General features: G+C 42.9%; 3 protein-coding genes and 1 non-coding gene across 4 annotated transcripts; 3 read left to right on the forward strand and 1 right to left on the reverse strand.

Annotated features, from left to right (window-relative positions):
- Window positions 1-4,591: 4,591 nt before the first annotated feature.
- On the forward strand, window positions 4,592-56,848 carry LOC8051709 (sodium- and chloride-dependent GABA transporter 1). Its single transcript, XM_040208922.3, has 12 exons — window positions 4,592-5,022; window positions 35,009-35,140; window positions 36,687-36,921; window positions 39,560-39,692; window positions 40,585-40,719; window positions 42,359-42,462; window positions 47,458-47,582; window positions 48,768-49,012; window positions 49,925-50,027; window positions 50,872-50,972; window positions 51,725-51,895; window positions 53,584-56,848. Exons 1-12 carry the CDS (start codon window positions 4,701-4,703, stop codon window positions 53,713-53,715), a joined length of 1,938 nt encoding a protein of 645 aa, XP_040064856.2. The 5' UTR covers window positions 4,592-4,700; the 3' UTR covers window positions 53,716-56,848.
- A 29,963-nt stretch (window positions 56,849-86,811) lies between these two features.
- Window positions 86,812-86,884, forward strand: Trnar-ccg. Its single transcript has one exon. It is a non-coding gene; the product is annotated as a tRNA-Arg (tRNA).
- A 12,159-nt stretch (window positions 86,885-99,043) lies between these two features.
- Window positions 99,044-110,790, forward strand: LOC115317102. Its single transcript, XM_029976644.4, has 7 exons — window positions 99,044-99,547; window positions 100,705-100,790; window positions 103,562-103,627; window positions 103,736-103,768; window positions 106,775-106,885; window positions 109,112-109,153; window positions 109,521-110,790. The coding sequence occupies exons 1-7, from the start codon at window positions 99,481-99,483 to the stop codon at window positions 109,551-109,553; spliced, it is 438 nt and encodes a 145-aa protein (XP_029832504.1). The 5' UTR covers window positions 99,044-99,480; the 3' UTR covers window positions 109,554-110,790.
- A 21,227-nt stretch (window positions 110,791-132,017) lies between these two features.
- LOC8051706 lies at window positions 132,018-140,670 on the reverse strand. The gene is made up of 8 exons (XM_002433485.5): window positions 140,440-140,670; window positions 138,190-138,242; window positions 137,668-137,733; window positions 136,905-136,937; window positions 136,473-136,583; window positions 135,629-135,670; window positions 134,082-134,158; window positions 132,018-132,119 (listed from the first exon to the last, which is right to left on the reverse strand). The coding sequence occupies exons 1-7, from the start codon at window positions 140,510-140,512 to the stop codon at window positions 134,123-134,125; spliced, it is 414 nt and encodes a 137-aa protein (XP_002433530.1). The 5' UTR covers window positions 140,513-140,670; the 3' UTR covers window positions 132,018-132,119; window positions 134,082-134,122.
- Window positions 140,671-144,179: the final 3,509 nt, after the last annotated feature.

Raw genomic sequence — 144,179 nt, forward strand, 5'->3', positions numbered from 1 at the left:
CAGTTTTGTTTGATGTTTTAAAAACGCCTCCCGCCTCAAGGCCCTTTTTTCAGAAATTTATGCGGTCAGCAAAACTTGCGCCGGAGATGGCTAGAAATCGGAATGTCCCAGATAAGGGCGAACCTAGTCGTTAAATTAAAATTCTCAGAGGGATTCTCAGCTTCAGCCAAAGAAGAAAAAACTAAAATTATTCCAGAGAACAAGTTTGACGATAGAAATGTTTTGCTTTTCCATGTTCGTCGGAGCCGCGCTGAGCGCTGAAAAGCGTCTCGACCTCGGCCCAGTTTACGGGTGACAGACGGGCGCTTTTGTCAAGACAGAAGCGCGCCCCGACTGACTCACTCGCTTTCGATGAAAGAGAGGGAGGGAACAATGGTGTGTCTGTTGTTGAGGTCGTTCATTGAATATGATTGATATTGTGCAGCGAGCCTGTAGCTTGTTCGTTCTTGAACCGAGTTACGGAAAGGGGAACAAAACCGACCGTTTGTTTCACCTATCGCAGCGCTGTTAGGCGACAAAGTACCCTTTACAGGGCGGCCAAAATAGAATTCAACTTTGACTGCTCCCCTTTGCTAAAGCGTTCGTAGATTCCTCTTCATTTCTGAAGTTGTGCATGGTACGAAACACACACACACACACACACATGCCCGTATAAAAATAAAACTATAAAAAAAAACGACATTGTTATTGTAGTGAGTGCGCAGGCGAGCTGTGTCGCCTGCGCACTCTTGAGGGCGACATTCTGTCGCCCTCAAGATTTACGATGAGTTTTTGTTTTCTGTGTAAGTGCACAAAAAATGGTGACCGGGGCTCATCTCCGCGAGGACGTTATTTTCGTGGACGATGTTAACGAAAGCAAGATAGGCTGGAACGCTGTTTTCACGCGTATGGCGCAAGGGACCAGGAGTGAATGGGTGAACTTAGCCACGGAATGTCTAATGGAAATCGGAAAACCTAGTGTTAATATCAACGTTAAAACAGATGCGATAAAACAACGATTCTGATAAAGGCCATTGCGTGAACAATGAAGGGCACAGTCTCACAACTTCGAGAAACAACAATAACTGCTTGTGTTCACGTTGAGAGTTAATTTCATTAGTAATCTTTGCACTAAACATCAACGGCACCAACTTAAAAAAAAATGATTACTGGACAAGTGATGCTCTGGAGATAAGGTCAGGTTTGTTTTGTTTTATTGGCAACCAGACAACGGTGTTTGTCGTTTAAGTGGGACCATAAAGCACTCCGTGTCGACTGGGACTCGACAACGCAAAGACTGCGAAAGGTTGGCGTATCCGCGTCTGTTTAAAGCAGATTTCTTTTTTTCTTTTTTTGGCTGTCAGCCAGCAACGGTGTTTGTCGTTAAAGTAGGGCTACACAGAACTCCAGGCTCCAGGTGACTCGACAACACAAAGGCAGCGAAATATCCTCGTATGCTTTACATCTAATCAGGAAACATTTTTTTTTCTTCCTTCCCCTCGACCTCCTCCCGAGCGCAGTGCCGGTGGTGTTTTTCCGCGTGGGAGCAATCAGACACCCTCATGATCCCAACGTGAAGCGCCGCCATAAAGACAGGTGACGAAGGCTGCCGCTTTTCCGTCTGATCCCGCCGTCGTGTCCCGTATCTGGCGGCTTGTAAAACAAAAACATCCCAGGTGACGAGACCCAACAGGACAGGGCCTGCCCTCCGTAAACACCGGACCCCACCAGATTGTACGTCTGCGACAGCGCTTTTGATTTCGACGCGCTGCGGAAACGAAACCCGCCTTTTCCTTTCCCCCCCCCCCCCCCCCCCCCCCCCGAAATCGCTCTGAGCTCTTCAAAGTCTTTGTGTGACTTTTTCTTTTTTATAGCTAGAAAAGAGTTTGCCTGTTATTACATTCCTTAGTGTCCTAAACCCGTATACATTCAATAAAGCCGCCATTTGTTTTCTACCAAAATGTGCTTCGTCATGCATCTTAGTTGTCTCCTCGTGCAAAGCGGTGGATGCCTAAATAAATGCCGTAGTGGTGCTGTATCACCACCTCCTTCTCGTGAAGTGATCAATCCTCGAAATATGGGAAGAAAGTTTTCTTTCTAACGTTTAATGAACGTTAAAATAAATCGAATTAAGTGTGTCATGACTACAACGCTAGAAGAACGGAACGTGAAAGGGAATCGTGAGAATAAATGAGACGCTCGTGCTGAAGGGTGTAGGAGAGATATTTTGGCTGAAGGGAATAACCAAAAAAGAACGAGTTTCAAAGACGTAGTAGGAAGTAGTGATGGACTGAACCTGCCGAACCTCATATTCGGCGAAATTCGGCAGATGCCGAGCTTTGGAAGGAAAGTTCGCCTAAGATTCGTCAAGTATTCGGCAAACGTCTGCGCACGCGCAAGGCAGTGCAGTGCAGGGCAGGGCACAGGGCACAGAAGACAGGACAGTGGATTGCAAATGAACGCCGTGCGGTCGTCGGTCATCACCGTGCACTGTAGTACTAATAGTAGCACCAGCGGTTACGGCGAGGTGCGGAGTATAGGCGACATGCTAACTGTGTGTTTGTCAGCCTTTGCAAGTGTGGTTCTCTGCAACATTTTCTGCCTCAAAAACAAAATATTGACCAGGAATTGACACAGTCCACTGTACAAGTGACAAATGATGCGATACGTTCTGGATGACGTGATTTTCATTTGATCTTTCTAGGGATGCAACGAGGTAGTTGCAACATTGGCCGACTTTAAAGCTCAGCTCGAAATTAGAGCAATTTTGTTTTCGGTTCACAACTAGTTTGTGCCAAAACCAAATGATATTTGTTTTTAATTAGCGTTATTTCGGGGTTTTCATCTATCCTCATACAACGAAACACAGAACTGTCATGCTCGACGTTGCACATCCGACATTCCTAACTTCTTCCGCCTTCCTTAACGTTCGCGTGGGTACGAATGTAAGAAACTGGCATTTTGAAAGTTAAAAACGAGACGTTGTGAATATGGGACGCATAGTTTCGTGCAAAGATCGAAGTCAAGTGACTCAAATCGAAAAACACGCATATTTACAATAATTTTGTTATCTCTTCTGGTGAACGCTCAGCAGCTGTTGCATTCATTTTCGCGCACCAAACGGTGACTGTCAGAAAAAGTAAGAACACAGTGTTACAACCTTTATTTTAGCAATGTGCACACACTTGCAGGCTTGCGCTGATGAGGCCTCAAAACCGAAAATCGCGTATCGTGACTTGTTGTCACACCACTGCTGCAAAATGTTGCTCTAAATTTGCTGGTAAACACAAAAATTACATGGGTACAATTATCTTGTAGAATATAACCCTATTTCAAAATAACTGTGTCAATATGCACAAAAAAATCTTTTTTTTCCCCGAAAACAAAAACAGAAAATATTTATCTCTTAATTCTGACAACAATTTTTTTTTGCCGAATTTAAAAAAAAAAAAAAAAAAAAATGTTCGGCGAAAATTCGGCTTTGCCGAATGCCAAGATTCGGCACCGAATTTTCAATTCGGCAAAACTTCGGCCCATTACTAGTAAAAAAACTAAATATTAAATTACAAAAAAAAATAATCTGAAATTTGTATTTTATTAAAAAAGAAAAGGCCTCAATATTAGGCGATGTTTCGTGCTAAGAAAGATGCCACTCTCGATGTTAGCAGATACATTGAGTTCAGAGGGACATGACATCATCTTTCCATTGAAGAAAACTGAAACCAAAAACAGACATGAAACACCGCTCTCGAAACCGTCCACGCTTGTTGAATTCCGGTGGCGCTGCGGTCTCTATTCCGATGTTCCCGCTTGCGTAACAGTTTCATTGAAGAGCAGATCTGTCTATGTTGTATACGCGTAGGCACACTCATACCCAGTAGCAGGAGTAGCGCCTCGCCTCGCTCGTTACCCACCAATCGATAGCGCAAACGTGCGCGTCTAAACGTAGCCCACGCCAGAGCACGGTCCACGCCGGTCGACGTCGCGGGGCGCTGCGCGGCCTAGCCACAAATCCTGGAAACCTAGGGAAAAGCCTACGTCCAGAACAGCGCCACCGTCGCTGAAATCGAACCCCCCGGCGCGGACGATTCTATCCCCAACTCTACTCAAGACAATCACTATTCACAAACATGACGTAACTCGAATGTAACGAACGAAAACTGGAATTAAGTGCGAAGATGCCGTTGTTGCGAGCGAATGCTTTATGACAAATCGTTCTAAATTATAGAGGGAACAGAAGCGCGAGGTGCCTAGAACCAAAATCGAAACATCTCGATCGGACTTGGCGCCATTTTGTTTTTCGATCTTGTCTCGTCTGCTCCCTCGAGATCAAGACCCGGGGCGCTGGAGCTCCGCCGCGTTTGCTTCGTGCTTCAGCGAGCCCGGGGTTGGAATTCCGACTCCCACCGGTCAGAAAATCGCCGGAGAGTTAGTTATTCTCTCGCCGGTTCCAAAGGTTCGGAGTCGATCTCGGCGTCTTCCGTCTCTTACGTCAGCACGACCTCAAGCTGCGCGAGTTGAATATCCGAGCGCAGCCAGGCGCAGCTGCCGGAGGTGGCGGCCGTTGATAACAGACGGCGGCGGCGCGGCGCCTGGGGTCGAGGCTGTCGGGGGCTCCTCCTCCTTCCTTTCCTCCTCCCTCCCCATCCGCCTCGCGCCGTCTGCTTCGGGACCTGCTCCGTGGGACCGAGGAGCCACAGTGTGCGTTTGCCGAGCGGCCGATGAAGACGGACAAAAAATTCCTGGACGCTCTGTCGTCTCCGTTCGGGGTGCGTCGAGGCAATGCCGACTACGAAGTGGCCCCGACCGAGAAGGAGGCCGGCATGCCGGGCCCCGACGAAGACGTCTTCCTCGCCGTGGACGTTATTCCGATGAAGCCCGAGTCGCCCGGCGTCGGCGACGACCTGGGCTCGAGCGAGGAAGACTTGCCCGTGCGCGGGAACTGGGGAGGCAAGCTGGACTTCATTTTCGGCTGCGTGAGCTACGCCGTCGGCCTCGGCAACGTCTGGAGGTTCCCGTACCTGGCCTACGAGAACGGAGGAGGTGGGTACATTCCGATCCCCCATTCAAATCTGCTTTTGTGTCGCGTAGCGTTTTTTGTTTTTTTCCTTCGAGAGCTTTTTTTGAGAGAAACCGGGCCGGCCCGCCACCGCGCGGGAAGCTGCGCTCTCCGGCGCGGACATTGCCGGGAACCTTCTCCGCGGTGCATTTGCTCGGCTCGTATCGCTTTGCCCCTCGGCGTCTCAAGCTCCTAATTTTTATCTTTTTCGAGAACATTAATATAACCTTGTTTACATGCTCTTCTTTCTTAAGTGATTTTTTACCTTTTTGTCATTGTAAATAAACGTTTGTACTGTTTATAAAAAGTGTGTTCGAAAGAATTAAAAAAAAAATGGAGCCCGGTCTGCGACCCTATTGGTTAGAGGCAGCGACCCAAAAGATCGATACGTACACCCCCGCGCTTTTCTTGTTTCTCTTTCCCGGGCTTATTTGTCGAGTTAAGATGGTCAAGACATGTTCCGAGGCACACGTCGTTTATTCGACAAAAAAAAAAAAAAAAAAAAAAAAACATTTTCTTTTTGTACACCCCGCGCGCGCATTGGTTTGAAAACGGCGTTTTTTTTTTTTTTTGGCGCTGCAACTGCCGTGGTGTCGTGTTTCTGCCGCCTCTGGCGGTGGCGTCGGCGGGAACGGTGAATCCGACGACGTGCTTTGTGGGGAGGCTCGCCTCTCAGGGTTGTCTGAAGGTCGGTCGCCGGCTCTGGGCGACCTTCCGAACGAACGCCTTTAAACGTGACTGGATCGACGCCGTGTTTGTTGTTGTCGTAACTTTCTGTTTAGACTTTCGCGCACTGACTGGTGGCCCACGTTACGTAGAATGCGTTCTGCTGAAACAAACAATTGCGGACAGGGAAAAAGAGAAAAATACCAGAGGAGAGGCGCACCTCCTGCTTCGCTTTTATGGCTTCCCCCCAAAGCGCTCCTATTTCCATTTTCCGCATCGATGAGAGAGATATGTGCGGGACTAGAGCGAGCCTGGCTTGGAATGTGATCTTTCCGGAGACCGATTTTTGCTTTTATTTTTTTGAATTTCTTTTTCCTTCATTCCTTCGTCTGAGTTCTCGTTTGTCGGCTACTTTCTAGTCCGCCGGCGATCTGGTTCGTCCGCTTTTCAGATTTTCTTCCCGTTAGCACGTAATCTTTCTTTTGTGTTGCTCTTCTTTTGCTTCAACTTGTTTTGTTTCTTAATACGTTAATACATGTTTTTAATTTATTTTCTTTTTTTTTAAACGTTTGGAATGTTTGCCGATATGGTCGTTTCTTAGACGTGAATTTTCTTGATACCTGCTTATTGACGGTGTTGTGGCTCGAAGACAAACGATCAAATCTCAGAATGGCAAGCCAATTCAATATGACAGGATATATGACACTGATCGTTTTGCTGTGGCATCTGCATCCATCATGCGCTGATCTCTTGGAATCTTAATATGTATATATTTTTGGTAATATCTCGTATTGATGTGTTCTAGATAGAAGACAATCGTGCAATGAGAGAATGAAAAGCCAACTCGATGTGATAGAAAACGCGACTGGGTGCGAGTCCAATGTTCCTCTTTCTCTCTCCGTCAAAAGAAAACGCGCATCAGAAATTGTCGCAGAAAACGAAAGCGGATGTTATTCGAGGCACAATTTAATGTGAGTAGGCTGTCATCAGTCCTTGAATGGCTGATAAAGCAGGAATGATCATTCCGTGCCGGTCACGCCGTCGCAATAAATCAAATTGCCCGCGATAAGGCGAAGCCAATGTACCGTTAATAATACAACCCTGGAAGTGATAATATCTCCGACCGTTTGCTTTCTGATGCAGCCTGCAGGGTCTCAGCACAGAAATAAACACACGAATAACAATAATAATATTTATTTCGTGTTCCAGAACTTGCACTCCTCTTTTTGTTGATACTCAATGAAAACACTGTTGTACCGTAGTAATAATAAGAATAATATTTATAATGTTTCCGTTCCTTAAAAAGCGCTTTATGGAACCAAGTAGTTAATTAAAGCGCAGCTGAGAAGTACTAAACGTAACGCACCGTGAGATAGCAGAGCTTCTTGGACGAATCCTGAATTGCTCTTTGATTAGGCTGCGATTTGTCCTTTGGCTTTTCTCTGCTCCTCGGTACCACGTCCTATTGTTCGTGTAACTGCAGAAGGTTGTTGTTATATTCAGTGAGAGTTTAAGAAACTCGGGGCGTGTCCTATCCAAACCAATAAGAAGACAAAGCCTGCGCGCTTCCTCCTAAACGTCATCACTAGTAGATCCCCTCAGCGCACCCTAGGTAGCCCGGATGAGCACCATTGTCTGCTACGTCGTCTGCTCCATCGCCTGCTTCTTTGGTCATGCTGAAAACGAGCTTACTTTGATAGGCTGCTAAGACCGACGATGGTCGATGGTATCGCGTTGCAAATAAACTGTGGAAGGTCGCGCTCGGCAGTCGCGTACGCAGCCATGGCCGCCAGGGAATGTAGTTGTGACGCGGTCCACACTTTTGTCAAGCTTTGGGGTGTTTTCCCACTTGGGGCGGGTCGGGGATCCACTTAATATGACGTCATGCGCAGCAGGCCTTGTCTTCTAAGTGGTATTGGTAGAGTACCCACCATCTTATTATCACTCATGAGATTGTGACGCTAGTGAGCGAGATTGTCGACAAGCAACGAATCACGATGTAATAAGCGGGAACATAACAGACCAAGTCCGTCATTTCTTAATTAAACTGGCACTGGCTGTAGTGACCACGGTCTACTTTGCCGATTTAAACAATAAAAGTAAAAAAAAAAAAAAGATTCATTATCAGAATCCTTTAAGACGCTAGAAAGCACCCCTGAATATGACGAGCATACGTACAAATAGCGTATACCTTATTCTTACCTCCATGCTGATCGTTACCACCATGCTGGTTCCATTCGTTGACTCGCCATGTGATTTACATTTTTGTTGAATGAGTACTTATGTCCTTTAGGAGCACTGCCATCATTTCATGCTGAATGAGTAAAGACTACAACAGCAACAGTCGTTTATTTGTTTAAGGCGCAAACCCATCGCTCTTTGTCAGAATCTTCGCATTCCTGGCACTGTCTGGCGGCCGATATTACCGCAAGCATCGATACCGTAAGGTCCAACATCAACATGTCTCAAAATGTACTTGGTGTCACTTACTCGCTTCAATAATTTTGCTTAATTTTTTTTTGTCACGTAAGTAAACGAGAATTCGTGGCGGAAGGCTTGAATGGACCACATAAATAAACATGTGCGTGTTGCACGCTATACTATATCGTTTGGCAGACGCGCGTCACTTTACCGTAAATAAATGATCTTATTTATTTGTGCCATTTAAAAAAAAATTAAAACATTTAAAGCAGGAAATTGGGTCGAGAGATAAGACGAAAAAAAAAGGAAGAGATAATAGAAACATTTAATAGGAACTCTGAAATCTTGTTAAACTTGGCAGAACGGCAGCCATCCTATAATTTTCATCCCTCCATTAAGAAGGATTGAATAAAAGGACTTTAATGTAGCAGCTCATAGTTCGGGCAACTTTGTGGCTGATTTTGCCTTTCAGAATAATGTGAGGTTGAAGCTAAAATATATACCGCTCTCAATTACAAAATAAAAAAATAAGAGAAAGAAAGCTCAGGTGACATGAATGTATGGTGACTGAAAAGGGGAGGTGTGCTCATTGCCTGCGTCGATTGTATCGAGAGATCCAGGACTAAATTAGATTGCGGTGTTATAGAATTTGATCAAAATATCTGCCAAGAACCGCGCGTTTTTTCGCCGCAGTATACTTCACTCGTGCTGAGATCCTCGGTCTTGCAGCGTACTCACTACTCAGTTGCACGCTGCTGCTAATGACCGCTTTTCCACCGACTGCACTCTCTCATTTCCTGCAACGGTTTCTCGCTACGAGAATGAACTCGGGCCTTCAGGAGGGCCACAGCTCGCGGACAATAAATACGACATTTCAGCACTTAGGGTGCGGGGCGATCTGTTACAAAGTGCTGCCCTTCTCGAGAAAGCATCATGCCTTCGTAGAATACTGCGGTTTCTCGGCAGATATGACGTCCCCTAAAATAACTTTCAAAATAAAGGTAGCGGAGTACTGACCTGCTGTTTAAATGTCTATCTGAATATATCGCTCATCCAAGTTTGGCGACATACTTATTTATTTTTTTTGGTCTAGAGAAGAAAAAAAGTTACCTGTAAGGTTAGGCGGCGCAGTTCGGTGGCGTTCAATAGCATTTTCCCCTTTCAGACGTCTTTTATCCAGGGGAAGTACATTGTTACTCTTATAAACACATGTACTCGTAGAGAACCTTTTGTAATTTTCTTCGTCTTTCACATCGTAAATAAATGAGTGAAAACAAATCGGGCTTCGTTAAAGTTTTCATGGCGAAAGGGCAATCTGCCTTTGAGATTCAGCAGCGTGGTTTGACGTTGCGGAGGCGTAACTTATCCAGTGAAGTCTGTGACTTGGCCTAAGTTCTGCAACGTGCTCCACGCTTCTGCGATTACATAACCGCGCACCTGTACGATGCCTGTCCGTGCCAAAGCAAACGGGGGCGCGGCTCAGGTAGGTGATTGACTTAGCAGATCTATGACGTTTGCATCAGATTCGATCACAGCGACCCCACACTTCTCCTGAAGTCGCAGATTATTTGTCACAATGGGCCGAGATTAAAGTGAGCTTGGAGGAAGCGTGCGGTAATAGCTGGGTTCATGAGTCGATTATTTACACGCCGGAGCCTGCCCCATTGCGACCAGCATTATGCGACAGGATTCGGATGCTCCTTGTGTTCTTGCGACAAAGACTACACGTCACTGAAAGCTCTGACTGTACACACGGGTGTCGAAAACTAAACTGATCCGGAGCTTAGCTTAGTAAATGCCGATATCAAATCAACTTCAACTTCTTCTTTTCTTTGTGATCTTAAGACAACTACTGTCGTTAATGTAACTTGACAAAGAGCAAGAGCGCCGCCGTGCGGATCATGTAAAGGTCGCATGTCACGCCTACCATGCGGAACCAGGCATTGGGCACACCTTCCCCTCCAGCCCACTCCAACGAAAGCAGACAAGTGAGGGCACACAAACACACAAGAGACAGAAAGATAGTGAGACACAAAAACAATCGGTTTGTATAGCTGTGACAGCCGGTATGCCGCACGTAGTTGCCCTGTAGTGTTTACATTTATTGGGCTTACGGCAGGCTAAACTTATCGGACGGCATTTATGTGACACAGCGTCGTCGCGTGATGCAAGGACACATTGTGATCCTGTGACATCGTACGGCATCATGAAGTCACGTGGCACTCGATTTTCGCTCCACGTAGAGGAAACATTTCTTCGCTAAGTTTAGCGGGAAAAAACTGTGACGTCATGTGGCATAATGTCACGTGAGGCTGTGACGTCGCATTTTCACGACACCATGATTCCTCGTTAGATTTAGCGGAGAAAATTTCCCGCTGGATTCGGCGGGTCGTTCTTGAAACGCTCACGGGATCCGCTGCGAAACCTCCGATAACGGTACCCGATACTCCACCAATGCCTTTGCGCTTGCATCGTATGGTTATCGGGTATTGTTATCGGACATATGGGAAGGATCTACTAAAATTGCCTGTTAACCGTTATCACCATAAAAATAAAGTGAGAGAGGGAGAGATGACGGAAGGCCGGAAATGATGCAGTCTCAGGCTGTCTGTATCGGAAATGCTCTGGCATTGGCGCGTATAGTGGCAGAAGCGCGCGGCAGCTCAGCTAGGCACGTGGCGCTCATTTTTCACCCGGAAAGGCCCCTGGGGAGGGTGTAGAGCGGAATTCAGCCGCCGTGCCATCAAAGTTTGCTCGTTACCGGCCGAGCAACATAACGCCGCCGTTTCCAGGTGTTTCAAACACAGCTTGTTAGCAATCTTGCTACACGGTTCTGTGCCTCCTTTTTCGCGGGCGAAGTGCAGCCACGCTTGTTAACAAATCAAGATGCGGCCTTTTTTGTGAGTTTAACGGCGCGCGGTCTTCAATTTAACGACCGCGAGTGGGTTAAGGTACTGCAACTCAAAACACGAAATTAAAAGAAAAAAAATTACAGTTTGGTGCGCGGGAAGCGAAAGTCGTTAGTTTCAATCTGGATGAGCATTATACAGGTGCGCGGTCGTGTCATCACTACTGTGTGACGCACGTTACGTCCGCATGGTCGCACTGCGCCAACACTGCCTAAAGAATCGAATAATCGAAGCCCCCGAACATCCGCTTGTTCCTCCATGGCATGTACGTCACCGCAGTCGGATGGCGACAACTCGCCAATCGGACCCGAACTCGATGCCGGGCGTCTTTCGACGTTTTAATTCTACACGCGGTTCTGCCGAACTTTGACGAAACATTCGTGTTTAATCTTTTTTATGCGTTCGATCTCCCTCTGATGACGTCGACATTCTAGTGCACAGGCTATTCTTTGCAGTGTTGACTGCACTGACGCGTTTCTCTCACCTAAACCGTGAAACAATCATTTCGTCGTTTACCCTGAGACTGGTTTTTTTTTAGAAGAGCAGAAGTAACAGAAAAAACAGACAGGTCTGTTTTTTGAGACCTGTCTGTTTTTTCTGTTACTTCTGCTCTTCTAAAAAAAAACCAGTCTCGCTAAACGACGAAATGGTTGACTTCCACCAGCTAGCCTGTACTTTGACTCTTTTCTCGTGAAACAATGTTGCTTATCGGCGTCAAAGCACCGAACGTATAATTGGCTTTTCTTTTTTTTTTGCAGTGAAGGTAGATTACCGGGATTTGGTCATATGCACGTTTTTACTTGTATCCATTTGTGTCGCCAGTTTGGCGGCGCATTAGTTTATTGTTTTTTTTTCTTTAAACACGTACGCTTACAGTAAACGAAAGCTGTCTTATCGTCGTATGCGGCTTTTGACATAAAAGTTTTTTTTTTTTGCTTCGCACACACACACACACAAAAAGAAAGAAAAGGTGTGCAACAGCCGCACGCAATTGTTTACCTTCCGCCAAACACATGTGGCTGCAAGCGCGCCTTTTTGTTTTTGCATTATACCGCCTACAAGAGAGATTGAACATTCAGGGCTGGCGTTGCGGTTCGCCATATTTTAGTCCCCGCTGTACTCCACGTCATTTTTACGAGGACGGTCTCCATAACACAGACCCGGACCGCCGAGAAGAAACACGTCGAACGATTCGAAGTTGCCTGAGGCTTCGCCTATTCTACGCGATAATAAAACCACTAATCCTCGTTAATGTAAAAAATACATTAACACGCAGTTTGAAACTTTGCAGTAATTATCCAGCGCTCAAATAAAAAAAAAAATGAACGGGAAGTTACTACAATTTAAATAAAGGGACGGCGCTGTACTCTGTGATTGCATATCTCGTATGTTCTTTGTGTCGCCCATACGTTCATGGATGACAACAGGGGGAGCCCTGACTGCGGGAAGGATAACTGCTCAGCTCAAGCCATGCAAGGTTATGGGATTAAAGAGAAAACTATATATATGCCGTATTAAGGGAATATGACGTAATGTCTCGGCCGCGAACTCCGCAAATTTCATAAATCCAAACACAACAACAAAAAAAAAAAAACCCCGGATATTATGATATTTTATTTAGGTTATGATGAACCACAGCGTACACTCTGAGGCATCCCAGCCAATTCGAAATCGCGTCAAGTAACCATGAGGAAGGGCGCAGGGGTGTAGGAAAAAATGTCCCCGGACAAAATGTCTCCGGAAAAAAAGACCCCAGGCGGAAAGTAGGAAAAAATGTCCCCAAAGGATTCTCTATCTTTGGGTTTCCCTGAACCTCATGACCTTCGGGCGGTCCGGTTATATGTCCCCGAGGAAAAAGGCACCGTGTGGCAAGTAGGAAAAAACGGCCCCAAACAAATAAAAAAATATACGATTCCCCAAGGTACACATCGCGACACTGTTGGTGGGAACACGACGTCGGCGCATTTTCACGTTTTACTTACAAAGAGTATTAGTGGGAACAAACTTTTAGAGTCTGCATTATATTCCCAAATTAGCGCTTTCAGTACCAATAACTTTGATGACAATTAACCTTTCCTTTCTATAATACAAATATTAAAAAATAAAAATAAAACTAGTGATCGCTTGTTCTTGCTAACAGTGTCGCGCTTTCTACCTATTTGAAAATGGTACACAAGTACCTCTCAATAGAAGTGTTATTAAAAAAAAAAATACAGTGGAGATGCAATAACACAAAATCAGGAATGAAATGATGCATACTCTAGATTCATACAGAAAAGTCAAAAGCGGATTGTATGGCCGACGGATCACATGCAATCCTCAATTCCGATTGCCCCAGCGGCGTACGGGCATTATCAGTGCAAACCCAGGAAAGCGATCACTAGTTTTATTGTCACTCTGGGACATTTTTTCCTACTTTCCACTTGGGGCCTTTTTTATCCGGGGGCATATTTTCCAGGGCCTTTTTTTCCGGGGACATTTTTTCCGGGGACATTTCTTCTGGAACCCGGGGCGCAGAGATGCAGGCGCCGGGGAGCGTATTCGCGGGACATGTTTTCAGCCTACACTCTGTACTCGAAGGGCTCGTAGCGTCCTCTGGTGCCCGTCGTAGGGTGAAATTCAGTGCACACAGAGCCTCTATCTTGACGCTGGGAAGAAACAAAGAAAGAAAAAACGACAAAAAACACACTAAATAATACAGTAGTGATGCTGGGATTTTGCGTTGTGCTTCATGCTGATTTTTCTGTCCCTCCTTTCAGGGATATCTAATTTCGAATGTACAATTTCCGCGCTTGGAAGTACAGCATCTAGGTGGTACGATAATACAATGATGGAGCGGGTGAGCTGGTGTAGGTTTACGACTTCATTAAGGCACCCAAGACTAAATAAAGATAGATAAAAAATGGCAGAAAAAAAACGACACGAGACAATTCTTAATGGAAATGTCCTCTGTCGCTACTCTCCTTGTTTGTTACTTTTGTTTGTTTCACGTATTTTTACCCAGTATGATGCCTCTTAACAGAATTGTAGGTCTGCATGTAGCTTGACAAGCATCATCACTCGCTCGCATCATTCCCTACGAAATTGAAAAATGCGCGTTCTACTAGCTCGGGGAGGTTTACGCGCGTATAGCTTTCTAAACGTGAGTACACAACACCACGCCATCAAGAAAAAATATAAGTATTATAACGATGGTACGTGACTGAGTCGTAGCACTTCGCCGCGTGCACCGCGTTGAAATCAGTGAGCCACTGAGCCCCGTGACCAAGTGCGGTTCAAACAGGGACAAAGAAAGAGGGCGAGAGAGAGACTGGAACGAACGTAAGGGCAGCGCTCTATTTACTTCTCACCCGCCGCCTTAAATGCTCGGCGCCACCGATTCCTGGGCGGCGGGGTTTATTTCGGGAAGGGTTCGTACCGGTCGTCCCTCTCCACGAGCGCTTTCCACCTCTGCTGCGCTCTTGTCGGTCTTTCTCACCAAATGCACACTGGAGCACCTACGTGACGTCGTATACGTCGCGCGAGGGTTGGCCAACCTGCGCGAGAATGGAGCCACCAAGGGGAGCGAGGAATACGAAATAAACATACACACAAAAACGCTAAGTACACAAATACAACTGAGCAGCAGGAGGCGCGGGGTTGACACTGCGTTATCGGAATTCCGGGAGAAAAATTGGTCCGTCAAACTAAAGCTACGCGAGAGGATGCAGAGCGCGCGGGCTCTTTGGTGGCTGCGCGTGTGAGGAGTGCGAAACGGGTGGGCGAGCGGTTTGTATCTGTGTGCGAGATGGCGAGGACTGCCTTTTCTGTCATTCCCGCACATTCTTTATATAAGGCGGAGGGACATTTCCTTCGATTTGTATCCTTGTCGTTGCTATGCAATTTTCGAGATCGGACTCGTTAGGCGTAGTAGGATGGCGTAAGATGGGTTTCAGATTGTTTGAAGGGAAAAATAAATCACCTCTGACCGCTATTTTCTTTTTCTTCAAATTTTAGTGATTGCTGACAGCAATCACTAAATGTACAGCTACGACTAAAAAGCAGTGATGCGATAGGATATTTAAAGGGCAGTCAACGCGTCAGCTTAATCTGCGCTTGGTTATGCACGCCGAAGTAGGCTGTATAACCTAAGCGCTGCTGTACCTTAGAAGCACTCCGGTGCGTTTTACTGAAATAAAAAGGGGAAAATAGCGCAGCTTCCGGCAGAAGATCATAATAGTGGTCAAAATGCCAGACTGGTACCCTTTAGAGGTTTACTTCAAAATTCATGATATTGTGCGCGACAGTCGAAGTTGGTCACTGCTTATTCCGTCACAAAATCTACGTCGTACCGAAAGAAAAAGCTCCGCAAGCAAATGTGAGGACATACTACGAGCAAAGCGCGTGGAATCATTTTATTTTCCGGTTTTGCCGACACTCCGACATCAGCCTGGGATAATGTCGGATATTTTTTTTTCGTGAGAGAAAGTAACTCACTCGGGACTTGCTACCTCGGGTACAGTGTCGGTTTTCGCGACACTGTACGCGCGAACACGACATCGGTGCTGTTTCTAACCTTTCTTGAAAATGGCATAGGCAGGCACCAAATTTCGCGGATTAGGCGAAATTTGACGGAGAGTGCCCGAAATGAGCGTTTTACGTCACACTAGCAGTTTTCATAATAAGCTATAAATGCTACAAACAAAACAAAATAAGGTGGTTGTTCGTTTTTGCTAGAACCGTCGTGTTGCGTGCGTTGAATAAGTACGGGGAATTTTCCACACGGAGTCAACAAAAGGAATTAAATGACAATATAATAAAAAAAGTCTCTGAGTTCGCTTTCCCGCAGATCACAGAGACAGACAATTACTGTGAACAATAGAAACATTCCAGCGAATGACAATACTCAATGTATGATCATAAAGAAATAAAATAGCGAATCGATGTGCGTTGGGACAACGAACTTGTGATACGTTGCGTTCCTGTCCCTGCAGTGTTGGCATTTTAGCGATTTTCCCGCTAAATGTATCAGTTTGCTGAGGTATCCACTTTTAGTGAAACACCCTGTATATATGTACATATATCTTGCGATCTTACAGCGAGGGAGGACTGTTTTCCTATGCTGTGACAAATATTTTTCCTGCTGTCCTATTAGTTTATACGCAAACTGTATTCTGTTCTTCACGGGATTTGTTCCCAAGCACCAGGTGTTTTAGCGCTCGCACAATTTGTTTTTCAACATTTTTTTTCGCAAGTAACTTTTACAAGTAGCAATTGTTCGTAGGGAACCGCAAAAATCAAGTGGCTACACGTACTTTCCCATTCGTCAGCCTCAGACACGTATAGGGCGGGGTTGAGTCCCAAAACGTTATTTTCGCTCCGCAACTAACGACCACGTAAAGCTCGCAATCTCGTAATCCTCGTAAAACATAATAAGCTATGTCCCGCATTTCTGAAGCCCTCGGTGGGCCTAGAAATATACATACACCTATCTCGCTCGCTTGAGACGCACTTTTTTTTAAAATGTCCACGTGTCAACTCTCCCTCTATGCCCACTGGGAGAAATAAAAAACACCGCAATTTTCGGGGCGAACTCAGACAAATGGAGCCTTTTGAAAAAGCACATCGAGCAACATTGGCGGTCGCCATTGCTTGGACACGTAGCGTGTGATTGGATCCGAGTGCTCGCCGAACTCTGACGTCAGCACTCGTTTTCAATACGAGCTGAGCCGAGTTCACGCCGAACGCTGACCCAATCCTCGTGTCCAATCCATGCGCTGAGTATGTAGTCGAGTAATGGCGGAGAGACGCTGGTACGGACCCATTTCTTAAAAAGGTCTTACCGAGGCTTAATAAAGAAAGTATACGCTTATACTAACAAAACAAAATTCATATGCAGTTTGCGATGTGACAGGAAGCATTTGCGTTTCGGGTTCTCGCGTCATGCTCAGTGTCTGATTGCAGACGACGTTTTTGAATCTAAGCATGCGTTCAGCGTCGTCGTCCGGTAAGCTTGCGTCACCAAGCCTATTCCGTGAGCATTTTATCTTTTCCAAACGGGCTTCTAGTCTCGCCACGACTGACCAGATCCCACTCTGATTGTGTCCTAGCTTTGTTTTTTGGCCCGACGTTCTTCCCATTTGCTAAAAAAAAACGCGCTATTTTACGCATACCTACTGGTTGCTGCTCTCATCTCAAATACGCATGTATGCGAAAGCTTTGCCCCTATTGAGTTTGAATTGATGATGAAACAAAAAGAATGTTCTCTTTGAGTTCTCACATTTCTGTACATGGGCTGGTGAGTTCCTCTAGTCACGATCTCAAGATATTTCCATTGAACCCGACTAAAAACTTACTTTCGGTCAATAATAGAAATCATAATTGGAGTTTATGCCAAGTGTATACATGACGCCACACTGTTACCGCGTGCAGGCAATCACCGGCATTTTTAGCGTCTATTTTTAAAGAACCGACGCGTTTTCCTAAAGAGTACTCGAGTCTGGTAGAGGGCTTCATTCGGGAGCCTAGCCGAAACACTAAGACACGATGGCCTTCCCAAGTCAAGTGTGAAACGTCATCGACATTGCGTGCGTTCGCGCTCACTGTCGCCCAAGGACACCGCTAAGAAATTGCGTCGTGTGTACGTTTAAACAGCGTGAAGTCAGTGAACCCTAATGGGAATCTCGTGCCTCTGTTCTAGATGAGAAATTTAGCCAGTGCGGTACCATAGCTAGGCCTACGCAGTACGATGCTAATCCGTACACTGAAGGGGCGGGCAGGGGTGAGGGTTGAACCCTGAGATACTTGGGTTCGAGAGCTCTCCCCCCCCCCCTTTCCCCCCCCCCCTCCCCCCAAACAAAGTTAGCGCGAACACTGGTTTCTCGCCAGTGGGTCTTGGGTAAGGACTTCGGAGATTGCAGGAGAAAGGAAGGACTGTTTTTTTTTTCTTTTCTCTTCCAGTTCATTGAGTTGCATAAACCAAATCAGTGACCGAATCAACACATGTCAAGAGAGAGGGCATGAACGAGAGAGATAGGGTGGGGGGGGGGGGGGGGGGAGTGCGTGGACAAAAGAAAGCCGGAGAGTATAGGAGAGTCAGAACGCTGCGTGGGCGAGAGGGGAGTCTGAACGTCGTGCCAATTTTAGGTGCCCGCCCACAAGAAGTTCGGAGCACGTGCGTCACGAGTCATATATAAACAAGCCAGCACCGCCGGGAAATGTAGGGCACGCTTGCGACGTCGAAGCCAGGGCGTGGACGGAGAGCCGCGTAGTGGACTAAAAGTGCAAGCTGCGCTTTCCGCAATTCATTAGTTATACATCCGGCCACTTGAAATTCAGAAAAAAAAAAAAAAGAAGAGGATCATTTTTGTTTTTATATATATATATATATATATATATATATATATATATATATATATATATATATATATATATATATATAGCGAAGACAACACAGGTAGAAGGTTTCCGATTTCGGTGGCTGACGAAAAGTAATTCACTTTAGGGTAAACCTGCATGGTGAATTTACTTCAGAGTAGGATTTTTGTAAGGGACTACACAAACAGAAAAAAAGCCTGAAACACAGCCGAATTTCAACGCACAGATGGGACACGATTTGAACTCTTCAGCTGCACGCTTGTACCCATGGTTTGGAGATCACCTTGCGGCGGCCGAGTGTTTTATGCGTTTTAAGCGCGCATCATAATACTATTAATCCAACAATAAATGCGAAAATAATGCTTTCAGAAACTTTTTCTACATCTCCGAGTTTTAAATGTTATTTACTTTGTAAGCAATAAGTTGCGTACTCACGGTAACCAAGCAATTATTCATAAAAAAAAAAAAAAAAAAAATCCTGTGAACCAGCAAACACAAGAACGACTTTTCATTAAAAAAAAAAATAAAATAAAAAAAATATTGACCTCTACAGAGGCAGGAACACTTGCTTTCGTTTTTGTCTTCGAGTACCTCGAACATCGTAATTATTTTACGATGAAATTAACTGTTTCTTACTGATCCAGATTGTACAATTCCAGTTGCGATTTCCAGTTGCTACTTCAATCACCACAGCACACACCTTTCACGCCGCACTAGCCTAGTAGAGATTGAAGTTCGCAAGCATAATGGCTGCCTGTAAATCAGGCTTAGGGCAGCAAGATGTCATGGAAATACTATGGCCCCTCGGGCTGGCGCGATCCTCAGCGCTCTTAGTGCTCACGCGTCTTCGCTGGGTATACCGCTTGTGAGTTTTTGCTTTGGAGAAGGCTCAGTTGTTACACATTATTAACGTTGTTTTTTTCTTTTTGTTGAGCTAAATGCCAAAAGTTTTGTGCAAGAAAAAAAATATCGTTGAAACGAACTAATACGAGGACGTACAGAAGTCGTTTCATGCTTCCTCTTTCTTTCAATAATTTCACGAGAATCGAGCGTATTTTAAGCACGCAAACTGAAAAATATAGTCACGTTAAAAGCGCATTCACGATATCCGTGCCACAACTAAATGCCTTCGCCAAATTTATTCTTTTAAAAAAATAAGATCGACCTTTGTAAGCTTTGAATTTCGTTGTTTTTTTTTTTTTATTTGTTTTTCGATCCTGAGTTTTAACGATCCTCTAACATATTTGGAGCGTCTGTATACTTTTCCGCAAAGAACTTAGGAGAGCGAATCGCTAAAACTTAAAAAGAAGCTCGGCTAATGTCGAGGCTAATACAAAATGTTTAGCCAGAGCAATACAGTCTGCGCAGTTGTACCGATAATTATTTTAACAAAAAGTCACTCTCACTGTCGCAGCGCAGGCCCGTCTGATTAATTTAACCGTGGGAAGGGGGACGAAACAAAGAAACTGCGTCATTGTTGCCGTAAAATTCCACCCAGGGGACGGAGGGGCGAGGCGTAGCGCAGCGAAACACCGTGGCGTTCGGCACGAACGCTTTGATTGCCGGAAATCTCGTAATGCCACGCGAAGAACAGCACCTGCCACATTGTTAGCTTTTAACAAATCGTTCCCATTGACGTGGATTCGTAACAAGTGCGCGGCTGGTTGCGCTTCTTATGTTTGTATATATATATGTACTGCTATAATAGGGGAATATATTTATTTTTTTCCCCGCATAACGTTAGCTTTCACGCTGGTCCGGATCCGATGTTTTTTTTTTTATTTCTTTTATTTTTAAAGTAATGTTACGCGATATCCTGTTGCACTGTCGGGAAGTCGCTGATAAATGCGCGCCGTTGTTATCCGCCAATGTATCTCTTACGATAAAGCCGACAATGTGCTTTAAGTTCTGACACAGAAAACAAACAGGAAAAAGATGGCAGTCACTCGTTCGTGCGAATAATGTCGCACCACGTACTTAAACGTGCTCGCGCACAACGAGTTCTAGAGCACAAAGCGCCGGTGCTAACGACGGTGACACATCCCGTGCTTTAGGCAAACCGTATAAAACACTGCAGCGAAAACGCGAGAATTTTTGCTCGAATGGGCATCCACGGCGTGTGAGTTTTGCCATAGATTATTTTTTTTAATTGTTCTTTATCGAGCAAAAAGCGGCACTGATACAGAGATTATAGCTCGGTCGATCAAGACCCGAAGTTCTTCGCTTGTCAGCGGCATACATATTAAACGCAGCTATAACTTATATGGTGCTTCAAGAGGTCAGCAACCCCGCCCGGATATCTTTCCGGTATAAATGGCGTCTTAAGCCTCTATAGTCGAAATAACACCGCTCACACAACATACGAAAGATACGGTCTGCAGAGAGTTTTTGTACGACCAATGTGTCCGTCTTACAGGGACGACACACGTCTCCGACCGTGTGTGCAGACTGTCTTTTTTTTTTTTTTTGCGACGTTTCGTTAGCGTGATGGCGATTTGGGAGTTTTTAGAAGTATGGCTCAGAATGTCGTCTATACCAAAGGAAAATTTCTGGGTCTTTTCCAGCGAAGCGCGTCGTATGAAAGCTCCCTGGGATCTGAGCGCAGGCATACAGTCATTGACTGCTTAAAGGAGGCGTGGCTTATCACCTTCCCGTCTCGTGATTGGCTCTCCAGCCTTCTTATCGACCGATGCCGCAAACTGATTGGCTGCCGAACGTTACTCAGATGTTCGAAGCTCGCCGTGCGCTTTTCTAAAGCTGTCCGTGACTATACAGTTCCTGGCATTTCGCTACTCGTTATTTACCCTTTCCGTAATGACGCGTAGATCATGTGTGGCCGCCATCAGTTGGTCACGCACTGTGAGCACGCATTAAACGCGAGTGCCACGCCAGTGCTCGGTGAGACCAGCTGATGACGGCTGCGCGTAATCTACGCATCATTTCATGATTTCGGAAAGGGTCTGTACGCGACCGACACGTGTTATGCCTAGAACGAGGCAGACGAACAATCTGTCTTGGTTACAGTGAGAGTCCCATTGTCGGGCGCGGATCAAACGCGGCAGCTGTAGTCTTCACTACGCGTCAAGGGGATTGCAACGAAGAGGGGTTGGCACTACGCGGGGCAAAGGTGTACAGGCGACGAGAAACAACATCGGCGCGCATGTAACTATAGATGGCGGAAGCTCCAGAAAAGTCCTCGTTGAGCCGACTTTCGATCGCGGCCTGTCCGGCGCCTTGCCTCACGTGCGGGCGCCGGCTTTTCTTACCTTTCGTTTCGCCCGATAAAAATAGAGCGACAATGAAGAATCCATCGATCTTGACCCGCGAAGCACCGAAGGATGCCTCGTTGAGCTTGCTCGCGGCCGCGTCTCCAACGGCTACGTTATTGTGACTCCGCATTCCACCGCTAGACGTCGATTCCGTTCAAGCAACGTTGATTGCATTTCTTCCACGAGTGAGGGATGTTTGCAGTTTCACTTCGGAAATACAAAATTAGACCCAATATTTTCGTCGCAAACAGCGATACCAGTTCTATGAGAGTGTGCCTGTTCGAAGACTGCGGCCCTCTTATATCAAAGATGAGATGGCATTGTTTCCTCAACCCTCTAACAGTCAGGGCTCGATGTCGTCGCTGCGACAGCAGTGGAAGCCCGCCGTGGGTACCTGCCCCTTCTCACTCTAAATTGATACGAGAGAGAATAGTTTTGACTACGGTCGTAATAACAGTGAAGTCTTTGATTTCTAGCGCTCTCAGTGGCACGTTTTTGCTTCCAACAATCTCCAGGACCGATTTGCTTGAAACCAACTAAGCAAACAAATTATGTTAGGCGGTGCAAAAAAAAAAAAAAAGTTACGGAGACTAGCACATGAGCGCGTAAGGGCTGCACTTCCCTTGTACCATTCTTCTCTTTGCCACACTTTATTCCACACTATCTCAGACAGGGTTTTTGTACTATTTAGTTGAAAAATTACCACCTTTCAGTTCTCGTGCAGGTGGCCGGTGATAGCTTTAAAGCTATCACCAACGGACTGAAAGGATAAAGATGGGTATTCCTGGCTGCTTGAAAGTGAGATAGTCAGCGTTTTGCCAAGAATGCTACTTTCGTCTCACTCTACGATAAGAAAAAAAAATATCTAAAACTGCGAGCCGGCAGGTCCAGTAACGAACCAGTAAAATAACGTGCGGCATATTGTTCCGACGTGCGTACCAGTACCAGGTGTGGTCAAAAGTCCCGGGACTGATTTTGTAGCGTCAAAAAAGAGGGCAGCACAGTGATGCACGTGCAGCAGTCGAAGGAAGGGACCTTCGTGTCTCGTTAAACTAAGGAGTGTCGCTCTGTGAACTTTTGGAGCTACGCTACACAAGTTGAGTCGGTTTGACCAGATGCACGTGCACAATGGAGATTTCATCATAGACTGCAAACTAGAGCGAGAGCGAACATCAATTCTGCATCAAACTTGGCAAGTATAAAACAGATGCCTTTAAAAATTATTTATCAGGCTTGTGTAAAAAAGCAGTGAATTTTGCGGAGTGTTTTATGTGGCACTCGTGCTTCAGGAACGGCAGAACATCGCTAGAAGACGGAGAGCGGTAGGGCGACCTTATCCGACCTCTCCTTGACTTCAAGTGACGTTCTGTAATTCTTGAGGCGCCAATGACGCTCAAAATACCTCGCACACCTCACTGCTTTTTGACACAAGCCTTCTCAATTATTTCAGAGGTCTCTGTCTTATATTTGCCAAGTTTCACGTAAAATTAACTTTTGCTTTCGCTTTGGCTTGCAGTCTATGCAGAGATTGCCATTCTGCTCGTGCATATGATCAAACAAACTTGTGTAGCGCAACTCCAAATGTTCACAGAGCGGCGCCCTTTGGCATAATGACGCAGGAAGGTCCCTGCCTTCGACTCCTGCGCGCGCATCACTATGCTGCCCTCCATTTTTACGTTAAGAAAATCAGTCACGGAACTTTTCATTACATCTCGTACTTTGAGACCCGAGCACTGATACGTACATCGAGGCAATATATATCTTGCGATTTCTAACTGGTTATCGATTGGGCCTGGTGACCGGCAGTTTTAACCTTTAGTCGATCGTTGTAGAGTGAGAAGTATCTGACAGCTACGTAACCGCAGGGGGTTTGTTATGCTGACGCTTTTCCCTTCGCAATGCGCTTTTCGGCGAGGCTAATTGGCTAATGTCGCATCCTAAGTTGTCGCAGACTCTCCCTTGCCCGAAAAATATAAGCGAAACGTCGGTTACCACTCTAAAACTTTCAGGACGGTCTTCTTTAAGTCTTTCCTGCCAGCTTTTACCACAACTTTCTGGTTTGTTAAAAAAAAAAAAAGTTTTACTATCCAGAAATACGCGCCGAAACAATCGCACCCATTGGCTCACCATCGAACACGACGTGTGCCTCGGAAAGTCTCGGATCGGGTGTCGGGGTGCGAAGGTGCCAGCGTCGCTCTGCATGTGGTGCCCCCGGGACAGTGCGCTCACGGTGAGCCTTGTGTGTGTGTTGCTTTCAGGTGCTTATGCACGACACGCTCAGGTAAGGCTCACGGCGGTCCAGGTAAAAGCGGAGAGCCCCGGGTCCCCAGTGTCGCGAAGTGCCTTGTTGACTCTGGCGTTTTGTTCCAGCGTCACGACGGGCTCCGGCCTGTGGTGTGTTGCACTTCAGATACCGGTGCCTCGTGCGACGATCGCTCGATCGCCTAGGTATCTATACGCCACGCCTGTACTAAGCACGCGCTGTCTGCCTCTCTCACGCGCTCTGGCGGCTTAGAGCCGCCAACTCAGGTCGGAAAGGCCGACTCACGCCCGGTTTGGAGAACGCGTTCGCCTTTTCGGCGAAGCCGGCGCACTGCGCTCGGATCTCGTTGGTTCCTCGCGATTGACGCGTGCCAACAGAAAAGGCTGCGATCCACCCGATGCAATACCAGGCAGGATGACTTCGCATTTTCTTTCCGCGTGCTGAAACAATGGGGTCCAGACTAATTAAGGCCTACCTTTCTTCTTTTTTTTTTCATCGAGCGTCATTATGTTACGACAGCGCTAACCCGACGGTTGGATTCCGAGCGCGAGCCGAAGCACCGATGAAACACGAGTCTAAGCCGAGCGTTAACGACGCACTCGCGTCCATATACGTGCTTGCGCTTGGTCGCAGCGTGACGGTCCGAAGATCTGAGTGCACGTCCCTGCCACTCTAAGAAATGGCTGCGCGCCTACTTACCCGCAAAACACTCAACGAGCCGATCTCTGCAATTTAGGAAATCAGTTGAGCGAATTATGCGGCGGAACATCCGTTTAGACCTAAAAATGAAGTCTGCGCTGTGGGATTACGCAATGCGTCATGCTTGCATAGAGTTATGCCACTGCGCAGGCTTAATTGTGAGGTCTTGACCTCATTATTCGCTGAGGTGATTTGCAGAGATTGGCTCTTCGAGGCGTTTTGCGGGTAAGTAGACGCGCAGGCATTTTTAAGAGAGTGGAGATCTTACGTGGTGTGGGCTGAGACCACGACAAAAATAGCTACACCACGAAAACAATTATTTTGCCCGGATCATCTGCATTCTCAACATATTCGTCGCAGAATCTACTGGTAAAACATCTAGCTTTGGGGCCATGGGTCTGGTTTAAGCTTCTGTAATAAATCAAGCTTAGCTTCCGAAGAGGTTAATGAAACCAGGTTGTTTTTTTACATAGTCTAAAGTAGTTGTAGCACCTAGCTACGGCAGTATATATCAAACGAAATCTTAACATTCCTTTTCCTCTAAATTCTTCTCATTCTGCCGCTACCTCATCAGTAATGCAGTACGCGTGAAGTTACCAGGCTTCTCATTCTTCCGCTCATGGCTGTCACTATCCGTGAGATCTTATCCACCGCCGCTACTGGGCATTAATCCCAACTGTTTTTCATTTGGCATACATATATACATATATATATATACATATATGTGTTAAAAAAAAAATTTGAGCACCAACCAAGCCCTTCTGTAGGGTCCCTACAGAAGGGCTTGGTTGGTGCTCAAATTTTTTTCATATTAATTACTCCCAACCAGACAGATTTCTGTCAAATGTTTACTTTTAAATATATGTGTGTGTAGGGATTACAACTCCTATAATTAGGGTGTTCAAGGTAAAAAGATCATTTTCTCGGGACCGCATTACTCGTGGTGGCGGACTTCAGAAAATACGCGATACTCGCTAAGTAGTTCGTTAATTAACTAAAAATTACTAATTAAATTTTTAATTATTGAAAATAGGCATGGTTCCTACTAGAAACCTGCTGATTATGAGCAAAAATCTTTAAATCAGTAATTTTCACAAAGACTTTGAGCACGTGAGAAGCGTAATAATGCATTAAAGTTATCACACGTGGAGGAGGTACCAGGCTAGAGGTTGCGGTAAGGCGCCCGCGCGATTTTTCCGCCTCTTATCAGAGCCCCAGCCTTCTACCTGCTCCACGAGTCATAACTTTAACGCACCACTACGCATCTCCCGCGCTCAAAGTCGTTGTGAAAGTTACTGATTTAGTTGTTTTCGATGACGCTCAGCAAGTTTTTTAATTGGAACCATATGTCTACTTTTACTAATTAAATAGTTAATTAGTCATTGTAGTTAATTAGCGAGCTAATTAGTAAGTATCGCGCATGTTCTGACGCCCGCCATTACGAGTAATGCGGTCCCGAGAAAATTATCAGTTTATATATATATATATATATATATATATATATATATATTGACAGATCTGTAGTGCTGCACGTACGTGCAACGAACGGAACGGTCTTGTTTCTTCCTTGGGAGCTGGACGCTGTATTTCTTTTTCAACTATCCCACACACTTTTTTCTTACTCATTTGACCGCCCACGTGACATTGCCAAGTTCTTTCAACGAGCAGACGTCAATCGTACGTAAGCCATTTATAGAAGTCTCCAACGATACAAGCTTTCTAGAGGTCAGCCTAGCTTCCAGACCCGAGTGCAGGGTTATTTATATATAGCGCGCTAAAACGAATCTCCCTACTATCAAGATTAACGCGGCAGCCTTGCAAGAGTAACCGGCTTTCGTTTGTTTGTTCTTTATTCTGGAGACCACATTAATCACCGCTGGCAACTCAGTTAGGACCCAAAAGGCCGCGCGGTGCAGAATGCTCGACGCGGCAGGCATGCATATATTGCCTCGAGGTCGTTCTCTGGTTCTTGGTCGGCGCCATCTCAACCTTTAAGCCACTTCAGTGAGCAGGGCCGTTTGTTGGAGTGTCAGTCAAGGACAGCGCTCTGCATTTTGTACCACGTTCGCTTCGTCTGATTTTGCATTCTCAAGGACCGCGCCACTTAAAACAAGACGCCCAAGGAAATGGTAGCGTTGGAGATATCTTCATTGCTTTCTTAAAACGGCAGAGACCGTGAAACGTATTATATACATATATATATATATATATATATATATATGTATATATATATATATATATATATATATATATATATATATATATATATATATATATATTTGTTTTGTCGCCAGAGTTAGCACCGAGAGTTATAAAGGAACTCTACGTCCGTTACTGTCGTAGAGTTCTTTTTAATGTTTAACGCTTTATCTTGAACCACCTGAGAGGCGCAGGAACAAGTTATTATATAGTCTAAACTACACGAGACATTTTTTTTTTATTTCTTAGTATTCTGTCCGGGTACGACAAATCGATAATAGGCTGTTTTCTTTTTCTTTTTTTAAATCTTTAGAATACCGGATATAATTTTCCTTGATGACTGAACCTTGAAGTTGTTGTCAGTTGACATACATTTTAACACAAAAAAAAAACAAAAACATATCTGACTGCACGAAAAGTAAAGAAAAATAAAATAATGTACCGCTGTCGTGAGGGGTGTAGCGCATTCGTCGTTTTCATCTTGGTATAATCGCTCCTTTTGAGACCTAGTTATTGTTCTGCGATCGTTAGTTATCCGGAATGAGACAAACTGATCATCGTAATAATTACTATTTCGCGACGTTTCGTTTCTGAACGCTTTCTGTGTTCTTTTATTATTCAGAACCAACGAGATTCGAGTGTGGTTAGTTCAAGAGTAATAAAGTGCGTTAAGGAAGCCTGGTTTCCACGCGTCTTTATCATTCTGTACTGTTTTGAGGACGTGTAAAGTTAATTTAAACCATTGCGGTTGCTCGAAAGTGACTCTTTCGTCTATCCGCATTAAGTGTTTTATTTTATTATTACCTTTGTCTGTAGACTTAAAATTGATAGAATCATTACGTCGTTTTTCTTTCTGATAACCTATTGCACTGCGATTTGCTGTTTCTTGCTTAATAAATCAACTATCGTTAAGTTTATAGTATGTGTGTCACTGTAGGCAGTAACAACAGTTTTTGTAAGAAAGAAAAAAACAAAAAAAAAACTTGGGCCATATTTTGTTTTTCCTGCTCTACGAGCGTGCTATCAGATATGCAAAACTAAGGTAATTAATGCACTGGTGTATAAAGTAAAATAGAATAGGATGACAAAGTAAACTGTCTATTATATCGTATACCTTAACAATGTTGCAGAGATGTACTTGCTTTAAGTGACAGAGTAAGACAATTTATCAAGTAGGTGGCGGTAGTTTTACGGCTGCGGGTAAACAACCCCGAACGGGCCGTGTGGCTTTCTTTGGACAACTCATCTGACGCCATGCGTTCGTTCCTGGCTTTTCTTGCCTCATTCTCTCTCGTCAGGAAACCAGGCATAGACCGAGAGGCGTGAGCGGCAGACCCTGTGTAAGAGGAAAGCCCGCGGGTGCTCTTTCCCCGCATTGCATTGCGTGCCGGTCTCTAGAGAAGCTCTTGTTTGAAGCCGCGAGGATCACGCCGGCACGTGTTCCTAAAAGCGGTCTCTCTTTTTAGGTCTGAGGGGACCTCTGTTTTTTTTTCGTCTTCTCCTCCCCTCGAACTGCTACACGCCTCGATTGAGGAACGACGTAGGAAAACACCGGGATGACTCCGCCTTCTCTGCTCCCCCTTTTTCTTCCCGCCGCACGCTTTCGCCCATCTCTTTCACTCATTCCCCTTCCTCCCCACCCTCGTCTCCCTTCCCTTTTATTCCACCATGAACCACTGGACCAGTCCAGACTATTTTCGTACAATGGCCATACTTCGGAACAACAAGATAACATAACCGATGTCCGCAAAATCCCAGCCTAAATTGTATGCAAGCGACACCCAGTCAGCTGTCCACTTGAATTCCAAGTTTAGTGAAACCAGATTAATTACTTGTCATTTAGGAAACGAGGGATTGAGGAAAATGCGTATGAAGAGATTGGTAGCTCCATACGTTTTCTTAGATCAGGCGTTAAGAGAGGGGAGAAGACGAGCTCTGCAAAAATATATTTCGAACTGACCAATATTAATCCGTTATGAAGCGGTGAAGCTACCATATTAAATTTAGGATCTCTACTCCCTGGGCTAATTAGAATATATAGCTTCTGGTCTTTTTTCTCTGAAGGTGCGTAAGGTCTTAAGCGTGTTTAGTAGAGAAAAACGCATGGGGAATAATATTTAGGCTGAATGAGCTGCATCAGATATGAGTTATATTCTTCTGTTTTTTCTTTGCGAAAACAGTTCTCACAATAAAGAAGGTTTGACTTCTGTCACTGATGCCTACTTTGAAAAAATGATGCTGGATTCGCCTCAAGGGTAGGGATCTGCCAGTTTACTTTTAGAATAATCAATACTTTTGACTCGAAGTCAAATATGTCTGTCAACTTAAAAGGTTACAATGAAGATAGAGAGCGAGAAAATGAGAAAGAAACTAAGGAAGAGAGAGAGAGAAAAAGAGAAAGAGAGAGAGTGCTCGATTTCATAGCAAATACAAGAGAATAGAGAAGGAGAGGTAACAGGAGAGAGGGTCAAAGATACCAGATTTTTAGCGCTTCGAGAGTTTCTCTAGACAAGGAGTACGTTATGCGACGAATTCTGTGTGATTTTTAAGATTCGAAGACATACGCTTCAAACTTCGAACTATAAATTACGGGTATAAAGCGAAAATGAAGTACCTATATCAAGAGTGGAGGAAATTTCCAAAACATTACATAGTGCCAAAAACGGAGAGCCACTATTACTTAAACTGAAGCGTGCTTAACAAACTTTTACAAAGGCGGACAAGGCTATGCAACAGTAGATAGTCACATGTCACCCATTCTCCCATCTTTCACTTCTCCCACTTTCTCCCCTTCTTCCATTTCTTCCCCTCAGAGCCTTCTCGACTCTGCCTTCAAGAGAGGCACCCTCTCCCAATCCCTGTTTATTCCTCCTTGAGCTACATCTTTTCCCTCACCTCCGGATAAGGACAAGGTGCACGTCTCCCTTTGTTCCCGTTAGTCCCTGGTCCTCACCCTCTGTGTCCACCTTCCTTTCCTCTGCTGCCGGCGCTCTGTCGTCGTTGGTCGCTCGCTTCTCTCTGTCCGTCGGGTGTGTGGGACGAAAGGTGACGAGCCACCCCGTGGATTGGCAGGGTTGGCTCTCGCCGGACGGATGAGCGGAAGCCGAAGAGAGAGAGGGGGAAGGAAGAAGCGGGCCGTGGGGCCTTCCACGGCACCCTTTTTCCTCCTCTCTTCGCTCTCGCCCAGAAGAGGTGCCACGAGGTCAGTCGTTGGACAAAACCCCTTCCCCCACACACTTCTCTTCTCTGCCTGCCACACCAGCGCCTCCTACGTGGCCAGGCCGTGGTGCCGAACTTATGACGTCACCTAGAAGAGAAGAACGCGGGCTGGCAGACTAGATACGAGTGATGAGTCAGCGTTCAGCTTTGACTCGTGGTCAGTCAATCAGGACAGAAGTCCCATCCGAACACTGACGCAGCACTCTTGTTTAATCACTGCCCCGCGTTGGCCTCTTCTAGCTGACGCTGAAAATTCGGCGCTACGGCTTTGCCGTCTAGGATGCGTTGGTCACACACACAAGCTACAGCAGCGGACGCTGCGTCGCACACCGTTCACACACCGCCAGCGGGGGACAGGGGTTCGGGGGAAGCCAAGTCCAGTTGACCGGAACTTAAAAAAGAACAAGGGGAAAATGGAGGAAGTTTATGACAATGCCTTGGATTGTAAATAAATGCGTTTCGGCGCCATGGGGTCACGAACATGAATACTGAACTCTGCTTTTCAATTCAGTGGTGTAGGTTGGATGAACTAAGGGATGAATGGTGGCACAGCACACCACCGTCGTAAGAAATTGCAGCTAACGAAATCCTCCGAGACCCCTGTACCTTCGTTGGTTCCACACAAATTCCTCGTCATACCTGCTTGCTCTTTCTTGGTGTTGACAACGACATATGATCCACAATACACATTGTGTTTTTTCAAAGGGGTGATTTTTGCTGCCGTTGTATTTTTACTTGTGAAGTGTGTGGACTTGCTGTCACGAGTTGGCGGTTTTTATCATGCTCTTGCCGAACTCTGCAAGCGTTTGCACGCAGTAAGGTTCTTTATAGAACGTAATCTGCTGAAGCACGCAAGGCTGAAACTGCATGTGGATCATAATTCCAGTTGTGTGGTTTATTCTAGCAAATACTGCTTTATTTTTATGATCATGGCACATTTCACTTATGTCTCTGACTTGCTAATTTTTAACTTGCGCAATTTTTACCTTATCTTATATTTTATATGATGAATGGTTAAACGAAGATCATGAAAACCTTGCTATTGCAGACATTTTGGAGAATTCTGCAAGGGCTCTGTTTTTGTTATCACAAGAACAAAATAGTTTTTTCTCGTAAAAAAAAATAGATTAATATTATGAATGTTGATGGTTCATAAAAAAATTCCAACAGAGCATAGTATTTGACAAAACTAGATTCAATTGTTCGAAAGTGGCACGCGCACGATTTGGCATAGAAACACAAGTTTCTCTTTCTAAAACTCGAACCAGTAAGTTCATTTCTGATATAGTTGCGGTGTTTATATAGTCTTACATTACTCGTATACTAGCCAGCATAACCCAGTGTGTACTTGAGACCACACTGAAACTGCTTAATGCATGGCCTAGTGTATAGTGTAGCCTTAGATTATAAATATTTCATTAAATTAATAACAGTGTTGTTGGATCTTGCCGATTCTAATGAACGCATACGAGTAGGACCTCAGGGAGAGGAGGTTAATGAGTGGGTAGACGCAAAGCAAGCTGCCTTTGTCTCTTTTCATTGGTCGAATGTGTTCGAACGCGAACGCTGAACGCCGGACGCCGACGTGCGGCATTCGAAAGCGGTCAGACAGTGAGTGGATACGTTTACCCACTAATCATTCCAATGAGAGATCGGCGCTCTGGCGTTTCCGCACGCTCTCATCTCCTCCTCTCCCTCAGTTTCTACCCGTATAGTATGCGGAATGCAGGTTCGTCTGCTTCTTTTGCAGGGGTTGTGATGGCGCCAGAGTGCAGAGCTCTGATTGACTCTGATTATAGGACTGTGGATAGACCTCAAAGCACCTTGCTTTGAGGCCGACCTACTATCCTTCATTCAGAGCTAGTCGGAGATCGACGTTCTGACGTCACCAGAACCCCTGCAAAAGAAGCAGATGAACTCGTGCTCCGCATAATTCCGTTCATAGTTCAAATACTACCCACGCTATTGCACGCATTCATTAGAGAGCCATGTGTATTTATGATAAGTAAAGCGACACACCGAAATCAATTTTTTATGTAGTGTTTTGTGAACACCTGCAAATAACAACGTTGATGCGAATAAGTTGCGTTGTTTAATATTACAGACAACTACGCAGTTTACAGCTTCTTTGCTTTGAGGTGTTTTGAAGTCCCATTGGATTAAGCGAGAGAAGTGGTTACATGCCTACTTGGAGTCATAAAGCGTTTTAATCTCCCGTATCTCGACATCATACTATTAGAATTTTGTTTATTACTGAAGAATTCCTTCGGAAAGAACAGAGTCTTGCAAGTGTCTAATGCAGGAATACTCCTTTATCTATCCCTAGTAATCGAGTGCCAACGCAAATTCTTCAGCATAAATCCGATGTTCAGACTCAAAAAAGATTTCTGAATTACTGAAATTAACTTAAATTGTATCATCATTTGCATATCCGTAATGTAGAAGCAGACATTGTAGGCTGGTTTAATTTTTTTTTAGGATTAGGGGACATTTTATGTTGCAGAAAGTACAGGCTAAATATTAACTTATGTTAATTGCGCATTTTTTATTTGGCCAACACAGCTGCTTCAATAATGTCAGAATTGGCTGCATTGCACAAAAAACTTTCAGCAAAAATAAACAATATACATGTAGCGCATGTAACTTGCATGGCACGCTAACAAACTTATATAAAGGATCTTAGTTGATCTAGGAGCACGTGATATTTTAAACCTGCATTGTTTATTAACAATTTAACATTGAAATTCCCGTTAAGGGATTTGAAATGTTTTGTTTCAGTTAAACCTGACCTTTACAAGTATTGATAGTCAAATGTTAAACGATAGGTGCTCGTTTTTTTGCATTTGGTTCACTCTATGACAGGTTATGTACAGCTTAGAAAAGCCCACTTTAAGCGGTATTTCATCAGGATCTCAATCACATTTTGGTCGAAAACATCAAGGCTGATATTGTTCACACAGCTGTGTTATAAACATAAATGTCTTAAGTAGCTTTAAAATAGTACCTTGGTTAAGACGTCAGGATGCTGTTGAAAGGTTACTTTCTGGAATTAACTTGAGACTGTAATGCTACAATGAAGAGTAAAAAACAAAGACAAAAAAAGTGGAAGCCGTTTACAACTCCCTGTAACGCCGAATTAGAGCGCAGCTCTTGAGGAGGAGTAGGGAAGGGTACTGAAGGGGGGGGGGGGGGTCATGTGACCTTGGGGAGGGGGGTCACGTGACCTCATGAAGGGGGGGTCACGTGACCTGGGGGTGTCACGTGACCTCGGGGGGGGGGGGTCACGTGGCTTGGGGGTCCCCAGATAAATTTTTCCGCTAGATCTAGCGGGGAAATTATTCCGCTAGATTTAGTGGGGATATTTTTCCGCTAGATTAAGCGGGGGAATTTTTCCGCTATATTTAGGGGGGGAAATTTACCCATAATGCACCGCGCGTTTACGCCGACGCCGACGCCGCTCAAGCCGCAAACGGGCGCTTAAGAGCTTCGCTCTAAAACAGGCGAGCAAAAGTATGAAGAGAAAATACTTAAACGACAAGTTAGGGAACATTGAAAATCCTTCGGTTTGTATTTGGCTTGTCTTTTTTCAGCGGTAGTTTAGTATCCAGGCCAATATGAGCGACCACATCTTGTGACATGGTACTCGTAAAGTGGTTGTTAGCGCACCAAAGCTCTAGACGCGTGGAGCGAAAGCTGGCGCTGCACCGATCTTTTGCTCAATCGCCGCCGTTGCCCATTTCGATCTGGATGAGATTCGTACCGGAATGTAGTCGTTTTTCACTACTGCGTGATGCACTTTAAAGAACCCAGGCTAGCAGTCGTACTGTATTGGCTAAATTCCTCATTACAGCGTAGACCAGTCTTGCCGTACCTCAGAGGCAGAGCGACCTTAGCCTGTATAAGCACGAACGTCAGTTAGGTTTCGCTTCGTATTCGCTCACACTTGAGTGAAACACAGTATAGGGAGCTTTCAGTTTGTGGGATACAGTACCACGCCCACAGATCTTCGTCTTGTCACTCAAATTGGCCGCGATAGTATCTCGGTCTCAGGTTGATTACAGATTGTATACTAAAGAGGAGTTTCCAACCTGCAACGTGTTTTTGTGCACTGCTCGATTATGTTTATTGTTACTTTAGGTTTTGTGATTGTGTGTTGTTCTTGGAAGGAGATGTCATTAATTCTCTTATGGGCTGTCTTTCTTGCAGAACGATGTTGAGGCACAAGAGCTTAGGTGGAGACAAGCGTAGATTTATTGTGAAGTGCGCGCGAGTGCTTTCGGTGTTTGCAGTGTTTTAGAACAATATGTTTTATCGCGCTTGTCTTTATCCCATGTAGTGTCCCGCCTGCACTTTCTCTCTGTTGATTGTTGTGTGTGAAGAATTCCTAGAAGCACTGTTTCAGAGTCGTCTCATGACTGATCAGAAAAGGCTATATTATGCAACGTCTCTCGGACATAGTAAAATATTGATTTGACTAAACTCAGGATGATTTATATTGATAAATGAATAATACCTGACAAAAATGTGCAACAGAAAGTACTGGCCATTACTCTCGAGACTTGGAAACGAGTATTATTTTTTCCGATTAATACAGCCGTTTCAATTTAACAATTTGCTCCACAGTCGCTTCAATGTATAGGCAAAGGCCTGAGACAACAATAAATACCACAATAAACGTAGAAAATGTAAAAGAAAGTACTGCATAACTAACCCGCCATTGATTTAACTTGACCCTAAAAAGGATTGTGTCAACTGAAACGAAAATGTTGGGATGACCTTTGCCACGGTGCTTCTTGGTGCTCTCTGCACATGTGGAATGCTTTCATCTGGGAGATTATTCTTGCTTTTTCAGTTATAGGAAACAAATTCCGTCATGCCTGAATATCATTTACGTTGTTGCAAATGCACGTGTGTTTGCGTGGCTTCGAAGCGCTCTTCGCTACAATGTTTTCTTTGTAACTTCTTGCAGGCGCTTTCCTGGTTCCCTTCTTTATCAGCATCATCCTCTGCGGCGTGCCGCTCTTCGTCATGGAAGTCTCGATTGGGCAATACCTCAACACTGGCGGCATTGGAATCTGGAATTTGGTGCCCATGTTTAAAGGTGACGTGATCCTCGTGAGCCGTGACTGATTGGGTCACAGGCATGCGGTTTACCTTTTTTTTTTCCTCTAACGTATACAAGTTATTCTGCTTTCTGTGCTATACGATTTTTGTTTTGTTCTTTACAGTTTAAGTCTGAACGTATCCGAGGCTAGGATCTGATGGAGCCAGTCAAGCAAAGTCAAAAGTACAGGAAGTTTCCGAGAAAAGAGAACCGTGTTTTTCAACTCTGCTAAATAAAATATGTATCGCAGAAGGCTCGAACTTCAGAAGAATGTGACGCTTTAGCTGTTGAGATAGGACGCGAAATTCTGAGAACGCGACGTTACCCGGACCAAAAAGAAAATTGAGAAAGACGAAATTTCTTTGCGAGCCGACGTCACCTAGGCCTAATATCGTCTAAGCAAGAAATGACATTGTGGGCGCCTGGAGCATATCTATTTCAGCAAAAGAAACTTGTCAGCAAGAAAGAGAGTATTCGTTCCTTTCTTGCTGGCAAGTTCTTTTATATTTTTCAAAGAAATAGATACGATGGGTTTGTACACTGTCATTTCACGTTTTGACGAGATTAGGCTTAGGTGGACGTGGGCTCATAGAAACAATTTTGTCTTTCTCAATTGTGTTTTGATTAGTGCAGGTAACGTCATCTTCTCAGGCATTGGCGTTCTATCTGAACCGCCAGCGTCACATTCTCACAGGGTGGCAGCCTTCTGCGATGCATAGTTTATTATACCCGCGGTCCGAAAAACGCGGTGCCCTTTTCTCGGGAACTCCCTGTATGCATCCTCCCGGCGCTTATCGCCTTTGTGCGTTCGATGCCACCGACTACACTGATCATGAAAAGTCAACGCACAGCGATTTTTTCGCCCCCCCCCCCTTTTTTTTCCTTGCTGTTCTTGATTGGTTTAGCGGTAATAGAAAATTTACAACGACAACGAGCCTCGTGACAATGTACTTTTGACGTTGCTTTTTTGGCTCTGACGAATCTCAACGTCGGCGGCGGTCGGTCTTGAAGTGAAATGGAATAAATACCTACTATGTTCCGAAAAGATAGTGTAATAATAGAATTTCATAAAAAAAAAAAAACTTAATTTACTTGCAGAACACGGAGACGGCCAATTGCGATCAACAGTAAAATAATCCCAACGGTTCAAAATACAAAAAAAAAACGATGTGCGCAGTGGGAATTTGCATGACGTTTCGTGTGTTCATTGTCACCGCTGGCATCGCATTTTTCAGATTTTTTTGTTTTCCTAGTTTTTTTTGTTTGTTTTTTTCATTCGCTAGCACTTTTTTTTGTTTGCCTTTGCCGTGATTGGCTGCCTTTGTATTCTACCGGAAAGTGAACGCACGGATGGCCTTTAGAGTAAACTTCTGAAAGTGTTCTTTACGGTATTGTGGACCTAGTCAATATAGGAATACATTAGTACGTAAATAAAATATAACGCAAAAAGGAAAACAAATACAAGCAAACTATTTGGAAAGGTTATTGCTCCGTGATGCTGGCTTTACGAATTCGGCGTCTCCGACAACCTCTTCGATTGCAGGTGTGGGATTTGCCTCGATGACCATGATTGGGCTGAGCAACATCTACTACATCGTGCTCATCGCGTACACGCTCTACTACCTGGTAGCGTCGTTCCACAGCCCGCTGCCGTGGGAGCAGTGTGGCAACGAATGGAACACCGACCGCTGCCTGGGCATCCAGGAGAACCACTCGTCCCTCGTCGCGAGGAACCTGACAGCCGCCCAGGCGGTGTCCTCCGTCAAAGAGTACTGGGAGTAAGTCGAAGCATTTTGAACACTGTATACATGGCGGGGATATACAGGGTATCACAAAAGAAAATTTACAGGGTTTTTTTACCGCAGAAATAAACTAGGCATCGCCGGACGCTCATTCTCCTCCGTAAGGTAGCGCTAGAGGTCAAAACCAGATGCAAAAGTGTCAGCCCGATCCGATAGCTTAATCAAAAGTTATAAGCGACTTTCTGAAAATTTCAATGGGAAAATGGCGGCCGACGGAGTTTTCAAACACATGGGGCTCTATGGGCACCAGAAACCGAAAACGGGCAAAAATGAGCTCCATTTTCCCATTGAAATTTTCAGAAAGTCACTTATAACTTTTGATTAAGTTATCGGGTCGCGCTGAAACTTTGGCATCTGGCTGTGACCTCTAGCTCTACCTTAGGGCGGAGAATGAGCGTTCGGCGATGCCTAATTTATTTTTGCGGTAAAAAAAAAAAAAACTGTAAATTTTCTTTTGTAACACCCTGTGTATAGGGCGTTCACAATGAATGCTGGCGCAGTAAAACGAGTCGGGAAATCTCGGCGTTTGCACATTGAAAGCTAGAACATTCACCGAATCTGCACTTAGGTGGTCGGTTTTACCCGGCGAAATTTCAAGGCACTGCTTTTTTTTTTTTCCTGCCAAAAGATGAGATCAGCAAACTTGCCAGGGTCAACGGCGGACGTGTCTGCAGACGACTGAGTGAGCGATGGTCGTTACGTGTGGCGCCATCTCCCGATATGCGCCGCACGATAGTATGCGCGAAAAAAGGGATCACGTGGTGTAAGCCGACGGTTGACTGATCCGACGAGCAGGTAGCTTCCATAGCCTTAAAGTTATTTTATTGCAAAACACGCATATTTGGTCTAAAAGGGTATTCAATAACATGATGCTCGATGTTTTTGTATACTCGTGCCGTAACACCTTTAAATCAAACGTCAAAAAAAAAAAGAGACACGGTATGTTTTACTTTTGTAGTTTCAGCAAAACATGTCCTGTAATGGTTAGTCCTTCCCTCAAAATTGTTTTCCCTTTAGACAAATGACAAACGCCCATTTTCGACTATCAACCAAAGCAAAATTAGTGTTTTCAAGACTCGAGGGAAGTTTCAACAATGTACCGTTTGTTCACTAAAAACGTTCTTTAGGGACCAGTTGGTGACTATGAAGCGCAAAAGAATGCTTTAAATAGTACTTGACATGTCTACGGCCAGTGTTTGTAGTTTCTTTTTTTCGTTTAGTCGACAAGTTTAACGTTCTGTGGCCTCTAAAGTGGCTCCAACTTTCTCCCTCCCCTCTCTTTCTCTCATATTTTGTTGGTAAGCTCATTTGTTAAGAACTTTGCGTCACATGGCACCGACGAACGCTTATTCCATGAACAATGTTTTTAGAACTATAAAACACTGTAGGTGGAAAACACTTTTGAACCTAAAGCACTATGTAACAGGTGTTTCCTTCGTATAATATGATTGTATGGAGTGATACTATTTTATAATTACCGCATGGGCATTTATGTGTTCCGCACTTATCATTAATAGGTTTCTGTGCCGATTGTGTGGGCTAAGAGAACAAGCAACCTGGGATAATGGCCTACACATTTATGCTGAAATAAGTAGAGGTACAAGCGCTACGACATAACAGGTATAGATTATAACATGTTTTGGAGAGATAACGTCTAGTAATAAAGCTTTTATGAAGCCTTGGGTATATCGCGTGTCATTTAACTGATATCCGTTTTCTGCCCGCCATAGTGTTTTTTTGTGTCCTGCCCTTACGTTATGATGAACTGTATTGTGCTGTAAGATGTGCATCGCGAATTGTGAACAGCTCATTTACAATATAAAAACGTTGCGAGATTTAGATTTTGCAAACTTCTCCCCTGTCATAAAATTCGTGGTTCACATTCATCTGTCGCATCGACCTGAGAAATGTATAGGCTAATGCTCTTTATCTCTGATCGCTTTTCGTCTTTCTTGCCTCTACTCGCTTTGAGCGTTCCAACTTCGAGTGATGTGTCAAGAGTCACCGCCATTGTTCAATAAAGATTCTATTGCCATCGTGCGTTACTGCTGCTTCGACCGCGTTGTAGACACCATGGCCGTGTTCCAAAATTTACTCGATCTTACTCCTGGGTAAGGGTTTTGTACCGTCGGCGTTCTAAAACCTACCCGCGTCCAGCGTTTTTCAATCAGTGCTGTCACGTGATACGATCCGCCGGAGTAACCGGATCCATTTGGGTAAGATTTGAAACACAGCCCCTATCGCGAAGCTGTGGTTCTTATCACACAAAATTAAACTTTATTATTCTTGTATATAAAACACAGCAAGCCCAAGAGGAACATAAAGGTTCTGCTTAGTTATTTGCAAAAATAGTGCCCCACACTATCATCATGTTCCTACACGCACCATAAACACAACAATAATAAAAAAAAAAGCTCGAGGTTTTTGCTTGTTATTGAGCAATTTTTTGTAATCATTAAAATGTATAGCAGCTGCGTAATTCCCGCATTAGATATTTGCATAATTGTAGATTAGAGTAATTTCTCTTTTAACTTGTGAGCCTATTGCACATATAGAAAGACCATATACTGGAGACAAATTGTGACTAAGAATGAGCGGTGATTTTCCCTTTCAGGCGTAACGTCCTAGACATCACGAACGGACTGGAGGAGGTCGGTTCTCTGAGACCTGAGCTCGCACTCTACCTTCTTCTAGCATGGTTCCTCGTATATACTGTAATCTGGAGGGGACTTCATCAAAGTGGGAAGGTAAGCAGAGCAGGAGAACCTAATATGTTCTAAGGAACTATATTGAAAAGTCGTCAATAACTTACTTTATCGTTTTAATTCTGAACAATTGGTAATATTGATAGCTTCCAAGTTCTGGCGTGTCCTATTCCGCAAATCCGTGTTAAAGAGCGGAATCGAAGTAGTATCTTAAACCACAGGCTGCCGATTTGGGATCTTCACCAGGTCACTCGCAAATTTATCATTGATATTAGAATTACGACTTCTAATGAATAAAGCAGAAGTAATAATAAATAAAACATACACCAACAAAATCCCCGTTTAAAGGGGGAACCCTACTCCTCAACGGCCATAGCCGCAATCAACCCCTGAAGAAGAGACCGAGCAGGTCTCGAAACGCAAGGTTCCGCCTTTAAACGAGGATTCGGTTGCTGTACATTTTATTTATTATTATTGTTGCTTCACAACTAGGGAGACTTCTCTCGAATGTTCACTTTCCAATAAAGCAGAAGATATTAATCCAGCGACTCAAGATGACTGCTTATGCCTTGATTGACTCCTCGTCTTATTGTTAGGAAGATGGAAATAGCCACTTCTTTGTGTTGATGATAAATGTTTTACTTGTCTTTTTGAAGTAAACGTTCTTGTGACTGTCGCGGCGCATGAGGAGTTCCTTGGAAATAAATCCTCGAAATGTGTATGTCTTAGTTCTTGCAGCTCTGCCAACACTTTTTGTTTTGGAAATGCTGTGCTGTATTATCTATTTATATAAGACTGTGTAGTTTCTGACTGCTTTTATTGGTAGTTTTTTTTATGCTTGCTGAATTTGAAAGTTAATTGCGAAATAAAGAGGAGGACCCCTTAGTTAACATGAAGATGACGAGGCATGTGGCCGTTCTCTTCTCCCTCGCAGATCATCTGGTGCACGGCCCTGTTCCCGTACCTCATCCTATTTATTCTCTTCATCCGCGGCGTCACCCTGGAGGGTGCTTCGGACGGTCTGCTCTACTACCTCCGTCCGGACTGGACGAAACTCAGGGACCCAAGGGTATGCCAAATTCACCTTCACCTATTCTTCTTCCTAAATCAAAAACAAAAAAAAAAATGAATACACAGCTGATACAGCTCGCTCGTGGAGCCCTTAATGATGGTTTTCTAGGCAAGGGAAGCAATCGCACGCTGCTTAGCTGCTGCGTTTGAATAATTTCTTAGTTTTCGGAAAAGAGCTGAATATCTTGATGGCTTTATTGTAAAAGGCTTTAGAAAAAAAGCCCACTTTAAATATTTTAGAAAAAAAAACAAAACAAATACACCGGAAGTGGTGGTAGAAAAGCGGGTGCTTGCAAATTTCTCATAGGTGACCATTTTGAGATCTCAAGCGAATATTGTGCTAAGACTAGTTCTACTCGTTACTGAATAACAGAGTGCATTATTTCTCAATCAAAAGCGATCATAATGCATGAACACCTATAATCAAACGTATCTTGTCTTCCCGGTACTAAACTAAAGCTAGGTTAGTTTGGCATAAAACTAACCAAACGTTTGAAACACGGGTTTCAAAGGCAAGTATCAAACGATGTTTGAAACCAGAATTTGTTGTACATATTTTTATGATTCACTCTCACCCACGGACGTACCCACGCATACCGGCACACGCGTGCATATGTGAGGCGCACCCTTAAATATCTTCGTGTTTGCTTTCCAGCGGGAGATTCAGGAAGTCAATAACTTCAATTTACAGAAGTATTCAAACGAATTACAAAGCTCGCAATATATGATTAGAGCTGAGAAGTGGAATGTGCGCAGGGACGCATTGTCCCTGCGCACATTCCAATTTAAAATGCAATTTGACCTTTCCGGTCAAATTGCATTTTAAACGTTTTAATTAGACGGTATTTTTTCGCAGTTCGCAGTGATTGGCTGCCTGCGTGTTCTGCGAGAAAGTGAACATGGAGGCTATACTTCCAACATTTTCTCGTTTACTTGCATTCATGAAAGATTGCCTGCCATTAACACTATCAATGGTGATATTTTTTTTATCTTGTGGCTCCCTAATACTCTTGACTTGCTTCGACATACCGACATATTACTCGCTTATGTTGTTTCTTTCAAATAATGAAAATACGGTTTAGCTTAATTTTTTGTACTAGGTACTTAAAAAAAAGTAATTATTCGGCGGAATCTTTGACAACACTACATCCGTCAAAGTCCCAATCATACGCTATCAATGAAGCCTTTTGCGTACTCAGGAAAGTGGTTGTTTACCGAAGTCTTTGGTTCTTTCACATGCTGGTTTGAACAACTTCCGATTTTTATCCAGTTAAAAATACAGTAGTATCAGTGTAATCTTTGGAAATTAGTTTTAGTGCATTGTTAAATACAAATAAGCTCTAGCGTAACTTTCAACATTATGAATTGCAAGAAAAAAAAACAAAAAAAAAACAGTTTGTTGCAATTTGCAGAATGGCACCAACTTAATGCCTTTCACTTCGGATTCGGTAACATTCGCAACATATCATTTACATTTACAGCATATCCTTTACATTTGCAGCTCCTCAGCATGACATAACAATGCTGATTCTTCGTTGCAATATTTTGTATTCGTGCAGTAATTTCGGCGTTTGTTATGGGTGAGCAAAGTGCCGTTTAGACAGAGAAGTTTAATTTATTGACCTTGCTTTCTGCAGGTGTGGATCGCGGCGGGCACGCAGGTGCTTTTTTCCTACGGCATCGGCATTGGTGCCAACGTGGCCCTGGGCAGCTACAACAAGTACAACCACAATTTCTACAGGTGAGTGGCAAACAACTTTGCCCGAGTTGCTCGGTTTGCGAATCAGTCTAAACCTTTTGCACGTCAAGTAACTATAATCACGTGGACACTAGCAGCGACTCTATACAGGATGTTTATGTTTACGCTTTAGAGATTTGTAAAAAAAATGTCGTGAAAGATACTGTAATTCGGTTTATGCAGGCGAGTTATACGGTCAATGGGGGCATAATATGGGGGGCGAATCGTCACGAAAAGTTGAGTAATTAACTGGAATTCGTTAATTGACGTTTGGATTGTGAAAATAGACATATGGTTCCAATTAAAAACTTGCTGAGCGTCATGAAAAAACACTAAGTCAGTAATTTCCTTAAAAAGACCCAGCGCACTCTAGAAGTGAGCTAAAGTTGCCACTCCTGTAACAGGCAAAAAACTGACGGTGAGAAAACGTGGATGATAAAAAGAGACGGAAACCCGCATGGGTGCGTTTTCGCACCGGTAGCCTTGCACCCGCTGCACGAATGGTAACTTCAGCTCAGCACCGTGCTTTCAACGTGATCCACTTTCTAATATTTGTTTATTTAGTGGTTTTCGATGACACTCAGCAAGTTTCAGATTAGAACCATGCGTAAATAGCCGACTGATCGTATCTACGCTATGTCTCCCCCAGCCGTATAACTAACCCGCACAAACTCGTTAAGCTCAAGAATAAACAACCTGCGTATTGGTTCACTGATGGGTGAAACCAGAACACATGGTTTAATATTTCTCGATACGTCTTATGATTTCAGTTGTGTCAGCTCATGATATTTAACGTATTACAAAACAACTAAGCCGCTGTTCTATAAATATTTAGTGCAGGATGTGTTAAACCCACGGGGGAAGTAACAGATCAATTATTTTGCTATCAAAAAAAAAAAGACAATAAAGGAAACTCCCTCAATAGATTTTTTTCTTGTCTCGGCTAACTAAACAGTTTAATGTGCTTTGCCATTTCACAACTTCAATATTACTGAATTATTATTTTCTAGCGAAACTTCTCCCGGCCGCAGTGAATGCATAAAAGTTCTTATTAGAACCATATGTAATTAGCCCCAGAGAGACGGAGAAGATAAATGAAACTCGTGGAGAGATGCCCGATTTGTGTGAAAGGAGGTAAATCCCAGCGGAGCTGTTTCGTTAAACGAGAGTTTGGAAACCCGTTTTTCGAAGAAATGATGCACGCATAAACGGTTTAACTATTGCTAATAAGGAAATATTTGAAAGTGTATCACACGACTACTACGCGCCACACCTGGGCTTCTGTTGGACATCCAGGTGTGGCGCGTAGTAGTCGTGTGATACACTTTCAGATATTTCCTTATTAGCAATAGTTAAACCGTTTATGCGTGCATCATTTCTTCGAAAAACGGGTTTCCAAACTCCGGCCGTTTCTTGAGCTGCCCAAAGAAACAGCATTTTTTTGACTATCCGGACTTTAGTCATCACAATATGATATTAATTTTCTCGATATTAAAAAGAGCAATTGAGAAAACCGTAAATGAAGATGGTGCCGAAACCAAGATTGAAATTTTCGCGCGCTCTCCAGTGGCGTGACGTCACAAACGGTTCATTGTTTCAGGTCGCGCAGGTAGTCTTAAACAGAGAAGGTCGAGTGTTTTTGCGTGCTTCTCAGTGAATTAGCTACCAACCATTCTTTTCCAACCATCAAACGTCGTGCAATCAGTTGGTAACATGGCTTACTGCCCACTTTGTACAGTTTCTGTCGTCGCACGTCAATGCTGCTACTAGGGGCTCCCCGTTTGAGAAACAGGATGAAAACGAAATTCGAAAATTCACTAACTTCGCGAAATGTCTTTCTTTTCGCACAATACTTGGAGAACTGATACAGGCGTGTCTATAAGTGTGTTGAGTCACTTTTGGGGCAATAAGTGCGCACAAAAAAATCTCCGGAACATCCCTTTAAAGGCCCACTAGAATAAGAGACGGCTAAACGCCCTAAAGTACAGCCGTTTTGGCGCACCGCGGTGAAACAGCTTGTGTTATATTTACCACGAAGCGAAACCGCGATGCAAAAATAAAAAACGGCTCTTTTTTTTTTGTTTTAAACAACGGCGGAAGTTAACGTAACAAGTAAATTGAGCCACATTTTTTTAGAGTACTAGTAGTGGGCATTCCGTAAGAAACAAGGATTTGTTCCTACAAATTGTGAAATTAAGTAGGACAGAAAAAGAATGCTACTGTCATGGCGACACACCAAAATACTCACAAAAGATATCACGCGGTCTTGGCACTCTGTCAGAGGCACATGGAATAATATATATAGATATATAAATCTCAAGTTATATTTGTCCACACACTCCTTCATGTCGTCTTCGATTGAGTAACCACATATGCGAGCGTGTCAGAAATAGATCGGTACTACGACATTCCGGTTGTCTTTGAACCGGTTGAAACCGCATTTTTCAGGAGACACTCGAGCGAGCTGTTTCAGTTTGCAACCTAAACGCGTACGAGATGTATCCCACAAAATACTGCCCATTGCACGATCTAATTCAGAGCGATTATTTATTGAACCAATATTAACAAGATAGGGGATAAACAATGCACACCACTAGCACTGCTAATGACAAAATGCTGTATGAGGGGGAGGGGGAAGAGGAGGTCCCTGCAAAATGCAAGATTTCGGGGAGGGAAGGGGGGGCCAGGCCCCATGCCCCCCCCCCCCCCCCCCCTCCCCTGGCTACGTGCCTGGCTCCAGGATGTCCCGTCCGCCCGCTCGCCGACTCTGCTCAGTGGGCTGAAATTAATTCATTAACGCGAAACGTGATTAGGGTAGGTTCCACAAAGAGCGTAACCGCGAATTTCCCGCTAAATTTAGCGAGGAAGTTTTCCCCGCAATTTTCCCGCTAAATCTAGCGGGAAAACTGAATTCGTCTGTAGGCCACGCGACATCGAGCCATGCGATGTCATTTTCCCAGCTACATTTAGCGGGCAATGGGGTGGAGAGGAGTGTATATTCCTGGAGGCAGGACTCGAGAAGGAATGCCTGGAGTTTACTAGCGCTGAACCAACTCTAACCGCTGATTGGTCAATGGGGTGGAGAGGAGTGGGCGGAGTCGTGGAGGCAGAGCTCGAGAAGGAATGCCTGGCGGTTACTAGCGCTGAACCAAGAGCGTTTTGCGTATAGTAACACAATTGCGGGGCAATTGGCGATACATTTCTGGCTACAAATGCGAAGCCTTCAGGGCAGGAGCATATTACGCGTGACATAGATGTTGACCTGCGTTAAGAAAATGAGCATGTTGATTTTGAAAAGTTGCGAGGCGGAAAAAGAACACTTCCTGTATTAACGCTTCGTTCTTCTCATTAAAACGGTTAAAAAATGCAGCTGACATTTCGTTGCACCAAAGCGTGTCTCCGACCAGCCGAAGTATACGCCTTTTTCGTTTTCCCTCGTCTTTAGCTACGTAATTCACAAATTCAAAATGCAAAAAAAAGAGAAAAAACTATTCTTTACAACGTGGAACAAGTAAAAAAATATAGAAAAAGCCAAACAAGAACGATATATAGTCGCGATAAAACGTGAGCTTCTTGAGGGGGTGTGGCCAGAGCAAAACGATGTTTTCCCGCATACCGGAAGTTTCGGGATTCGAGATAGCGTCCCAGGCGTAGAAAATGTCTATACACACCTAAAGTCAACAATTTCAGCTGCGTTTGGAGTTCTGTGTTTGTCCGTTCCTACTCTAGGGTTATCCATGTCAGTGTTAATCGAGCTCGCCTGCACACTTCCTCTAGCCATAAGTGTACACGAAACCAACAGTGTGTAGTAGCAAAAAGGGCAGACAGCGCGCAACAAACACGGACAAAGTAAAATAAGTGCACACGAGACAAGCGCTGACTCTGTGCACTCCTTTTACGTTGTTCCTATTTGTTTCGGCGCGCTGTTTGCCCTTTTGTCATCATGAAACAGCGAACCCACATTGCCACCCTAATTTAGTGTATAGCATTTTAAACGGTAATTGTTTCCCTCGTTGCATAGCGATAACGATTACAGGTCTGCAGTTGGCTAACAAAGACACCGAGAGAAAAATCGGAAAGAACAAAACGACAACAAATGTACATCGACACAATGTAAAGAAAAGAAAAAAGAAAAGGAAAATAGTCACGTGCGGGAGAAGTTTCGCGCTACAAAAATGCTTATAAATATCCGCAGTGGAATTTTTTATTTTTTTGGTACAATTTAGTTGACGACCCGTGTCAGATAAATGGGGTCTCTTCGAGGTTGCCAAAAATCATGACTTTTTTTTAGAAAAAAATAAAATAAATCATATTCATTTGATATAAATTAGATTAATTTAATTTAAGTCATTTGTTTTACGACATTTAAAATTGAAAGATTGATCGATAAATCCATCCAATCACTGATGACAACGGAAATGAAAGAATTATTGTAAATTTTTAGTAAAATTTAGTTAACTACTTTTTATCGATGTAACCCCAGTCATGCTAAAACAATTGACCTGTTTGATATTTTTAGTCATCTTATTTTCGAGCTCTGATTTGCTTTTAATAAAACATTACTTTTTCTAGTTTTTGTTTCTTCCTTTCACGTTCCGATTTACTTGCAATAGGACATTACGTAACTCATGAACGATGTGAGAAATAGAAATAATCCTCAATGATCCGATTTGCTCAGAAGAGCAATGATTTTTGCTCGTGCTCATCCTGATATAAATCTTTCTTGCTTGATGATTTATTTTTATTTCACCACAAAACAAATTCACATATAAAGCATCAAAGGGTAAGTAAACAGTAAATGAAATCTTTTTTTTTTCCAGAAGGAATGCGCGAAATGTTTGATTTAAATCATATTTTTGGTCTCATTTAAATCAAGATTTAAATATTGATTTATATCGTCTTGACTTTTTTTATTCACCCTAACTCTACGCTCAAGTGCAGATCTATAGAATTTATTGCACGAGTCTGACACGTTTGCGTGTTTGCGAATGCTTGCAGGGACTCGATGATCGTGTGTACCATATGTAGCGGGACCAGCCTCTTTGCGGGCCTGGTCATCTTCTCGGTTCTGGGGCACATGGCGCACATTCAGGACAAGGACGTCTCTGAAGTCGCCAGATCAGGTTTGTACTAGTCTTGGGGCAATTTTCGTTCACCTAGAAATAAGCCCCTGCCACGTTGTGCGTTACAAACTTTTTTTGTGTGTGTGCGACACTAAAACATTAATGAGAAGTGTTTCTTTAATTTCACAATTTATATTTGATATAATTCAGTTAACCATTTTGCAAAAGTATAATGGGTGTCTGTAGGTATATATTCTACACAGACTTCTCTGCTACTCTTAAAACATGTGGAACATTTTGTGGAAAATGGCGATCAGCGGTAAACATAATCAATTGTAAATGTTTTGCAATAAAGAACGCTACAAAGCACTTTACTTTTATTTGATTGGTTGATCCTTCTGGATCGCGTATGCTTATAAAAAACAAGATAAAAGCTTCAGCATGACCAGTTTATCGGTTAAAACTAATATTCTTTTATATAGAAAAAACAACGAAATAAGGAACGTTGCACGCACCACAGGCTTGTCTATAAGATTCGGTTCACGTAGCAGTGTTTAGAGGTAAATACACCAAACCAGAGATTCTGTTTACATTGAGGGGTTCGGTGATCGAGCATGGTGATGCACCGTAGCTTGATAACCTACAGGGCGAAAGCTCGCGCTATGTTCTCAGGCATGATGAGTACATATCGGGCTCCTGCCTGTTTAGATGAGTGAACATTGTATACCCTCCTGCATTTGTGTAACAGCTGGACCCCAGATCAGCTGCCATACTGAACCCACCAAACCGCCGCTCCAAAGCAACAACATGAGCCTTTGTTAGGCTACTTTCACGGTGTTTAACTATTAAAAAAAATTATGATACTGAACGAAAGCCTTTAGTATGGAGCCTCATGTAGCCTCTTTTTCAAATGACTTGGGGTGTATATATCATCTCAAAATTCATCGCGGAAAAAAGTTGTGAAGTAATATGACCTTGTATGTGTTCCTGTTGCTGATAGTATGGTATTTGACGTCATGTTAAAAAATGATGATGGTGACCCTGGTGTCTTTACTGGATGACAACGCTACAATCCAGTACTTGGCATCATTTCCAAAAAAAAAGATGATGACGATGGCGATGCTTACCCAGCTGTATGGCGTTGCTGTTGAACATGTCTTTAGGGGTGACTATGTTACGATTGGCTACTTGACTTCATCTCCGCGAAGATGATGACGATGATGACCATGATGCCTGATGTCCCAGGCCCCGGCTTGGCATTCCTGGCCTACCCCGAGATGGTAGTGCAGCTTCCGTTCGCACCCGTCTGGGCGGTCCTGTTTTTCCTGATGCTCATCGTGCTGGGAATCGACAGCCAGTTCTGCACTGTCGAGGCCTTGGTCACGGGTCTGGTGGACGAGTTCGCCTCCACCCTAAGGCCCTACCGGCGACTGTTCACTCTCGGCGTCGTGATCGTCCAGTTCCTGCTGGGTCTACCCCTCGTCACTCAGGTGATTCCCACGGACATCTCGTCCGTGTAACAGCCTCCGGAAATTGCCACTAGGAAATCATTCCCAGTCAAAAGTTGTCAGAGTACCGTTGTTTTAGGGAATCACGATATGCCACTGTAGCAGTTATTGTTGGTGTCAGTCAGTGGCACGCTAAATGAAGGACTCGGTATGTGTATTGAATGGCAATGTAAGAGAATAAATATAACAGAGGCTGTTTTCTGATAGAAATGTGAGAACGAGTGTGAACGAAAGCACTAAACAGAAACCTGACTGCTGAGTTGCAGAAGAGGGTGGAAAATACAATCCTTAAGATATATTGATAAGATAACATTGATTTAGCTTCTTTCATTATAAGGTCTGATGAACAAAGAGGATACGATACCTAGTAGCAGAGAAATTGAACGATCGGAACTAATTATCAGTATTTGCAGCGGGAATATTAGAAACGTAAAAACACTTGTCAAGCTTTTGTTAATATAGATAGTGTAAAAATGTAAATTTATGAACGCATTATTGTTTGAAAAACAACTGGATAAAAAACAAGCTTGATAAAATGGTCTGATCATAAATATGTATAAAAATGCTTCGTTTTTATTTAATATAAAACCCGGATGTATACTGTCGTGCTCAATATCGGCTAGAGATTTTTATCATGTACTATGTAGAGGAATAAAGTAAGTTACCGATGAACATGTGCTGATGACCTCAATTTACAAAGTCAATGCAGAAACGCAAAATTTTGTTTAGAAGCAGTTTTGTTCGAGAGCAGGACAATCACCGGGTCCAGCTGCATTATTAGCATTTTTCATGGTTGTTCTTGAATAATTAGCGCCGAGAGCTCCGCAATTAACACAACTAATGCAGGTCGCCTGGTTGATATCTGAGAGGCTCACGTTTTCATCATCCACGCAGGGAGGAATGTACATCTTCCAGCTGATGGACTTTTTCTCGGCAAGTGGTGTCTCCCTCCTGACGGTCGTCTTCTTCGAGATTGTGGGCTTCGCTTGGATATACGGTAAGAAAAAAAAAGAAAAAAGAAAAAGAAATAAAAATGGTGATGATTTTTATGCATGAAATTTCTATAATCATGCATTATATCCTTATAGTGCATGAAATGCGGAAAGAGGGAAAGGGAAGAAAGGATAAATAAAAGAGGAGAGAAAATTGGTGTGTCGCGTGACGAATATTTTGAAAGAAGGTTGTGGGCGCAGGTGACTTGGTGAGTATTAGGCAACATAATGAAACCTGAGACGCGCAAACAAAAAAAACGTACACAACACAGTCTCAGTGTTGTCTAAGTACTTTTTGCTTCCGTGTCTCCGGTTTTATTATGTTGACGAATATTGCCCTACTAAATTTAGCGTGTAAACCGAGTTGTTGTACATGTCACGTGACGTCAGGCCACATGACGTCGCTATTTCCCTCTAGATTTAACGGGGAAACTGAATTGGTGTATATGTCACGTGACGTCAATTTTCCTATTTGGTGTATAGGTTATGCAATCTCAATTTTCCCGCTAAATTTAGCGGAGAGTGTACGGACAAACGATGGACGGACAAACGTTTGAGTTTAGAGTGTTTCGTTTAAAACATTTCATGCTTTAAAACGCAAGAAATCTGGTGAATGATATAGATGCTTCAGCCAAAGACTGAGAAAGAAAACCAAATGAAAACATACAATCGCACGCACACCGTGTCAATCGAGATAGTGTGTCTTTTTTTTTTTTTTTTCTTTGGTATTCTTCCCCAGTCTGCCATTGAAGGGTGAATAAAGCTATTATTCTTTTTGTAAACTTAGCTAGTAAGTGTGTTGAACGAACTCTAATTCTCTATTGTTGTTATTGTTGTTTTCTCCGCAAGGTGCAAGGAGGATTTACGCCAACATCAAGGACATGATTGGGTTTACACCGAACAAGTACTTCTTCTTTTGCTGGTTATTTGCAGCTCCTTGCATGATTGTGGTGAGTTCGTGGTCAAATGATTCTGTATGAGCGAATACATTATTTTTAATCACATATCACTAAAAAGAATGGCCAAAAATCCATCCTCTAAGATAAAAAATCCGGTGTCAAGATAATCTGATGAACTCAATTTAGTATGACTCAGTAAATATCAGTAATTAAATGTAAAGGGATTGACAGACAATAAGTTTGTATCCATCAAGTAAGAAAGAAATAAAAAAAAAATATGAGCACTATCGAAGTGTTTTGGGTGAGTGAGATTCATCTTATCTAGTTCGACTTCCAAAGGTTACAGAAAGAGGATGATTAATCTAAGTTAGCATTCACTATATACTCAATTGAGGTTTAGTAGCACCAAGATTGTTTCGAATCTTAGATGATTCTTTGTTTTGTTGTTTCTCAGGAAATCATATATAGGCGGAAGGGGTGTTGGCCTCGATTAGGGGGCAAATGGCTATCCGACTAGGGGTTGAGGAAATTACGTCTTTAAACACACAAAATAAGCTGATAATATGGCAGTACAGCGGATATCAACTTAATGCTAATTCGACCAGATTAGTAAAATACCATTGTCTATAGCAGCAAAATATAGTTACTTAAAATCTTGCCCAGCAGAGAGAAGTAAGGAGGGTAAAGCAAACGTACGCTTCTCTTTCAGCCTCATGACTGGCAACATTTCTTAAATATATAAATACTAAGTACACACATACGCACGATTATAATAAATAAGCACTTCGGCTTCTTCTTTGCAGGGCATGTTGGTGTTCTACATCGCTCAGCCTGAGCCGGTCACTTACTCAGACCACTACGTGTACCCCTGGTGGGGGGAGATGGTCGGTTGGGGAATGGCGCTGGCGTCCATCACCTGGATTCCCACCTACGCCATCTACTTCCTCTGGAACAGCTCCGGTTCTCTGCTCGAGGTGAGAGCCCCGATGTGTTGGCCCTTGGTCCACCTTTGCTTGGCAAGGGCGTATCCGAGATGTTGTTTCCAATGGAAAACGTTTTGTGCATTACTTTAAGAGTTCGAAAAAAACCTAGTCTTGTCGTTTCAAAATAATTAAAAACAGAACTTAAAACAGGGAATACGCTTTAAACTTCGATACAAAAAAAATATATTTTTTTCACTGTGCTTGCATAGTGCAGGTGGTTCGTCAAGTGATTTTCAGCTAAAGATTACATCGTGATTTATCTTGAGTAATAATATCCACTGGTCACAACTATTGCTGGTGTGTTATTTTCCACAACTTTAATTTGTCCACAACCAATAATTTTTCCACAACAAATAATTCATAATGGCTCACAGCTTTCATTCCGTGTAGCTTTTGTACAGTGTGTCCCCTTAAACAATATACGTCTTTTTTTACCGCAAAAATGCATTAGGCATCCCCGAACGCTCATTTTCCGCCTAAATATAGTTACAGCGGTCCGACCGACACAGATGCGAAAGTTTCAAGACTACCCGTTATTTTATTCAAAAGTTATGAGCGATATTCTGAAATTTTCACTGCCAATAATGGCGGCCGACGGAGCTCTTGAATGCGGAGCGTAAGGTCGTCTGCTTCTTGAGCAGGAGTTGCGGTGACGTCAGCACGCCGAGCTCTGATTGGCTCCGATCGGAAGGATAGTGGGTAGATCTCAAGACAGCTAGCATTGGGGTCTACCCACTATCCCTCCATCAGAACTTGGTGCTTTGACGACAGGGCAACCCGTGCACTTCGCATACGAGAAGCTGAATGGCTTCATATACCGAAAGAATGACAAAAACAAGCCCAATTTTTCCATTGAAATTTTCAGAATGTAATATATAACTTTTGATTTTGATTACGGTTGGTTCTGAAACTTTGGTATCTGGTTCGAACCGCTAGCATCCCGTTTGGGCGGAAAGTAAACGTTCAGTGATGCACATTTTATGTTTTTCTGTAAAGAAAAAACAAAAAAACAAATCTTCCACACTTTTTATTATTATTTTTTTTTTTTTTAAGGGAAAGGGGGGGGGACTTCCTACAGAAACTTCGCGAAAAAGGGGCCAAGAGAAGTAGTCCACTTTTATTTTCGAGAAATAGTTTTATAATTTGGTGCACACTGTCGCAGATAATATTATTTTTATGTTCCATAGTCATATTCGATATATTCAATTTAATTGTTCTCGTGCACCACTTTGTTTTCTTCGATTAAAAGGTTGAAAGGCGCGAACAAACAGGACAAAAAAAAGACACACGTACGACACGGACAGGCGTTTTTCGTCCTGTTTGTTCGCACCTTTTAACCTTTTAACCGCTATTAGCAAACTAGCCCCAACCAAAGTTTTATTCTTTTCTCATACCATCACAACACACCAACTGTCATGTTATGTATATTATTATATTGACGTTAGAATCCAGACGCCTGCCATTACGTGCACCCTTTTGTAGGCGCGCGGGCCGTTTAGGGTAATCGCAGAAGTTACCTAAAGAAATAAATAAAAATAAATAAAAAGTCTAGTCCTAGCTAGTTTCTTCTACGCAGCTTCATATTACAATGAATTGAATTGCTTAACAATTCTATAGGGTGGCTGAAATGAATCAAGGATCAGCTATAATGTCTTCCCTTATACTATTTTCGGCAACAGCGCATCAAGAAGGGAGTTACGCCTCAGGTGGTTCCCCGCAAGGCCCAGGAGGGCACCCCGACTTCGGACGAAAGCCTGACTCTCGACCCCCCGGCCAACTCAGTCCGGGTCCTGCTCCAAGAAAAGTCCTGATCACTGTTACTCCGGCACCGTCTCTGACACTAAACTGTTGGTCTGTTAACTAGGCGGGAGAAGGGGGGATAGGGCTTCTGCCTGCGGGGCTAAGGAACGGGGTACATCAACAACATCTCAGTTTTTCTCTGCCTGTTGGTTCGGCGAGAAAAAACAAAGCAGAAAGTCCTGTCTTCCGCACTTAAGTTGCCAAAGACCGTTTCCAAGCGAGGAACGTCTAGACGCCGGTTCGTGAGCGGCATACATTTCGGTGGAAGGAATCTCAAGGGTGTAGCACAAGACTGTAGCGTGGCAGGCGAGCAGTCTGATGCACCCCGGCAGATGTCTGCCAACGGGTATGGTTGGACGATGGGTATGAAAGTATGGTTTCTCACTGTTGATGGACGCAGGTGAGGTCTTTTCATCTGGGTTGAATTGTTGTGGCATTTGGCGAGTTGCGCCCCGAATGTGATTCCATTTTCGTGCGCTGTGTTCAGTCTTCCGTTTGGTCCTGGTGACTGTACGTCAGTAGAGAACCTACACCGATTCCCCGCTTGTAAGTTTGTGCCTCCGAATGTAGCTGTTTGCGGACTCCTCGAGCTGGTTGAGTTTCTCTGTGGGGGTTCGTTCTAAATTTCGAAATGCGTTGACAAAACCTATTTCGTAATATGGATTCACCTTTCTTACAGAAAGACGCGCATAATTGAGCGAAGCGTCTAAATTGTTTAAGCGAAATATTTTTTTTCGGGGAAAATTACGTACCACGGAAAGTAAAAAAAAAAGTCCATGAAGATGCAATCTGCTGCGTTGACAATAGCCCACGAGTTGGGTAACAATCCGGTGAAAGGTTCGCATTCCAGTGTCTCCACACGCGCGGTGATGTAGGAAGTTCCGAGCGTCGGGACCTCTTCCCTCCTATTTACAAAACATTGCATCTTCCTAGACAGAGTGAGACGCGAGTAGATTTAAGAAAGTAGTTTTTCTTTATCAGCTCATTTCGTCAGACCTCTAAGCAAAGTGACGTTTTTCTCTCGACGGTGGCACACCAGCAGGTCGCATTTCAATATTACGTACATTTTTGTTTGAATTTTCCAACCGGTGATTCCGCACATAGTGCATTGAAGAAGCTGCATCTAGGAGCATAAGGTAACTTTGAGAGCAATAATATGCCATAAGTTCTTTCTTGATTTTAATTGCACCGCCACCGAATAAGAGCAGAAATTGCTCACCAATATGCTCAGCGAAAAAAGACGTGCAAAACTTGGAAAATGAAAAATTTGGGAAATGCGTGATTCTTTTGTGTATGGGTGTAATCAGGTAGTTCATTATTAGATTTGACTTTTCAATTTGCGTCGGTCATGAGTACAGTGTTCAAAAAGACGGTAGGCTGTTTTACCTGCTGGTGTGGACAAATTGAACGGCTTGTACATAGTTGTAAATATGTCTTTCATGTGAAATGCACGTTTATATAGTAAGTTGAATACAGCTAAACCTGGTGGACTTTAATGACAATTCGAGGTCACCACCAGGGTTATAGTATAATCTTTATCAGGCACAAATTCAGTTTATCCGAATAAATATAAATAAAGCATTCACCGATAGTTAAGCGTTATCCGTTTGTTATCGTGGTGAAGGGGAATTACGCTATAATCTTTAATATTTAGGGAGGATATAAAAAAAAAAGTTGACGAAAGCTTTGTCTAAGAATTACACAAATTTCCTAATGCAATAAAATTAATGGCTACTAAGGTATACTATTTTTGTTGGATTCGGTAGACATTGTTTGCAAACGCACCCGGTCGCATATGTACGCAGCTAGGAGCGTGGATATAATAGGCGATGATTATTTGCAAACTTCGGGTACCTTTAGACGCCGACGTATTGTGTCAGGGAAGCTGACATTTTTATTTTTGTAATAATTCAAATTTTAAACTTTTATTCCTTAACGAAATGCAATTCCACTCAATTAATAAGCGTTACAAACACAGCATTTCGGCCGCATGCCGGCATGGCAATCTAAATTACATTTGCACACTTGTGAAAAAATTCACAAGCTTAATCGAGGTTTCTTATGGGGAGGCAAAAGAAGCATGTAGTATTTTCTTTTCGTTTGTAACATTTGTTTAGCGCCAAGTCTTTTGTTTATTCATATCTCACATTGTACACACGCAATATTGTGTTTAATATGTGAACTATGCTCTGTACATAAGTGTATATACTATGTGTGCATTTATACCTACGGTAGGGACAGTGCCTTCAAATTAGGATCGCGTGGAAATATTTTGGTAAGGGTCGTTGGTAGCTTTATACGTTGTCGACTTGAGGCGTGCGCAGTGCTCATAAATGGATGTGTGCGACGCAGAAGGCCACATTGCACCTGTTAGGCACTGTTAAGTGTATGGCATTTCTAAAAGTGTAAATATACACTGAAAGATATGTGGCATCAATGAAAGATAAATAGGAAAATGTCATTCAAGTGGAACGAATAGAAGAAAGCCAAATACTACCTGCTGACATTTCCACAAATGTGCTCCCAAGAACGAAATGGGTATTTTTTGTATAAATGGCAGGCGGCATAATTTTAAAGATTCTTTTTTTTTGCGATGTATTTAAATGACTATGATACGCAAAGTACAAATTGAATAAGTTACTAAAAAATATTATTGGCGATAAAGAAAGTTTTAAAATTAATTATAGGGAAAATCGTACATCACTAACAAGAAATATTTGTCAATCTGTGATCGAGGAAGTAAACTTTTGTGCTGCTTAAAACTTTAGCCCAGACACTTTTCTAACGTTTAATAGTTTTAGCACCATCTGTTTACCATACGGAAGAATATTTTGGAAGTGGTGCCATATTGTTTGTCTTGTTAAAGTTTATTTCATAGACTACAAGTTGTTGGTGAAAAATACTATAGAAACAGTTCTTGTTGTTGAGCTGGATCACAGGCCAAATGCACAGCCCCCGCGATATATTTTTAATTGTGACGAAAGTAGCGGAACTCGTCGGTTATTTTAACAGCATCTACTTCAAGAAGCCATGCAACAAGTTACGCGAATCATTGTGGTCCGGTCCCGATGCACATCTAGTCCATAAGCTGGTTTTGTCTCTTGTATTCCATATGCAGAAATAAACAAACACATATCCACGCAAGTCCTTGTCTGAGTGTGTTGGTTTCGAATGGGCTGCAGTGTGACAGCACGGATGTCGTGTTTAGAGGAATAGACCCTTTCCGAAATTCAGCATGGCCACTTTGATAACTATCATCACCTGAATGTATGTCATGTGAACATGTTAATGGCGGCCTTGTGGTGATTTATAAAAAAGGAAGTTGAAGGAGGCCCCGGTTTCGAGCCTGAACATTCCAGACGTAAAGCGTGAAACACATGTTGGCGAAAGTCACGACGCGTCGCGCCGCCGAGTGCCGTAACCATAGCAACCACCGTTGACGCTATGACTTGACCTATTGCCGTCCCGTCGCGTCACAGCGCAAGCAACGTTTTCTGTGGTCATGCCGCTCGGGTGACGCAGTTTTTGCTCACATGTGTTTCACGCTTTATTTAGTCCGCCGTCAGATTGACGATACTTAAAACTACTGCACGCTACGCATCTGTGGGTGACATGACTTCTTGGAATGGTCATCGCCTTCAGCACGCCCCAGACAGCTGGTGACAAAAAATGTGGTGACTTTTATCAAACGTTTTACTCACTTCAGCGCCACATAAACCGTTGAATTTTCACGTCAAATGGGAAGGTATTGTAAGTACGCGTAGATTGTACTTAGTGTACTCCGTCATCCCTACCAAAAAAAACGGTTTAAAAATAAACCGGAATGAATCCGGAATTTTAAACCGTCATATGGGCCCCTAAGCAAACCGGATTTCTAGAAACCGTAAATGAACCGGAAATACCCAGTCCGGAAACCCAACCGTAATTGGTCGAAGCGGAAGCTGAACCGTATCTGGCCAATCCGTAGAGATTCACCGGAGTGGGTCTAACCGTATATTAAATCGTATCAGGCAACACCTGAATATAATACAAGTAGTTTAATAGAGTGACACACCTACTGTTTCACCTTCCGATGTACTGCAGCTGATGCTACAAGCCATCCCTTACAAAAATGTCATATCTAGACTTATATTGAAATTACAGATATGGATATATAAGGAATTGGGCAGATATGACCACATCTGCCCAATTCCTTACATACCATATATAGACTGCTTTATATTATCCCGTGTTTGGGCCTGGCAAATAGGGTACCCACCTCATATAAAGCAATTTTCATATGATGCTCCTTCTAGCATCACATTAAAATTATTGCCATGGGGCAGGTACCATACTTTCAGGTCCAGACATGGGATCATATAATGCATTTCTATGAATATCCACAAAATATACATTTTACTGCTATCCCACACTGCCAAACGTGTGTTTACGTAGATACATCGGCAGAATAGGCCACTGACCAATCTTTAGTGGCCTGGTTCGAAATTTGTAATTCCGACAAATATGTATGCTACAAAGATAAAATGCAGGCAATCGCTAGTTAGCAAACATTGTAACATATCATTCGACGTCGGAAAGTCACAGCCCTTTGGTGGGATTGGTTGTCGAGGGAGCAGACAGATATGGTTTGCAAAAAAAGTTTTATACATAAAAGCGCCAAAATTCCAAACAAGCACTTCCGCCGTTCAAGAAAAAATAATAGTAATATCACACGAACAACCATTAAAATAAACTAAAAATGTAATAGCACACAGACTCCTATTAAAATAAAACAAAAGGAAGGCGACAATTAAGCTGTAAACTACACGAAAGTTCCAAAGTCGATGATCCTTACTCACAGGGTAGAGTTCTGATTCAACTCTCCGGTCGAGCACAGCAGTTTTGACATGGGCTTGCTTGCTAGCCTCGTCGTTGAAGTCCTTCCTTGCACCGTGCGATGTTCAGAGTCCCCCAGTCGCTCCTCGCTGGCCTTGTTTTTCCGTTCAGTCCCGAAACCATCCCTTGTGACCAACACGTCGCACACACACACACGCACAGACACCATTGTTCGCCGGAAGCAATACAAGATGAAAAGTTCATTACTGCTCCTTGAACACGACGAGGTCACCACCGTTTCCCGGACTGGAAAATGACAAGGGCATCATATTTTTAACTAAAACTTAATAAAGAAAAAAATTAATAAATAATGAACACATAAGTAACAGAAACCCGAACTAAATCATAAGAAAAAGTGAAACGAACACACAAATAAAAAAAGAGTAAAAACACAAAGGACTTACACAGAAAGCCACATTTGTTCAATTAAAAATGACGTTTAAGCCTGATAAAAAAATATTCCTGCTGCGATAACCATAACCAATATGGTGTGTCAACTATGCGACTTTGAGCAATAATCAAATGTCATTGCGAACTCAAAACGTGTGGCTGCCTGCCTAGGTGCTTCATATTACTATTTTTCTGAATTCTGTGTTTATTATTGTGGCTGCTCGGGACCAGGCGGAACTTGGACAGCTTTGTAACCATAGAGAGAAGCACTAGCTTCTCTACATAATCCCACCCCTTCTCCTTGGAGATACCCTCCGTGTATGCTGTAATTGGAGGAAAAAATAAACAATAACCAGCAGATATACACATTATTAGCTACATTGTTTTGTAATAATTTTTCTAAATAGGCCCCTGCCTAGGACAACACAAGACCTTTTTTTGGGCGATGTAAAGTTTTGACACAAACAACTTGGCCCGCATTTTGCAGAACATACCCTGTAGAACCTTAAAGTGCACCATTACGATTTCGGCATACTTTACATCACCATTGTGCTTCCTATGTGCATGACATTTAAAAGCCAAATCCGCAAAAACTTCACAATAATTGATGCGTATTAAGCAGTGTGCTTTATGTGGGGCCTTTAAGTGCAAAGCATCCAAAGTGCGCGTCCGTCTGCATTTGCACAGCATACAGAAGAGGGGAAAATGCGGGCGGACTGCTGTTTTCACTCCTTGCAGCATATAGCTCAAGGATTCTCTAATTTTGCTTATACAGGGCATTTCACCGCACAGAACGTACAAACACAAGCTTGGAGATCGCACACGCAGTCTCAAAAAACGATTACATCGCGTTTTTTTTTTCACCATAAAACGTTGTGTAATCATAATCATAACATCAATGGGAGTACAAAAGATTGCATTAAAGTTCCCAATTGGGTCTGTTTTATACCGCACAGCCACTGTCTATACACAAGTCAACTAGCTCTACACATACCGCTCAGCACACCACTGCTAGGCTGAATCAGATAAGTGTCACGCTTGCCGAGCTTGAAGTACAGTCGTGATCTATACAAAGGTGAACAAGCAATTGTCGACTGCTCAGTACTGGGAGAATTATCCAGCAGCTGACTTGCTTTCCTTTTCAAATGCCTTGCGAACCAAGTGTGGTAAGTCGTCGGATAAGCAGAGAACGTCACCACACACAGAACTGAGCCGTTGATACTCGCCTGTTTACCTTCATATGGATCAAGTCTCTGTCTGGCCGAAGTAGCCAGTGCGTGTGCAGCACAAGCGGCTGTATTGAAATCTCAAAAGGATGAAAGTTCCGAACAGGCTTGGTAAGGTTTCACATTGCAAGTATGCCCATGCAAATTTCACTTTCTAGAACATAAAAATGCATTTCAAATTGTCACCCAAGACAAGCTGCTTTTACACAGCTGTATATATAAGGCAGCTTACCCATCAACAACTTTTGCACACTGCCATGGACTGAACCTCGGCTTGCAGCTTCTGTTCGGCGAGGGCTGCACTGAGTAGAAAGGTGAAAAATGTGCCGTAGATTATGTGAAACAAACAAAGAAAAGCAATCCTAGCATGCACAATTCGCTAGAGGCACTAACAAATAAAAGTCAGAGGTTGGTCAATTATGTTAACGCAATATACTTCAAACGCGTGCCATGAGTGCTGGCAAAATATTTGCTGCCTTCAATCTAGATAAGCTTGTCAATGTACATGCCAAATAACAAATAACTTAAAAGCTGAAATATATTTCGATGGAACTACAAAAACCGAAGACTAGCTCTGCAAATATGGTGCCGTCTAGTACACCATAGATGTGTAGAATCGGACTACAGCGTCCCCCTTACAAAGACTGAAGCAAAACAAGTATAGAGTCTGCAGTGTCACTACAACAGAAACGATGGTATTATGATCTCGTGGAGATAAAAGTTTGGAACAAGTGTGACAGGCTTTGGCATGACAAATATGCCAATGGCATTATTCATTTTTGTATATTCTACGGTGACAGTGCAGGGAAACAATCGCACAACGGATACTCAGAAAGACAAGCACACGCGCTAAACTTATAGCTCTTGTGTATTCGACTACTCCATTCTTCTCTTCAGCGTCTGGATAGACTTTCCAGAACGTGATAAGCAGAAGAAATAGCGCAAAATACAAGGAAAAAAGCGAAAGACAAGACAAAAGAAGAAAGAAAACCCTTAAACATCATCATTCTCTCTACCGCTATTGTTTAGATAGAAATTGAAGCTCTTTGGTCGACAGTGCTATAGAAGGACTACTTACGCACTTGTCCTTCAGATGCTCTATTCTTTGCGCTTTCATTATTTCTCTTGTCAATTGGTCTCAAATCATATCTATTATGGAACAATTTTCAAAATGTGCTATGCAACCACAATCTTGACAGCAGACCAGGGTGTAAGATAGACAGGTGGGGAAACGACCCACAGAAGCCTACCGCAGCGCCGTGACCGGATTGTGTACTCGTCTGCTTGCGGTTACTCCCCACTTGCGACAGATGGCGCTGCGGCGAGAGGAAAAAAATCGGAATTGGATTTGCATGGAACTCTATGGGGAGAGTGCGCAAAATAAACCGAGAGCACGGCGGTCTTTCATTAAAAATCCACAAGAAATCATCTCCGTCAGTTTAGCCTGTCTCCATCGGTCGCCCACCCGGAGTGAGAGTTCGCGGTGCTCCACATAGATGGCGCCACAGAAAAAGAGAAACCCGAGGGGGACACAATGCGGTCACTCATTTGGCTCTCGTTTCCCCACCTGTCTATCTTACACCCTGCAGCAGACTCCCAAATGCTCAGCGATGACTCGGTGGTTATTTTAAAAATGTTTCCTTAAACGATCATTCAAACACCTGCCAGTCTGGCCTACATACGTCTTACCACACTACTTATGTAGACCAGACTGGCAGGTGTTTAAATGATCGTTTAAAGGAGCATTTTTATAACACCCATCGAGTCGCCGCTGGACATTTGGGAACCCACTCTCCGGAGTGTGGATGTGTAGCACATTTTGAAAATTGTTCCGTAATAGTTAAGAGTCGAGACCCATTGCCAAGAGAAATAATGGAAGCGCAAAGAATAGAGCATCTGAAGAACAAGTGTGTAAGTACTCCTCCTATTGTGTTGTCGACCAAAAAGCTCCAATTTCTATCTTAAGGATAGTAGTGAGGGAGAGCGATGACTTGTAAGAGCTTCCTATTTTTGTTTTTCCTCCGTTTCTTTTTTTTTTCTGTTCTTTGCTTCTTGTATTTTGTGCTATTCTCCTTATCACACTCTGAAAAGTCAATCTAGACGTTGAAGAGAAGAACAAAGTAGTTGAATACACGAGAGTTGTAAGTTCAGCGCGTGTGCTTGTCTTCCTGAGTATCTGGTGTGCGAATGTTTTTCTGAACTGTCACCATAGAATATGGTTCATCAACTCGCCCAAGCATCCATTCTATCATTTCTGCAACATTAAAATGACTCTGAAAGTGCGAGCACCTACAGGGTGTATTCACGCAAGTCTTGCAAGTGTTGAGTTGTAGGTACAATGCCCTGGTTGTGTCCATGTGCGATTTATGACCAAATACCACAAAAACTAACACTGCAAACTTCTCCGAAAACCAATGGGCGCGGCGGCGAGCGGTAAAAGTGGCGGTGTTCACCACTCTCGCCGTTTGTTTGTGTTTGTGTGTTGCTACTAACAAGCGCACCAATGGGAAGGCTTCAGCCATTATTGGGAACACTAAATAAACAAATACAAAATACAGATACAACACAGCAATACTGGATGCAATTAGTGACGCACTTCTGTTGGGGTTCTGTGGATATTTTTACAGCGTGTAGTTGGAGCCATTTCAAAGTTGCGATGAGTTGCTCGCTGTAGGTGAGCAATTTAGCCAGTGCAGTATGACTGCTAGCCTGGAATCTACAACCTGCACCACGCAGTAGTGATACGCATGCCAGTACGATGCTTTCTAGATCGAAATGGGCAGGGGTTCGGACTGAACCCAGGATCCCAGGGTTCTGCAGCGCAAGCTTTCGTTCCACGTGCTCCAAATGGTGTGCGCTTGCCCAGTCGGCCACCGACCCCCAACGCAAGGCAACGCAATGCACTTCTGTTGTAAACTCAGCATTCCACTTACGAATGAAATGCGCAGTTTCCCTAAAGACTTTCATTCCACGTGAGTGGCAACAGAATTGCAAAAGGCCGGCCCATAAATGCAGTCTGTGTCAAAAACAATCCTAGCAGCAATAAGTTGCTATTATATTGCTAACCTTGCCATGAACAGCCTTGGCAGTCTTTCATGAAGCCAGGACTTCAGCAGGGAAGACTGTCATTTTGTGTCGTCTCAGGTCACTCACATCAGGATGGCAAAGTGAATGCCAACATCTAATTGGGAAAGGCTGCAGTAAGTACAAAGATGAAAACACAGATTAGAATATATGATAAAAAATATCATAGACCAACTTGAAAAAGTGCACAAAAAGACAAGGACAAAAATATAGAAACACGTAGGACGCAGACTGGTGTTCATTCGCAACTCGATTGATTGTACACAAAAGAAAATAAGAGGATGAGAGAAATCAGAAAGGCTTTACTCGGAGAATGTGAGCTTCAGGAACCGGGATGTGAGGCAAAGATGTCAGGTATATTGTTTTACAGACACTCTAGAACTAGCAACAGCCTTTCCATGTAGTAAAGTGGTGAGTTCATCCTGATTGAACATCTTGAAAAATAGTACCCAAAAAACAAGGAATAAAGGCTAGGAATACGTACACTACATACGAGTGCAGACTCTCAACACACATACATTAGAAAAGAAAAAAAAAAAGAATGCGTTAGGAGCTTTAACAAAAGTTCGAACAGGTCCAAGTGGGCCGTGCTAATTCACCCATATGCATAATACTGTAAAAACAATTTCCTCGGCAGCTCAGGTAACCGACGGATGTGCGGACACCATTGGTTGCCCCATACTACGAATAAGAAACGCCTAAAATAATTATCTTCTTTGTTTTTATAGTATCTGCTAATTATTGACGTTTTTCCTAAGGATGACATACACGAGTAGTGTAAACAGTGCATAGGTATGTGACAATCCATCGTAGATTTTAGAGATAGATTGAGCTCTCTTTATGTACTAGCCATCCATCTGTTACCTTTACTAACAGAAAAATTGTTCTTTTTTTTTTAGTCGGCTCTTGCTAACAGGTAAATCAGCGCGTTCCACTCGGGCCTGTGCTCGAGCCCTTCCGCATTTATATTTCTCCCTTCTCTGATTTATGCGAGTTCAGTTTGCGCTTGCATGAGGTCTATGTGTTACTTTCCCTGTCTCCTTGATTTTTTTGCTAACTATTTTTCAAGATGTTCCATTAGTACCAGCTCACCACCTTACTACAATCGTGCAACAACTAAAAACAATTACAACTTGCACCATTCGCTAAAGGCAATACCAAACGAAAAAACAGGGATTTGGTGAGGTATGTCTAACACTATATACTTACACTGAAAAAAATATAGATACCAAAAACTGGCGAGACACTACCTTAATTCAGGACATGCTTGTAAATTTCCCTAGAAGCTTGTAATTAATACTTGATAGCCTCTAAAAAACAACAGTAGGAAAAGAATAAATGCTTCACCATTTAAAGCAGCCTGAGTGTTTCTGGAGCTGTGAAATTCGTTAGACGTGCGTTGGATCATAAAAAAGCACGTGGACAGCAGATGATATTTAGAGCTCGACATTTCGCGAGGAATAAGTGCCGGCGTCAAAAATTATTTCGCGGGGACAAATTTTTGCGATCGGAAGTGGTATGCTATGCATTAATAACCATGGGCTGAATTCATTGCGGCACCAATTTTTGGCAATTCTTTTCTGATTACGAATCGCGAAAATGAAATCGTTTGGAGACGACTGGGCGGTGGAAGCCACGGGCTTGCTCGATCTATCAATCGCTGCTTTTTGTCGGGTCCAGCTCTCCGCATGCAAAAGCGTCGGCGATGGAGGGGCACCGCACCGCACGCTTCCAGACGTTCTAGTTTACCAGTAAACAATACGGCAGAGGGAGGCCTTTAGGGAGGCCTTTAGGGAGGCAATCCTCCCCCATCCGCTTTGGCCCCCACCCCCGCACCCCCCGTCTCCCAAAGAGTTCCGCCGCTACTGATGAACCTTGAGCGAGTACAGTCTCTGCATCGGGGAAAAAAAAAGAAGAGAAACAGCCTCGCATAACACCATTCACGCACAATTAATATTACTGGTAAAAGGAAGCGATCTACAGACAATAACAAGCTTTCTGAACGCAGGAAATAAGCTAGCCCTAACGAACAAACAAAACAAACTTACTTCGGTTCCCGTACCATGATCTTGGCTGTTGAGCCGATTTGACGAAGTTCCACTTCTCACAGTCGCTTCCGTCTTTTTCGGACACGTTTGAAACTAAGGCAAACTCCACGTATCACGACTAATCGGGAAATTTAACCGTTATCCGGTCGTGAACGCAAGCATTCAAACGCACACGGCCGATACGGCCGGCAAACCGTGCGAAACATAGGCTGTTGATTCGATGAGATTGTTTTCGTATCTTCGAAACGTTTCAAATAAAAGGATAAGCAAACCGCATTATTAAACTCATATAAGACACAGCAATAATAAATTATTGCAGACGTCATTATTGCCATAATATTATGAATAAGTCCTGAACACGCAGAAAATATTAAATACGAAACTAAGTACAACGGTTCGAAACGAATTCAGCAGACATGTATCCTTCCAGAAACACCCTTGGATAACCGGGCAACTTTAGCCTAGTTTGCTAACGCGCTATCTTGGTGAGCGTGCGGACGTTGGTTCGAATCCTGGAAAGCGCTCTTTTCTTTTCTTTTTTTTTTGTATTAGTTATTATTATTTTAAATCTTTTTTTACCTTTTGTATTAGTTTTTATTACTTTAAATATTTTTTTTCTCGCCTACTTGTGTTAGTTTTTATTACTTCTAATATTTTTTTCTCGCCTTTTTGTATTAGTTTTTATTATTTAAAATATTGTTTCTCACCTTCTTGTATTAGTTTTTATATTTTTAAATATTTTTTTCTCACCTTTCTGTATTAGATTTTATTATTTTAAATATTTTCTATATTTTTTCAGTCGTCGGCACCGTTCTTTAGGGTAATAATCACGGAGAAGGTGAAAACAAAAAGTGCGAGCCTAAGTTTGAATTGTTGCAGAGCACAAACCGTGGCCCTCTTGTTTTGCCGGGATAATTCATAACCGTAGGCAAACAGTATAAGTCCTTTCAAAGAAGAAAGAAATGTAATAACAATGAGCATATTGCGAGCAAAATGGGAAAATGTGTAAGTGGTAAAACTGCCACAGTAATGCAGCTGAAGTTTGTCTGAAAGCGGCCATCTTCACCCACTGTCGAATCAAAAATACCGCCATTTTAAGGCAGTAATTTAGCTGAGCTCATAGCGCGCTACGTATTAAGCACGGGTCCATATCACAAGAGCGAATGACATTTTAGCGAACGACGACATTTGAGCGAATGGTCGTTTTAGCGAATAACGGGGGCGCGCGTTAACCCATCCGTCGCGCTGCGCTTTACGCCGCTTCGCGGCGACAGTCTGCGGCAACTCATTACAAAAATATGAACTCACTTGGTCCACCCGAAAACGCCGCTTCGCGGTGTCGGACTATTCGCTAAAGTGTCGTTCGATGAAACGTGGGCGTTCGCTAAAACGTCATTCGATCAAGTGAGTGTCTCCCGTGCCGCCAGGTTTTATTTATACAGGTTGCGCTCCGCAGTTTTACTTTTTTATTAGGCCTAGACACGTTTTTATTCCTGAGATTCAAGTGCAGCACGGATAATTAAACTAGCTTTCAGAAACGGCATCGTTCAACGTTGTAACAATTATTTTTCGTAGCGTCAAGGGGTCACATTCACAAACCCGGCAGTGTGAACATCCACAATGCAGTGGTGTTTCTCGCTTTTTTGCGTTAAAAAAATAAGTTTTTATATTCGCGTTCCTCTGGAGCGGTATGTCGTATAACATAATTTATGAAAGCAACAGATATCGTTTGGCTATGGGAACGTTCGAAAGATTTCTGTTAGATAATCGTAACTACCACAGAAAGCAGTTGATTCCTGTCTGAAATAGCATATTTTCGCACTCAATTTCGTAGCGTCATAAGCAATAAAAACATCTCTTACTTTTCTAGTCTCTGGAAAGTAATGTTTATTATTGTTTTTGTAACTCAAAGCGCGTGCTCAATCATGCCACGTTTTTTTTTTCTTCATTTTTAGGCTCCGCTATACCGATTTTATTTTTTATCAGGGCCAAACACCTGCGTATACCACCGGACCTTAATTATAGTACATCAAATTAAACTAGCTTCCTGGAAAAAGTGATGTTCAGCGTTGTAATATTTATTTTTCGTGGCGTAGGCGGTCACATTCTCAAATCCTCTGCAGCTAATTTTCTTCACCGTATTGTTTTTTCTTGCGTTTTCGCGATAGAACACGTCAGCCTTGCCATGCTGGGATAAAATACCCTAGCGTCGGCAGTCATTTAGGAAGGATTGATCAACGCAAACATTTCCACTCGCTATCCATGAATTGCCACAGTTTGTCAGAATCTCAATGACTTGACTTCATAGTGAAAAAGACGAAAAAAAAAGAAAAACGATGCCGGTCAGTAAACGGATCTTCCATGACGGGGCTCGCCAGCTTGAACACCAAAGCGCCGATGCCGGCCAGTCACTGAACTTCCATGTAAATACTGGCCACCAAAGGATATATTAGCTTTCACTTCACAAAATAATTTTAATTTTTGTGATTGTTTTCTGTTCAGATAAATTCTGGATCACGGTTAATATGAAACATACACTTAACGCCAATGTCAAACCGGTCACATTGTTTTTTCTTTCAGTGTTGTCTCAAAATCGTTACTGGCGACGATTCAGGCTAAATGAATACCATGTTTTCTTTTCCACCAGCTCTGCATGACAGTCAATTTACCTCGTTTCTTCATACTGGCTACTGCATGTCAGGAACATTGGTGGTTTTGATAGAACCGAATTGGATGGACATCTGAGAATTCTAACTTATTAGTTATTACACTGAAGGCGACACGTACTGACACATGTAGCGATGTAGGAGCGTGATAGATTTAGAAATAGACTTTTTTTATTATAAGCACCACTAATGATTCGAACCAAGTATCCATAATCCTAAAGTTAGATTGAACGGAAATCGTATTACCAGATGCACCACTCGCTGAAAGTAACTCTGTCAAATTGCCAGAATATTTCAAGATCCGTCCTCCAAGTCATACATGAGAATTTTTTTTTCGGCTAATATTGGTTAAATCCAGTTACCGGTAAATACTTTACGGTTACGCTTACGGTTACGTGTTTTTTTTTTTAATTTCAAATAACAATTTTGTTTTTGTTACGGCTACTGAAAATTTTCGTTCCTAAATGGTTTTCGGTTACGGTTTAAATCCCTGCCTTGCGTACCTAAATTGATAAAAGCCCCTAAAATTGCCTGCATGTGCACCATAATAGAATGTTCAGCATGCAGGCATAAACAAGGAGACCGCAGGAAAGCTGTCAAAGATACTGAAATGACACTTCCCGATTGTGTGTACATCTAGCTGTGGCATCGAATTAGTTCTTGTTTTTGTTTGTTTTTATGTGGAGTAAATTATATAAAAAAAAATTATTTGACAGTTATCAAGCAATTATTTAAAAAATAACTAAAAAATACCAAAACGTTGTTTGAGCATAATAATGAACAAGTATTGCAGAGTGCATAAAAATTCTAGATGGAATCAGATGGCGATGACTTGCACAAAAATCGCCGTGATGTCGCCTTTTTGGCACCGCATATCAGCTGGCTGTCTTCTGCGGTCTGAGCTTTGATCGACGCAGCAGCCCGTACGTACGGTATCGGGATGGATTGTTTGCAACTTGATATTTCAACCATACGCTTGAAAGTCTTCGGCATCAGGCGGCTGATCCGATTTTCTTTGGAACAAGATATGGCAAAGTATGGTTTGTGCAAAGCAGATATTTTCAGTCTAGACTTTTTCCAATTTGTTTTTTAACCGAATTTGACAAAAAATGGTTTGTTCGAACCGCATATTGTGTGTACGGAATTCCTTCAATTGTACTTTGAACCGGACTCCAAAAATCACGGTTTGTTCGAACCAATTAGGAAAATCACGGTTTGTGTGAACCGGAATTTGACTGTCTGGAATTCCTTCAATTTGACTTTGAAGCGGATTGGGAAAATCACGGTTTGTGCGAACTGGAATCTGTCTGTCCGGAATTCCTCCAATTTGACTTTGAACCGGATTAGGAAATTCACGGTTAGAGCGAACCGGAATTTGCGTGTCCGGAATTCCTCTACTTTGACTTTGAACCGGATTAGGAAAATCACGGTATGAGCGAACCGGAATTCGCCTCTCCGGAATTCCTCCAATTTGACTTTGAACCGGATTTGAAAATTCACGGTTTGTGCGAACCGGAAGCCGCCTCTCCGGTGTGACTCCGGTTTGATCTTATTCCGGATTTCAATTTCCGGACTGATTTCAAACCGTTATTTTTGCTAGGGATGTGGGCTTAGAAAACTTGTGCTTTACTCGATGTACATTCTATGTACTTGCACTTTAATTAAAACATATTGTTTATACCTCCTGAGGAAAGTACAACTCCAGACTTCAAAGCACAGTCTCCAAATTCGGTCTCGGTGAAATTCAGCTCTTTCAGGAGCAACACGCTCGCGTCCTTGGCGTTCTCAGTACTATACACAACTTCTGAGGTCAAGTAAGAGAAATCATCAACCTTCAAAAAGAAAAAAAAGAAAAATGCGTATACTCATACGAAAACACAGTGTCTTTCGAGGTGGCTTCCAGTCTTTTTTCTGTGTTAAATAATGGCGGCTATAATACCGATTCAAATAAGCGCCTTGTAACTTAATTGTGTGAAATAGTAAACGAGAGTAAAACAACTCTGTGGCAACTTCACTTTATCGAAACTTTGACGGGGTTTTCTAAAATAACTGATGCACTCCCTTTACCCCTAGGGCAATGCATATCACTTAAAAAAAAAAAAAAAGGTGAATGACCAGCGAAGCTGTTTAGCACACGAGGCAGACGTGACACAGAATTTTGAACAAAGGTACGAACACATTTATTGTCTTGATCCGTGGTCATCGATCAAGTGCAAGTGGTCACCGACAACACTTGCAGCGCAGGAGTCCGCTTTGAAGGATCCCGCACATAGCCGATCTTGGTCAAGTCGTTGTTGAACCACCAGCCGATCACACACCCTACAACTACACTCAAAGTGTCTGTTAAAAAAGTCCCTTTTGAATTGAGCGTTTAGGTGGTATTCACTGAGCCTGCAGGTTCGATTTTGCCAGGGGGCGCCACCGTCGATCCGCCATCTTCGAGGTCGCGGTTTGACGTTTGACTGCCTTCGGTAAGCTTGGATATGCGGTCGTCCGTTGGTAGTGTGTGCTAATTTCATATCGTTGAAGAAGCTTCGTTGAACAGAAAAGAGAAAACAGTTTATCTCGGGGGCGGGCCGTTTTGATTTCTTTGTTGCCGCCGAGTACCATGTGTAAAGATGAACCGCATGTAACCAATTTAGCGACTGACGACGACCCGCTTCGCTGTCGTTCGGTCACTCGCGCGACGAGGCAAACAGCATGAAAGCGACGGGAGCAAGTGACCAAGGCGATGAGCGACGATTTCCAGAAATCTAAAAGCCGAACGACGCGACGAGCGACCCTGAGAAATCTCCGTCGCTCGTCGCCGACTCCCACGCGTCGCTGTCGCCGTCGCTCGCTAAATCGCTTATATTCGGTTCACCCTTTACTGTCGCTCGTCGCGTGGCTCGGATTTTGGATTCTAGAAAACTTAGCGCTTATCGCTTTGGTCGTTTGCTTCCGTCGCTTTCATGCGGTTTGCTTTGTCGCGCGAGTGACCGAGCGACAGCGAAGCGGGTTGCCGTCGCGTCGCTCGCCAAATCGCTTGCATGGGGTTTTTAAATCGTTCGGGGTAATGAAAAATGCGGCGCATTTTCCATTAGCGGCGTGCTCGGTAAGCCGCACGGTACGTTTCTGCACAGGAGCGAACACCGAAGGCACGACGTACGACACGGAGGCGATGGAGCAATACGGTTAGGCGGCCGTAGTGCAGAAAATCCGCCAGAGAAAAAAAACAATAAGAAAACTAGCAAAACAAAACAACGAGTAATCGCACCGTACTACCAAATCCCCAAAGTAGAAAAATGACAGTTCTTAGAATATTGGGGAGGAGGACAGACCGTGACGCCCCAAGCGGTTAACTTATCAACTACACGGATGGGGACAACAAATACAATGACGCAGCGCTCGGCCGACATAACCGAACGCGGCGTCAGCGTTTGGCTGGAGTTCGTGTTCTCCGGCGAGGGCGAGGAGGGGCTCTTTTGTTTCCACAACGGCCTGCATGAACAATGCAGCATGCACGATCCCAGCTCAGCACAAAAGCCGAAGTGGGTCAAGCTTGCATTCTCTGAGGATAGATCCGGCACTTAACGTCGCTTCGTCGATTGTTAGTATTTTTTACATTAAACTGTGCCCCGCGCTCTATTGTAGAAGATGACATGGCCATGCCCATAAGGCTTTGTTGGCATGTGCACAGGCCTTGTGTTGAGTAAACACCGAGCGTGGGGAAAACAAACGGGTCAGAGCGCCCTCTATAGTTCGATCTCCTGCCCAATAGCTACCGCCATGGGTACGGCGCGCGACACGGAGCGCTGCATGGAGCCGATAGAGCAACGCGGAAGCGGTGGAAAAGTCCGATAGCGACAAAAGCTAACTAAAACACACACAAAAAATATTTCTACGGCGCTTCAAAAGCACTAAAGTCTAAGAATAACCGCTAGTTTCGGCCGAAAAGACCCATTAAAATTGTAAAATGCTGCTAAACGACGCCGAAAGGTCCGGCAAGACGACACCTGACACAAACGTGGGACAGAAAGAGACCTCCAAGATGGCGACTGTGGTGGCCGATCCTAGTGCCCCTAGCGAGTGACGTCAAGTGAATGTCACCTATACTCCATTAAAGTTGTCCAATTTAGCAGCATGGTACCTGCGGCTTTGTGATCCGTTGTCCGCCCCGTGACGTTCGTCGCCTTGTCTGGTTTATCATGTCGTATTACACCTGAGACTGCGGTGGAAGAAATCGGAAGAACTTTCAGTAGAAGGGACAGACACAGAGAACGTCTCAAACTCAGCTGTCTGGTTTGCCTCATGCGCTTGGTGTTTGGAGTACGATCTTCATCGGCGGTGTTTGCCGCCTGCCGCCGCCGCCGCACGCAGACATCCTCGTTGCCGTTCGCGTCGCTGCTCCACGCACGACGCTACCGCCACCCCGGGGGAGTGAAAGGAAATTATAGGCACGCAAGCGCTTGGAACGGCGACAAAGAGAGGGCGCTGCGAGTTTTGTTGACTAGAGTTCGTGTACATTAGCGCCGAGATGTTTCGGTGGCGCCCTCTCATGGTTTCCCTTCGTGACGTCACGACTAGGATTTGCCCAATGATTTGCCTCGCCGTGACGTCGCCAGTTGTTATTCTGGCTACTTACCATCGGGTGCGACGACGAGTTCGATGGTGTGTTTAAAAAGCACAGTAGAAGCTAGGACCCATCGCAATCCGAAACTAACACCGCCAACGTTGACAATCTGACAGTGCTCATATGCCCATGGTTTGGCCAATCGTGGAAAGCTGACCACAGCGACGCTTTTGGCCGCGCACGTACCTACGGTAGCCCTTACGGGGGAGCCTATCGAGGAAATCTATGTTTGACGTGCATGAAAAATCCACGGGAACACTAGCCATGAAAGAGCTTCGCTTTAACACACTACAGGGGATTGGAAGAATATCATAAAAGATTGTAATGAAAAAGTACTTGTACTTTACTTTGAAAGTACATTCTATTTATAATATTTTACTTGAAGTACATTGTATTTATAGTACTTTACTTCAAGTACATTGTACCATGTGTACGTACAACTTAACTTAAGGTACATACCTTCTAATATACTTTGTACTTTACTTCAAGTACTTTTTACGTGTACTTTACCCAACGCTACTCGTCACCATCGAAAAAGAAACGAATAGAAAAAATAACAGTGCAGCGAAGAGCACCTTCAGTTGGATATGGATTTTCACTGCCATTAGTATACATAGTTTAGACTGATATTTCAGTCACTAGGTGGCGCTTAATTTTTCAGAGGTTCAGTGCCATCTAGTGACTCAAATATCAGTCTAAAATTTTGGATGCTAATGATGGTTGAAACTTAGCCCCTATTCATCAACGGGAGACGTAAGAAAGTTTCGGTGTTCTTCGTTGCACAGTTATTTCTCGATTTACTGCGTGAATGTTGTCAAAAAACTAACATTCAGTACGAGGCGCTTAGTTGAGTAAACTTCTTGATACCATTTATCACATTTTATTGTCATGAGCTGTCTGGGGCGTGCCGAAGCCGAGCGTTCGAAGGATTTACATGATACTCTCAAATGCGTAGCGCATAGAAGCTTATATTTCTCGTCACGCTGACATTGAACAACATTAAAGCGAAGTAACGTCTAAAATGTTCAGGCACCGCATCGGTGCCTATCATAAATTTCTTCCTTCACTAGCCGTCGAAAGGCTGCCATGGGCTTGTAAAGATTATATGTACACACTTAGATCGTAGTTATTGAAGTAACCAGATTGAATTTCAAAAAGGGTCTAATATGTTAAATATTGTAATGTATTGATCGGTAATGATTGTCCGAGTTCAGTCTGGTGACCTCAAAGCTAGATCACCAAATGGATCAGTGGCACACCTTGATATGGCCCTAGAAGATAAATGAAGAAGTGCAACTTAGAGGTCGATTGTTTGGGTTACGGTGTTCCAGGATAATTTAGCAGTTGCTGGTTTCAGTTCCAAAGTCCTAGAGTTAACAGTCTTATTCTTATGGTCATACGTAACCTCTTTAAAAAAAAAGTGAAATATAGGTTATCTCTGGATGCACTGTTGTTTCGGTTTTTAGGGACTTCGTAAATTTTTTTCCCCAGCATTTTTAGACAGTTTGTTAGACACCGAACTCGCGAAAGCAAGCAAACCATGAACATCGCAGCCGTGGCCTAGTGGCACGGAGCGTCCGTCACGACTACTGGAGGTGGTCGGTTCGAAGCCCATCGCCGGACACCCACCAGCAAATAAATACAAAGCCCCCCCCCCCCCCTCCTGCCCCCCTCCCCGGACCCCGGCGCTCGGGTTTCCCAGAGGATTTGCGGAGAGGCCCCGCAAATCCTACTAAGTATAGCTGCAAATATCCATACCCGCAACAACATCGGTGTCGCCTGCCGGTGACTCCCACGAAAGTCCGTAGCCCAACAAGCTGAACGTTACCTCCTCCGGTACGTCCTTGAAGTACCAGGACAGGACCACACCACACAAAGGCCTAACACGCCAAAGCACTCAAACTCCGGCGACGCAAGTCGCACCAACAAACAAAAAAGGGGAAAAGCCCGTGTGTTTACCCTTTTTCCAAGTATCTCAACATAACTCGCTAGCCCCTTCTCCTCAATACCACCTCGTAACCAAATATTGTCACTCATTAGCAATTCCTGCACCATCAAGCGGATTTCTCGTTCTACTGAACTTTTTACCGATCACTTCTACCAGAAGCCACCAATCACCGGAACAACCTCTCATCATCCAATGATAATCATCGTTGACCCGCAGATTGTCACTCAAGTATACGACATCATATTTACTGTCTATTGTATTCGCTTCGCTTTTTTTTAAGGATTTCCAGATGTCCTCCGAGTGCCCTTAACGGGACTTTAAAATAAAATGAATAAAAAATACTCAAAGTATATTAAATGTGTGCTTTAGATATTAACCCCTCACTGCACTATAACTATAGTCATAGGCGTAGACTACGGGGGCATCGGGGCTCGTGCCCCCCTGGTGAGATCCGGGAAGGGGGGGGGGGGGGGGGGGGGGGGGGGGCAGAGGCCCCACGGCCCATGACCCTTACCGAGACGCTGTTTCCGTGCCATGTAACGAACTGCTAGTAGTGGCATGTAAACAAAATAACGCACACAGCGACAAACACATGGCAATATACATACGCTGTAAAATGTACCCCCTAAAATAAGCTACTGATAATTGCCGGTGGAAATAAAAATTGCGCGGAAAAGCCCCCCTTTGGAGAACTTCTCAGCCTGCCTGCCCCCCCCCCCCCCCCCCCCCCCCCCCCCCGGGAAAATGGTAAGTCTACGCCGCTGACTATAGTTAAGATATTTCTTATGTTATAAAAGTGCAGAATGCGTAACTGTATTATATCACTTGTTGCCAAGGGCACGAAAACAACAGCAAAAAAAAGTACTACGTTCTTTCAAATTGAAAGGCCATACGCAGAATCATCAATGATGTGGACTAAAGTCACTGAATCCTGGGAAAGTAGCTCCATTGCCTTCCCCGCCTGCTAGCCGGATAAACAAATACCAACATGCACACGGCTAATCCTCGCAATGTTGTTGGCTGATCGGTCTCAGTTGCCATGGCAATCGCCATTACGGTCCATTTAAATCTCCCAAGCTTCGAAAAGGTCGTTCTGAACTATTCGCAACAAAAGTCACTATGGAGCGCCATCGCACAGAAGGCGTTCCTCGCCGGTATACACGTCTTATCTATAATACTTATCTCCGCAGAACTCTTACCATGATATTGCTCTTCTTGCGTATTTCAAGTCAGGAAAATGATTTCTTAATGCCTCCAAGCACCGCCGCCTCACGTGGGGGGCGGTACGAAGTTGTACGCATGTTTCGCCCGTGTGTGGATCGCAAAATCTCGCTATGCAAGAAACATTCGTATAAAGGTTTACCCGTCACCAGCTGATTTAGATCTGTTCAACAAGAAAGTAGAGGTCAAGGAAATATTGCTCAGTCCATGAACCAAAATGGCGACCATACGGAGTGCTTGGCGCTACCTTCTCTGGATCCAGTTACTTAATATGGGCCATCTTTAGATGTGGCGAGGGGCGCTGGCTACTCATGAAACATATAGTCCGAGGCTCTGTTTACTACATATAAGTAGGAGCCTTCGCATTAGGGAGAAAGCAGTGTTCAGAGCGCGCAAAGACCAACTTTCAAGCGACAGCGAAGAATTTCAAGAGCATTTTTTTAGATGGTGATTTACTGGAAGCACACTAAGCTTAGCCTGCGAACTGGCAAAAAAAAAAAAAAAAAAGAAAAAAAAACAGAAAATTGTAGTAAAGGGCACTCTTAATTTTTTAAAGCGTGGTAATTTGGACATAAAATCAGTAGAGCGTTTCTGCGTGAAAACGCGATTCGTGTATTTTATAAAGTCTATATAAGCTTTTACGGAGACTCAGCTAGCGGATAAGGAGCGTTTTAGGAATTAGTGTGACCGGTTGAAAAATTTGGAGCGATTTCGAGACTTGAGGAACTACAGCATACCGAATATATTCAAATAAGACAGAAAAAGACATGCCGAAATCACGCCTATTAAAAAAAACAAAGAACGCTTTTAACTTTTTGTTTCCCGCAAAACTTTTGAAAAAAAAAAACGATTGGAAAGTACTGATTTTATTTATGTGCCCCATAAATTTAATATGCAATAGAAAGGCCAAAAACAAATGCCAAGAAATTATCATATGAGAGACCTTTGAAAAAACTGCAAAAGAAAAGGGGACTAAAGTTCGGCTTCACTGCATTATCGCGGACAGTTCACATCACCTTGCACAAGGAAGTTCAGGCTGGGCTACCGTGGGCTGGGCGTAGCAGTACTGGAGACAGTTCACATCACCTTGCACGCAAAGTGCACGCAAAACGTGGAGGGGCTGGAGGGGGATTTTCTACATTGATTCTAGTCCAATGCCGACACGCCGACACGATTTCCTCATCGAAATCGGAATCATCTGAGCTAAAATCCAATAACTCAGATGCATCGCTCTTGCTGTCCGATGAAAGACCGATGGTCTTCTGAATCTGAAGAGACACTACAAAATCTTCGTTTTTGCCCCAATTTCGAGGTAAGATCGCTACTCCGAACGCAGCGACGAGAAGTTGACGCCGCCACTTTTAAACCCCCTGTTGCCTGCGTTGGAACAATTTTCAGCCAAATACAGAAATGTACTATATTTCTATTTTCCGCGAAGCGCCATCTATCCACGGCAAAGCTAACTAGAAACACGTGGGCTAGCCCAGTACCTCCATGGTAGCGTTGCGTATTGGAGCCCGAATCAGCGTGGACGAGCCCAGCTCGTCTTCGGGGGTAGCGGTACAAACAGTGTGGACGAACCCAGGTCGTCCATGATAGGGAAAGGGTCAATGCATAAATTGAACATCGCAAAGCAGACGAAAATGAACACGGCCGGCCGTGAAATGAATGGGCTAATGTTTCTGGATCACGGCAGATGGCGCCACGGATCCGAAAGTTTCTTGGGTTGGCCTCTTTGCGCGGCTGTTTTCAAAACTCGCCGCACTCGTCGGCCTTTTCGTTAGAGGGGCGTGCAGATCTTCTCGTTCACGCATCTGAGCTCTTATGGAAGCCGACTGGTCGCACTAAACAACCTCTAAAGTGCCTACCCACAAGATCTAGAAAATAAATTAGTCCTAAAATCACATTCCGGCCTCGCAGACACGATTTATTGACGTTTTATGAACCAAAATGTACCAGACGCATTAAGGTGCAGTCGGGTTATCTGCTTTGATCGCACGCAGATGCTTATAACACTATTATAGCCATTTTTGTTGCATTGTCCGTGCTTCAACTTTTCGTGACAAGCGGGATACCGCTGCATAAAAATCACCGACGCAAGATACAGCAAGATCTCTTCGAGATCTCCCTCGGCGGCGGCTTCTGGTAAGAATTGTGGCTAAATAAATAAAATCAGATTGATTGATTGATTGTGTGAAAGGATAGCACAGAATGTTTGTGAGGTCAGACTGTGAAAGGTGATGATCAGCGTTAAAATTTCAGAAAGATCTCGATTGACATGCGCCGATCGGCGATCGGAACGAGCTGTATGTGATGTTTTAGCGCAACGTAATATAATACTATAACCATCTAGCCAACATGGTGATAATATCATTCGGCATGACAGCCCAGTCTTGTGAATTTTGAAATATATTACCAATATATAAAAAAAAACTTGGAAATGGAAATACGGGGTTTTGTCTACACATCAGCGTTAAGGAAAAAATATATTTCTACGAATGCTACTTTTTTTTTTTCTAATTCTGTATTTGTTATTAACAGAATGCACGTTGCGAAATTTTATTTTGGAACTTCCTTCGAGAATCCTCAAAAATGCGATAATGCTCAAAACACATATTCTTCAGTAATTTTATATAAAGTTAGATGAATAAGGGAAACATTTATCTTATACTTGGAATGTTCACCCAGGGACAACACCTACTTTGCAAATTATTAATGGAGTTATGTTTCTAAAATAATTATAAATATAATTACTTGTCAACCAATCGACAATTTTTATGACAACGCTTGAGGACACACCCAGAGAAAAAATATATATATGCCCTGGGAGAACTAAATAAACTAGATAAAGATTCCTTTTAAAATTCTAACTGCCTCAAAGCCTCATGATAGTTTCAGTGAAGATTTTTCTAATCTTGTGTTTGTTTTTAATAACTACAATATTTTCAGTAAGCGCGCACAAACGTCTAATTAGGCCGATTTATTTAAAGAGAAAGACAAAGAAAGAGAGAGAGAAAAAAATATCAAAAGGCGTAGAGCGTGGCATTCTTAAAGACTCGCTGTGAAGAAATAAAATGGTGCGAGATAACTTCGTCAACGATAATATATATATGCACAAATATAGGATGTTTGCCGTAGGATCAACACAAGCTTAATTTCGATACGTCTTGTGTGAGAAAAAACAAAACAAGGACTGGAACAACGATATAGAAATTATAAAGAGTGGCAAGAAGGAAATGTGAAAAGAATGTAGATTACACACGGCGTTTAGATTGCTCCAGATGAAGAGGGCGAACTCATTGGTGTTGAGAGGAAAAATGCAGAAGAGAACAAAATCTTAAACTTAAACTTGTGTCTACTTTTCGGCAGAACACCTGCACAGCCAATTACTCTGATCCACGTAGTCACTAATTATAAAAAGAAAATGCAAACAGAAATATAAAAAAAGTGGTTCCACCTTAATACAAACTTTGAGGCGCGGACCGGAGCATAATGCGTGTATGTGGAACCCCAAGCTCAGTGTCACGTTGCAGACATCAAGTTACCGAGCACATTCTTTCGCAGCTCATTTCAGCGATCTACTATCTAAGCATGCATATACCCCACTGACCGCACATGGGTGGTGTAAATAAAGTTTTACAGCGATAGATGTCAGACGCTTCGCGGTTTCGCGCAGTCTACCGGGCTCCATATCGATGCGGGCCATCTTCAGCTGTGCGCCAAAACATTCCGCGGGCCGCTGATAACAAGATGACAAGCAAGCAAGATAACATGCATGGTCAGCAAAACACTCCTCGCCGGAAGGTCTGACAATGCACTGGGATAGGCGCCCATCTGACGCAGAGTTAGCAAAAACAATAATGCTCGGTGGCTACGCAGATCAAACTGCCTCATAATTTTACGAATCATTCTGTATGAAAAGCAAGGGGAAAGCAAGTGCGTTATTTTCTAAACAAATAGCCAGAAAGATGCGAATAATAGCCTGTGTTTGTTTCAATAAACCTTCATTTGAGAATGCACTTAGTCTTGTGACTCTTGTCTACTTCCTTGTCCCTGTGTTGAACCATGGTTAAAAGCGTTAAAAAGACATACACAAGATAGAAGACAAACCCGTGTTTGTCTTCTATCTTGTGTACGTCTTTTTACCTCTTTTAACCATGGTTCAATACAGTCAACACCAACTAGTCCAAAAACAAGTTATTTTCCTTGTCCCTGTTTATTCGGCGCTTTTCGTTTAGCACCTTGGACTATTTGTACCAAAGTTACGTACGAAAGTACGCTCCCCTTTACGCAGACAGCTGAAATGCTCTCTACTTCATACTATACCTTTATGGGTTCCAACGTTTTTAAGCGTTCTAACATTTTTAAGTATCTCGGTGTTACTGTATCAAGTGATCTCAACTGGAACACGCATGTTGGAAATGTATGTAATTCTGCATATAGAAAAGTTTGTTTCATGAGAAGACTTCCAAGGGAGACGAACTCCGATGTCAGAACCAATGTTTATGAAACCTTGGGGCGCCCAACCTTAGAGTACGCATCAATAATATGGGACCCCCACACACGAGCCCAAAGCAATAAGTTGGAGCGTATTCGAAGGCTTGCTGCCAGGTTTATATACTCTAGATATAATAGACACGAGTTTGTTTAGGCACTGTTAAGAGATGCCCAGCTCTGCTCTTTAGCATTGAGGCGTAAAATTTCACGACCAAAAATTTCTTTATCTACTGTATTTTAATCATTTTAACATCGACGCGCAAAACTACATAAGTCCTCCTGGTAGACGGTCTCGACGCTTAAACGATGAATTATCAGTTGATCCTTGTATGCTCAATATTAACATCTATAAATACTCGTTCCGTGTGAATACTATTAAAGAATGGAATAGGCTGCCTTCAAGTGTTCTTTCCGGCGTCTCTTCTGTTGAAACATTTGAGGAAAGGTTGATGGATTGGTGTACTGATGTTTAGCTCCATTTCTCTATTGTCACTCTCAGATGCAGTTCATTTATGATTATCAAATGCCAAACGTTTGTGTACTTATCTTTGTGCATTTTATTGTGCCCCCTCCTGCAATAAACCGAAAGGGTTGGCAGTATTTCAAATAAATAAATAAACAAATAAATAAATAAATAAATAAATAAATAAACTATGTAAGTTTTGTTGGGTGTGTTACTCGGATTAATACGAAACGCCTATGCGGACTCTGTGGTGCGCGCTCACACATTTAACGTTCATTCAGTCCATTTGCTCCGAAATGACACCTTACACAAAAAGAAGTAGGGGGTGTATAGGGGGTACACGCCTTGTCCCATATGGAACTCCCCAAAACAACAATACGTCGGTCAGTGCGCAGACGTCGAACCGAAAATACTAACTTTCAAGAGCGGCTTGAGAGTCGAGTGATAGAACTTATTAAAATAGCTATATGTACGCATTAAAGGCTACAGTGAGACAATCAAGGTTTTACTTGGCTCTGCTGAAAATACCTTAGTGCTTCTCCTAGAGTTTGATACCCACATTAGCTATTTAGTACGTAGTAACTTATATCGAACAGCTATCAAGCCGCTCGTAAAAGGTGGTATCGCCAGCTCGACGTCAGTGGACTGAACGTCCAAAGGTAGTTTTGGGGCGTTACATATCGGACAAGGGGTTCACTCTTATACACTCCCTATTTCTAAAAGTGTAGCGGCTCCGACGACGCACCTGGGCTGTGGCTGTGTTTTACCTCACGGGTAGCGTATCTGTTTACAATTTTTCTCTCTCTCTCGCTAAGCACATAGACACGAAACATGGTAAAAATAGTATACCAAGAGAGAAGAAAAGAGGTAAAAGGGTAAAAACGGGAGAAATGATGACGCTGGTCTGGCGACTCTTGTACTTATAACGGCCCACACGTTGTGCCGGAGCCCTACATAAGTGTGGGCATCCCATTCTCTATACCACATACGACGCCGGCAACGAGCTGATCGAGTAACCTGGGCTTACTCACCCCAGGTTAAACGAACGCGGTTGAAAAAGAAACAAACTCGATTAGGGAGGAACGGAAGAGACTTCCGGCTTATTTGTTGATAAATGTAAACAAACGATCGACTTCATCCGACGCATGCTCCGGCGCGCGGACCATCCACGCTTGCCTGAATAATTGAACAATGGCAGCGTGTCAAGGATGTCGGCGCGGCGCACTCTCTGTCGCGGATGACCGGTACCGCTCGGGGTGAACGCCCGCTGCCAGAGAATTCGAACCCTCCAGCACGCTTCAGGGTGACCTCCGCTGACCGCCGCGAGGGGGCAATGATCTCCTTAATAGAGGGTCCCCTTTTCTCCTCAACCATTCTTTCGCGTATTAGGCTCGAACATGTCTCGCGTCCAATATATCCTGGTACAAGTTGCTGAATAAATGTGACCAATTGAATTTGCTGTTACTTCAGTGAGAAATGCCATTGATCACAGTAATGAATTACAGCCTTATAAAAAGAAATATTGCACGAAGACGAGTTCTTGGTCCACTGACAGGTTAGGAATTTTCAATGGATCAGTACATGCGCCGAGCAGCGCGTCGCAGAAGGCAATGGCCGCCGGTTTTTAACGTCCCATAAAATCGGCCTCCCTATAAACTTTCGGACGTCATATTGAAATGCAGGCGCATGGCGCGGGACTGTGCGGCTGCCGCTCACTTCCCCTTATCGCGTGCATTCACGGGTCGTGGGACGAGGCGCTTTCTGAAAGTGTCGTAGTCTTCACAATAATAATAGTTGTATTTCTCATCAATGATGAAGGGCAGGCCGGAGAAAAAAATCTGCAAAGGAACAGCTTAACGTGTCTCCGGCCCCCTACAGTGGCAAAACAGACGGCAGCAAGAACAACAAATAGGTTATAAAACAGGGAAGGGAAATAAAGAGTGAAATACAGTGGCTCGAGAGTCATTCATGATTACATTTTTACCAAGGACAGTACAAATTTCACATTATTTAGCTAAGGTCCAAAGCATTGCTTGTGAGGCTGTTGAGTAACTACGGTAGGGTGTGTTTGAGCATTTGTTTACCATAATTTGTTCTGTGAGGGATCATCTTCCAATACTCAGTGTGACGAGTGGTATACGCCTGAACATGTTCGGGCAGTGCTTAAAGTTCAGCTAGAAAGCGAGAATTCCTTTTTTTTTTGTTTTTAAAACTAACACTCAACCTCTAATTATATAAATTATGAGCAGTAATAATTGCAAAGCGCGTAAACAAGTCGGCAGTATGAGAGCCATTCGGAGGGTTACATATAATTCTGATTATATTCTTTTGAAGTAAAAATATCTTACCTATATTTGTTGACGTGGTCGTACCGCATACGAGGTGTCAATAACTTAAGTATGAGTAGAAAATGGATTTGTATTTAAGTAGTCGTAGAGAAATTAGCAAGACAGAGCGATTACTATTAACCAACCCGACGATGCAAGATAACTTACTGATAACGTGATTTACACGGCAGTCCCACAACACTGTTTCAGAAAAAAGAACGCCTAGTGTTTGAAAAGAACACACAATGTCAATAGGTGACGCATTTAAGATAAGGCTACTATTGTGCGAGACTTGTTTATTTTTAAGACGAAATATAACGGCTTTCGCTTTGCTTGTGTTAATTTTCAGCTAGTTTTCATTTGCACATGAATTTAATTTTGATAATGTTTGATTTGCAAGACTGATAAGTAAAGTTGGCTCGTCGGCAGAAAAAAATAAGCTTGTGTCGTCGGCGTACATAACAAGTTTTGCTTCTTTATCTATGTTAACTATATCATTCACATATATGTTGAATAGGAGCGGACCTAATATACTACCCTGGGGAACACCGGAAGTAATTGATTTGACCAAAGAAGAAAAACCATTTAAATGCACATATTGGTGTCTATGTTTTAAGTATGAACTCAAAAGTGTCAGCGCACGACCGCGAAAACCATAACGTTAAAGTTTTTGCAGTAGGATACTACGGTTTAAACAATCGAAGGCTTTGGTGAAATCTATAAAATACTCCTAAAACTAGCTTTCTATTCTCAAAGTTTTCCAAAGCAAATTCTTTCTGTACCAGAAGTGCTGCTTCCGTGGACAGATGTTTCCTAAAGCCGAAATGTGCGGCGTTTAGCAGGCCATGCTGCGTTTAGCAGGCCGTGCGGCGTTTAGCAGGCCATGCCTCGCAAGGCGAAGGAGCGGAGTGGAGAGGAGATTGGGCAGAACAGGAAACGACGGCGTTCTGGAAGCCCGGAAAAAAATATTCGGAAAAAAAATGTCCCCGAAACAGGAAAAGGCCCCGAAAAAACAAAGGCTGAAAAAAATGGACCCGGAAAAAGTTGTCGGAAAAAAATGGCCTCAAATAAAGAGTAAAAAAAAAAGAAAAAAAAAAAAAAGAAAAAGATAATTAAGAATATTTTGCGAGGAACTTATTTTGAAATGGAAAATATAAAACCTACAGACTTCCTCCTTCTAGTTAAACGTGCTGTAACCTTTTTCTTCTTTTTTTTTTGTATTTAAAGAACAGCAACAACATCAACAGGGAGGCGCATTTTGGCAAACTGGCGGCAAGCATGGAATAGGATGTTTGGAAGCATTGCAGGTCCCAGCCATGAAAGATCAAACGGTGTAGAAGGCCATCGACGCCTTCCGCTCAGAGAAATCAACAGTAAGCATAAACACGGTCCAGGACGAAGTTCAAGTCACGAGAAAAAGAGCAAGTCACCGCTCGTCGAAATGCAACGGCGTCTCAAGAAGCTGTGTGAGGAGTATGCCGCAGGGATGACGGCCATTAAAAACTTCCTGCGTGCTGTCGGCCCAACCATTAGATGTTTACGTTTCTGCATGCACTGAGCATGTTAACATCAGTGTGTTGAAGTGCAGCTCTCTGTTTATATAGGCTTTACATATTGAAGTAAAAAAGCTGTCAATGCTATACTACCGGAGTTTGTGGAGGTGAGTTATAACTTATAGAACATGGGGACATAATATATGAGGCTAATGGTCACGATAACTAAAACGATTGACTAAAATTTGTTAATTAAAATATTTAGTTAGTAAAAATAAGCCTGCTTCGAATTAGAAGCGTGCTGAGCAACATTGAAAACCACAAAATCAGCATATTTCAGGACGACTTTGAGCGTGTGGGAAGCACGGTAGTGCGTACAAGTTGCCACTCGTACAACAGCCGCAAGGTTAGCGGTACAAAAAAAAATGATAATAATAAAATACAGAAAAAAAACGAAAAAAAAAAAAAAACGCTCGCAAATGTGGTGATTATTTGTCCCCACGCAGCAGTTATCAAGTCTGGAGACGGAACCAGGTTCCTATCTGGCCATGTAAATCTGGGGTGTCTGACATATTCTGGGAGGCGCTCCGGTTGGGAAGGGGGGGGGGGGGGGGTATGAGAATCACTGAGCGGAACTGACACCTGCTCATATTTCGTCTGCACCCCTGCCGCTCCACGGTGACGAGCATGTGGGTTAAACGGCCCGGGCTTCTGTCTTTATCGGGAGCCCAGGTGGGTTCCAGACGGCAATAAAGGGATCAATATTTGGTCGGGAACAATGACCCCTTGGAGTCAGCGACGCAGGTCACGTAATACGAGAGTTCAACTTTCCCAGGAGAGCTGCGAACGTACGGAAAATGTATTTATTGTACGTACCATAGTGAAAAACACTATATCTGTAAGAAAGTTCTCGGTAGAATAACCGCATAGGATCAAACAAGATCATATAAGAGCATAGAATACCTTATAAGAATAATATAAGGATAATATAAGAATAGAAGGAAGCAATAAGGAACTGATAAGCAGTTTCTTCTAACATTTTATATAATCTTATAGTGTCCTTATGTGTTCTTATAAGGGTATCGTATGCTCTTATACAATTTATTTGATCATATGCGATTATTTAACCAATACATTTATTTTATATATAACATTTTTTACTCTGGTAGACTTTTGTTTAACGTTTCTTTTTAATTTGATACCAGCTCTCGCCTGTATGCGGGCCATATTTTCGAAAATAACCAAAATTTAGAACAAGCTTCTTCTGCAAGCGTTCATTTTTGGTAGAATTTAGGAGTCTGACATACCTTGGTCATAACAAAGTTTTACAGTCTAGGACTCTGGGTAGTAGTATATACTGAGAACGCAAAGTGCGCGGAACATGAAAGATATCACATTTCTCGAGGGAATATTCGGTGAACACATAACTGTCAAATCTTGTAATGAAAAAAAAAAAAGTGCGTTGCGAGGAATGAGAGACGAAAGCAGTGGTTCACAGAAAGAGTGCCAGGAAATATGTTTTGCTTATACTTTTTCTTCATTTTACCTCACTTCGCGCGTCTTTTGGTTCGAACTTCTGACTGGCCCACCTTTGCAGTAGTAACGGTACCGTTCCGTATCGTCATTTTTCTATCGTTACTCGTACCATTTGTTGAGACTGCATCGGAGGACGGTCTGACTTCGATTTTTAAGCTATCGAGAGACACAATTCCGGGCGCAAAGGCTCTTCAGGTTGTGTTGAGCACGACATTTAGTTCTTAGCATATAGGTTAGGGCTAAACTTGGATTGAGCGCGTTGGTAATAGATTCAAAAATATACAAAAATATACGGCCCGTACTGGCGGGCGTTGACTCGGAGAGATTTCGGGACGAGATGCACGTCCACGCCAAGTGCCCCCCAACCTCCCTTACTTCCTTTCCCGCCCCCTTCGCTCTTTTCTTTGCTCTCTCTCCCGCCCCCCCCCCCCCCCCCCCCTCTCGCTCGCTGGTCTACTCTTTTTCACTAACCCCTTCCCCAAATCTTCGGCAGCTCGTTGCTTGTCGGTCTGGCGATAAAGACCTCAATGTGTTGAAAGTGGAAAGATGTTTATCCTATCCATCGTCTTTTTCTGACTCTTCCGTATGGTTTTGAATTAGGTTAGGGCTGTGCGTGGTTCTTTAATAAAATTTAAACAAGTCGAAAAATCCAGAACACGCGACCAAGTTAGGCAGATCGAGGACATTGTTTTAACCTACCGTAAGCGCCCCAGAAACACGTGCTCCTGTGGCCTAATGGATAAGGCGTTGGTCTCCGGAACCAAAGATTGTGGGTTCAAGTCCCACCAGGGGCGAATGTAGAAATATTTTTCTTTTGCTACTAACTTTTGTTTGCATTAAAGTTTTCTTAACCAAACAAGTGTTTTTCGGCAAGGATAATTATATTTGATGTGGCTAGAGTCGACAATAGGTAATTAAATATAAAAGGACTTGGCAATAGGAATGTTGGCGGGCTTTTATGTTTGTCTGCTCTCAATGAAATATTGATTGGGACCTACGCTTGTTGTCTCTTCTACCTAGTACTGAACACTTTCCACCGCTCGATAGAAATAATGGCTGAATATTTTGCAGAACATGACTTATCAAAGTTGTACCGACGTAATAAGAAATTAATGAAAATGACGCGCTGAAGGGAAAGTGAGTGGCTCTTGCAGCGTTTATCACAAGCACATGGCACGAAAGTGTTCATTTGCCCTGCAACCTAACTACTGATGCGCGACGTTATTGGTATTTGCATTAGAAAAAGAAAAAAAAAGGCATCCGAAAAAATGTATTGCGAATTTCCTTGCAATTGTGTTGCTACGTGAAACGCCGCGGGACTCGAAATCATATGACCAGTGGGGTACTAACTTCTTTTTGAGTGGGGAGAGGGAAAAGGTAAACCAGACCCTCCCCCCTTCCCCCACCCTACCCTTGGCCGGGGGGCGGTGCCCTTGGTATCCCTTGGGCGCCGCCGGCCCGTGCTTGTCCTGCCCAGTGGCGGCTGTTTCAGGGGGGGAGGGGGGGGGGGGAGAGGGGGGGCGCAAAACACATGCCTTGTCCACCTTCCCCCCCCCCCCCCCCCCATACACACACACTGTGAAGCCTTGGGGAGGGGGGGGCACAAGCGTCCCCTTGCTCCCCCGGTTGTTGTGCCCATGCATGTGCCGTCATTGTAAGGCCGCGGTAAATAGTGTGCATGTTGCGGATGCTTCGCCGGCGGGGGTGTGTTCTTTTATTATTTGTTTTTTCTCCCGACGCATTCGGCTCGAGTGTTGGGAGCGCGCGTGTTACCCAATCCAGGCAGTCGGCGGCGCCAGCCAGGCGGCGAAAAATGCACGGGCCGATTAGACGAGGAATTCGGTTCTGGCGGTTGGAGAACTGACGGGATGTTGTATTTGCGTCGGACGTTTATTGGACAGGTGTATACCACGTGATCTTTTTCGGTTTTAAAATTATTGGTCGGTCCTGGCCAGAGGGAGAGGGGGACCTTTCCTACAAAGGCCCGTGTCGGGCGAGAGAAGGACGATTTTGGCGTATGAGCTGGGCGCGCACGCGGACTCGGAGGCGCGCAGCAATGATGCCGGGTGCCTGACTCTTTGTAACGAACGTTCAGAGTCAGTGATTATTCGGTCTAATAAACACCTGGAAAGCGTCAACCATATAACGGCTCCTGGATTCGGCTTCACCAACAGAAGACGCCGAGGACCATCGTCATCAGAGAAGTACTAAGAACCAAAAAGAAGCTTTTACTGTCATTTTCCCCACTAAATTTAGCGTAGCAACTGAATTGGTATTGAGATCGCGTGACGTCAATATTTCCGGTAAATCTAGTGGGGAAACTTAATTTGCATACAGGTCACGTGACCATGCCACGTGACGTCAAGTTTTCTGCTAAATTTAACGGAGAAACAGATTCTGTGTCTAGGTTACGTGACATGAAGCCATCTGACGTCATTTTACCGCTAAATTTAGCTTGGAAATTCGCGGTTACACGTTTTGAGGCTACACTTCACCTGGAAACTAGCCTATAAACGTTTTACGATGAAAGTAGGGAGGCAAGAAAAAAGAGCAAAGGACGCGTAGTGCTTTTTTTTACACAGAATGCGCGAAAAACATGGGCTATATTATATAAACAGCTTATTTCACAAGAAAAAGAAAACGAGAAAGTGTGACGCGTAAATCGATCCATCCCATATTTATCGAGAAAACCTTAAGAATAACAATTAATTATAAACGAACCATATTTCTCCGCTAAACCAAGCGGGGAAACGCTCCCCGCTCAATTCTAAACTTATATATATATATATATATATATATATATATATATATATATATATAAAAGCCTAGCTTTTTCGTCTTCCGCCAGAAAGGAATGCGAAAAAAAAAAAAGACAGAAAGAAAAGACACGTTGGGCTGAACTTGAAAGAAAAGAAAATTCGAACAGAAATAATGAATGAAAACGTACCATGCACGAAAGAGAAATTCCAGCTCACATTCTTTGCACCTCCGTTTTATCATAGGAGGAACCAGCTTCGTTTTTCTTTCATCCGTTACTGCATCCGGCGTTGTTTTGGCTCAAAAGGTCGTATTCGCTTTACATGAAGAACACGGACATAATACACGGCGTACTGTATCTTAGATACTTGGATGCATGGCCGAAATCGTATTCCAAATATTTTGAAGAGCAGCGTTTTTGGCTGCTTCATGGTAGTTGATAAATTTCTCAGTCAGATTTAAAGATATATCATCGATTTTTTTGTGTGTTAAAATATTTTAAGGCGTGAAATGCTTATTAACGGGACCCTCTATCCAAAACTTTGTCCATCCGTCTGTCCGTGGAAATTGAAAATTGACGTCACGAGGCCGATACACCCAAATCAGTTTTCCCCCTCAATTCAGTGGGGAAATTTATGTCACGTGACCATGCGTCACGAGACCTGGGTATCGATTCAATTTCTTCGCCTAATTTTGCTGAAAAATTGGTGTCAGGTCACCAGACGTCCAGTGACCTATTACACCAATTTTGTCTGCCCCGAAATTTTTCGAGGAAATTGACGTCACGTAATCTTCGCATCAAGACAGATTCCCCGTTAATTTTAGCGAAGAAACGAATAAAAAAATATAGGATTTTTCACTCCCACAAATTACTGTTTTATGTCTTCAAAATGATTTTAAGCGATCGCTCCTGAAAAACTGCATTTCATGCACGATAGCACTTAAGCGATAAATGTCGCTGTCAATTGTTTTCAGAATCCCATAAACAAATCTACGTTCGGAGCTCCGTCTTCTCGGGCTTTATTTTGTTGGAAATATAATATCGCTAATAATCGAGGAATGAACCGCCACTCGCACCAGCAGGCTCGTAAAATAATTTATTTTTAGAGTCCGTTTTTTTTTATCCACAAACCTGGTGAACGCTCATAATTGTAATGAAACAAACTCGGGCTTTTATAATATTTTCGCTCTTGACACCGCACTATTTTCTGGGTTTGTTATGTTGATGGCTGCATGGGAATCGCCGTCTGACTGATACTTGACATGCTGCGGTGAATTGCATGGATCATCCCTATAGCCTTCAAAATCACAGCGCATGTGATGGTCAAAGCTCCAGGTCAGTACCGCCCTGTATTTGATTTCACGCCAAGAAACAGCTTCGCAAGAAATACAAGTCTATATTTCCCGAAATAAAAAAGTGTAAGTCATAGGCAATGTAAACAGTCGGGTAAACATACTAATACAAAGTTTTCAAGTATATGTAAACAATAACAAATACCATAACTTATTAAAAAAAAGAGGAAAGTTTTGAGCCGATGCAACGAAATATATGTTAGGAAGCTGCCTGCGAAAGCGGCGGTATATTTTTACGCAGCCTTTTAATAAATTAACTCAGACAAATAAGCAATTCTTTAATATATTAATGCTATATGTCTAGGCCCTAGGGCCACTGAATGAGCTACGCTTAGAGCATCGGCACTCTGTTCCCCGGTCTTGTTGTAGACGCCGCCATCTTGGTGCTTCTGTAAAAACACACGCCTTGTGCCCGAGAGACGACGGCCGCCAGTGTTGTTTGATGGTCTTTCGGGGGAAACAAAAAGGTTTATTGAAAGGAAAAACGGCTTAAGAAAGAACCGACTGACGTTTTTGCAACAACGTATAGGCCATGTGCGTTTCTTTTTTTTTTATTTGTTTCCGGTCCTTTTCGAAATATAAAGAAAACCAAAAATCTCCACGTGGCGACGCGTCCAGGCGCCCCGATTGCAGCGCCCTCAAACGTGCTCCGAAGGAACAAAGTCCGCTTATCTCTGGAGCGCTGTCCGAGACAGGGCTTCGAGGCCTATCACGAGGTCAACACCACCGCGCAGCCCTGTCTCGGATAGAGCGTCAGAGATAAGAAGGCCCTTGTCCCTTCAGAGCACGTTTGAGAGCGCTGAAATCGCGGCCGGCTTGCCGCGTTGTCACGTGGTATATTTATATTTCGCGGCCTTTCTTTTTTGGGTCGGGGACGTGGCATGTTGAAATTACCTCAATCAGGTGTTTTTTAATCAGCTACACAGCTCAACCTCGGCTCTTAAATGAATTTCCAGAAAGCTATAGCTAGTCTTAAAGAGTTAATGATTCGATTCGATAGAAATATACTGTTGTATCTGCGAGACATTTGCTAGCGAGGTAGTAGAGCGCTCCTTTCCCTAACACTTCTGTCATGTTGATTGGCATACAATGTATATTGTCCGATACACTTGGAAACATTTATTTGGAGTAAAAAATTTTTATGCGTGTGCTCTGACAACTGTGCCGGCTCGTAATCACCTATCATGAGAAACTAGGAGAGGACCCATTGTTTCCAATTCGCGCATTAACAGGGAAGACTGCAATTGTTTTTTTGGCATTATGCTCAGCTGTTAATAAGCCTTGACCGAAGTTCCGATGAGACACTGAGGCATGTTCATCCTGTATGATGGTTGACAGATACACGCAGATGCCATTCAATGCGAGTTTTGAAACGTACAGGAGTACCGTTAGCGGGCAGTCATTCTTCAGAGGAGACACACTTGCTAGGTGCACCCATGGGGCTGATTGGACTCCCAATTTTAGGTTACGCAGACTAACGCCTCGCCTATTAAGTTGCGGGAGATTTTTAAGCATCTCTAAGTGACTAAATACACAAGATGATTCCTAATTATTCAAATAATTTCAAGCCAGTTAATACGTATAACACAAGAATAAATATATCATCTATGTTGAGTCGGAATGCGAATTAATTCGCGCACACAACAACTACGAAGACATCCATTTCAAGTTTATGACAGCTAATTTGTTAAGTCCAGCATTTCTACCGCATCTAGAAAAAAGAACAGTGACATTTTTTTTTATTAAAAATTAAATATACACATGTCTCCCTGGCTGTTGTTAGGTTGACCTTTCGTTCTTAATCTGGTTCCCAGAGCTTCTGTGTGTGGCTGTCGGATTAAGCACCACCATTCCGCTAAGTGATCGTCCTGCATATGTTTCAGTTAACTGAAAAAAAAAAAGACATGTTTTATTTTAAATTTGTTTAATTTATTTTTATTAGTTGCATTAGAGGATGATTCGCCTTCGAGAACTCAGGTAGCCAGTTTTTTGTTTTACTCATGATGCAAATGATGTCACTGTAGGAGAAGTGGCTTCGTAATTTAAGGGAGGACACTGCACAATCGGGTCAACTTTTGAACCTTTAATTGGAATAAAATGAATGAAATTTGTAGTATATACTTGGAGTTGCAAGGCTGAATGGAGTGCAATATTTCATTTGTATACATGAATTCTGAAATAAATTGCAGTGAATTTTAACAGGAACACGCTGATAGTGTCTACGAAAACTATTGTTAGAAAACTAATGGAATACCCAACATTTTTCTTCACTAGATATGCAGCAGAATGCCTAGAGAGTGCAACTGAAAACAAAATTCAGAAAAGTAATTTATGTTATGCAATCATTGCAATAGAAAATGAAAAAAAAAAATGTTTTGTCTTTTACGTTGCCAACAACATCTTAACATATTTAAAAAAAGACAAAAAATTACAGTTGCATTGCTCAATAGATTCCAGCTATGTAAACCAATGATTGAGCCTTTCCTTCTTTCCCGTAACGAACGATAGTTTTCCTAAAGAAAATTTCTGCCTAAAGGTGGAATGAATAAAAACTCGATTAAAGTGTTCAAATCTTTACTTACGTTTTAGCATGAGTGGAACAAAAATAATTAATAAAACAAATACTATGCAGTGTAAACAAATGACACTTTTTGGTAATATTCTCTATATGTTGTTGGATGCAAATATCGCCTTTCTCAAAATCGACCTTTTTACAGAAATTTTGTTTAATGGTAGTGTCCCCCCTTAAAAGGGATTACTGCGGTACATCATTTCTAACGTATCTGGTAGTTGCTTTCGGCGTTTTTAATATAGACCCTGGTACTGTTCCTGGCAGCAACCTTTATTAAAATGTTTGCTTTTAAAGATAGTATGCTTAAAATTATTAAAAAAATTATCTAAACAAAGTTAAAGGTAGAACACACGGTCATTGTGGGTGTGCTATATGGTCAGGGGGGCATAATACAGGGGGCAACTTGTCACGATCAACCAAATAATTACCACAATGTATATGTATAAACTTATAGTAACTAAAATTAAAGATGGCTGAAATTAAAATGGGGTGCATCCTCTACTGCTGGGTGAGACTTTGCTCGGTCTTCAAGGCCTCGATGAGCCGGTACATGTCAGGACATTGAAACTCGAGCAAAGACTGAATACTCCGGTGCCCTGCTTCTACGCTGTTATCTTTGGTCTTAGGAAGCTCGTCTACAACGCCTCATGGCAGCTCAAGAGCGATGGGGGGTGGCTCCCAGCGGGTGCGGTTTCCTCCGAAGGGTACGCCAATACACGTACGCTCGAAGTACTCTAACACCGATGACGTTGTTATCACCCTGGTTGCGGACAGGGTCCTGAATGTCTTCAAACCCGTGGGCCCTCATGGGAGAGGCGCGTGACTCGAGTAAAACCGGAGTCCCGTGATTCTCTCCGAGAGTGTCCTCTAACTCTCTTGGGGCGGTCAAATGATTCTAGCAAAAAAAGAAATCCAGTGACCTATGACTCCATAAAACATGGTATCAATTGACTCTCATTGGGGTGGGGAGGTCGCGCATGATTTGTAATAAAATGGGAGCCATATGATGTTGTTGGAAAGAGTCCGTTGACACGTTTGTGAAAACTCCAGGCAGGAAGAAGGTCATCCGACACTGCTGGTTAATAGTCACCAGACTCTAGTTTGTGGCAAAGTCCACTGACCCTACTGAGCGCTTCAGTGATATGACTCTTTTAGAGGTGTCACATCAGGTAAAACTCTGGACCACAACAGCGTAGAAGCATGGCACCAAAGTATCCAGTCTTTGCTCGGGTTTCAACAACCTGACCAGTATGGGCTCATCAAGGCCTTGAAGACAAAGCAGAGTCTCTTCAAGCAGATGATCGACGCCCAAAGAGGGCGCACCCCATTGGGTTCAAAGCCATACGTGAGAATATTATAGACTACGAAACATCCTGCCCTGTATGACACACAATACCTCACTGACCCCCATCTGGGTTGTCGCTTTTCTTACTGCACGTAAGCTGTATTTAAAACGAAAGTGTTTGTGAAATAAACTATTTCTTGAGCCGTTCCACTAAACTCCTCTATTGTGATATTCACTCTTGTTTTGGGCGAATAGGGTGCCGCATTTATATCGATATAAAACGTTAACGGATTAGCAGTCAAACAGTCAGTTAAAAGCAGTTAAAAAGACGTCAAGAAATGAGCTTCATAGGCTTGTAGTTGGATGGTCCTATTTTACTTGACATGCATGAAAAGCTATACGTAGGTAATGAAGTACAACGCCGCAGGTTATAATATAAAGTCATATAACGGTAGATAATAAAACGTAACGGTGATACACATGTTCTCCTGAACCCGATAGAAGCAAGTTCTTAATTTAGGCGCGTGCTGCTAATAATGTGCCCTAGAACACAGCATGCATTTATGCGCTTGCTGTTTTGTTGCTGTGCTGTTTTGTCACGAGCTCTTCTGTTGCTCTGCTATTTTGACGCTGCGCAGTTTTGTCGCGTGATGTTTGGACGTGTGCGGTTTTGTCGCTCTGTTGTTTTCACAAGGTGCTGTTTTCACGCGTGCTATTTAAACCATACTTTCTTGACGCGTGCTGTTTTGTCGTATGCTGTTTTTTTTCGCGTTCCCAGTTATTTGTACGAATTAAACTGGTAATTAAAAATGTTAATTACACTACTTATCATCACGATTAGTCACCTGCAATATGTACATTTGGCCATATAACTTACCTGCGCAGACCACATTATTGAATATTTCAAGGCGTAAATATATATATCTATATCAATATATATATATATATATATATATATATATATATATATATATATATATATATATATATATGCCGCACACAAAAAAAGATTCCGTTCGGTTTTTATAACACATATACAGCTCCAACCATACAGTTATCCCATGTAAATGTACAGACATGGGATAGCGCTATTTTTAATTTTAGAATGTCTTTACTGGACATTACAATACAGCAGTCAATGGAAAATATTCGTGCTTTAGAGTCTCAGATCGATATTATTTTAAAAACTTCCCCTGGTTTACCTTTAATAATATTAAAAGAATTGCAGCATTACATACATAAAAAGGAGCGAGAAGTAATTAATACTAAACGACGTAAGGCACTTAGAGATAATGTACTCTTGGATTTTTTCTCGCCCCTAATAGAAAAATGGAAAAACTTCTTTTCACGCCTAATTAATAGAACACAGCATACTAATCCATGTAACTCAGAACATTCTACAGATTTGGGTGGAGAAAAGTCCGAAATATTCAATTATTCTTCCTATGTAATTTCTAAACACGAAGAGATAGTTCTCAAGAAAGGATTAAAGTTTTGCCCCACTCCTCGCAACAATAGTGATGATTTGGACTTGCACAAAGGTTTAAATGAATTTGCACGGCAATTGCACTGTAAAGTTTTTTTCAAAGGAGCTCCTTATCAAGAGCCTTTATATAAACACAAATCCTATTGGATTCCGCCGTTAAATAAACAAAATGTTAATGTCATAAAATACATAGAGGCGGTCCAGAAAGATATTTTATCAGCGTATAAAAAAGACAGACCACTTAATAATAATTTAACTTATAAGGATAGGCAATGCTTAAAAAACCTGACGGATAACAGAGATATCATAATAGCCCAGGCTGACAAAGGGGGAGGTATATGCATAGTTAACACAGCCGACTATGTATCGGAAGCAATTAAACAACTGAACGACACTAAGTTCTATAAAAAACTAGATTATGATCCAACACTTAAGTTTCGAGAGACAATAAAAACACAATTAAAATACCTAGTAGATAATAAGAAAATAGAGAAAAACATTTCTACGTGTCTCATTCAGGAAAATCCGAGACCAGGACAGTTCTATATGCTAATGAAAGTACATAAGCAAAATCACCCAGGTAGACCAATTATTTCGGGAATAGGTACTAATACAGAGAATATTTCCGCCTTTATTGACGAACAAATTAAAAGTACTGCAGCCGGTGCCCCGTCCTACGTAAAAGACTCCTCTCATTTTCTCAATTTGATTAATGATATCCAAATAGATTTTAGGACTAATACTACGTTGCTTGTCACAATGGACGTAGTGTCTCTTTACACTAATATACCGCATGATGAAGGTATTCAAGCAGTTCTTAATATTGTTAATGAGAACGACCTCACTGTTAGTAAAAGCGTCTTAAATATTTTTATGCACTTAGCTTTAGAGCTTAATAACTTCACATTTATGAATGAGCATTATTTACAAATACATGGCGCAGCAATGGGATCTCGCTTCTCTCCCTCCTATGCAAATATATATATGATGTCTTTAGAGGAGCGGCTACTTAACTCCTTCCCGCATAAACCCCTTTTTTATAAACGTTTCCTAGACGACATATTTATAATTTGGAATAATGGGGAAGATAAGCTCTTTGAATTTATTAATTTTGCCAACAATTTTAATCCACATATTAAATTTACGTATAAATACTCTGATACAGAAATAGAGTTTCTAGATATTAAGGTAAGACTTACTGAAAATGGTTTGAAAACAACCTTATATCGAAAACCTACAGATAGACGTCAATTTCTACATTATAAAAGCTGTCATCCAATACAAAACAAAAAAGGTATACCATACAGTCAAATGCTACGCTTAAGACGCTTATGTTCAGAAGATAATGATTTTGATATAAAAGCTAGAGCACTAGGAGAGGATTTCATTAACCGTGGATACCCCTTACCGCTAATAAATAATTCTATATCAAAAAGTCGAACGATCTCTCGGAACGCGTGTTTAGTAGAGCGGCCGAAAAGAAATAATCATGAATTACGACTAATCTTACCTTACCAATCAAAACTTCCAAACATAAACAATATTCTTAGACGACACATGAATATTTTACACATGGACACAGCTTTAAAGGCAGTTATCCCTCGACCCCCTGGTATAGCGTTCAAGAGACCACGTAATTTATTAGATTTATTTAAACAGTCCCGAAACTCCATCGGACGTAGCCTGGTCCCGATTGGTTGCACCAAGTGCAATCATAACCAATGCAGTTTATGTGGGGACATAATTATAGCTAACTCTATTCGTAGCACAGCGAATAACTTTAATTGGAAAATAAATGGTACCTTTGACTGTAATTCGGAAAATGTTATTTATTTAATTCAATGTAGAAAATGCCAAATTCAATACATAGGAGAAACTAAAACAAGCATAAGAAAACGCATGAATCTACATAAAAGTCATATACGTAAACACGTTGCCGGACCGGTTTCCCGTCACTTAAACTCCGCAGGACATAACGGACTTTCTGATTTTAATTTTATTATACTCCAGGGGGGCTTTCGAACCACCAGAGATCGAAAAAATAAAGAATCTGAATTTATCTATAGATTTAATACTCTAGAACCGAAGGGCCTTAACAGTTCGAAAGGATCACTGCCGTCTTTTTTTATGGACATTTAATTGAGATCTTCTAATCGGTACCGCACTGTTGCTTTTTTTTTTTTTTTTTTTTTTTCTCGCTTCATCGTTTAATGCGACACGAGCTAACGCGTAACATTGGGCCTCTCATTGGCTTCACATGACACCAGGTATAGTTGGGTTATACCCAACCACATGTCCCAAAAACTGGTTTTATGATAAGAATGGCAGTAATAATATTATATTTAATTATTTCAATAGTATTTATTGCATCGGTATCGAGATATATTAAACTTTTAAGCGAGAATTTAGTTGAGTAGGCACCCGCTAAACGGTAAGCATTTTTCCAATTAACTTCTTCTTTTTTCCGGCCGTTTTTTCTTTGATTGAAAGAAAAGGAGAACGAAGTCTCCTTTTCTTTCTGACTGACGAAGAGCCTACCAGGCCCGAAACGTTTCACTGATCTCTTTTTTGGCAACCTCCTCGGCTAACTCCTTTAAGGGCTAATATTGTGTTCAGTATATATATATATATATATATATACCCACGCCTTCGGCCTCCCGCCACCATGCCCGTTGAATATATATATATATATAGATACATGACTGCTTAAATTGAAATCAAACACCTTGTATAGGTTTTTCAGTTTGGGTATCTTCTGGAGGATGGAAGATTTTACTAGCTGCTGTGGTCGCTCTTTGCGTTTCATGAAGGATCCCATTGGAAGTTTGATTCTTTTCGCAGTTGATGTAACGAATATTTACTTAATTTACTTCATTTTAATTTACTTAATTTATAAAACAATATCAAGATGGCCAACGTTTTTTAGCATATGTTAATATTAGGTTTTATGTCTCTCTATTGAGTAATGAAATTTCGTCTAACACCAAGTACGGCAGGCTTGTGTTATTTTTCTAAATTTACAACAAAAAAGTATAAAGGATTACCACCGTAAATTACGTGTTAGTTTGGTAGATTGTTTCACAACAGCTCAATGCTTTTTTGCTACCCCATTAGTTTTATTCATTAACTTAAGGAGGACAAAAAATTAAAAAAAACAGTAAATAAATTACACGATTTTTCGTTGATGACCTTCTGTCGAAGTGTTATTACTAAATCCCAGCAGGGAACCACGGTACACTTTCCCTTGACGCGAAACCATGACGCTCCAAGCAATATAAAACTAAAGCGGTCAGCCTTTTGTTCTACTCGTTTGTCCCGACTCATTCATTTGCCGGAATATTTTTTTTTCGATAAAAAGAAAAGAAAGCGATAGAGAGGGAAAAAAAAAGATGACGACACAGACAAAGGCAGTTGGACCTCATCCATTTCACGGCCCCTTCCTCCCTTCCCGGGTCCCGCGTAGCAAAGTACTCTAAAAGACAAAGGGCGGGGGCTCCCACAGGGACTTTATCTAGGCAAGCGCGACGATGCGGAACTGACGGCCACGCGCACACGAACGGCGACGCAAAAGCATCAAGAAAAATGGCCTGTGCCCACTCTTTCCCCGTTCCCCCCCTCCCCAAACCAAGGGTGCTCTGCTACAGAAACCGCCCACGAGGTCCGGAGCCGCACCACTCTTCAACCGGACCACAAAAGTGAGCGCGTGTTGCCGAGAGCCGAGCGCAGATCATAGCGAGACCAGAGTCTGAAGAACGTGTCCCGACCTGGTGGTCTCAAGGGTCGTGATGCTTGATTGGGTGGGATCCGTTTCGCTGCGGCACGGTTGGTTAGATGACGCGGCAGTTCTTTATGTTGATCTCGTCAACGAGGTGAATTAAGAATCAGTTCCTTCCTTAAGGATCAGTTTCAGATAGGGCCCCAGGAAGTTTCGCGGAAGATGGCATATATTCAGCCTTGCGCAGTTTGGTCCATGGGGATCGGCGTGGCCATCACGTTACTGGTCGGTGAGTCGTTTTATCGTTTTATTTCTGAATTTTACTTCAGTTCGAATGACGTGAACAGTATTAGAGAAGCGGAGGAGCGACTTTTGTGGGAACACTGTCATCCAACGACACGTGTCTGAGGCCTTTAAGTTCGGGTTACATAAAAATATATGAAAAAAAATATATATATAAAAAAATATACTGTCGGTGCGGGCATTATGCGTTCGTGATGATTTCACAGGCTTATTGGTAACATAATGCCTTGGGGATTTCAGATGCGTTGCACACATGACACGCTCATGTGCTCCTCTGGTTTATCAGGATGATCGAGACAAGTTTAAATTTATTCAGAACCTGTGACATCGGAAGATCACGTGGGGAGGCTACGCTTTGTCATTCAGAAGCCAACAGCGCGTGCCTACAGTCGCCTACTACCACAGACTCGCTTGAACCATACTTAGGCTGCATTCACACTTGGGCTCGAATCGCAACCGCGAAGCGGATCCTCTCGTTTTTATCATCAACTGTGCATGAATTTCTATTGCGTCTTTAAGCAACCGCGTTCGCAAGCACTCTGCGGACGCGGTTGAGCAGCCGGTGTGAATGCGGCGGTAGTCTAGGTGTTTGAGCTCCAGTTGGTCTCCTCCTTGTGGCACTGAGTGACTTTGCAAAACTTGCTAAATGTGACTAAATATGATTATTTATGACTCAGTATGCTTCTACGTTATGTGCACGCTTATGCATCATGGCTGCTCTGGTCTATGTTTGCTTTATGTTACCCTTTCCTGCGTATAACGGCCTTTCGTTATGGTCGAGTGTAACACGTTTAGAAAAAAATGCAGCCGATAAGGACATTCTCTGAAGATGTACTGCTTTTCGTCGGGAGTGAACTGAATTTCAGCGTTTTATTTCGGTGCGTACTTTTGACCAAAGAAATTATTGCCCTGTTTCCACGAGAGCTACTCGCAATCATTTGAGAACTTTTGACCTAACGCGGTGCATTAATTACATTATTTTAAGTTGTGTTTCTCTCTTCGTTGATTTAGATATTGAGGTTATGTCGTTTCATATAAAACTGCAAAAAAAAGAAAAGAAAAAAAGAAGGAACTGAGTATCCTACTGTGTGCTATTGTCAGGCGGTTGTTTTACATTGTTTCTGTGTTTCTCTTGGGTGGTAGGGTTTTCTTTAATCGATCTAGGAGTGGCGCAAAGCTCTAAAGGAGTGACTATCCTGGATTGCATCAGACAGGAGATTCCGGCCACGGTAGGCGTTTTGTTTTCTCTAAAATAGAAGAGTTTATGCATGTGTAGCTCTGTGCAATTATGTACATTTTTAAACACAATGAATGAAATTGAGGGTGATTTTAAATTCCGAACGCACCATTTACGCGGACTCCAAGAACACTTGGCACATTCTGTAAGACACGTTCCACAAGAAGACAGAGGAACTATGGTCCGTTTCACATTAGACAGTGTTAGGGAACCGTTTTTGCGCGTCTGATAAGGTACGACTGGCCCTCCGGTACGAACTGCGCATGTGCGAGTGTTATGCGGTAGCACATTCGCAGTTCCTTTGGGAGAGCCCATCGTATTGTATTCAATGTTCAGTAGCGGTTCCCTGAATCTCTCCATTAAGGGCGACCGCAGCCAACGATACGATCCGATCAAGCCAGCCTAGCAGCGAAAACAGTACAGCGTCATGGTGATCGTTGTCTGCGGGCGATTACCAGCACCGGCTAAACCAACCACGCGCAGTAAATGGGCTGTGATCCTGCGTTTTTTTTTTTGATACGTGATTTATTTAGCCGTTGATGGTAAGCAATATTTGGCACAAATCCTCGGCCAGACAGATGCCATAAGATGGAGACGTTTGTCATAACTTGGCAGCCTGCATGCAGGGGTCAAGCAATTGTGGTTGAAGATATTTTGAAATTTTCACAGGAGTGGGCAACGCCCCGTCTCGGTGCAATACAGACACACTTTTGGTTGGTTGAAGATGGCTATTCTGTTTGTTCTTCTTTTCACACAGAGGTCCTAAGCTAGCTCGTAATGAAGAAACGGCTAAGGCACATACATGTCTCTTTTGCCGACATCGCAGTTGAGGACGAAATGAAGGACGAGGGTGTTCTTCCCTACACTGCACTCTTAAATTATACGACCGAGGCAGATGCCATCTGCCTCGGTTTAAGAAATTTGAAAAGAAAACTAATGTCGTTCCCATCACGAAAGAAAACGGTTCATTGACTTACAAGAAAAGATTCATTAACTTCCAAACCCGTGAAAGGCTCTGGGGGTAACGCTCCTGTTTATAGCCATCGATTGGCCAGTCAGTGCCTATTAAACGATAAGGTTCTGAGGTAAAAATATTATTTTATTCAAATAACACTAATTACAATGTTAAGCTTAACGAACAGCATGGTGACAAAGTAGTCAATACCTTCGTACGGCGTGTGTGCCTTCCCTTTACGCGGGCATAATATTTGCGAACGCGAATAAATATATTATGTACTGTTTTACTATCCGGCCCTTTATTCTAAAGACCAGTGCTAAAATGGTTAGTTAGTCTTACTCTACGGAAGAAGAGATAAAAAATAGTTCACGGGTGTGTAGTTGCTTTCAGTTATCTATAGCGCCTTACCGAAAATGACAATACCGGCAAGGCATTATTTACTTCCGTTTGCAGTGTAAGCTTTAATACCCATTTTAAACAACTTGAGATGCCTCTGACGAGAAAAAAAAAAACAGAAGAAATCAGAAGGACACTGTGTCGAATTCCATACTACTTTAGAGGGACAAAATAATTTTCAGGACGTAGATAGGGAATCCTAGTGTAAAGCCCGACTTGGTGCCTTAGAATCGCGTATTGTAGAATTTTGGAAAATCAGGGACGCTGAAAGACTGGGAACCATGATACGACGTATTCAGGTAGCACGTCAGAGGAACACCTTTCTCGGCACAACGTTGACAATCCTAGGTGCCCAACTTGGGCCTAATGGGGTTTTGCTCCGAGATGCTGCTTAGTATCAGTCTTTTTCTTTGGCGTCAAGGCGCCACACTTGAGCCAATGGTGCCACGTATGAACGAAAGAACTAGCAATGAAGCCTTAATTTCGCACTTTTTGCTGGCCAATTTAGGCTCAAAGTTACCAGATAAAAACCAAACAACCACAAGTGAGGCGTAGCCCTTTCGCTCGTTTGGCAATTTAGGCACAAATATGCTAACTACCGGCATTGAAGCCTGACTTTGGCACTTTTTCTTTCGTGAATTAGAACCAAGAATTAGAACGAATTAGAACCCGACTCGGGCCAAAGAAGATGAAGTTTGGTTGTACCTTGGCTCTTTCAGGCTTTCTAAGGCCCTGTATCCCCAAACAAAGACCAAATAATGGCTAAAAAAACTGAGCTATCATTGTATACGGTTCTCCGAGAATAAATGGACATGTTTAGTTTCTATTATGAACATAACACTCGCCGTTAGTATGGCATCAGATCAAGTGTTATGATAGAATCACGCGACGGACTGTGTTAAACGAGGAAAAAACAGCAACACAGAATGGCAGAATAGCCTTGCAGCACACACAGCGATTATAAAAAAAATCATATACTTAGGAACGTGGATGATTGGATATACATATAGCTTTTTATTTTCGCAATAAAGCTTCTTCGACAAAAACAGCTGCGGTGTAGCACGATATCCTGGCTATTGTGCCAAGAAAGAGAAAATTTTTGTGATGCCAGTTTCGAATTAAACAAAAAAAGAGTCATCCAATTTATCGAAACCATTATTCCTAAATGTTGTAAGGTTAAATATCTCTCTAAAACATAAAAGCGGGATAATATGGCCAAAAATAATCCGTCCTAAGAAACACACACGCACACACACGTAAGGGTGACTGATTTTGCTTGCTAATTTCGCTGAAATCCTAAACCACCTAAGCCGGGATACTCTCTATACATTGAAGATACGCCTAAAAAAGAAAATACGTTAAAGTTAGGCGAATGGTGCTTGTTAAATTCCCGCTGTCAATATCTCTAGGTTTCTCCGAAGTTCCAAGAGTGCGTTGACAACGTAACCGTTGGGAGCTTCTACAAATTCATGACCGTGAGTGGAAGCTCTTGAATACATTTTCATTGTTTTTTTTTTTAAATTGAATTCCTGCCAAATGTCGGAGCATTCTCTCACCATGCATATTTTTTTTTTTCTCCGAAGGGTTTGCAATGCATACTGAGGCTGGCGAATGCAGTGAGTATAACATCTACAATGTTTTCATTTTTCGTATGCCTCACGTTCCCATAAACTTTCAGTTGTTTAAGTTATTTTTATTTGCATTCCAGACAAATATTTCTTGTGTTAACAAAAAGGTTTTGCATAAATGAAAAAGATTTACCAATTAAATGAAGGAAAAGGAAGTGGAAGGCAGTATTATCGTTTGAAATGTCGTGCGGTGTTGAAAGAGGACGCTTAATGTTTTTGCACACCTTAGAAAATTAGCGCTAAAATATCTATCGAGTGCTACTGACTCACTTGTCCATCATGCGATATTTTTTTCGGGGTTGATATAAAATTAGTGTAGATTACTCATTTAAAGAGCAGCGCTTAATGAATAATTTTTCGCGCTTTATTCGAATCCGCGACTCTTTCAAATATTGTTTGGTGTTGCACAAACTCCGGGCAAAACTTCCCACATTTTTCGTTGCATTCGAATGAGGGTTGTATGGAAACGTGTGCGCCTATTACTACGAACACTTGCTTTTAAGTCGGTTCTGTTGCAAGTAATAAGAGAAATGGAACAATACCTGAAAGCACTTTAAAACAGTGTAGTCCAAACCGGCGCAGTTGTATCGAGAAGGATATGGCGCCAGACATTAGGTAATATCAGAAATAATGAAATGCGGCGGGGTTCTAGACCACAGTTAAGAAGCAAGCAAGGATGTATCTAAATCACTGTTATAATTGTTCTCTCGAAGTTTGAAAACATAAGAACGTTCAATAGTTCTTGCGAACTTTAGGGTTTGGTGTTTTATAAATAATCTTCCTGGAGCAATGTAAGATATGAAATAAGCTTATTTGACTTTTTTATTGCTTTCAAACATGATTTCTATTTACACACTGTTTTCCTAGTACTATATAAGTTTAGCATAATAAAGGTAAAAAGAATATATTTAAAAACATCTCTCAAGACCCAAGGAGTTCGCCCTGAAACAATGCAGAATATTTCGTGCTTTTAGTTGCGTGTCATCATTATCAGGATATTTTCAAATTGCCCGAAGAGGTTTGACTGTTTTTCGTGGCCACGTCCAAATAAAAACTTTCGACTGATAATACAAACATAATTAAGTATTCAGGGCCTGTTCATAACCAATGCCTATGACATTTATTTATTTGTTGGGATTTCAGTTTTCTCACCTCTCAACGTACTTTATGCCAATTTGGAATCCAATCAATGATTAAGAGCGGGTAGCACTAATGATATCCATTAAGCATTTTTTTGTTCAAATTCACGTCATGTACGACGAATAGTGAATCAGGAAAAAAAGAGGCTTAATCATAATAAACCACGATTTAGTAAGCTGTCAGTGGCAATTTTTTGAGGAAAATAAAGATTTGATTTGATTTAAATCAATAACGTTCGCTATCCAGCAATAGATATAAAAATACAGTTTAGTTTTGTTTCATTTTGGCGTAGCCTCTAAGCGTTTGCTCAGTCACGTCGTGGAACCGTTGAGTGGGCTCATTAGTTCTTCTGTTTCTGACCATTCAATCTTGCCGACTGATCAATGTGAGTCACGAAGGGTTAATTTTGGTCTCTCCCCGTACCCCGCATGCGTGACGTGATCGATCGTAAGCAGAGTTTAGGTTTTATTAAAATGTTAGTTAAACGAGTTTTTTTTTTTTTTTTGTTTTGTTTCACCCTTGAAGCTTCGGTTCAGTGAAGTACCAGGAAAAATACACGATAACATCGTGGTGGTACCAACTTTGAGTGCGTAGAACGATAAGCGTGTTTAACGTTTTCTTTTTGTTTTTTCTGAATCCCGAAAGCATGCGTGACCCAATACATTATGAAAAGTGCAGATGCGACTGTACTTAGAAGCAGAACGAGCGTTTTGCTTGTTGTTTATGTATTAGAAAGCATTCTCGCTCAAATAAGGTCTGCACCCGCTGTACTCCAAATAGACGCGACGTTTTTCAACCACAATATTTTTCTGCTAGACATTTGTTTAAAATAATCTAATTGTGCGATCTTGACCTAATGCACTTTAATACATACGGCGTCACATGTATGCCAGGTTGTTATTTTATATCTCATGCGTTGTATCTGGAAAGCGATCAGGACGTGCGTGCAGATCTGGCCCGCAGGTTGCGGCCAAAATGTCTGTCTGTGAACACTTCCGAAAAGGCTCACAAATGCAGCATCCTGGAGCCCTCGAACGAATCGGGATCTTACTGAAAATTAAGATTATCGTACTGACTGATCAAGACCAACACTAGTTAGTAAGAGTTACGAGCGTGCTAGCGCCCTGCAATCGTAGGCAGCCTGACTGGCAAAAAGGCGTTCCCCCCTTTCAAGTATACCGCCTGATTACTCTTGGAGTGTGATATCACCTAAGGTTATTAGCAGCTTAAGAAATGAAGGGCGTGCTAGTTCCGAGAAACTTATTATCTCTTGGCAGCCTAATGAGATCTCGGTATTTGGCGATGATGAAAACGCCGAAAAACGCATCCGATGCAATATGCTAATGGTAATATAATATGTCATACGCCCCGCGCTTCTTAACCTGTCGGTGAACATATCCCCGGATAAGTCTAGACTACTCTATGCACCAACTTAACTTCCTGACGTCGCGCCGCTGTGGTGGCGCTGCTGTCGGTACTGCGCATGCGCAGACGCTTCCTCTCTCGCGAATGTGATTTCTACCCACTAGCGCTGCTAACACCTGGTGCGGGAAAACGCGGGCTCGCTTGTAAACGGCGCTTGGTCTATTTACACTGATTGCTTGAGAAGCGCAGAGAAGTGTGGCCTTGACTCGTGAATCGCTTATCGGCTAATCCCACGACACGGTTAGCCTCAGAGCGAGAATGAGATACACGGGACCTCGTCAAGCCCGGCGTTTCTGAAGCTTTCGGTGACTCTATACAGATCCCCACTTTTTTATGATATGTGGGTGTACGTAACGCTATTTGTGAGAGGATTATTTTTTTTTTCTTTTTTGGGGACGTGTAACCAAGACTACATTTTTCTATTTCCAGATCCGATCGGATCGCTTTGTTGACACCGCCTTGCTGTTCTCGGCGGTGGGTGACTTCAAGGGTACCCGATTCGAACTTGCAGTCGACAAGTGCGCTCAACCGCCTATGCTGGTAAGAAACACAGGAAGAAAAAAACAACAACGACAAAAACACCGTAATCGAGTTTCTTGAATTTTCGATTAAGTTAGATTTGTTTTAACGTTTTCTCAGGTAAACAAATTTGAAATAGAGTGAGTCTTGGCTGAGTTTATTTAAGTGCGAATAAAACGGCTCTAAGTAAAAATAAAGTGTTTAGCATTGCGTGTAAGAGCAAACGCAACACTGTGCGTTTGCGTTAGCGTTGCGTGCTCCACGCCTCGCATGCGCGTCGTCGCTACGTGCCAATCCAAGACCGAACTTTGGGCTTCGCGCACGCGCAGTGTAGAACACGCAATGCTAACGCACAGGCACAGTGCTTGCGTTCTCCTGTGTACGCAATACTAAAACTCACTATTGAGACTTGACAGATGTGTTCTGGCCACACCAACTGTGGGCTCAGGATAAAATATTTTATCTCTTGCTTATGCTGACGACAGCTGGCAAATATTTCTCTTTGTTTTTTGCGCACTTTGGGTAAATCAAGTGCGAAAGGGATAGGCTTATCACCGTGGGATTGTTCAGGCGTTACCTTGCAAGGTTCCAACAGTGGGAAATAGACAACTTATTCGAGAAAGGTACAAAAGGCCTTTACATTTATGTCTGTGGTATTCGCTTAAATTAAAAAAACAAACAAACACATTGAACTAAGTTTTTGAACGTAGATCAACGTTGTCTTGATTTTGTAAACGACTTCGTGACATCTTATATGGTAAGTTAATATATCACGGGCCCTTTCTTCATCGTACATGGTCTTCAAAAAAGAAATAATAGAAAATAGGCAGATGAATGAACCGTACCTGATCCTTCGCTCCGCCAAATAATTCGTCTTTCCGCAAATTCGTGGACTTTGTTTTATTCGATCAGGGACGGTTCATTCATCGGCATATTTTTGATTGCATCGTAATTTAGTAAGTATATAATGATGCGGCATTTAATTTATTTTATAATAGAGAAATACTGAATTGGCCATAGAGTATTGAAATAAGTATCTTTTTAATAGTGAAAATGCTAATTCGGCAGACTTAATTTCGTCATTTGTTTTGTGTTTTTTATTTTGTACGTTTGTTACGTGCGCTATTTAACGCAGCTATTTGGCTGGAAAGTAGATTCAAATTAAAGTGTAACATTACGTGGGGCATCACGCATAGACCATAAGACATTTGACCTTTCCCATGTAAATACTTTTTATTATAACCAGCTTTAGAATGTGGGAGGAATTCTTCCTGACATAAATACATGTCCCGTCATAGCAGCCCGCTATTGATGTCGGTTTCACTGTTCAGAACGTAAAACTTTCACGTACCTCGATTATCTCTACGGAGAGGGGCAGCTGGTATTGAAACTCGCATTTTATTTGGGACAAGGCTAGTGGAAGCGGATGAGTTTAGTGTGGGACCAGTAAAATGCTCCTGCGCGTCGGATGTGGTTCATGGCCCACCGTTTGTACTCGGCTGACCCCCAAATTCGCAAAAAAGGATGTACGTTTCTTTGAGAAAAGGAACTGGACTCTTGTTTGGTAGAAATCCTCTCTGAACCTAAGAAAATAACAAACATGGCAAGAGTTTGCTGTTCGAAGCTATGAATGGTTTAAGTTTTTTTTTAACATTTTGAGTGTGGTTATCATTAATTGATTATTAATATTATAACCAGAAATGACAAGTCACTTCACAGGAAAACAATTTTTGTTGCGTGTTTCACGTTGTCATTGGAGATGGTTTCCTGCACTGAAAATATGATTTCCGCACAGTTAGATAAGAAAAATTGTAAATGGTGTCATAGATATCAACACTAGCTTCTACCAACAAATTACCAGCAACCTCGTGGCTTTGTGTCTGACAATCTGGTGATATTGTACTCACTTCATGTCTTTGCTTGGCCAGCATTCCAATTTCTCTCAGCATCGCAACATTTACAGTACCGGTTTCAGAGCTCACCATAACTTTAGCCTAGTACGCGATTAAAGCTGCGTATTAAAGTTGTATAGTGCAGTTAACCAGTGCAACGCGGGAGCGGCGGCCGAAACAATGGTTGGAACTGTGTTACGGATAAACTGGGAGTGACGCTGTCTGGTCGCGTCAGAATCTGACGAAAGAGGTTTTTTCGACCACAGCTCGGTCGTTATATTTAACAGCGGCTCGCTCTATAGCTTGAGTGAAAATGTTACCACTTTAACACATCAAACAACCAATCTTGTTTCAGGCGATAAAGTTCACCACTTGTCTTTTCAGCAGATTTCAGGAGGTAAGTTGAACGTGAAAGCTTTCCGTTTTACAGCTTGTTGGGCTCACTAAAATTAAACAAAGAAACACAATACGCCCCTAATACAGTTTTATTTCTCAGTTCTTTTTTTCGTAATTCACTTGGCTCTATGCCGACATTTGTGAACATTATGTTTCCTTACATATCCTTAGCATGCACGAGGGAGCGGAAATAGTTGGAATATTTAAATAACAAACATGTATTATTTTACATACAGTTTTAACTCTTTAACTACACGGAACGCATTAAAGTTTTGTACAATTAACTATTTGCTTTTGTTGGATCGCATGGCTTTTTGATTCCACCTGGCTATGAACATAGCTCAAACAGCTCTTGCTTCTCTTTGCAGATATGCAAAAACCGGGTCAAGAAACCAGGATAGTCGTTCCTGCAACTACCAGCAAGTGGTTGACACGAACGGTTTCTACGTGTGCTTATCTCCCAATGTTGTTCAATGTTTGAGAGAACACACAGGCTGCTACATTCCCCGCCGCACAGCGTGGCATCACACCGGCCATCAGGAAGAACATGCTGACTGCAGATAGATGCACGTTGCGCGAACTTCTTCTGAGAATGCAATGCATTTCCCTCAGCCATATGCATTAACTGACTTGGAACCGAAACGTGCTTCAACCATCTACTCGGAATCCGTCTGTTTACAGAAAGGTGACTAGTCCTGATAGGTCTCCATCGTGTAATGCAAGACCCCGAACTAAACGGAGACGCAAAGAATGTCATTGTATACTTCCGACCACTTTCGGGTACTAGCCTCCTGAAGATATTTCGTATTGATTAGTTTTAAGCTTCAGACTCCTAGAACAGAGACGAAAGATTTGGAGAAGCAAACAAACAACTTAGATTAGGAAATTGGATGGTTTTAAAGTCCTAACGTAGCCGCCAAGTTTATCATGAACACGTTACGGGTTCTAAGTTTTATGTGATAAATGGCAGCTTTACGTAGAATTGCAGCTTGTACGTGCACAACGCAAAGTTTAGGTCTTGAAATTGTACGCGTGGCTGCTACCTGATCTAAGGCGTGATGTATGCTAGTCAAATGAACTAAACTCGAGGTCATTAACGAGATTTTTGTAGCGAAGATATAAACAACTGTCTGCAGCGATTAAATAATCTAGAATAGGGTATTCGTTGAGAGAAACACGGTGGACATCGAAGAAAAGTCAGTCTTTTAGTCGAAATTGACCGATTGTCATGATTGTGCCTCGAAGCCTAAAATAGAATAAAAATGAAAGCTTGATAATGTTGGTAAAGCAGTTCTCCACGTCCTTACTCAACATAAATTTTAGTTCGTATCTGTAATGACTGACTTTTCGAGCTGCGATGAAATAGGAGCACACCCTGCTGACCGCCGATGTTACGAAGTACTAGTTCATTCCTGCTCAGAGCAAAAAGGAAAGCAGATTTCAAGTAGAGCGTTTGACATGTTATTACAGCTGATACTGGTTTACTGAAATTGATGTTATAGATTGTGTGAAACATAGATATGTGCTGCAAAAATATCCGAGTGCGATAGCGTCAGCTTCAAAGTGCGCGAGCAAAATTCTACACTAGCGCATGGCTTTTTTTGGCAGTTGTGAAATAAATCCGCACGGACACCAGAACAACGTAGTTTTTATTATTTTCAGCAAAATTATGTGGTTCAGTCACACACGAAGTGCATGAGCTGCCGCATAGTGTGTGCCGTTGGAAGAATAATGGTGCTTTTGGAGCTCGACTTCTGAAAAAAAAAAAAAACAATACACACACACCCAAGAAAGGTAAGAAAATTGGAACAGCGCAAAATCGTCGCAGGACCGAGGGCTGCTTGATGTAAAGTTTATAACAAAACAATATTTCTCTTCCGCTACTTGCGTAGATTTCTAGAGTGGGGCGGTAAAAGTGATCAGACTTGCAAACGTAAACAAAAACCTGGTTAGTTTGGATATTTAAAGCTATGCAGGGTGTTGCACGAAACGCGTGCCAAATCGCTCCTGCGAAAAGTACGCATCGAATAGAAAGGGAACAAGAGGATGTCATATTGGTTTTCTGCTAAAGGGCCTATTAAGGAGAATTAATAGCAGTCGCTATAAGGCTCTCGATTACGTTTGAGTAATGAACTTGTTGTTAAGCAGTTAAAGGCCGACGACCAGACTCGAGATTCTGCAAGGCAGAAGACCCTCCTCTCCACGCCTTCGGGCGAGGGAAGCGAAGGATGGAAAGAAGGGACCAAGAGGGCCGGGCGTGGGTGGAAAGGGTAGGAGGGAGAGGAGGAAGCGGGCGAAAAGTGGAAAGCGCGAACTGGTCGTCGGTCTTTAAGAGGTAGGGTTTCCACTCAAAACTTGCTGGGCATCATCGTAAACCAGGAAATACGCTCATTTTACGAAGATATAAGCCACGCGCAGCATATCACGGTGTTCTAAAAAAAAAAAAGAAACACTCAGTATTGATGCGTTTTTACGTTTTTCTTTACTATCAGAACTCATCTCCGCGCCAGCGGTCCTGCTCCCAGTGGCCAATATGCGTAACCTCCCCGTCGCCTTCCGTAGGAGAGAAGGTTAATAGGCTGAAGCCGACAAGAAGAAACGCTTTGCTGTTTCAATGGGATTGCGAGAATAAGCTTTGGTCCTTGAATTAACCAATGTCATGCGTAGAATGCAGCGGTGTACATTCGTTGCACACTCAGCCCACTGGGGAGCGGGACCGCAGGCGCGGAGATACGTTTTGATAGGAAACCGAAACTTCAATATTGTGTTCCTATTTGGCATTTTTGTGAAGGCCGTAAAATGCCGCGCTTACTTTACATGTTTACAGGGTGCGCTGATTTAGTGATGCTTAATGAAGGCATTAAAGTTTCTTACTGAAACCATGCTTTTAAATTTGCATATTAAAAAGTTAATTATTCAAAACTAATCAAGCGAATTAAGTACGAGCACACAAGACCTTCATCTGGGGAATGCAAGATAAGAAAATAGAGAAAATCATGATCCTTAAAATATCAAATAACATTTTCAGTAAAATCAGACGCAATCAATATTTTTAACGTGCATCCAAAATTTATATATAAACATTTCGTGATATAAAAGTACCTTTTCAAGATATTCTTGGAATAATAATTCTTTTTAATGACTCCTCAAATTTTGAGGAAAAGAACCGATTACAGTAGGGCGCTTAAGCTTCGCCTTTAAGAGTAGAGCCGATAGCTAAGATATACACCCATATTCACCAGGCGCGACTAACTAGCGTCGTTTTAAGGTTAGTAGGACAACTAAGTAGTCGCGAGCTAAACGAGAAGTCCGCGACTAACGAGCGATTATCTCTGCGGTATTCACGAGCGCCAAGCGAGCGGGTGATCATCTAGCCAGAACTAACAAGCGGAAGTGACGTGAAAAGATATGTCACACCTATGCATACTTAAACGCCACTGCGTAAATGGGTATTTTTTCGTATAAAAACTAAACTTTAAATGTTTATCAGGAAAACAAAGTTACAAAGAGAGACATATTGTCCGAGACAGAGTTTTACAAAGAAAAATTTAAAAACAACGCCAGGGAGAAACACGGAAGCCGCATTGCCAGCGACATAAACAAATATGGAAGCGCCCGTAAATGCGTTTTTTTCGCGCCGTCCGTTTTGAGATCGCTTTAGCAATATCTCTGGCCGTTGAACATGGCTATTTACACAATATTTGCTCCTCCGATTCTTTCTAGATATGTCCCCCAGCCTTCCGAGGCGGTAAGTGCTTTGTTATAGCGCTGGTGGTCAGCGGTGATACGTGTCGCTCATGGCGCTGAGCCTGTAGTCACCCGCTAATCACCGACTATACCAGCCCTACCCCGTGACTAAGATTTGTTAGTCGAGTTCTTAGTCGCACGGGGTGACTAGGCCCTAAACACGGCCGGTGAATACCAAGAGCTCACTTAGCGGCGACTATCGCTTGCCACGTGATCATTTTAGTCGATGACGTCGCTAGTCAGTGGTTAAACAGGCGCTACTCGCGCCTGGTGAATACGAGTGATAAACCTCCCAGCGTTCCCAAGCCGTGCAAGCGTGTCCGCGTGGCCTAGTCAGTAGCCTGTCTGGCTGGCAACCGAAGGGCCGCGGGTTCGAGTTCTTCAAATTATCTCTTGAAGGCAAATAAATTACTTAAAAAAATATTATTTGAGACACGCGGCGAGCTTTAATTCGCATTACATGTCCTGGTTTAATCCCTTTCATTCCACGCGTTATACGTACTTTCAAGTGAGCGCTGTCGTGTTTGAAACTGCCGCGCGAGGTCATGTGACTGTGACGTTAGGATCCCATCGATGAGTCAGGATTTTCCACGCTCACCAAGGTGGGCGCCGGCTTTTCTCGACGCGAGCTCCGTTGAAACACAATTTTAATCAATATATTAGATGCGGAGCATCTCTTGCTCGGGTCTATGTCCCGCGGCGTCGTAGTCCGCACTCACATTACGCATGCGCAACTCTCCTCCTTCCCTCTCTCCAGCAGCTGCGCGTTACTCTCTCCGCTCTCTCTCTCTACCAGCTGCGTGCACTCCGCGTGCGTTCGCTTCTACTCACACCGCGCGCGCATGCGCAACTCTCCTCCTCTAGTCTCCTCTCCTTCAAGTGTGAAGATAAGCAGCGGTAGCGTGCTGCGCGCGTTTAGTTCACCCGCTGTTGACTCCACTTCACTCTGTTCTTCCGATGAAGTGTGATGGAAGCAACAGTCCCGTCAGTTAGTGGGTTGGCGTAAGCAGGCGTCAGCAACACCCAAAAAACTAACAGCAACGCTACGTCCACTGAAGACAAAGCTGCGCAGCGAAGGGCACGCGACGCTGAGCGCAAACGCTTCAAGCGAGCGGCAGACCCTGGACTACGGCAACGAGAAGCGGCGTCCATTCGTCAGCGTCGAGCGGCGGATGCTGAACTAGGACAACGTGAAGCAGCGGCGGTTCGAGAACGTCGAGCAGCAGAACCTGAGGTTCGGGACCGTGAAGTTCAACGTAAACGTACGAAGCGAGCGGCGGAACCCGACCTTCAAGAACGGGAAGCCGCGTTGGTTCGTGAACGTCGAGCAGCAGAACCTGACGTTCGGGACCGTGAAGTTCCACGTAAACGTACGAAGCGAGCGGCGGGACCCCCGCCTTCGAGAACGGGAAGCCGCGTTGGTTCGAGAACGTCGAGCAGCAGAACCTGAGGTTCGGGACCGTGAAGTTCAACGTAAACGTACGAAGCGAGCAGCGAAACGAGAGGCTGCTCCCGATGCTGCACGCGACCGCGAGCGCGCAGCGAAAGCGGCGGCGCGAGCCAAGCAGCACGCGCAGCCCGACACTCGCTCCGCATCACCCTATGGTTCCCCTCGGGAAGATGGTGTAATTTTTATCATAATTCATCAGCGGGTGAGTAGGCATACCATTTTTCTTCTAAACGATGCAATATGTGCATTACTGAGTGTTCTTAAGGGCGCATAGGCCGGATTCTCAAAGCGAACTTACGACGAAAAAAATGCGTACGACAAATTTGAGAGAACATCCGTATTCTCGAAACGAAATTGTCGTAACTTTTGCGCAGGTTACGACAAAATCCTACGACAGCTCCGAAGCTGTCTTACGCACTTTCTACGATCAAATTAACATGGTCGACAACGTCGCTCAGTTGCTCGGTCGCGACGACCCAACGGACATTTATTTTTCTACCTGCTCTTCTTGCGCGTCCTGACTTCAAGCAGCAAGAAAAAAATGAAGAAGTACTTGAAACCGACCACGACGAACATGAACGCTGGATCCACAGACACCCGGAAAAGGCAACAAAGGCAACGATCCCACCGACCAAGCGAGCTCGGCAGAATATATAGGCCTAGCAGGCACACCGACCCGTTCCGGCGCAACATTGCTCAGACGGTCCTTGGCCAAGACCGTCTGCCCACGACCGGCTGGCTTGCTGAATGGAATATGCCCGCGCGACCCTTGTGGGCCCTCCCCGTGTGAATAGTTTGATAGCTGAACTAAATTGCAGAGGTCAACTGATTTCCCTTATCATCTCGATCACCTTGTTTTCCGAGGCAGCGGTGACGAACGCTGTCGTCGAAAAGGGACTCCTCGATTCTATCTCCTTGTTTTGTGTGATATAGAGCTCAAATAAACGCCGTATGGATTACCTTCGCAACACGGTATGTACACTTTGTTATTAGTATGCCATTTTTAATTGTCGAGCTGTATCAGTTTGTGGGAGCTACGCGATGCCGGTCCAACCTTTCTTTGCCGAGTGTCACCCCATACAAAAATGTCCTATGGTCGGCTATAGAAAATTCTTTGTATGGTCGGCTTTAGCAATTTGGCCCAATTAGCTAAAGAATTGTTTATGGCTGTCTTTAGCATTTTTTATGGTCGCCTTTATGGGCCTCTTTAGCTTTTTCTATGGCCCTATCGTTGTCCAGCCATAGCGCTCTTTAGCTTATCTAATGGTTGGCTAAAGACTTATCTATGGCTTAGCCTATGGCTCTCTTTAGCCAGCAAACTAAAAATAAAAAAAAGATTTACTGTGAATTTTGTGAACGCTACATGGTAGACATTTTGTCTTGTGAACGCTACTGGTAGATATACATACATCTCTTGTCGGGACGTCATTATACATATACAGTATACAGAACACTATCAGAACACGACAGCAACAACGCAGCAACACCGGAGCGAACATATACTATGTTCGCACTAGCTGTATATATGGCAGTCTAATTCTTGAATCCGACTTTGCCGGTGACCCATCATTTGTCGCAAAAACACGGAGAGGCGGAGCAAACATTACTCGTACTTAATAGATTATTTGAATTGTCTCTTGGAATAGCCCCCATCTCTTAATTCAACAGCCTGAAAAAAGCATATGTAGACCATTAGGCTAATTAACTAAAATTTATTAATTATCTTTTTAATAGCTTTGATGAATCATGTTGACAATGCAGTGATGACATGCAGTACACTAGTGCTGAAGATTGCAATCAAGCTATTGCTTGATTCCAGTGTTTATCGCCAGTGTAATTTATTTTCACTTTTGGGGTGTAATAATTAATTTTAATTGTTGCACAAGTATTTTAATGAATTTTTCAGACAAACAATATTACTGGTTTTCACGACTCCTTGCAACAGCAGCGAACATGGTTTGTCACCGGCATTACAGAAATTTAGTATTGATTTAATTTTCTAACTTGGAGTATTTTTACTAAAAAAGTAAGCGTCGGTAGTGATTTTCTATAGGCGTGGGAAGAAAATTTATTGGTTCTTAGTAGGGCTGGGTATCGATTAAACATTTTAACCCGATTATTCGCCGCCGTTTAATCGATTAATTAATCGATTAATCGGTCGCGTCGATTTGTATAAATAATATATTAAAATTGAATGCAACAACTCGTCTTGCCTTTGAAGACTTATTTTACACTCTGTTACACGGCGCAAAGGACATTTAGAAATGAGGATGCATATAGTTCAACGATTCAAAGACACATATTTTTGCTCCAGCTCCAAAGACAAAGAAGTTTCTCCGCATTCTCCGACAGGAAGACAAGAAGTCAGGGCTTGGACGGTGCTTTCTTTTTTTTTCAGAGAAAGGGGCTTCGATGAGAAGGCGTTGATTGTTGTCTGAGTTTTGGCGGATGGTCCTTGCTGCAGCGGAGTACATGGGTGGTTCGCTCGTAGGTAACACTAAAGCGAACTTAAGCTTCCACTCTACGAAAACGGCTTTTTGCAGATGTTGCAATGGACTTCCTTCGAGTTAAAAGCTTCACCCCTGGAGTTTACTTTAAACCCAAACTTTTCAGCGAGATTGCCTTTGATACTCGTGAACTCGTCCATTTTTGCGGGCCGAATACTGGAGCAAGTTACCATGGCGTTGTTAGTTTCCCAGCTTGTTTGTCTTGCCTGGGCAGGATGTGTAATAGATCCTCAACACGTGAAGTTTCGCGGTCGCGCGTGGATCAATAGCGGGCCCGGCTTTTTCTTCTGGCCTCGGCAGAACTGTAATGTATATCCTGTATGTATGGGACGTCAGTATCGAGTTGCAATCGTAGAAGATCGGTCCCGAAGCGCTTACCGAAACGCAGTCTGAATCCAGCACTTCGATCAAACGCACCCGTCCGCTCCTAGTGTGAACAGGTATTTGCGTGACTCTTGCTGACGCTCTCGTAGTTCAAACGTATCTTTTTTAACGTCGGCTCACTCCTGCATTTCCGAGGCCGCGAGAAACGCCGCGGCGGTTTGTTTCCTTCTACGTCGCTTTGCAAACGACTGGCACGGGGCTTTTACCAACGATGACAGTTGTGTTGACTTCGTAGCGATCGAGTTTGTAGCAGTCAACGAAGCGTTTAAATCGTGTTAGCGTCGATATACCACTGCACGGACACGAACCCCAGACAAGCGGTGGTGGAAAGGTCGCCCGTGTTTATGAGAATCAGCTTGAACACAACACATTTACACACAGACAGGACAGGACATACACAGAGCTGTCTATCAACGAGTGGCTAGCCTGTGTTGCTATTAAAAATCCACGTGCTCCGAACTATGCCTAGCTCGCTAATTGGTTGTTCGTTCTGCCGAAGACGTCGTTGCCATAGCAACAGCACCGGAAGTCATCGTTTCTCCGTAAGAGGTCGTAACTTTCCTCCTCTCACTTAAGAATGCGTTTGTGAATACCGTTCTCGCCTCATCTTACGATGATCGTAACTTTACGAACTTCGTACCTAAGTTGTCGAAGGTAAGAGGTTTTTTATGAATCTGGCCTCAGATGAGCTAAAAATGTCCTAAGAAGCTCAGATTCAGCTCTCATTTTTCAAAGAAAGCTACAATATTACAACTTAAAGCTTATGCGTCTTCGTAGTAAGGGAAACAAAATATATTAAACATATTTTGATAAAAAATATTATTGTGTTTCCTTAAATAAATGGACAATATTGAACATATGGAAAAATATTGAGTTAAAAATAGTGAAGATAGGCGGTCTAAAAGTATGTAATTAACGGTCATATAGCCTAGAACGAAGAATAAACGTGGAAACTTATAAAAATATTTATTTTTAAAAACGAAAAATAAGTTCTGAAGTGGATTCTTAGCCAGCATTGAAAAAATATATATGTAAAAAAGAAAAAAATCAGTCGTTTTAAAGCGGAAATTAAAAGGTGTAAGGTCTAGAAATATATGCTTTACACTAGTATGTAGCTTGTAAGTAGGAAAACAAACGAGAAAAGTTTGAATAAAGTGTTATTTTCTAAAAGAGAGAAAAATATTTTTAACGTTGGCCCAAGCGACCCCACTGTACCAAGCCTCTCGTTGAGCAGGGGCTTATTAGACCCAAAGAGCACATCTCGAGATAATTTTCTAAAAAGAAAAAAGTGGGTTATAGTTTGTTGCAACTCAAGAAGGTAGGGGGAGGGAAAGGAAGACCTGGGAAAAGGAAGCAGAAGAAACGCTGGAGAGGGGGAACCTCCTCCTCTCTCCAGCGTTCCGCCATCCGCCGGCTTCCTCCTCCCCGGCATGCCTTTCCCTCGACCTACCGACCTACCCTCTCTGAAAACAAAATGCGCAATTAATTTTCTGGGGTTTTTCTTTCGTCCACTTTCAAATCAATCATTTATTTTTAAATTTACAAATATTTTATTTGTATAAAATTTTACGAGCAGAAGACAAAAGGCGACACGAGAGGCCCTATCCCCTTCAGTGTTGGCTCTCTCATTTCGCTCATTAAAGGTCACTTCGCTCATTAAATTAGGAAAATAGCGTAAGACATGACTTGGGACTCTTGAAGAAAATCAGTAAGTGCCTAGTTCCACGGATGAATTTAGGTTCCCTGAGAACCCTATTACCACGAAATAACGGCACAGGGGTGAGATTGTTCTTACCCCTGCTTTGTACTTGAGGGGTGCTGAGGACCAACCAGTCAAGCTGCTCGGAAAGCTTTTTATCCTCAGCTCCCATCGTACTTAACGGTAAATGAAACTACTACTACTGCGATCATTATTAATATTATTATTATAAGATGCAGACGCAAGCATTACCACCTGCTATAGTCGCCGTCTTTATATATCTGACTATAGTCACTGACAAGCTAAGAACGACAGGAATGAACTTCGGTTGTCCCACCCCCAGTTCGAGCTCCCAAACTTCGATACGCTTGGGCGCCACATGCACATCGAGCACGCGCGCGCTTCCAAAGCACAGCGGAAGGCATGGAGAGCGTGCTGGAGGTCGCTTGTTCGAACGACACACCCTACTCTTCTCGTTTTGTCAGTTAGAACAGCTGGCGTCGTCTGATTTGTAGTTCAGTGGCATCGTCGGCCAACGTATGCAATAATACGCGCCTCTGCCCAGTGGCGTCACTAGGGCCAGCGGCACCCGGAGTGGTGGCCCGCCCACCCCCCTCGTGGCCTGACGCGACAACTCGCTCCCTCCCCACCCTCCACCTCTTTCGCGGGCCAGCTTCACTCATCTGAGCGCTGCACCCGGGGCGGTCCACCCCCACTGCTTTTTCCCCCTAGTGACGTCACAAAAAAATCTTCTCAATTGAAAAAAAAAAAAAAAAACTTGTGTTGATCGCGTTGGTAATAGACTAAAAGTACGTAAGAGTTAAACAAAGGGGACGGACCATGACAAACATTCTCTCCGTCCTCTTTGTCTAACTCTTTCGTACTTAAAAAAAAAAGTTTGTCGAAGTTTGCTTCATCTTTGTTTGAATTCTAAGCTATAGGTATAGAATAGCCTGTCCTTTTACACTTTATATCAGTTCTGTTTTTTTTTGTCAGCTGAGTTATTTTGCAAATATTCGATGCTTGCCTTTAACACACACAAAAGAGCCTATTAAAATAATATTCGACCATACTTTTTGTTTCTTTTTTTAGTTGATTGACTGCATATAACTGTGAACTACGCATTTTTAGACCGAACACCTTTCGGTTTTGGCATTGAAAACGGAATATTTTTAATATTTTCTATAGTGGAAGTAAACCAAAATGAAAAAAGAAGCTTTACTTTTTTTTTTAAGAAATAATTTTTTTTTCGACACTGCTAATTTGTTTAGGATGTTCGAAACTATTTATATCCGCCGAGTGCATATTTTTGACCTACCAACTTTATGATATTTTCAACTGAGTATTTTGACAAATGTTCTACATTGTCCATTCATTTTTGGAAACACAGTAACACATTTGTTACCATAATATTTTATACATTTTTTTAGTTTTCATTACTACGAACACACATACCTTTGAAGCCTTAATATTTTGCGTCTTTATGAAAAAAAAGAAGGTAAATGTAAGCTTTTAGGCAAATTTTATCGCATCTGCAGTCTGCACCTGTAAACACACTAGGAAATGCGTAACAATACGTATTGGATTACTTATAAGAATATATTGACCTCCTAAAACGATCTTTATTTTGCAGCCTCGTTTAAAATTATTTATTTAAATACTGTATTTCAGTTTTTGAGGCTTTTTTCAGTAAAACTAAAAGTGTCGCAGAAACGTTATTGCAAAAATATATTGCAATATTTACTTTTACATCACCAGTAACGCACATCATTTTTAGACCTAATCTGTTGAGTTCGAATTTAGGCCTGTTGGCGTGGAATGACCCACTTTTTTTTCTGCTGATTAATGTAAAAGTCAGGGGCTGGGGTCCCGTGGTTGTCCTCTTTCACCATATCCTCTCAGACTCCTCGCCTAAAATAAAGTATACACATATACATGCATAACTTATACCAGACGTCCTGCCTTTTCCTTAACAGGCCATTTTGCAGAAACCAATATCGCATTAACATTTTGCTTTCCCTGAAACGCAAACTTTGCACAGGAGTGATTTTACCCACGTTTCATGAAACACCCTGTATAATTGCGAGAATGAGGTTTTCGAATGAAGGGTGATTAAATGTAACCTCTTCGTGCCGCGTCGCGTAGAGCGGCGCACGACGAGTCCGATAGCGTCGCAATTATTGTGGTAAGCGCAGACCGAAATAGCAGCCGCCAAGCGTTCATCGCCCTTACATGTCTGGTTTGGTAAGACATTGACTACTCGACCTGCCTGACTGGGAATCCCTCCAAGGTGGGTCAGCGCGAGCAGTGATTCAGTTTATCTACTCACTGACAGCCAGAGGTTTATCCAGGATTTCAGATTTGGGGGGGGGGGGGGGGGGGGGTCGGAAAGTCTTGGGGGGTGCTACAATTTTTTGTTGCTGGAGGAGGGGGTGTTGTTATTATTCTACGGTACCAATAGATGTGGGCAGCATAATTGCCTTGCTTAGATGAACTAAAGTCTAAATATCATGAGTTTGTTGCTGCTGAGAGGAGGGAAAAAATAGGGTTACTTATATTTGTCAAACCTTACAGAGCACATCCAGTGGTTAATTTCGTCGTAACAATATTTTTGGATCTAGTAATTGTATCGAAGTGTGTATACGTTTACTGTACGTATAAATACAGTAAACGTCCTAAATATCTTAGAGGACCTGCGTTATTCTTGGCCGACCACAAATGAAGCCGGATATCAATATTTTCGGCGTGGCGAAAAATTGGAGATGCATTGGTGACATTAAAAATATCATTAATTATCTTCACTACAGCTGGCGCCAGAAAGTCTAGAAGATAATAACAGAATATTTAAGAACGATGTTTGATAGATACTTTCTAGATAACTTATTGATTGCCGCACATCACAGTCTAAACCAAATATTCCCCTCGCAGTACCGCCCTGTCATGGTTCTGTTGACATGACTTTGTTGTGGTAATGCACGTAATAGAGTACCCGCAATGGTCGCATGTTGATATACAGAACATAAAAAGCACCTTAAGGCAACCCGAGGTCAAAAATAAGCCTTTACAAGGCACGACGTGTCTTTTTTTTTCTGCCAGATATCATAAGCTTTGTTGGTAAACTAAAAGTATTTGTCCGTCTTTTCATCCGTGGCATCTGTAATGTTGGGAATGTTGGGGCCTCCCACGGAATCTGTCATTAGGGCATCTACATGGGTGCGAGTCAGACGAGACCTTTCTTAGGTAAGGATCCTGTTCATGGTTGAGAACGTTCTCTCCGCATGAACAGTTTGAAAAGTAAGAAGCAAGATCTTTGCTGCAGCGGACAGGGCATAAAACATGGCTTTCCTTTCATCTCCACAGGTAAGCGCCAGTAGCTCTTGGCGAAGCCAGATTGCCGGGATATTTTCGGTAGATCTGATATTCGTTTACCATGCTCTCTTCGCTCGTCTCGCACATCTATCAAGTTTTTCTGAAATCTGGGTTTACCTCTCTTGATAAGAAAATTTCGTGAAATCTTGCCAGCATGAGAAACTCGTTAGAAAACCTTTTCTACATATGTTTACACCTTTTTCTTTGTACGATAAAGCAGATAAAGCTAGTCTTTTGACGTCTTCTCCGCTGGCTTCGTCGCCATCCTCCATTCGGACTGCATTTTGTTTGTGCTTTTTGCACGAGTTCTTCTCTCTCCAACTAGAGACTTTTCATACTGATGTCTCCAATTGAAGACATAACAGCTGGGGGTCGGTGTGATTTATGGCAGTGTTAAATTGACTAGGTGGAAGGATTTGGTTTGCGCTCCGCTGCAAGCATTTCTCCCGCCTTTCTTTCCACCGATGGCGCCGACGGTGTTCAGGGACTTTCATTTTACGAGTGTCCGGTTTTCCCGGGTTGGTCAGGCTGACGGCTGCTTTGGTTGCGGTTCGGTCAACTCGGCGCTAGATACTTGTTCGTGGTCTTACCTCGCGCCTAGACGAGCGACGCGGATTAGTTTACATCTGCAAGCGTTTAATTTGTTTTTTCTTTCTAGACTCGTAGGATTGACGGGATGAGAGTCTAGTGGTATTGACGTGAAGGTGACGCCGAGACGACGGTCACCAAACGTCAATCTCGTTTTTTTTTTCCTTCTCAGAAGAATTTGTTTGAAAAAATTGTCCGGCGAAAACCGGAAGTTCTTAGGTTGTTGTGCTGGTAACACCAAAAATGCCTACATATACATGTCTATAACGTTATTGGGGTGCCCCGATATTCGTAAAACCTATCATAAGCGCAGGTACGAAACTAGAGACTTGGTTTCGCAAGACTGAATGGCGGACATCCATAACAACCACGTGGCGTCACATAACGCAAAGGATCGTCGGATGGCGGAGATCATAGGCGTTACTGCCTTGTATATTGTTTCTTATTATATGGTTTGTTAGGATAATCCACATTGATATACCTTCCTTGTGATTCGATCCCCGAGTGTGTGTGCGAGAAATTGCGCCCCTTACCGGGATATTATTCGAAAATTGACATGAGCTCCGGAGAAACCATGCAAGAGTTCCACACAATGAAAGATCATTCATAGTATGATTTTTCTGGCTTGTTGTATTTTATCAACATTTCTAACCGGGCCGCCGTTTAGGCGCAGCCATTTAGCGGCCGCAAAGATTGCCTAAAAGGGTTACCGAGGAGTAGGGGACAGCTGTTGTGGCTATTCGGCGTAATATCCGTCGCAGCCGATCTCAAGGTATGCAAATACTTCATTTCCGAAGAGTATAAAATTTGGCCGGCATGTATGTCGAGACCGGTTATAACGAAGTCAGCAGGAATCGCAAATCGCTTCGCTATATCCGCTTTTTCATTATATATGAACTCATACAAATAACATGAAAAGAAATAATATAACACGGCTTGTCATGGGCACATGATTATTGAGCCTGCAGAAAGCGGTCGAGGCTTCCCTGCACGTGTCCTTTGCTAGATCGGAGCCGCTTCTCGGCAACTGCGAGAAGCTACAATAAACAAAAAAGATCCTGCTACGTACGGACCGTGTCGACAGCTGCGACGGCCCCGCGGAGGACGCCGGCATTGGACGGCATTTTTTATGTTTATGCACGCTCCGTCCAGGATGGCACGCTTTCGATTCAAAGAGATTGCCTTCGTCTTCCCAGTCGAGGTGCCGGCGGTGCCGGGAATCTCCATCGTTCAGTGTCGGTGATTCGCGGAATCGGTGCTTGACCGAAGTAGACTTTTGCGCAAGAGAGACCTCACCGACCAGACGCCGACACGGATTACGAAGTACCCGTTTGGCGTCACGTGCACCGCTTGCGCTTCATGGGACTCTGGTTCGCCGGAGACGCATCCACGATCGGCGGCGTGCCGGACGAGAAGAAACTGGAAACGAACGCGTGCGCGTTGCGGCAGTGTATCGAGTACAGCTCCTCTGATCCTCCTTCTTCACGAGAGTGAAAAGGCTGAACGTTTATTTTTAAGGATATAACATTAAAGCCGTCATTTCCTCTCTAACTTTTGAAATTCACAGGTTAGTGGCTAATTGTCAACGAAATCGGATCCGGTTTCTGTTTATAACCGAATGCAAATTTTGGTTCTATTTTGATCACTGTTGCCCAAAAAAGATGTACTCCAAAGCAATTTTGAAGCAGGATTTGGATCTTTGGTTTTTAAAAATATACAGAGAACTAGAGGATGACCGGTTGAAACGAGTGAATTTGTTCGTATTATTGTTTTCTTTTAACTTTCGTCGTCTTAGGATTTTCAAGCTTTCCGGCATGAAGATAATGCACCTATTTAAGGCCGCCGCACAGAATTACAAATCGCGCACTCCATGCCTTCCGATATAATAAAGACAAAATATAATAAAGACTAAACTTAGAACGTTAAACTCACGTTTCAAGGTCGAAATTAAGTAGGTTAGTTTCATTTAGTTTGGTAGAACACCTAAGAGTATGCAAAATTGTATAGGTACATATTTCTCTAGTGAACGTTGAAAAACGTTTAAAGTTTCAAGCTCTCCAGGTGGCCACAGTCAGTTCAAAGAGCTTGCACCCAAACCAGCGCAGAAAGGCGATTGATTTTTTTTATTTTTTTTTATAGCGAACAAGACTGGACGGTAAAACCGTCATAGAAAGTCAAATCATGTTGTCGCCTATAGGAGTGGAGGCTTTGAGATATTTACGATCCTCAAAGTTTGCGCTCAAAGGTCGGGGCAGTGACATTCACGCTCGGCAAGTTTGGAAAGCCCACCGACCTTGGGACACGTGGTACCAGAGTGCATCCGAGCTATCAACCAACGAAACGTCATACACAGAAAATATTAATTATCGTGTGTCACCGCATACGAAACCACCGTGCGAACCTCTACCGCCGCGCATCTGTACATGTAGCACTCCACACGTCGGAAACTCTGGAACTCGGGGGACCATTCCCGGCGGTACAGCTCTGCTTAATCACGTATTCGCCACCCGTTGTTGTGTTGACGATAGGCCCAATGTAGATTTTCCGCGAGCTTTGCCTGATCTGCATGCGTTATGGATCTTCTGTTGACCAACAAAAATAAAGCTGTACCCTATGCAAATCTGTCAGCAATGGCATGAATCGCAGCGTTGAAAAAGCAAATAGGGAATGTTTTCTGGATATTTCTCTAGGGATTCGCTGCTCGCCCAATGCGTATCATTTGGTCGCGCATGGTGAGTCCCGTTATCCCCGGTGGTTCCTGCAAGGCCACCTTCGGGATACGCTTGAATTCACGTGCGAAGTCTTCGCCGTGTTAAGCAGGTACAGCTACGCAGACCTCGTATTCGGAATACCACTGGTTTCGTGTTTTTGTATACCATTTAGCTGCACGTAGGGACGGGCAGTATTTCAAATACAAGTATTTGAAATACGTATTTCAAATACTTTGTGTATTTTGCAGTTGTATTTAATTACAAATTGGGTAATGTATTTGACGTGTGTATTTGAATACTAAAACGTGGGTATTTCAGATACAATTGTAATTAAATACAATTTTGTGGGCGAAAATACATCCCTCAAATTTATTGTTACTGTACAGAGCAAGAAGAAAACTACGTTCTGCACCGGGTGCAGTGTCTCTCAATCAAACACAAGCGTTTAGTGACTTTGTGATTACGGTGCTAGTCCAGAGCAAGAATATTGACGAAATCGACGTTCACAGGCAGACTGGCTATATAAGTGCCTGTGACAACTTGTGATGCTTTCCAGCCTGATTTCCATCCATACTTTTGCCTGGAATATTCAAAATGCGCGGGTCGTACAGATTTTCGTAACTGGTTCGAGTTGCAACAATAAAAAAGTCTCTAGCTAGTGCTGCGCGTCTTGGTCATCTCGGTTCTTTGCTGGTCTATACCAAAATGTAATCGACAAAGAAAGCTGCTGGAAGCTCTGTACGTTTTTCACCTATTACGTCCAAGCTGATTACATTTTTTGTGATTATATTTCTATTACGTTACTAGAGCCTCGCACATTAACTCCCGAGTGTGCGATGCAAAATTAAAATGAGATACCCAGAAAGCCGTTTCAGGTGCCCTGAAGTCGCTGACGCAAATTTTGAGGAATGTATTTGGAAGAGTATTTGGAGGAGACCAAATACATTTGGTTGTATTTGTATCTTGTATTTAAATGCTTTTTTGGATATGTAATTAGATTTGTAATTAAATACTTTTTTGACGAAGTATTTTGCATTTGTATTTCGATACATATTTGCATGTATTTTGCCCATCCCTGGTTGCACGTTATTACAAGGTGATTAAAAAAAAACAACAACATGAAAGCCCCCAAAAAGCTCCACAGTTCGAATGCAAAGGAAGTATGGAAGTCACTCTAATAATTTTATCGATTGTTAACTCTAAATATATTTTCAGAGTGCTCAATACACAAAAAGAACTCGGCCAAAATTGCGAATAAAATGTAAATAAACTCCCTGACTTATCATTTCCGAATATATAAAAATAGCAGAAAAGGCTTCGCTTAGAAATTCCTGAAAAAATGTTTCGTAAATTTTTACATATATTCGTACGTACAAGTTTGTTTTGATGTAACAAACAGAGGAGAGTGTTAATCAGCTCTCCTTATTAAAGTACGGTGCCCCAATATAGCAAAGCTCCGTTCAGTGCCCGATTCTCTCCAGAATAATCCGCATTGAGCGGAGTGAACATTGGGACATAAGACTCGACGTATACAAAGTAGGAGCTGAAAGCTCGCAGAGAGCGGCGATTGTACTTTGCCAACAAAAGTGCAGCTTCATCGTCACGAAGGTCCAGTAATCGGCGTTCCTTGTAAACTTCGACTCCAACTTTCTGTTTGACGACTGCGGGGCCGCAGGATTCTCCTGGAGTTCTTATGTTGCAAGAGGATTTACATGCTAAGCTCTCTACATTCCCGAAGAAAATGCGATTGCCTGATTGTTGTGATCTATAGAATCCAGTGAATGACAAATGCAAAAACGGCTTGAGCTGAAAAAAAAAAAAAAGTTTCAACAGAAACAACGCGCGAGTGAAACCTACGTCATGTTCATTGTCTTGCCTGGCATGAAAGCCGAGCCATGCATTTCCCGAGTGCTGAAATAAAATCTGGTATTTGAAACGACGTATTATTGGTGTCACATCGTAGGGATAAGCTCTGATTATTTACAATGCGTTCAGTGATCAATCGGAAAGATAAAAACCGGTTTTTCGACCTGCATAGCTAAACTACGTATTGCGGAAAGCTGAAACTCCGTGAGAAGGAGACGCTAAGATAGGCGATAAAATAAGAAAGTTTGAGAACACGACATTACCTGGATAAGAATATAAAAGAAAAACAAGAGTTCTCCTTGATCCGACGTCCAGCTAAGCGAAAATTGATTAAGCCGAAATTTCGAATTCTCGTCGTCTGTAGCATTTATTTTAATTAAACAACAACAACAACAACAACAACAACAACAACAACAACAACAACAACAAAAACAACAACAACAGCAACAGCAAACAAACGTGGCAGTAAACGTGGCGGGTTTCCTTTTTTTATCGATCCCGTTAGATATTGTCACTGACGTCTTAAGAAACACAGGGCGCAAGTGGTTTCCACGTATCTTATGATCTTTCCTCCGTCAATGAAATTACATGATTAGCCGGTAAGAACGAATCACAAAGCAAAAGGGGTCACCCTAATGAGACACTACCGTCTTTTATTTGTTTGTATGACTATAACGCGAGGAAAGATAAGTGATTCGCTCAATGGAGGAGACGTAAGGGATATCGCTGGTCTTCGTGGGTTTCTCGGGGCGCCGTCCGCATCCCATCTGAGCCAGCAATGTGACTTGAACGTAGTGTGACTAAACGTCATGTTAGTATCGTTGTGAATGTTTTCCTTTTACGTGCTTATGTTTGCCCGTTCAGATCATTCCCCTGCAGCGCTGCACGTGTCTATACTGTGGGATTTTAATTGCTGCTGCTCACTTCGCTTATCAAAATTTCTTGCCCGGACGATTGTTGCTGAGTTTGATTTCACCCTGAAATGGCGAATCGCGAGATATCGCTTGATGCACTTCCGTATGAAAAAGTTATGAGACACATTATTATGCTTCGTTTCGCCTTACAATGGACTGCGGCGGACGCTCCGAGAAATCGCAGCCAGTGAAATGCCACATGAGTATCACGTTACTCCTGGAAAGCGTGCAGTGGCGTGTGGGCCATGTAGTCAAGTGTTTCGATCAGGGTGACTGACATGGCTCGTAACGTTCGCTGCAGTAGCGAACGTTAACGGCGGAACGAGTATGAAGGGTGGCGTCACATAAAGGTGTCACTTCGCAATGCGTCGTATTCGTGACTCTACGCGTATGTGGCTTGCAGACTGATTATGCAGAGCCCAGCATACTCGCATTTAAGAAAGTTTAGTTACTTTGATCATGGCTCAGGAATGCCTATCTGTCATATTTTATGACCTTCTTTACGACAAGCTGTTTACACAGTTTGTCCAAAATAACCAATCAGGAAGTGACTTGCGCATAAGAAAAAACATATATTCTCCTTAATATTCTTAATCTTCCACCTCCACCACTTGTTAGGCTGACGGTAGGATGTTTAATGTTCCGACTACGCACGCTGAGGTTCAGATTCGAACTGACTCATTCAGCCCGCGCCAGGCGTGACGACAATGTTGATGGAGATGAAGCAGATGCTAATCTTTGGTGTAACAATATGTTGATGAATCGCTGAAATGAGATAGTCTTCGAAATCCCACTGTTAAAGAAGGCTGGCTCTTCTGTGTAAGCGGTACATTCAATCAGGACACCCAGCAGCCGTGAGAGTTGAAAAGTTTGGAGGCGTAATACTCATTACCATTAAACCCTTCCTCCCGAATTTCTGACTCATTTATCAACAGCATAACCGCTTTCATTAGTTCGCATCTATGGCAAAAGATGCGGACTGCTCTTGCATATAGGGTTGAACAATGACTGATATGCACATGTACATTACCCCATTATTCGCGATGGAATGTATTACTTCAGATCGTTCCGGCGTTGTCAACCCTTTGGGTAAATTGACATGACGTTATCAGCTATAACATATTAGATACTGTCAATTAATCCAAAGTAAAGGTAAGTTGATTTTATTGTTAAATTGACATTTGTTTGACACTATGGGGTAATAACAGCCCGAAACCCCTGCCGTTGATGACCCGTCAAAGGGAACAGTTGCTTACTCTAGTCTAAAGTATAAAATTTAGCGAGTTGGTTCAGGAGCACAAGTCAAGCAAGAGCTCCTGAACAATAAGGCCGAATTGTTAGTATATTTACGTCATGTACCATATAGGCCAGTGTGGCACACAGATTGTGCAGCGTCTGCTCAACGCTGGCCTCCGGCCTGTGACGTAGTAAATTCAGCCGCACGGCCTTGTTACCTTGGGTGTGTTGCATCAGCACCGCTAGCCCAACGTCGTACCAACGTGGTGCACCGATTTAGAGTGGAAACTGCGTGATATAATGTGCCTGATGCTATCGTCTAATGGGTTCTCCGAATCGGTATGACGTTATTTCGCAAAATGCATTTACGGTTAGTAATCCCCTCGGGGATCTCTCGCCTTTACGCACTAATGACCGACCGCAGGGTGCTTATCCTTGACGACGATGATGTCTGGGTGTGTTTATAACAACTACATGTAATCTCTTTTGAGTGAATTTATCAAATGAGGGATATACTCCACTGCAACATCCTTTTAAAACTAAGAAAAAGTAAGATATTATCTCGCTTTTTACTTTTAGTTGCGACGGAACCGTAACCAGCTGCGCCTTGAAATATGCTGAAGTCGTTGGAATTCTTTTCTTTTATAGAAAAATTGTTGAAGCGGTTTCATTCAGTGATGAAGCAGCGAAGTGAACATAAATTAACACTCAGCACCTCAAAAATTTTAAGAGCATTCAAAAAGGCCTAATGTTTCTACGACGTTTCAAGAGACAACGCAGGCAACCAGTGCGTAGGTCAATGCCACCGAGGCGTAAAAAGCTACTGATAGAAGGGAGATGCCACTACACTATGTTATATTACGAATGATGCTTCAGCTCATGGTCAACCACTTTGATCGGGTCTCGAAGGAAACGTGTGCCGAGAAAGAGAATGGAAAGACCTGAAAGCAGGCAGTAATCTGTCGTGGAATGTAATTACTAGAACCCAAGATGCATTGTGCCGAGAGAAACGGACCCGCAGTAAACACCTTGATTGCAATTAAGAATCTAGAAAGGCCACTGTCGAGTTTGGCTAGAATACATATCGTGTCTCTTCTACGTGTCTTACACTTTCATGCACTCCTTGAAACAGCGGTGACGTTTTATTTGCTCCCATAAATATTGCCGCGCGCAGGGAACCGAGAAAGCAACGCTCGGTCACGGACCTCTAGAAAGTTCTCGTTTATTCCTGTTCTGGACGTAACTTCTATCGTTTATCCCTGCTCTAGTTGTTCCAGAAAGTGCGTGTTCATTCTCGCCCCGAGCGCGCTACGCTCGAACCTTCTCCGCCGAATCTTCGAGATAGTGACTCACCTTAGATAAGAGGCCGCCCGCGACCTTGTCGAGTCAGTTTCACCCCAGCGTTCGACTCTGCTCTTTCGCCGACTTCGACGCCCGCGACGCTCTGCTGTTATCTTGTTTCCTCTTTTATTTCTTGGGCACAAGTTCGCCCCATTAAACGTTTCAGTTTCCTCAGTTATTCTTAGTTTCCTCTTTTGTTCCTTCGTGACAATATTAGTCGTTGGCAATGTCTTGAGGCTAGTAACATCAAATGAACCGCCGTAGTTGCCAGTATTAATACGCCAGTGGGGCTACACTGGGAACAGTAATATAATGTATAAAATAACCGAAAAAAAGATCGCATATCCGAAAAAAGAAAACCCATAAAACTAATATAATATTGAGCTTAGAAATACGTTTCGAGTTTCGCGTTCCTCTGCGAAGTCCTTCTATAAACAATTACGCCCCTAAATGCTAGAAAAACAAACAATAAACGTATTTAGCACGAATTTTGATTGAGGAGGGGAAGGTAGAGCAAAAAAGAAATGGAACGTGCGGAAGTATGGAATCGCCCATATTAACATCCAGAAACAGTAAATGATAAGAATCATCCAGCTCGGTACTTCCTATGTAGGTGTTTAGTGTGGGAGATCTAAGAAACCTCTTTCGGTTCGGGGAAGCACAAGACGCCTCATTAAAACCCCTATGTTGTTGACATACAAGTCACGTTCTATGAATTCTGGCGAATAACGCTCGTTCCTAATACAATAACAATGAAATTGCGCGAAAAATGTTTTACGGTTTTTGCATCCTGTTTTTTTATTTTATGTGAGTCGAACTCTCTTGTTCCTTTCAGTACTCAGATTGAATGGTCAGAAATACAAAATCCATCTGGAGTTTGTAACGTAAAAGCAATTTGGTGGTCGCCAGGAATCTGACCTCTTATACGTGTGTAATAGGAAGCTTACTGTACTTACGAACGTGAAATCCAAATGTGTTATCAATAAGTTTCTAAAAAAAAAGGATCTAATTTGTCACCAGGAGGAATTCGCAACGGTCCATTGAAACTCTCAGTTGGGATGATTGCTGAGTTTTATTCGATGTAATAGGCATATGAGTGCTGTTCCACGTTTCTCGGCGTAGGCACCATGCACCAGACCGAGGGTGCATCGGGTTCTGAAAAAGGAGCATAAACCTCAATGGCAGCATTCACTTAGTGACTCACAACGTATGAAATCCAAACTGCGACAAACCAGAATAATAACTACGCAACAGGATAATCACTGATAACTTAAAGGCCGACGAGAAGCAAAAAAGAAGGAAACCCTCCCTCGATACTTTCTTTCCATTCGAGGAAGTGGAAGAACCTCCTCCTTCCTACGAAGAGTGGCTCGAAGACCCGCTCATGTCAGGAGAAAAAGGGAGGTGCGCACTAGGAAGTGGAAAGAAGGAAACTGGGAACGGATTTCTGCCCAGCAGAACGCGATTCTGGAAGTCGGCCTTTAAAAGAAACGGAAGGCTTGACTTGTTGCGTCCACGCTTCTTGAGACCTGGTTTGTTCTGCGGCATTCATATCGGTTAGTGCCCCACTCTCATCCGCTGCCAATTAATAAGATGCACAAGACTCGGCAGGACGTGCGTTGTTTTAAGTTGTGAGTAACTGTAGCTCATCGTACTCCGTGTCATTTTAGGGGAGTTAAGAAAGGCTAGAGACGCACGCACATAGACGCACATACTAAAAGCGCCAAGTCATGACATATCCACTGCGCGGTTTCGCCGGTGATGGTGCACAAAAAATCAGGAACACCGTGATCTTCGAACTATAGAGAACGTACTCTCTTCTTTTTTATTTTTATATCCGCAGGTGAATGCTGATTGGCTATGCTCAAAACTTTGGAACAAGCTTTTACAGCGAAGCTGTTTATGGCTAGGGTTCCGTGGATTTTTCGTGTGCGTAACCAAAATCTCTACGCTCTCGCCGCCGCACGTGCCGCGCGCGCACGCCTTCTCGGCAAGAAATAAAATAAATTGTTGACAAACACGGGTGCAAGATGCCATTTGTTTTTGGGTTTTTCTTTAGAACAGTTACTGCTGCAGACGCCGGCACGTGCGGCGCGTGGACCATCATTCCCTGGATTCTCCTTGATCTTTGGGAAATTTAGCAATACGTCTATTCAGTAGATTAGTTTTCAATAGGCACCAATGTCACGATAAGTAGACTCTCAGGTAGGTACCTAATAAAGCTTTTTCAAAGATTTGCCGCTGTGCTACACTCATTGGCCATATCTACGCCCGTACCGCCCTCTCCTTGTCGTCGTCCCAAGCGCTCGCGTGCCCAGTTTCCTTTCCTTCTGAACTCCCGGGGTGGCGGTCCCGTCGCGCGTGTCTAGTTTCCTCCGGCTTCTCAGGGCGAGTCTGTGACATGGGCTAAACAGTTTCGCTGGTCATTCACCTTCACAGAGTGGAAGGGCTAATAATTTTTTTAGAGAAGAGTTTGTAAGAATAAGTGTTCGTTAGAAAAAATAAAATAAATATTAACGGCGATATCAAAAACACCCACATCAAAGGGGTACTCCGGCGTTTGTTTTATAGTCACCAATTTGTCTGAAAGTTTTCTGAACACAACAGCGAACATCACTGAAATATTAACCCAAATATTGTGTCAAAATAAATTTTTGTTTCGCGAAGTTATTGAATTTACAATTTTGGTCCGTACCGTGGTTTCCAAAGTGAAAGTTTCTACTGGCAACAATGAAAAAGTGACGTCAGGGGGAGGGAGGCGCTCACTCTTTAGACTGTAGACTTTGTTCCCAACTGTATACAAATTACAAATAAAAGCGCGCTTTAGCACGCGCGCAGCAGCACGAAACGAATGCTCGGCGTAATCTATGCCCGCTTGACCTGAAAGCCTGCATTCCCCTGATGTCACGCCACTGAGAAGCACGGGTATATTTAAATGTTGCTTTTGGAATGATTTTCACTAGCCGATTTCAAAATAGCTATTCTGGATTTCGCGATACTAAATAGCACACCGGAAAGAGTAAAGGCCGATGATTCCGAAAATATATTTAGTTAAAGTAACTAAATAGGAACTGAAAAAAAAAACAAAAAAAAACAAACAACACGGAGTAACTTTACCTTTTATGTTCATTTGAAAGACTTTCGTTGAATCACAGGTGTTAGTGAGCAGTGCTACCAGTTGGTACAGGGCAATCCTGAGTGAGAGAATACAAGTTTTCACATTAATTGTAACATTATGATGGTAAGAGGTTACACATCTGCAAGTTGTTCATAGTTTCAAGCTCCGCAGCCAAGTTATAACGCTTCACAACTATTATAAGGAATCTAATAACAGCTGGTATCTGCGTCATGCTGCCATAATTTCTAGGATTTGAGATCCCAGTCTATGTTAGGGCGCATAAGAGGTGCAAAAGGTGCAGGAGAAAAGTGAGCAGATTCCACGTAGGAATAATCTTTGCTTGACTAAAAAGAGGTGTATGTTAGAAGTCTTAATTTAATACGCAAACAGGAAACAAAAATTAATTTTTTACTCTCTGGCTAGTCTAGAGTTGACCATAAAAAGTGTTCGCAAAATTATCACAATATATTCATCACACGTATAAACAAGGCAAAATTGCAAAGCTTACTGAATCAGTAGGCACTAAGTATTCAATTAGATGTTTACTACGGAATGATTACTATTAAAAAGTTAGTACTGAGCCAGTCGATGCCATGACTTAATTCTAACGCTATTATATTTTAATTATAACGCCATTTTATAAACGAATTAAAACATGCTCTCAAAGTCTCAAGATTCAATTAGTTTTCATCTTTATAAATTGGAATTTTATCACCCTTGGTTAAGTTCAGGTCAAGCTTAAAGTGCGTATGTTGAATCATGTTCCAACACGCCCCATCCAGAACGTAAAATTAGTTTTGAAATAAGAAGCTTATGCAACATTGTTTGTGAAATTATCTATTTTCAGTTCTGCATATCTCAGTCTGCATTTCAATGTAATTCCCTTTTATGTTACGACATTTTCCATATCATGGTATCACTATTTTGATACTCTCCTTTTAAAAGTTTGCCGCCTTAGTCCTGAGCCTACATATTTGGCACTCGCCGTGAAGACAATTCCTGCGAATAAAGTGTTCTGCGACCATTTCGTAAAGAAATGATTTGTAAAGTTCAACAACATGTCTTGCAAGGTCAGGGTTTGTGAAGATTCTGTTCTCCAGACTGTTTTAGCCACTTCCTCGAGCACTCTGATTAAGAACTTGCATATTTTGGAAAGAAGACAGCAAGTCAACTTAAGCCCACCCGTCTAAACATTTTGGGTGATAATGGCATCCTTATGAATGAGTCAAATAGCCATACTTGCTTGCTTCAATACCTATTCTTATACAAATAATTAGACGTGAACGGGTATCGCCCACTGCCACTGGGATCGTAGCAATGCTTTTGTTGAATGATATTTATGCTCTCCAAGCTTTTGGTAACATTTCTATTAAAATTTGCTGATAATTGGATATCTCAGGTATCGTTTTGATCCTAAATCTAGAAACTGAATGTAGTTTTAGACAGATGTATTGTGCACTGTAAATAGTGTGCCTTGATGTGCGCTTATCATAACTTCTCAGGGTGTTTTTGTTATTGATAGAAGACAAAGAATATTTGAGCTCACTGTTTCCAAACGGTCAATGATGCACTTGACACCCTTTGCAGCCTGAAAACAAAACAACACATTTCTGCTGTTCATGCTCTACACAGTCACATATTAAAGCAACTGTAAAGCCCTTTGCTCAGCACCCAAGATGTTATAACGATTTTCGGCTCCTCTTCGAAACTGCTCATAAAGGTCGCCGAACAAAGGCCAGCATACATTAGCTGCAATAAGGACTTTATTTCACCATTGTAAAATGACCAGACGAAACTGAAAGATTAAGCTTCCTTCGAGCAAAGACGCCGTGCGCACCACAGCAGGAGGACCGCTTGTCTTTGTGGACTCAGGTAGAACAATTCTTTGGTCCAAATTTTGAGTTTTGTCTGGGAATTGAGGACCTTTAAAGGCCGGAAGAAGTCAAGGTGCAGCTAAACCCTAATTTGGAAAACAAGGGCCAGAGTTAAACTTATCTTCTGGTTGTGGGGCTTTCGTAGGACAACTTTGGAGTTAACTTTTCAAAAAAGTGCGAGACGTAGGCTTCACTGCTGGTTTTTCGGTAAATAGCTTGCCTGACATCTTTGGCCCAAGCCTGAAACTTTGGCAATTACGTAACGCAAAAAAAAAACACATACAAACGCCAAAGTAATCTGCTACTAACTAAAGCCTTGAAGCAAAACCGCATAACGCCCAAGTTAAACACCTACGATAGTCAAGCCTGCCCAAATTAGGCGTTTTTTCGGCGAGCTATTTAGAAACCGCCCTTCATGCCCCCCAAATTTAAAATTCCGAATTGGAGCAACAAAACAGCTGCTAGGATCGCCAATTTTCGTGAAGTTATGTTGTCGCTGTTGAACGCGTTACTCACATTCCTGTTATGATCGTCTTTGGGGCAATCGGTGAATGCTTGTCCAAGCTTTCCGGAGACAGAGGAAGCGCGGGTTGTCATAGCAGCGAGGTCTATCTTCGTTCCGTTGAGCTGCAGGGGGAAGCAACACACTAAGGTCCAGAATATAGTCTCTGAAGCCCCTTGGGCTTTAGTCTACTGTGTTCGATTGAATCCTAGGTTATTGTAAAAATGAAAAGTTCCCTGCCAGACTTTTTTGAAGTATTATTTATTTTATCTCTTGCCTGAACTCAAGTTCGGGTTGGGAAATCTTGCAAGTTTCTAAACAACACCTTCGAAATAAATGCCTGTAGGAGTTGTATCTGTACTTTCCACTGCTTAGGAATACTCTCTTTAAATATATATCGTGATAATAAAGGTTTCATGATTGTCACAAAGAAAAAAGAAACTTACCAAGTTGTAGTCAGTGAGGACGCATTTCAGTCCCTGAAAAGAAAGACCGCGATTAGAATAATTAGAAGCCAACAATCACTCGAAAATCCGTCAAAGAAATAATTATGCCTGCATCTACAGTGTTTCTACGTGTAAAGCGAATTGCCATGCAGTTGCATTCTATCATTAGTGCGTTTTCCTGTTCACTCTTCATGTTTTTATTCTTAAACCCCATGTCAGCCAACAGGGGCTGGTGACATCCACCGTCACTTACGATATCTTAGACGATATATTAATCGTGATTGATCCAGCAGATAAATCGGTTATAACTGTTAATTTTTCTTAATAACGACAAGAGGGTCTATGAAGTGGTTGCTTCTTATAGTGATTGACAACTTAAAACAATCAAGGCGTGGCTAGCTCCAAGCATTTGTAATCGCTCCAGAGCCAATGGAGAGCGCAAGCTCGTGTGCTTCTTCCGCAGGGGTTGCGGGGACGTCAGACCGCCGAGCTCTGATTGGCTCGGATGCAAAAGATGGTGGGTAGATCTCAATACTAGCTGCCTAGCTAAAAACAATTAATTCAATCAGAGCCAGGCAGAGCCAGGCGTTCTGATGTCACCGCAACTCCTGAGAAAGTAGCACACGAAACTGCGCACCGCATAAGACTGGAACATGAGCCGATGAGGACGTCCAAGAACCTAATACGAGGCAAGAATCCACGCCCTGCATTTCTTAATTTATCAGTCACCATAGCGCTTTATGATCAAAAGTTCTTTACTTACTTCTCGGAACTTGTGCATATCAGTACCCCTCGACCTGTTATAGCATGCGTCGTAGATAGGTTTTTTCTGAAAAAGAAGAAAACTCTGTGCGATATTTTCTAACATCGAGCAGCCGGGGGGCTTCGTTGGCTATTGTGATCGTGAAGTCTTGCGATACACTCTAAAAAATGCCTGCGCGTCTAGTTACCCGCAAAACACTCAAAGAGCCAATCTTTGTGATCTACAAAATCCGCTCAGCGAATGATGAGGCGGAACTTCTGCTAAGACCTAACAATTAAGTCTGCGCTGTGTCATTACGCAATGCAAAGCACCATGCTTGTGCTCCGTAACGTCACGGCGCAGAGTTAAGTTTGAGGCCTAAACAGATGTTCCGCCTCATCATTCGCTAAGCTGATTTCGTAGATCGCAGAGATTGACTCACTGAGTGTTTTGCGGGTAAGTAGACACGCAGGCAATTTTTTAGAGTGTATAGATAATTGCGATAATATGTTGGTCACTTCCACCTGACGGTTTTTGGAATACCTCTGATGGCAGCTGCTCCACCATGCAGTTCCTCCAGTCGGTAAATTGTTGCCCTGAAGAAAAACGTTACGGCAGGTGAGAAAAAAAACACCACTTCTACAATTTTATTTATTATTGAAACTAAACCTTAGCCTACAGAAATTCAGTAAACCATATATGCGGAACATAAACTTTTGAGAAGGCCCACTTGGGACAATAAAAATGCGTAATTTGGACTTGAAGTCAATGCCAAGTAAACTTCCAAATTCAAACTGGGCATCGAATGAATGTGACGATCAAGAGCTCAGTATTCGTGTGCGTTTAGAAACTCTAGTGGTTTATGGGCTCAATTGACCAAGGTTCTTTAATTACATTTTTATTTTAGTCGCTTGATCTACCCTTTTTTATATTTGATTCTATGCAAATAAATCAATACATGGCTTGCACTGCGGTCTCATTATGTGCCGTTTTGAGGCCTTGTCGTAAAGCAAATGCCTTTTACGGCAAATGCACCACAAATTTGTGTTCATCGGCATGAACAAGTGGGAATAACCACCAACATGACGCGATGACGTTAAATGCATGGAATTTATATATAAAAAAATAAACATTTACTTCTTTCTTGTAAGAAGTGCCAGCGCAGCAAAATATTCAAGAGCGAGCTTCGGGATTTTAGCGTCCCTGTCAAGCATGCTGGCTTACACCTTTCAAATATCGTTTAGCGCAACAAGCTCATACTTGCCTTCACTTTCGCTTCACATAAGGTTAAACACCCTATACTAGACTTTATTTAGAATGCGGTATACAGCGTACGCTGGGATTATCTTTGAATTTGAAAAACATGAAAAAGGTTAAGACGCATACATCTTGAGGAGTCATGTTTGAATACAATATTTTGCAATATAAGACCTCATCAAGACAAGCTATAAATGTTAGAAGTACAAAACAATAAGGTGGTTAATTGCCTTCGTTAACACGCTAATGTAATATTGAAATAAGCAGTCGTCTTTTATTATGATAATCAGACTAAAAAAAACTTGACTTGATCAGGTCAGGGATTTTATATGGCCAAAAAAGTCTCCAAAATCGTATTTTGAAACACCTGGGAAAAGCGTCGCTTAAACCCGTATCACGTATGTACGAAAACCAACAAAAAAGTTGCGTAGCATCACACCAGTCAATGCTGGGATCGTTCTAGAAATGAACTCCCGTCATTTCATGATTGAGCTTTCTTCTCAGCCAACGTTTGGCGGTAAAACAAGTGGATCGAACGCAAGAAAAACATTGCGCAAGAGCCGTGTCCGATCTTCGCATGGTCTAAATTTACTTTAAGTTTTGGTTTTTACTGGCATATTCTTTTAATTATTCAGTGTGCTGCGTCTGCCTACACTCTAAAAAAAGCCCGTGAGTCTGCTTTCCCGCACAACACTCGGAAAGCCAATCATCGCAACTTACGGAGACAGCCCAGCGAATGACAATGCCGAAGCATATGTTTAGACCAAAAAACGCAGTCTGAGTTGTGACATTAAGCAATGCAAGCGTGACGTTTTGCATTGCTTAATGTCACAACTCAAACTGCGTTTTTTTGGTCTAAACATATGTTTCGGCATCGTCATTCGCTGAGCTGCCTCCGTAAGTTGCGGTGATTGGCTCTCCGAGTGTTGTGCGTGAAAGTAGACGTACAAATATTTTTTAGAGTGTAGAGATTTGGAAGTTAGGCAGTACCAACCGGCGTCTGGCGTCTCGACTATAGGTGAGAAATTTAGCCAGTGTGGTACAACCGCTAGCCTGGGGACTTTAACGTGCCCTACGCAGTACTAACACACGACAGCACGCCGGTACGATGCTCATCCATCGGAACGAGCAGAGGTGGCGATTGAACCATGGATCCCTGGGTCTTGCAGTGCGAACTTTCGCCTAGCGTTCTCCGAGCTGCGGATCGGTAACACCACTCGGACACCAATTCCTTATTTTTTTACAGTCACGTTTTGTTATTGCGAGCCTCCTTAATATGAATACGCCACTATATAGACAACATTCTCGGGAACGAACGGGGTAAATATATAGAGTTTTGAAGTTTTCTGGACAACTCACATTACGAACTTCTTTTTTTTGGGGGGGAACGGGGGGGGGGGGGGGGGGGGGTGGAGCAGAAATGCTTATATTAGCGAAACATTACTCTACCCGTTCTACGTATTTTACAATTTGCATTGAACGGTGGACTGTGTCAAACATTGACCTAATCGATTTGTCACCGTAAGGCAAACTCACGTCTGGTGCTCCTCCGACTTGCATCCGTAGCAGCGAAGACGCAGACGACAACCGTGATCAGCAGAATCTTCATTGCGGTCGAGATTCGCGTCGATCGTTTTGTAATCCGAAGAAAAAGAAAACGCACAACTCGTCACGACAACAATTCTCCGACGACGATGCGAAGATGAGCCTGAAACCTTGGACGGTCCCTTGCCGGCTTCTTTTATAAAGAAGTCCTCACCCGGTCACATGAGAGACGCCGTCGAGAGAGAGGGCGGTACGTTGTACTTTGTTTCACTCTATGATAGACCGCAGAGGACGTTACGAGCCATCGGTGCCAATCCAACGGCTCGTGACCGTCACGTGACCTTCGGAAACGGCACGGCGGCGCGGTCACGTGTTACGTTTGTAGCACGTGATTGGCCGGTAGCATTCGCTGAGGTCCATGTAAGGCGAAACCGGGTATATTTGAGCTGCTGATGGAGGAAGCGTGTGCGTGAGCACAGACTGCTGCAACCGTACACGCTGCTCAAAAATAAGTAGGAAAGCTGAAATGAGAGACAACGTAGGGAGAGGCAAAGACTGGTTTGAACGAAGGGGAACTGGTTTCGTGCGCAGGCTGCTAGCTGCTCCGAGTTTTCATGGAAGTGTGCTGTGATCGCGTCTCTGATGGCGCGTGTTGCTCAACGGGGATCGTCGTTGTGTGCGGGCGTTTCCTTCTCGCTAACGAGGCTGGTGGACACGCCGGGAGCTAGAACGGGTTGTTTTCAGAATACCCCTCCGGATACCTAAGATGCTTCCTTTGTCTTCGGTGATTAGGACTACGTAGTATAACAAGAGGCGTTGTGAGAAGTTGGGACATCAGCCGGTTTAACAATAGCAGATATGCAGTAGTAGGTCCGATAAATTATAAACAATGGAATGGCGAAAGTGGAATGTTATAAGCATAACAAGGAAGATAAATACATTCCTGACCACTTTCTTGTTAGCTTGCAGCACTTATGCACCGGGACATAGCTTTCACTTTGCCAGTTTTTCAAGGAAAAGGGCGTGGTTCAATGCGATTCGCAAATGAGTGAACAAAATATGCCTATATATTTTTTATTACTTTATATATCTGGAAATATATATTTGCAGATGTATATTTATAGCCATTAAAGGAAAAAAAAACATATACCTGGATGACAAAAAAAAAAGAAGATTGCACGCAAACCAACAGGCAGGTTTATAAATGATTGAAACTAGGAAAGCCAGCACTAAGGCTTTGACTTCTATGAAATGAAAACAAAACAAATGCAGTCATCATGCATAAGATAGCTTTGAAACGTAGCAGTTTGGAACGGGTCTTAATAACTTACAGACTGAGAGATGTAATGATAGAATAAAAACAAAGCCTTTATGTTCACAATCACATCGGCCTATTACTTACAACCCGCTGTTGCTCGTACAGAACAGGACTGCTAAAACGTAATTTTTTGTGTTTTCCTTATTTCGACTGTGTTGAACTGGCGGGATTAAACGTTAAATTTCTCAGCCTTTGTTCAGTTGATCTAGAATACACGCTTGGGGCATTTCCGTTAGGGTTGCCGTTTACCTGTGGTTCGAATCAAGAAAGCCTATGGCATGTTATTGCTGTTTCTTAAATTTATATATAGATATTTTCCATAAGAACTATGGCCACCCTCGATACGGTGTAAATTTGATTGAAGCCTAGAGCTTCAGGTTTTTTTTGTCCCCATCTTGTTATTTGATATTTCCAAATGCCACAAGGCCCTCATAATGTTTGCGAGGGTAGCTACAAAGCTAGAAATACATATTATATTTTGCGGACTGTAGTCTGGGGGCTATGCAATCTTAAAAGTTGAAAATTCGCCTGGTGTGGACTATCAACTAGCGCGGACTATACAAGGATATTTTTTTAGAATCTTCGCTGTGATAACACCTGAAGGATCTCTAGGAATAACAGAGTATACTAAAATCGCTTTATGTACGATACAAGCTTCTCTATGAGCTAATACAGGCATTTATTTGTCAAGGTGTGCTGCGTACGATATTTTTTATTTTTGAATTAGGCACCAAGTGCGGACTATGTGCGGCGTGCGGACATTCCCAACAAAACCTTTATGTTTGACCCCAAATTTGCCAATGCGGATTATACACCGGCTGCGGACTAGAGTGTAGAACTCAGGGTGTGTTTCTTGACGCTCTTCCAGACGTGCATGGGCTCTCACGTTCTCATCCGAAGAGTTAACGTGATACTATAAGAAGGCCAGTGGCATCTGGAAGAACGTGTAGAGCTGAACCTGAGAAGGAGGAAGAGATTTCGGCTCAGCTCCGCTAGGCTTGTGTCTTCCGAGAGCCTGTCTGCGTTGACGTTAGCCTTTCTTCAGATACCAGGACACGCTCTACTGTGGCCGCCACGCGCGTGAGTTTATCTTTGCCAGACACTCTTCGTGTCAGGTTCCCTGATGCACTCCAAGTAACTTTTGAACGGAAATAATTTCTTTCTAGCCTCCTGTAGCCCAATCCAATAGTAACATGAGTACGCCAATAACGCTGTTTATTGGACAATTTAGCTACCATTCATCGAACAAAAAAATGGTGTAAAATATGTAAAATAACGCGAGACTACCATCAGTACGTACAAGAATGCTAATGTGTCTTACTGGCTATATGCGGAGAGCCGGTGACGTTCGAACGATGCCGAGCTGTGATTGACTTTGACCGAAAGGATAATGGCTAGACCTGAATGCTAGCTGCCTCGAGGTCTACCCAGATTTTTGTTTTCAATCGGCTAATAAGACTTCGGCGTTCTGATGTCGTCTTGACCCGTCTACCTGCAGAAGCAGACAAACTTGCGCTCCGCATAGTCACTGAAACTGTAGGAAACACAGGCCTGGGATTATTATGTTAATGATCCGTCATTCGGAATTCTTATCCGCTAATGCAATACTCTCATTGGCTCTCGAGAAATGACAAGAAGCGCGGGACTCCCAACGCCCCGCGTTTCTTAAACAATCGGTTACTAAAACTATAGTGCCTGGAACGCTTCTCCGACTAGTGTGTCCAAAGAAAAAAAGTGGTCCCTCCATTTCCGCTTGATGGCGTCGTACAAGTGTATGCTGTCGCCGACTGCGATCCTGGCGGAGCCACAGCAGCGGTGGTTTATGTGGTAGACGCCTGTTTCTTTGCAGGATTGCTTTCCAGCTTGACAGTCCACGGACGCTTCGGCAGTCGGGAGTTGTAACGCCGTGACGACAGCGACACTCGAGTTCGCTCGTGCTTTTCGCGAGCATTTTTACGACCAACCGCCAGGATCGCGACAAACGAAAGCGTCCTTCTTACGTGACGTCATTTCTTGCTACTTGGGGACAACTATCGATGCATGGGTGGAATAGGGTGCTAAACATACCAGTCGGAGACGCGTTCCAGGCAGCGTACAATAACTCGCTTATGGCAGTCAACGATGTAGAGGGCCTTAGAGCAATAAACTGGCAGCTGAAAGTGGCGCCCAATGGGCCGCCGCCATGTTGCACATTTTTTACCACATTTTTGATCACGTGACCTTAAAGTTTTACGTCAGTAATTTAACGAAGTACCACTCACCAATAATTGCTTATTGATCTGTAATAACAGTACCAACAAGGTAAGTTATGCTTCGTTTGTTTTAAAGGGACCATGAAATGACCTTTTTACTTTTTGCAGATAACCTTTACATTAAACCGTCAATGTTCACTGAATGCCGAACAGGCATCCGT

This window comes from Ixodes scapularis, unplaced genomic scaffold (assembly GCF_016920785.2).
Source record: "Ixodes scapularis isolate PalLabHiFi unplaced genomic scaffold, ASM1692078v2 PGA_scaffold2__306_contigs__length_199485367, whole genome shotgun sequence".
Lineage (NCBI taxonomy): Eukaryota > Metazoa > Arthropoda > Arachnida > Ixodida > Ixodidae > Ixodes > Ixodes scapularis.

Coding starts and splice junctions, on each gene's coding strand:
- LOC115317102 (XM_029976644.4), top strand. CDS start 99,481: ATGGCATATATTCAGCCTTGCGCAGTTTGGTCCATGGGGATCGGCGTG. Junction 106,886..109,111: donor GCGCTCAACCGCCTATGCTG/GTAAGAAACACA, acceptor ATCTTGTTTCAG/GCGATAAAGTTCACCACTTG. Junction 109,154..109,520: donor TTTTCAGCAGATTTCAGGAG/GTAAGTTGAACG, acceptor TTCTCTTTGCAG/ATATGCAAAAACCGGGTCAA.
- LOC8051706 (XM_002433485.5), bottom strand. CDS start 140,512: ATGAAGATTCTGCTGATCACGGTTGTCGTCTGCGTCTTCGCTGCTACG. Junction 136,584..136,904: donor TCCTCACTGACTACAACTTG/GTAAGTTTCTTT, acceptor TTCCCCCTGCAG/CTCAACGGAACGAAGATAGA. Junction 134,159..135,628: donor TCATTGACCGTTTGGAAACA/GTGAGCTCAAAT, acceptor TCTCTCACTCAG/GATTGCCCTGTACCAACTGG.
- LOC8051709 (XM_040208922.3), top strand. CDS start 4,701: ATGAAGACGGACAAAAAATTCCTGGACGCTCTGTCGTCTCCGTTCGGG. Junction 42,463..47,457: donor TACAACCACAATTTCTACAG/GTGAGTGGCAAA, acceptor GAATGCTTGCAG/GGACTCGATGATCGTGTGTA. Junction 50,973..51,724: donor CAGCTCCTTGCATGATTGTG/GTGAGTTCGTGG, acceptor TCTTCTTTGCAG/GGCATGTTGGTGTTCTACAT.